Source organism: Plecotus auritus (assembly GCF_963455305.1).
Source record: "Plecotus auritus genome assembly, chromosome: 6".
In the NCBI taxonomy this organism is placed as follows: domain Eukaryota; kingdom Metazoa; phylum Chordata; class Mammalia; order Chiroptera; family Vespertilionidae; genus Plecotus; species Plecotus auritus.
Window position 1 is genome coordinate 83,150,148 of NC_137773.1, and position 128,002 is coordinate 83,278,149.

The 128,002-nt window shown below is 50.7% G+C and overlaps 5 protein-coding genes and 1 pseudogene across 9 annotated transcripts; 3 read left to right on the top strand and 3 right to left on the bottom strand.

Moving 5' to 3' along the window:
- Positions 1–5,449: 5,449 nt before the first annotated feature.
- Positions 5,450–14,527, bottom strand: ABHD17A (abhydrolase domain containing 17A, depalmitoylase). The gene is made up of 5 exons (XM_080676078.1): positions 14,248–14,527; positions 10,007–10,548; positions 8,665–8,859; positions 6,020–6,199; positions 5,450–5,932 (listed from the first exon to the last, which is right to left on the bottom strand). The coding sequence occupies exons 2-5, from the start codon at positions 10,480–10,482 to the stop codon at positions 5,707–5,709; spliced, it is 1,077 nt and encodes a 358-aa protein (XP_080532204.1). The 5' UTR covers positions 10,483–10,548; positions 14,248–14,527; the 3' UTR covers positions 5,450–5,706.
- Positions 14,528–35,664: 21,137 nt separating this feature from the next.
- SCAMP4 (secretory carrier membrane protein 4) lies at positions 35,665–54,686 on the top strand. The gene is made up of 7 exons (XM_080672093.1): positions 35,665–35,744; positions 41,493–41,540; positions 43,946–44,074; positions 44,390–44,546; positions 45,321–45,422; positions 51,490–51,607; positions 52,748–54,686. The coding sequence occupies exons 2-7, from the start codon at positions 41,534–41,536 to the stop codon at positions 52,925–52,927; spliced, it is 693 nt and encodes a 230-aa protein (XP_080528219.1). The 5' UTR covers positions 35,665–35,744; positions 41,493–41,533; the 3' UTR covers positions 52,928–54,686.
- On the top strand, positions 35,667–40,418 carry ADAT3 (adenosine deaminase tRNA specific 3). The gene is made up of 2 exons (XM_080672092.1): positions 35,667–35,744; positions 38,976–40,418. The coding sequence occupies exon 2, from the start codon at positions 38,993–38,995 to the stop codon at positions 40,055–40,057; it is 1,065 nt and encodes a 354-aa protein (XP_080528218.1). The 5' UTR covers positions 35,667–35,744; positions 38,976–38,992; the 3' UTR covers positions 40,058–40,418.
- Positions 54,687–61,167: 6,481 nt separating the features above from the next.
- Positions 61,168–88,825, top strand: CSNK1G2 (casein kinase 1 gamma 2). 4 transcript variants are annotated; one of them, XR_013960804.1, is made up of 13 exons: positions 61,168–61,466; positions 77,077–77,511; positions 82,985–83,025; positions 83,140–83,209; positions 83,302–83,450; positions 83,583–83,817; positions 83,903–83,988; positions 84,061–84,145; positions 84,278–84,426; positions 84,737–84,820; positions 84,909–85,015; positions 85,140–85,443; positions 88,022–88,825. XR_013960804.1 is itself a non-coding variant. In XM_080672095.1 (13 exons), the coding sequence occupies exons 3-13, from the start codon at positions 77,328–77,330 to the stop codon at positions 85,192–85,194; spliced, it is 1,245 nt and encodes a 414-aa protein (XP_080528221.1). In that variant the 5' UTR covers positions 61,219–61,466; positions 63,300–63,451; positions 77,077–77,327; the 3' UTR covers positions 85,195–86,018. The 4 variants fall into 4 exon arrangements, 3 of the variants coding, with proteins under 3 accessions (XP_080528220.1, XP_080528222.1, XP_080528221.1); XM_080672095.1 differs by lacking the exon at positions 88,022–88,825 and adding an exon at positions 63,300–63,451 and having other exon boundaries at positions 61,219–61,466; positions 85,140–86,018; XM_080672094.1 differs by lacking the exon at positions 88,022–88,825 and having other exon boundaries at positions 85,140–86,018.
- Positions 88,826–91,100: 2,275 nt separating this feature from the next.
- On the bottom strand, positions 91,101–92,019 carry LOC308251700 (uracil phosphoribosyltransferase homolog; annotated as a pseudogene). Its single transcript has 2 exons — positions 91,626–92,019; positions 91,101–91,387 (listed from the first exon to the last, which is right to left on the bottom strand). The product of its transcript is annotated as a uracil phosphoribosyltransferase homolog (transcript).
- A 1,566-nt stretch (positions 92,020–93,585) lies between these two features.
- Positions 93,586–111,189, bottom strand: BTBD2 (BTB domain containing 2). Its single transcript, XM_080673436.1, has 9 exons — positions 110,806–111,189; positions 101,501–101,620; positions 100,198–100,354; positions 99,120–99,225; positions 98,637–98,834; positions 96,427–96,619; positions 96,069–96,156; positions 95,490–95,636; positions 93,586–94,649 (listed from the first exon to the last, which is right to left on the bottom strand). The coding sequence occupies exons 1-9, from the start codon at positions 111,180–111,182 to the stop codon at positions 94,488–94,490; spliced, it is 1,548 nt and encodes a 515-aa protein (XP_080529562.1). The 5' UTR covers positions 111,183–111,189; the 3' UTR covers positions 93,586–94,487.
- Positions 111,190–128,002: the final 16,813 nt, after the last annotated feature.

The following is a 128,002-nucleotide window of genomic DNA, read 5'->3' on the forward strand; positions in this document are numbered from 1 at the left end:
CCTTCCTTTCTGAAATCAATAAAAATAGCCGAAACCAGTTTGGCTCAGTGGATAGAGCGTCGGCCTGCGGACTGAAGGGTCCCGGGTTTGATTCCGGTCAAGGGCATGTACCTTGGTTGTGGGCACATCCCCAGTGGGAGGTGTGCAGGAGGCAGCTGATCGATGTTTCTCTCATCGATGTTTCTAGCTCTCTATCCCTCTCCCTTCCTTTCTGTAAAATATCAATAAAATATATTTTTTTAAAAAAATCAATAAAAATATATTTGAAAAAAAAAATAAAAATATATCAAAAAGCCCTGGTCAGTGTTGTTAAGTGGTTAGAGTGTCGGCCCACATGAAGGGTCATAGGTTCGATTTCCAGTCCAGGGCACACACCAGGGTTGCAGGCTAGATCCCTGACCCAGTCAGGGTGCATGCAGAGACAAACAATCGATGTATTTCTCTCTTTCCCCCTTTTTCCCTTTCACTCTCTCTAAAAAAAATCAATGGAAAAAATATCCTCAGGTAAGGATTAACAAAACAAAACAAAAATTGGTTTCTTTAGATGTTACCCAGCTGGTCTTCTCCTTAATCCAATTCTGATTTCAAAGAGTCACCAGAGTTAATATATATCTGCAACCCCCCTAGTCAAGACAATGTTCTAGCAGTATGTCAGCCTTTTGTGATAGAGCATTTTAGAGATTAATGCACACTTCCCACTCTCTTAAGACATCTATGTTTATTTCCAACATGTGTGAGACTACTTACCATAGTCCAGAGATCCCTCACAGCCAAGAGCTCAGGGTAGGACAATGGACGTAGCCAGAATGAAGCAAGCCCCAGCCAGGCCTAGCCAGATAGTGGGCATATGACTGACCTACTACTGGCATGCCACACAGAATGCACTAGCCCCCTGCTCAGAGCCACTGGGGACAGACCCAGGGGCCCCATTCCTTCTCCAGGAAGTGGGAGGGACAGAATCTGGCTCTAACCTGGTGCTCACTTACTTCCTTTCACACGGGGATTCCCTCCCCAGAGCTCTTGCTCATCCTCACTCCTTGGCTGGCCCAAGACCCCTGAAAGTAGAGGCTCAGAGAGGCACAACACAGGTTTCATTTGTCAGACACCCAGGGGCTTGGCCTCCGGGCCACCTCTCACAGGCCCATTCTCCTTTAGTCCCCACTTATCTGCTGAAGGAGAAAAGCCATCTTCAGGATGCCCTCCTCCTCCAACATGGGTCAGGGGGAGCTCTGCTAGGCATGCTGGGCTTCAAAAAAATGGCCTCGGCCAGACCCAGCCCCTCCGAGTGTCACCTGCACGTGCTACAGACACACACGACTGTGGTCTGTGCCCTGCCAGTGCCAGGCACTGGGGTCTGATGGCTCAGAGCTCACTGTCCAGCAGAGGCATGAAGTGGCCCAAGACTATAAGCATCACAGGAACCCGAGGCTAGAACCACCCAGGCAGGTTCCCAGGGCTTGGCCCTGGGGGCAGCTTTCCCTGAGCTGTCTCCCCGGTAAGTAGAAACAATAGGGATGGTGAACCCAGCAGCTCAGGATTTTCAGAAAGATCAACTTGGCACATGGCAGCAGTTGTGAAATGTAAGGAAGAGGGACTCTGATGCTGGGCCAGCATTCTGGTCTGATGAATCCCACTGCCAATAGTTGGTCCTGCACCCTAACCATGAACCCTAAGCACTGCCCCAGCGGGGAGGGAGATGCCCATGCCTTTAGACTAGGGTGCTTGGGGCTCCCACTAGAGGCCTCATCTCAGATCTGGGCCCCACAGTCATGCACTGCCTTCCTGGAGAGGGGTTTGTGCTCAGGGCCCCACTGAGCAACAGGAGAACACCACTGCCAGGTGTGAACACATGTCCGGAAAACTTAGAAAATGGAGAACAGAAAAGTTGGCCCTTCTTCCATGCAGCCAGACCCATGGGCCCTATCAAATGAAAGGGAAAGGAAGCGCATTCTGGAATGTACCACAGGCTTCCCCCATCACTGCCACTACATGGTAACCCTGAGTCTGGAGAAAGGCCCCGGGTGAGCCCCTCACAGGCACCTGGTGTGGAGAGAGCAGAGTCTCAGCAGACTGCCTCGTCAAGGTCAACATCATGTGCTGTGGTGGGTAGGAGGAAGGATGCTCATACTTAAATTTTCAGAATCCTTTCTATCATGGAGTGTGTCTTGTGAACTAGCATTGCATGATTTATGTGCAAGGGATCAACTATTTATTATAAGATGACAATTTTCTCTCGAGTACATCTATAAATCTAAGCAATCCCACTTTCTGCAAAAATAAAAAATCAGGGTGAGGGAAGTGGATAAGCCCATCTGAGGTTGACAAGAAAAAAGAACCTGCAGAAGTGAGGAAAGGAGACGGGTTTCCAGACCTCCATGATCAAGATAGGGGGCTCAGGCTAACTGGGATGACAGCCTAGATTCACAGTGGTCGGCAAACTGCGGCTAGCCGCTCTGTTGACTAATGAGTTTGCCGACCACTGGCCTAGAACAACCCACACGCAGGCCAGGGCTCAGTATACCATAAAGATGGCACTTCAGTGGGGAAAGACGGCTTTTTCAGGACAGGTAGTTGGGGCAAATGATTTAGAAAAAAGCAGTTTGGGTTCCTACCTCATCTTTCTGAAGAGTAGTTTCTAGAATTAGACCAAAATTTAAATTATTTTAAAAAGAAACCATTACATTTCCAGAAGAAAATATCAAATGTTATATTATCTTGAACTAGAGAAGATATTTCTGAGTGTGATACAAAATGCAAGACGCTACATATGAAAAATACTAATAATAACTAATAACTTTAAGTGCCTGGCAAAAATAAATAAATAAAGCAGACAAACAAAAAGACACAATCCAAGTCAAAGACAAATGACAGAATGGGAAAAACACTTTAACAGACAATGGGCTAACTGCTTTAATATTGAAAGTGTGCCTAGAAAAGAATAACACCAACAACCCAATAGAAAAATGGGCAAAGACTATGAAATACAAACAGCTTTTAAATATAAGCACGTTTATAATACAGATCTTTCCAGTTTCAAAATGGTAGAAATTATCAACATAAAAAAATAAATCTGACAAAAGCACTGAGATCCATTGTACTTCCTAGGAAACAAGTAAAGCTACAGTGAAACTATTTTATGCCTACCAGTTCTTCCAGATCAAGCAATGGGGGTCACTAGCCCCTTCCTTTGTTGGGAGGAGGACAATTGGTATGACTGGTTAAGAAATTATTTCCCAGTTAGAGATCTGCACAAAGCCATTTGACCTAGCACTTCTGCACCAAGGAATACAGCTGACAGAAATATTCCTCCTTGGCTATAAGTATAGTCAACCTAGCATTGCTTGTTATAAGACTGGAAATAACCTAAATTTCAACCAACAGGAAATAGGATAAATACACAGTACTAATAAAATATGATACAGCCATTAAAACGAATGAGTTCATAAAAAGCACTCTCCAAGTGGGATCACATGGTGAGTGATGTTTTGTACAAACGAATTAGATGTATGTGCATAGACTTTCTCTGTTGATACATAAGAAACTGGTTTATCTCTGCCCCAGGGGACCGGGAATCAGGCCTTGGAGGTCAGGGATAGGTATGACATGGAGTTTTCCCCTGGAACTCTTACATGCTCTGCATTTTTCACTCTGTGTATCTGAAAACATTTTTGTTCAGTTGTAAGCAGTTGCTTTGAACTTATTGCATTATGGGGCCCTGTCTCTCAGTAAACTTACATTCAGATAGGGTGAAAAGACAACATACTCTGTGACAAATGAGGCACCAGGGGTCAGTGGGAGGGAGTGCAGGGCTGAGGAGTCAGGAGTAGGGTTGCTTTGGGGAAGAAACTGAAGCAAGAGACTGAGAAAGATTTGTTAAGAAAAGTTAACTATGCTGGGGGCATTGACAGAAGACCAGGGCTTAGTGAGGGTATGTTAGACTCAAAGACCAATCTGTGCAAATGTCCTGGGTATGTTCTCTGCTCTAACGAATACATATCTCATGTTTAGTTTGGCTTCTAAACGTCCCGTATTATCAAAAATGACCCCAGACTCCCAGCTAGAGAGAGTCTGGGGTCTGTCTCCCGCGTGACACCGGTGAGTCACCTTCCGTCGGACAGTGACACTCTTTATGCCCCCGGCGGCCCATTCTAAGATCTCTGAGCACCCAAGTCTCTCCTTCCCCATTACAAGCAACCAGAAGTTCTTCGGAGCAAAGTACTACGAGGCCAAACCCGGCCGGACTGACGGGAAGCGATCTACCGCCACCTGACCCCACTAAGTGTCAACACTGAGACCAGCGGAGGCGCCTGGGCACGGTGGGACTGCGTGCGGTCCGACCCCGCGGTACCCTGTTCTGCACGTGGAGAGGCTGAGACGCATGGGAACGGAGGGGAACCGTCGGGAATGGCGGAAAAGTCAGGGACCGGCCGGGCGGGGTACGAGCCCCCGCCACTTACCGGTGAGGCCTCGGCCTCCTCGACCATCAGCCGCCGGTTCCGGGCGAGCATTACGCCACTTCCGCTCCCGCCCGGACCCTGCAGGTGACGCAGCTCCCAACGGCCGCGCCCCCTCAGCGTAGTCCCCCCCCCCCAACCCAAGTTGAAGCACCGCCCCCTCTTAAAGGGCCGTGCAACGCCATAGGCTTCGGACCAGGGCCAGGTGGAAACAAGCAGACCTGGGCGGTGGCCGCCACCCTGGATTCTGCAGCACAAGCTAAGCCGCCGCCAGACCCTGGGTGGACGATAGGTCACTAAATCCGAGGCTTTCCCAGCTCCAGGGCTTTGTCCTTAGAGGTCGCAGGAGGCACTCTGGGCCTGGTGGTGAGCCTGGCCTCCAGCTGGGGTACAGAGAGACCCGGGATCTCAAGGGCACCCCAGGCAAACACAGCTCAAAGCCCCCAAGGAGTGTAGCGGAAACCCAGCCCCGGAGTGGCCCCTTTCCTTGGGAAGACCCCACAAGGCCCTCAAACCTGCCAGTCTCTGTCCCTGGGCTTCAGCCTCATTTGCAAAGGAAGTGACCTGGCCTGGCCCCTCAGAACCTTGGTGAGCTGTCTTGGCACTCTGTGCAGCCCGCCCCCAGGACAGGAAGAGGAGCCTTGTGATTGCAGTATCCTTATCTACCAAGGGAGTGATTGTGCAGTGTCCTTATCCATTATGGGAGCGGAAGGGTGCCTCACTGGGGCCCCAGAGCAGGCCGAGCACATACCCGCTGCGGCTACTCACCCTACTCCTCAAGGGTTTTGAAAAGACAGGGCGCCCACCACCCTCCCAGATAACACCACCCAGACAACAGCAAGCTCAAGGGATGCTCGGTTGGGACCTAAACCCAACCCCTTCTTCCGTGGGAGAGATGGTGGCATCTGCATTTGTGAACTTTCCTGGGGGTTTGGGGACAAGCCCAGCACATTTTGAGAACTCGCTGAGCCCTGGGGAGAGCACACACGAACCATGAAAGGGAAGAAACGTTAAAATTTTTAATCTTTAATTTTTCACCTTTTTCCTTTGTTTTGCTTCCAAAAGAAAAGCGTGGCTCTGCCCCTTGCATATCGTCTACAGCCCCTAGGCAGGGGACAGTTTCAACCTCATTGCCGGCCAGCTGCCTGGGGGGACTGGGGCTCACGAGGGGTACACATGCAGCCCCTGGGGCCGGGGCACCGCCTTATTGCTGAGGTCTGTTCCTGGCTTGGCTTGGGGCGCAGCAGCTCCACTACGCGCGCTGGCTGGGCAGCTCTTGGGAGATGAAGCGGCGCAGGCGTTCCAGGTACTGGCTGTAGAGCTCAATGTCGTTGTGCCCGGCGCCCTCCACCCACAGCGGCTCCACAGCCTTGGGGCAGCGTTCATAGAGCGCCAGCCCGTGCGAGAAGTCGATCACCTCGTCCTCCGTGCCATGGATGATAAGCACCGGCGATGTGATCTTGGACACCTTCTCGATGCTGCAGGGTGGGGCGCGTCAGGCCTCCAAGCCCCGCCCCACCAAGGCCCCACCCCCGCCCAGGTTCCCAGGGCAGCCCAGCGCTCACTTGGGGAAAGCATCAAAGCAGTAGGTCTTCCTGGTGTCTGGGAAGGCAACACGCATGCCCGAGGTGAGCGGGGAGTGCAGCACCACCGCAGCGCACTCGTAGCGGGAGGCCAGGTCCACGGTGGGCACTGTGCCGATGCTCTGCCCATACAGGACGATGCTATCTGGACTGATGCCGTACCTGGCAGTGGGACAGGGTCAGCTGCAACTGCAACACTCCCCTCCCACAGCCCTCCCTCTTTGAGCAGTCTGTCCCCCATTCTCCTAGGACAGTTCTAGGCAACTAGGCTGGTCCCAGGGACCCTCCCCTGGCCCCCAACAGAGGCGGTGCACTTAGTAGGGAGGCAGGGCCCCTGCAGGTGTGAAGACAGCTGTCCCCAACCCACCCCAACCAGGCCGCAGACCCAGTCACCTGTATCTACCCTGTTTCTCCAACAGGATCTACTTCTTCATGTGTAAGGAGCGCACCTGGTGAGGGCCCCACAAAGGCTGCTGGGAGCAGGGTAGCTCTGGGGTCTCTCCTACTTCTCCAGGTCACCCTGTCAACCCCCAACCCTATACACACTTGACCAAGGCCACATCCAGATTCTGCTTGGAGTTTTCCTGTCCCTGCTATTCTGAATTAGATAGCTCTTTGGGGGAGGGGGCTGTCTTCCTGCCTGCACCCTTTCCCCACCCCCTTTGCTGTGGGGAATTGAGGCAGCTGTCCCGACGTGTCACCCCTTGGTGTTCTCCATGTCCAATTAGGTGCTCAGTACAACACTGGTGAGTAGAATATCCACTGCTGTTGGGGAGGTGGGTGTGTGCTAACTCCTTCTGGCACCTTCCCTATATAGTGGCCAAGTTCTGGGTCACCCTCCTCAGCACCAACTCCCACCTTCAAATCCCAACCACAGCCCCTTCCCCAGCCCTGTCATGCCTCCCACATGCCTCCCCTAGAATCCCACAGCACAGCTGATCCAGCTCCAAGCCATTTCCACAGCCCCTATATGCCTATTCCCAACCACATGGGGACCCACTTGCCACCCTCCGCATGCAGGTGGCCTCCAAGGCTCTCCAACACATCAGACCCCAAACCCAAAGGGACATCCCTCTTCGTGGTAGATAGGGGCCAGGACAGTTCTGCATCTCACTTGAGGAACACACCTGAAAAGCCAGATTCCACCTCCCTGTCTACAGGGTTATCCCCACCTGTCCCTGGGGTTAACACTACATGTTAACCCCAGCCTATCCCCAGGCCTCAAGGATGCTACCTGGTCACTCCTCCCCAGTCTGCTCCCAGGTTGCCATGGCCACCACTGTGCTGAGCACCAGCATAGCCCTATCACCCAGCACCAAGCAGGGACCTCAGCAGCCCCTGGCCATCTCCACCTGAATAGACTCAACAGGTGACAAATGGAGTGACTCTTCCCCCCCCAGGCCTCCCCAGCCCCAGGCACTGCTTGGGCACAAGCCTCCTACTGCCTCTAAGCTGTTGGAGCTTAGGGACCAAGTCTCTGGAAGTCAATGCTGGTGACAGGATAGATGGACAATGGACAAAGCTCCTAGCCCTCACCCCACAGCGGTGTCTGATTCTGCTAGCAACCCCCAGTGCAAGCAAGGACAGAAGGGTTGAGGCAGTTGAGGGCAGGCATGTATCTGTATCACACCACCCAAGACAGGTCCCTGGTGTCAGGGGACCCTGCTCCCAGGGCCTGCCAAAGGGACCACCTGGTCCATCACTATGAGCCCCATCTCCCCAGGGCAGACTGACTTTGGGCCTCAAAGGAGAGGGTCTGGCAGGGCTGAAGTAGGGTATCTCCCAGCAGACGGTGGATAGGGCTCTACCTCCAGGAAGGCCAGGGTTAACCTCCTTATAGAGCAGTGCTGGGCACAGGGCAGCACGCTGCAAACGCTGGCTCAGAGACAGAGTAAATGTGCTTCAGTGAGTGAGTATTAGGGTGGGAGGGGTCTGCCCAGGATCTGGTTGACCAGGATGGTGGAGGTCCAGAGAGGGAATGGCCCTGAGTCAAGTATGTGGATGTCCTCTGCTCACTGACCTCCCATCAGCCATCAGAGCTGTGCCAGGCACCAAGCTGCCCAACAGAACTCTCTAAGCCTAGAGGAGCCCCACCCCTACCCACTGACCCAGGATGAGGCCAAGTTCCACAGCTGTTAAGTACCTCATAGGCCTGCCCCCAGAATCCCAATGCAGCCCAGCCCAGCCCTGAACCCCATGTGCTCCCTTTGCCTTGGGGCTCCCACAATTCATTCACACAGCCCTCACATGCTACCACTGGGCCCAAGGTCCTCCACTTAACATTTCTTTCTGAGGGAACCTCCACTCCCTTGGAGACAGCCCCAGCCCATCCCTGCCCCTGCCCAGGGAGTTTTGAAGACTGCCAACATGCCTGCCTGCACACCAAGCATATCTGTTACCATGCTGAAGGGATACGGGTCAGGCCTCATCATCTGGACCACTGTGGCCACTGACAGTTCCCCTCTCCAGCAAGGCCACCCACAATGACTTGGCCCAGGCTTCCTTCCTCCCCAGGGAGGTAGGCCTAAGTCCCTAGTGGGGCACCTTCCAACCCACCCTGTTTCACAGTTTCTGGTTCCCTCCAAGGGGACACTTTAGGTTGACCAAGTCCCCGGCACACAGCTCACCGGGTGCGCAAGGCCTGCCAGGCAGCATCGATGTCGGCATAGAGGTTCTTCTCAGAGGGCCTGCCCGAGCTAACGCCATAGCCCGAGTAGTCATAGGAGAAGATATTACAGTTGATGCGTGTGCCCAGGCCAATGTAGAAGCTGCTCATCTGGCCCAGGTCCACTGCATTGCCATGTGAGAAAAGGACTGTGTACCTAGCGGGGTGGGAGAAGACAGGGTCAGAGGGCAAGAGAAAGAGGGGTCTACTCACACCTCAACCAGGAAGGGAAAGGAATGTTGTGGGGAAGGGGGAGGAGGATAGGCGGCCTATGCAGCAAAATAGCCTAGCTCCTCCTGCCTGTGTGATCTCTGTCACATTCTGAGCACAGGATGGGCCCAGCCGCCTCTCCTTGAGTCCATTCCTTTTGGAGGGACTCCAACAGCCCCTGAGGACAGCAGGCATGTGGGCCTGCTGCTCTGAGACTTCATCAACAGAGCTGTCCCCTCACTTCCTGACAGTTGGCCCGTCCCCTGCCCCACAAGTGAATAAAGCCAAACCCTGATCACAGTGGTTTGGGTCTCCTTCTCCTGCAGAAAATGACCATGGCATTCACTTCAGCTCTTGTGTCCCATGACAGGCCTGCCAAGCTGCCGCTAACAGGGCCTGCCGAGGTCCTGCCAAGAGCAGGCAATGAGGTGACTCCTCGCCAACAGACTCTCAAGGTCCTCTTCCTCCAGCACTACTGGGTCCCAGCTCCCACTCCCGCCAGCCCTGCCTGGCCCAGAGGAAATGTAAGAACTCTCCCTCTGAACTTAGACCTGAAGTCAAAACCTGCCTGGTGTGAGGCAGAAGCACCTGGAAAACCTGCCTCTGCCCCACCCCTCAGGCTCAGGAAAGAGCTCTGCTTGCAGGTCCTGAGGTGCCCTCTTAATGGGAAGGTAGATTGAGCCTGAGCCACCAGCAGCCTCAAGTACCAAGACTTCAATGGACACCGAGCGCCTGAGAGACCCTGCTCCTATTAGAGTGGTGATGTGACACAGCCACCTGAAGCCACTTCCCTCAGCCTCAGGGTCCTCATCTGCAAGATGGGATAATGAGAGGAGCTACAAATGGAAGGGCACCTGGCAGTAAGAGCTTAAGGGAGCTGAGCAGCGGCCCTGAGCAGAGTGAGGCACACCCTTGGTAGCTCTGGTCTGCCAGACCTTGGCAAGAAGCACCCCCAGGCACCCACAACCCCCAGTGGGCTTTCATCCCATTTTGGCATTCCAGGAACCATGAAGATGAGCATGGGGCTCTGCCCAGGTCCCGCCCCTCCATCCTTCTTGGCTCTGGGTCTGTCTGGTCCAGTCCTAAAGGCTCACCTGGCTCCGGGCACACAGCGCACATACATGCAGGCAACGCGGTTGCCCCGGCTGCTCTTGGTCAGGAAGACCTCAATAGTGTCCAGCTCACGCTGGCTGTACTGGAAATCAGAGCGCTCCATCAGGTGGAGCTTCCAACGTCTGGGGGTGCCCGTGGAGGCCCGCAGGGTCCCCAAGGCGGTGGCCCCAGCCCCACCAGGCCTGGGCTCAGGCTCAGGCACCAGCGAGTAGGTGGGCTCCGGCGGCAGGAAGGCGAGCTTGGCGGCAATGCGGCCAGGGCAGGGCGGGCAACAGAAGAGGCAGCAGAGCTCAGTCACCGACAGGCCGTTCATGGCGGGCACTGGGCCCCAGGACAGGCCTCGCTCAGCAGCAGAGGGGTAGGGTTGCTCTGAGATGCGGGTGGGAGAGGGGGGAGGGCAACCCCCAGCCACTGCCCCAGACAAAAGCCCTGTTAGGAGGCAGCAGCCCAGCCCCATCTCGGTCCAAGCCGAGCCCTCGGGAGCCTTGCAGCCTCACGTCTCCATGTCCTGCACAGGAAAGTCCTGCAAAGAACAGCAACATATGAGTTTCCCCAGGAACAACCAGAGTCGGGGACCCAATCTCACATGGCCTGAGCCTCTTGGCCTTCCCCAAAGCCCAGTCCACTCTCTCCTGATCAAGACTGCTCCACCCTCTGCCCCACAGACCTGCAAGCCCAGCTTACCACTCTCAGGGGACCATGTACCTCCCAAGTGGCTTCTGTGGGACCCAAAACTGACTTGTCCCCACCCTTCCTCAGCTTGCAGTCACCAAATCTTGCCATGTAAGCCCATTCGTCAGCCCAGCCACAACCTGATGACTGTGCTGGGCAAGCAAACTCCCTGGCCCACTCCAGCTCTTTTCCTCCAGTTCTGGGCCCAGGGAAACCCTGTCACCACCACGCCCTCCCCCCCATGCTTCTGTCCACAGGGCTGGCCCAGACACCCAGCCCCCACCCCCAACACACACACACACAGAGAGAGAGAGCAGCTGAAGCAAGAACAGACTTCAGACAGGGACCTAAAAGCTCCCTGATAGGGGCGCTGATATGGGTTGGGCCCGCCTGAGGACATGAGACAGAGGAGCCCAGGCAGAGGAAACACAATAAAGGCTCTGGGAACAAAAGCAGGATACATCTCAGGCTAAGAGCTGAACAATGGCTCTCCCCTGTGCTGGGGGCCAAGCCCAGGGGCCAGGCTGTAGAGGGTGTGATGGGTCATGGGAGCTGAGGCTCCTCCTCCAGCTCTTCCAACTTCAGGGTCTGGGACCTGGAGCAAGTCACTTATCCTCCCAGAGCCTCAGTTTCCTTATCCATCAATAAGACACCACTCACATCACAGGAATAGTAAATGACATGAGGGGTTTAGTAGTGGGCAGGGGACATGGCTCAGAGTAGAAGCTCAAATGTTCTTCCTTTTGACAGAGCATCGTGAAACTAAATAGACTACAGGTAAACTGCTAAAAGAACTACAATCATATACAGAGAGCTGTGAAAGGAGAGACTAGGAAAAAAACAGGTTTGAGAAAACCTGACCACTTATTACGCTTTCCCTACAGACCGAAGGAGGGAGACACACACTACTCAGCTTTAGCATCAGAGGACCTTGACACGTTCAGTTTTGAGGCCACTGCATTTGAAAACCATTGGGGCCAGGGACACTCAAATTCAGAGTACGTCAGAGAAGTCTGAGGTCCAGAACACACCTACTCCTTCCAGACCTGTGACCTGCGACTAAGGGCTGGAGAGAGCCACATCCTGCTGTCACCCAGATTTGGGGCACAGAGGGGAGTAGGAGAACTGCAAAAGCCAAGGTGAGGGCATGGACAGCTTCCAGGCAGGATGCACACCTTATGTGCAAGTATTTTTCAGAAGAGAGGGTCTATCATACTGGTTTCAGATGGGAACACTTGCCAATGTCTGGAGACATTTTTGGTTATGAGGACTGGGGAAGGGAGCTCCTGGCATTAAGAGGGTGGAGGCCAGGGATGCTGCTTAACACCCCACAGTGTACCCCCCAAGAAAGAATTATGTGTCCCCAAATTTCAACCAACATATTCTCAAAGAGGTCCAGGCCCCAACAGGTGATGGTCCACTGCTGCAAGCAGGGAGTAAAAGGTTTGAAGTTTAGGTGGCTCTGTGAAAGCTAGGTTTTTTTAAAAAGACAAACATACATGTTTTTATTGATTTCCAAGAGAGGGAGAGACAGAAACATCGATTGGAGAGAAACATTGATCAGCTTCCTTCTGCACACCCTCTACTGGGGATCAAACTACAATCCAGGCCTATGCCCTAAACGGAAATTGCACCAGTGACCTCCTCACCCATGGGTCGACACTCAACCACTGAGCCATACCGGCTGGGCATGAAATCTGGTTTTGAGAGGAAGACCTAGTTGAGAGCCAGGGGGGCAGGTAGGAGGTCTCCCACAACCCTGAGGATAAAGGAGTACACCAAGGTGGCCAAGCCACACTGACCAAACCAGGAACCTGGATGCGGTCCTTGACTCCTCCCTGTTGGCTCTTTCTCTCTTTAACTGCCACTGGTCCCCTCCTCTGTCATCACCTGGACTTCAGCAGTCTCCTTCCTTGCTGGTGCCCCCTTGGCTACCATCACAGCACTCTAGGCCATTCTCCCCACCCCCCAGCAGCTGAAAGGTCTTTTCACAACACAAATCTGATCATACCACCTCTCTATTTTCAGAGTTGAGATAAAATCCCTCATCACAGCCTGCCAGGTTGGCAGTTGGCTGGAGGGACCTCTCCAGCCTCACTCATCTGGTGTCCCTCACTCTCCTCAGACGAGCCACATTGCCCACTATGCCTCAGAGCCAGAGCCCATGCAGCTTCCCTCCTGGGGACCCCCTCCCCAATCTCATTTGATGGTCCTTGCTCTTGTCCTTTCCACCATTCAGATCTCACTTCAGTGCCTTCAAAGAGGCCTAAACCTGGTCAGGTACCCCCACCCCACGTCCACCATGCTCTCATGGTTCCCAGTTACAACCAGAGAAAAACTCCATGAGGGTAGGACCACTATCTGTTTTTGCTCAATAAACAATGGCTGAACGAATGGGCAAATGACAAGGGGAAAAGAGGAAATGGGAAAGCTACAGAGTTTGCCAGATTTGACAGGGATCAGGGACAGTCTCTCTTAGGACATACACAGCTGGGACCTCCTGCACATCATTTATGAGTATCACTGAGTAGTGCCCCAAGAGCCAGGCCTCAGACTGGGCAGTGCACATTCGGGTGCCTCAATCACTGGGCACACACCCCTGGGATCCAAAGCTCCAGGGATTTCACTCACAAGCAGATGCTGCCAGGTTCCATGCAGGCTGGAGGTGTTAAGAGGACCACGGAAGAAACAAGGCAATTGCAATACTAGGACGACCTAAATACTAACGGCGGTGACGGCACCTCACCCAGCCAGTCAGGGTAGGAAAGCTGCCTGGAAGGTGCAGTCTGATCGGTGGAGACAGTGACCAAATGACAGGGGACAGGGCAGAGGAAAGAGCATGGGCAAACCCCAGTGGTGGCGGCGCCTTCCAGGAACCGCGGGTCCTGGCTAGAGGAGACACTGGGAGAAAGAGGCGACCAGAGGGGCCCCGGAGAAGGCCAGGGTCAGGCCGCGCCCGTGCGCTCTGCTGCAGATATTGGACTTCATTCTGTGGGAAACAGGGAGCCCCGGAGGAATCCTGAACCGGGGTTAGAGACTGTGGATGTTCCTTGAAATGGAGCGGAGGCCGGGAAGCCTGCGAAGGGACACAGGCGTCTGGGAGACGTTTAGGAAGCAGGGCTTGGCTACGGGCCCGCAGCCCCGGGTGTTGGGCTGGAGAGCCGGTTCCGGGGCAGGGGCAGAGTCCGCGGCTCGGGCAGCGCACTCCCAGAAGGCGGAGGCCGCATCCCAGGGGGGGTGGGCGTTCACCTCCACGCCGGAGGGCAGAATGGAGGGGGGGAAGGAAGCGGGGACCGCGTCATAGGAGGGTGGGTGTCCGCCCCACGTCGGAAGGCTTAGTGGAGGGGGGACAGGGCTCTGCCAAAGTGGGAACGCTGGCCCGCGGTCCTCGCCCCTGGCGTGGGGTCCCTGCGAGAACACTGCGGCTACCCCGGGAGTGCGGGGTTTCGGGGGAGTCCGACCAGGCTGCCCCAGCCTCGCGGCCGGGCCCGGCTCCCCAAACGGCCAGGGCGGCACCACGCCGCCATGCCTGCCCCTGTTACGCACTCACCGCCGCGGCCCGCGCACCCCAGTCCCGGGGCCACACTCCATGGCTCCTGGCCACCCGCCTGTCCGCCCGTCGGTCCCTCGGCGCCGCGGCTCGGCCTCCTACTCCTGCACCGCCGCCGCCGCCGCCGCCGCTCCCCCGCGGGCGGAAGTCAGCCTCGCTCCCGCTGCCTTCCCGGAAGTGACGCGCAGGCAAGCGGCAAGCCCGGAGGCCCGAGGGGCCGGAGCCTGGGGCTGGAGCCTGGACCTGGGCACCGGGCGCCGGCGCAACCGGACTTGGGGGCGGAGCTAAGCGTAGGGTGGGCGGAACCGAGTTGAGGTTGACGGGTAGGTCTTGATTGGGGGCGGGGCTGTGGTGGGCGGAACCGATATGGGGTGGGCTAGGCCCGGGTTCCAGGTTTCAGCATTAGTTTTCAGGAGCCGAATCTCCTCATAATTCATACGTTCTTTTACTCATTCCAGGGTAAGGACTAAGGTGAGAAGAGTGAGGCAAGGTGCAAGTGCAGGGTCGGATCCTGCCTTTATTTAAAAATCATGATATTTTCACCCTGGACCAATGATTAGAGCGTCGACCCGGTTCTATTCCCGATCAAGGGCACGTACCTGGGTTGCAAGTTCAATTTTGGCCCCAGTCGGGCGTGTGCGGGAGGCAACCAATCAATGTGTCTATCTCCTTCCCTTTCTTCCACTCTCTCTAAAAAATCCTCCAGTGAAGCTTAACAAATAAATTTTTTTTTTAATAAAATCATGATATTTTGTTTCTCCGGGGTTCTTTGCACGTGTTTCACCTTTTAAAATATTGCATGAAAATACTATGAATTTTGGTAGCTGAGTTTTTTGGCATTCCTTAAATTTTGTGCCTGGGACAAGTGCCTCTATCACCTTACCCTAGTGCCTCCCGGCTCTGCTCATGCTGCTTGGGAGAGGATAAGGGTTGTGAACAAAATGGGGGATATGGCTAAAGGTGACTAGGGTGACCAAGGCAGGCCTTTCTAAGGTGGTGACTGTGACAGAGGCAGAAAGGCTGCTGAGGCCAACAAGGCCCAGCATGAGGCAGGACTGTGAATTAGTTGGACAGTCTTGTCCTTCCAGGCCTCCAGTCTTTGCAGATGCCTTTCCCCCAGCCTGCATGCTTTTTCCAGCTCAAAATGCCCACCCCCAGCAAGCAGTCCCCACCCCACCCTACCCCACCTCAGCTTCTCCCCAAAGACTCTAATCTTTAGCTTCATTTACAGAGATAAGCCTGAGTCTCTGAGCTCCCCAGCCAGCCCTCCCCGAGGGCTCCATTCCTCCAGTCACCTGCCAGGCGCAGGAGTGGACACTGCCCAGGGCTGGTTTCCAGCTGGTTTCCTCTGGCCTCCAGCTCTGCCCCCTGACCTGAGCTCAGCCACCACTTACCCCACTGTGTGCTAGGGGGCTATCCAGGGGTGCCCGGAGTCTCCCTGCCTCTGCTGCCCGCTCACGGTTCCCAGCATCAGCTGAGGTCACCTGGGGCCCAAAGGTTACAACCTGGCAGGTTCTTTCTGATTTCCTTGTGACTTCTTCTACAGCCTCCTTCCCCAGCCCCATCTTCCCATCCAGCCCTTCTTCCCCTGGGCTGGAAAGGCCCAGAGCTGCAGCTGCACCAGAAATCCCAGCTCCACCTGCACCAAAGGGAACACGGGCTGACACTGTGAAGGGGGTGGGCCCAGGAGGTGGGGAGGGGGCTCAATTCCCATCCAAATGTGGCCTGCCCCTGCCCTCACCAAGTTCCCCCACCGACCAAAGGGGACTGCAAAGACAAAGGCGCCGCTGTAAACTTCCCAGCATCTCAGAAGTCACCCTTTCTCCTCCCCTTCCAAAGGCCCTGCAAGGTCCAGCCACTAGCCCATTATTGTTTTTTAATATATATATATTTCGGAGAGGAAGGAAGAGGGAGAGAGAGATAGAAACATCAATGATGAGAGAGAATCATTGATAGACTGCCTCCTGCTCGCCCCTACTGGGGATCGAACCTGCAACCCAGGCATGTGCCCTTGACTGGAATCGAACCCAGGACCCTTCAGTCCACAGGCCAATGCTCTACCCACTGAGCCAAACCAGCTAGGGTGCCACTGGCCCATTTTTACCCCCTCACTTCCCACCACTTATCCCCTTGCTTTCTCTGTCCCAGCCACACTGGCCATGCCAGATTCATTCCTACCTCAAGGCTTTTGCATGAGCTATGCCTCCTGCCTGAAATGCCCTGTCTCCAAATAGCCATATGGCTGGCTCCTCATCTTTAGGCATCCTCTCAAATGTCACGCCTTCAGAGAATCCTCCCTGACCACCCGCCAGCCAAAGTCCCTACTATATGCACTCCCATCCCTATACCCTATTTATTTCCATCAGAACTTGCCACCTTATATCATTTTATTGAACTGTTTCCTTGTTAATCATCTGTCTTCCCCATATTTTACCCAATTCCCAGGGCAGGGACCCAGACTCTCATCCACCATGTCCCCAGCTGTCTCCCATGCTGTCTGATGAATTGATGGATGCATAACAAATGGGATAAAGATAATTTCTGACCCAGGAGATGGCTTCTGTGAGGGTGGAGGGAGGTTCACTGAGCCTTTGAGTCCCACCCAGCACAGACTTCTGGCCTTCCCGCACTCCCTCCTGACTTGAGAAGCTCAACCAGTCTGGAAAATAAGTTGACCACAGGAATTAATGTGTCTTAAAAATGCTCCCACTAAGCCCTGGCTGGCTTGGCTCAGTGGATAGAGCATCGTCCTACGGACTGAAGGGTCACGAGTTTGATTCCGGTCGGGGGCATATGCCTGGGTTGCTGGCTCGATCCCCAGGAGGGGTTGTGCAGGAGGCAGCTGACCAATGATTCTCTGTCATCATTGATGTTTCTATTTCTCTCTCCCTCTCCCTTCCTCTCTGAAATCAATAAAAGTATATTTTTTTAAAAATGCTCCCACTAGGGAGCCATGAATTCCAGCCCCTAGCTGTGCAATATGGAACCATTACCCCCAAATGGCTACTTATTAAGTTTAAATGAGTTGATTAAAAGTCAATAAAATTTGTCCTGGGGCGCCCAGTTGGTGTTGCTCAGTGGTTGAGTGTCAACCCATGAACCAAGAGGTTATGGGTTTGATTCCCAGACAGGGCACATGCCCAGGTTGTGGGCTCAATCCCCGGTAGGGGGCGTGCAGGAGGCAGCCAATCGATGTTTCTCTCTCATCAATGTTTCTAACTCTCTCTCCCTCTCCCTTCCTCTCTGTAAAAAATCAATAAAATATACTTAAAAAAAAAAAAAAAAGATCATGGTCTCCCTTCCTCTCTGTAAAAAATCAATAAAATATATTAAAAAAAAAAAAAGATCATGGTCAAGCCATAGCCGGTGTGGCTCAGTTTGGTGCTGTCGTCCCGTGGACTAAAAGATTGTTGGTTCAGCCGAAACCGGTTTGGCTCAGTGGATAGAGCGTCGGCCTGCGGACTGAAGGGTCCCAGGTTCGATTCCGGTCAAGGGCATGTACCTTGGTTGCGGGCACATCCCCAGTGGGAGGTGTGCAGGAGGCAGCTGATCGATGTTTCTAACTCTCTATCCCTCTCTCTTCCTCTCTGTAAAATATCAATAAATAAAATATATTTAAAAAAAAAAAAGATTGTTGGTTCAATTCCTGGTCAGGGCACATGTCTGGGTTTTGGGCTTGATCCCTGGTAGAGAGATCCATGTCACACGGATTTATGTCACACTCTCACATCCATGTTTTTTTTCTCTCTCCCTCTCCCTTTCTCTCTCTCTAAAAATCAAACTATTTAAAATAAAAGATTATGGTCAACCTGATGCACAAGCTTGCTTTTCCCATTTTCCTCTTCTCCCCCTCAGGCACATTACCTTTGCCTTTCTCTCGCCTCTATACTTTCTAAATACAGTGGAACCTCATTTGTTCAAAAACCAAATCATTTTTTCCCATTAGAAATAATACAGATTGAATTAATCCATTCTAGATCCCCCAAATGATTCCCTGTTTTAACCTTTCTTATATACTAGAGGTCTGGTGCACGAATTCATGCATGGGTGTGGTCCCTCAGTCTGGTCAGCGATTTGACTGATTTGGGCCAGCCTGGGGGAGGCTGGAGGTGGGAGGTTGGCTATGGGAGCATACTGACCACCAGGGGGCAGCTCCTGCATTGAGTGTCTGCCCCCTGGTGGTCAGTGCGTGTCATAGCTACCAGCTGGTCATCCGGTCGTCCAGTCATCCTGTCATCCGGTCATCCGGTTGTCCAGTTGTAATGGTCCCTTAGGCTTTTATATAGAGAGATAGCTCATGTCTAATGTACTGTTTAATTTTTTTAATATATTTTATTGATTTTTTTACAGAGAGGAAGGGAGAGGGATAGAGAGTTAGAAACATCAATGAGAGAGAAACATCGATCAGCTGCCTCGTGCACACTCCCCACTGGGTATGTGCCCGCAACCAAGGTACATGCCCTTGACCGGAATCAAACCTGGGACCCTTCAGTCCGCAGGCCGACGCTCTATCCACTGAGCCAAACCAGCTAGGGCTGTACTGTTTAATTTATAAAAAGTCCTTTTCTTAAATTTATCAAACAACCTCCTACTAGCCTTAAACAAATTTTTTATATATCACTGCCTCAGAAATGTTCTGCTTTTCATTTATCCAATCAACATTTTTTCTACATATTCAATTTCCTATGATTGTTTTGTGAGCACTTTCACACTCTTAACAACTTTATCACGGTTGATGGCCTCTTTATGTTTTAAAATTGTGCTAATCATCAATTTTTCCAGCAATCAAAGCATTCTCTTCTTTGTTTGTTGCCTGAGAGACACTTTTTGTCATGCTGAAGTTTCAGCAAGAAAGTGTTTTGTCATGTCAAAAACTGAAGTTTTAGTCGACAACCGAGACATTTTTTTTCTGTAAACCACTTGGTGGAGAACCGAATTGTTCAAGATGAGAGATTTGACTGTAAACTTTCTCTCTCTCTCTTTTTTTTTTCACCAGCCTTGTCGAAACAAGGCCACCAAAAATTTGGTTGCCTCCCAAAAGAGGAGTCGGGAGATCTTCTCTCTCTCTCTCTCTTTTTTTTTTTTTTTTTAAATATATTTTATTGATATTTTACAGAGAGGAAGGGAGAGGGACAGAGAGCCAGAAACATCGATGAGAGAGAAACATCGATCAGCTGCCTCCTGCACACCCCCCACTGGGGATGTGCCCGCAACCAAGGTACATGCCCTTGACCGGAATCGAACCTGGGACCCTTCAGTCCGCAGGCTGACGCTCTATCCACTGAGCCAAACCGGTTTCGGCTCTCTCTCTCTTTTTTAAAAAAATATATTTTTATTGATTTCAGAGAGGAAGGGAGAGGGAGAGAGAGGTAGAAACATCAATAATGAGAGAGAATCATTGCTTGACTGCCTCCTGCATGCCCCTTACTTGGGGCCAAGCCCACAACCCAGGCATGTGCCCTTGACCAGAATCAAATTCAGGACCCTTCAGTCCACAGGCCGACGCTCTATTCCAGCCGTGGGCAAACTACGGCCCGTGGGCCGGATCCGGCCCTTTCTATCCGGCCCGTGGAGCCGAAAGAGCGGAGGGTTCTCTTGCTCTCCCCTCCGCTCCTTTACTTTGAATTTATATTAGTTCATACAAACACTCCATCCATGCTTTTGTTCCGGCCCTTCGGTCCAGTTTAAGAACCCACTGTGGCCCTCGAGTCAAAAAGTTTGCCCACCCCTGCTCTATTCACTGAGCCAAACGGGCCAGGGCTAAACTTTCTCTTTTTAAAATCTAAATTTCTTTCTAGAAGTGTTTACTTTAAATATATATATATATATATATATATATATATATATATGTATATATATATATATATATACACATACATACATACATATATATACACATACATATATATATGTGTGTGTATATATATACATATATATATATATTATTTCAGAGAGAAAAGGAGAGACAGAGAGAGAAATAGAAACATCAATGATGAGAGAGAATCATTGATCCGCTGCCTCCTGCCTGCCCCACACTGGGGATTGAGCCTGCAACACAGGCATGTGCCCTTGGCCAGAATTGAACCTGGGACCCTTCAGTCTGCAGCCCAATGCTCTATCCACTCAGCCAAACCAGCTAGGACTAGAAATGTTTACTATTGATTTTAGAGTGAGGGAAGGAGAGAGAGAGAGAGATCATCTACCGATGTAAAAGAGAAAGATTGATTGACTGGTTGCCTCCCGTACGCTCCCTGACTGGGATTAAACCCACCATCTTCTGGTGCACTGGAGGATACTCCAGCCAAGTGAGCCCCACTAACTGGGGCTGAATCAACTTTCTCTTATAATGTGAAAAAAAAAAAAATGATGGTCAAACCCTGTTAGAAAACAGTGTAGCCCTGAGGTATAATACCAATACAAGGTTGTTGGTTCATTTTTTAAATTGTTTTACCTTTATTCATGCTTTTATAGAAAATATATTTACACGGTTCAAATTTCAAAGCATCTAAAAGGCGATTCCCCAGGAAGCAGACAACTCCATCACAAGGCTCCCAATATTCCCAGTAACTCCTGACTCAGTGCTGAGAAACCCAGCATCTGTGTGCAACTGCACCAATGTCTGACCAGAGGAAAAAAGCCCTTTTTTTTTTTTTTAATCCACATTATAGCTTTCAATAAACATCATGCCGATAGTCACTTCTATCTTGGCCTATTTGCAATGCTCTCATGAAATCCCCAGGGCTGACCCACCACTTGCATACTCAGTCCCCTCTTGTTGGACATGGAGGTGTATTTCCCACTGTGGCCAGAACAGAAATGGCAGGTGAGGTGTTTCATCCTTGAGGGCGGAGACCTTCATGGATGATTCCTGTAAGCAGAGGCAACTAATGAGAAGGTCTATTCAGCTACATCCAGGAAACAAAGCAGTCATAAATCCCCTCCCCACTCAGAAAAACATGCCACAATGGGAATGGGGGTGATGTGGGGAGATGAGAACACCGGTGCATTTTTCCTCTCCTTCACACCTTAGTATCTAAGTTTGTTCTGCTTGTATTTTATTTTATTTTATTTTTTATTGATTTTAGAGAGAGAGGAAGGAAGAGGGAGAGCAAGACTAACATTGATGAGAGAGAAACATCTATGGGCTACTTCCTGCATGCCTCCCACTGGGGATCAAGCCTGCAACCTGGGCATGTGCCCTGACCAGAATTGAATCCTGACTCCCCGGTTCATTGATGGACGCTCAACCACTGAGCCACACTGGCCAGGCCCTGGTTTGGGGAAAGGGCAGGGAAGCCCAAGGTTGGGGTCTGGGCCCCTGAGGCTGGTGGAAAAGGACCCCAACGTGCAAGTGGTTGCCCCACCCTGAGGGGAGAGAATGAGACCTAATCAGGAAGTGGGTTCCTGAAACAGCCAGGAAGGAAGTTGGGGGGGGGGGGGGTCCTAAAATAGCAGCAGTTGCTAGCTGATTGGGTAGGAGGTTGGAGAGGGGAGGTTGGACAGAAGTGAGCCAATCCCCCAGGAGGCATGGGAGCTTTCCTGAGGAATCCCCAACTCAGATCTTCTTCTTCCATCTACACAGATAAAAATAATGTGTTTTGTTTGTTTGTTTTTTGTTAATCCTCACCAAAGGATACTTTTTACCCATTGATTTTATTTATTTATTTTTAAATATATTTTATTGATTTTTTACAGAGAGGAAGGGAGAGGGAAAGAGAGTTAGAAACATCGATGAGAGACACACATCAATCAGCTGCCTCCTGCATACCCCCCACTGGGGATGTGCCCGCAACCAAGGTACATGCCCTTGACCGGAATCGAACCTGGGACCTTTCAGTCCGCAGGCCGATGCTCTATCCACTGAGCCAAACCGGTTAGGGCTACCCATTGATTTTAGAGAGAGTAAAAGAGAGGGAGGGAAGGGGAGAGAGAGAAAAAAAAATCAATGTGAGAGAGACACATCGATTGGTTGCCTCCTGCACTTGCACTGGGGATGAAGCCTGCAACTAAGGTATGTGCCTTAGACCACAATCGAACCTGCAACCCTTCAGTGCTCAGGCTGATGCTATAACCACCGAGCCAAACTGGCTAGGGCTAGAAATAATGTTTTAAAAATTAAGATATAGCCCTAGCCGGTTTGGCTCAGTGAGTAGAGCATCGGCCTGTGGACTGAAGGGTCCTGGGTTTGATTCCAGCCAAGGGCACATGCCTGGGTTGCAGGCTCAATCTCCAGTGTGAGGCATGCAGGAGGCAGCCAATCAATGATTCTCTCTCATGACTGATGTTTCTATCTCTCTCTCCCTCTCCCTTCCTCTCTGAAATCAATAAAAATACATTTTTTAAAAAAGAACAAAGCCATTCTCTTAAAAAAAACAAAATTAAGATATAACTTATAGCCTTGGCCTATGGGCACAGTGGTTAGAACGTTGGCCTGAGCACTGAAGGGTTTGCAAGTTTGATCCTGGACCTGTCAGGATGTGTACAGGAGGCAACCAATGTCTCTCTCTCATGTTAATCTCTCTCTCTCTCTCTCTCTCTCTCTCTCTCTCCCTAAAATCAATGGTGGGGGAGAGGACATGTATAATACTTTCAACAATAAACATTAAAAAAATAATAAAATCAATGGAAAAATATCCTTGGGTGAAGATTAACAAAGCAACAAAAAAGATATAACTTACAGACTGTAATGTGCACAAATCCCATTTGCACAGCGTAATTAAACTGCACACATATTGGTAAAACCATGGCTACAGTAAAAAGACCAGTGGATGCTGGGGTTTGAGGAAGGAGTGAATAAGCAGAGCACAGAGGATTTTTAGGGAAAATGCTCTGCATGCATTATAATGATGGATACATTTATTCAAACCCATAGAATGTACAACACCAAGAGTGAACCCCAGTGTAAACTAGGATGTTAGATGTTAGCTGATAATGACGTGTTAGTGTAGGTCAAACCCTGTTACAAAACGTCCCACTCTGGTGTGGAAATGTGTATAATGGGGGTTTGTGCATGTGTTGGGGAAAGGGGTATATGAGAAATCTCTGTACTTTCCTCTCAAATTTTTTTAAATTCTTACCTGAGGGTAATGTTTATGGATTTTAGAGAGAGGGAGAGAGAAACATAGATGTGAGAGGGAAACATCAATCAGTTGCCTCCTGTACTCATCCTGACCAGGGACTGAACTAAAAACCTAGGTATATGCCCCAACCGGGAATTGAACCCACAACCTTTTAGTGTACTTTCTGTAAATAAAGTCATATAGTATGTTCTCTTTTGTTTTGGCTGCTTTCACTTTACATTGGGTCTGTGAGATTCAGCCATGGGGTTGTGTGTAGCAGTCATTTACATTTTTGGTTACTGCACAGTATTCCACAAACATACACTTTTCTTTTATATATATGTTTTTAAGTTGATTTTAGAAAGAGAGGAAGTGAGAGAGGTAGAGAGATAGAAACATCGATCAGCTGCTTCCTGCACACGCCCTTCCTGGGAATCTAGCTGGCAAGCTGGGCATGTGCTCTGACCAGAAGTTGAACTGGTGACCTCTTTTTTCATAGGTCAATGCTCAACCACTGAGCCACACCAGCTGGGTCCAGCTTTTTGTGTCTTTTTTTTTAATCCTCACCAGAGGATATTTTCCTATTTATTTATTTTTAATATATTTTTATTTATTTCAGAGAGGAAGTGAGATAGAGATAGAAACATCAATGATGAGAGAGAATCATTTTTTTTTTCTTTTCTCTCTTTTTTTTTTAAAAAATATATTTTATTGATATTTTACAGAGGAAGGGAGAGGGATACAGAGCTAGAAACATCAATGAGAGAGAAACATCGATCAGCTGCCCCCCTGCACACCCGCCACCAGGGATGTGCCCGCAACCAAGGTACATGCCCTCGACCGGAATCGGACCCGGGACCCTTCAGTCCGCAGGCCGACGCTCTATCCACTGAGCCAAACCGGTCAGGGCGAGAGAGAATCATTGATCGGTTACCTCCTACTGGGAATTGAGCCAGCAACCTGGGTATGTGCCCTTGCCGGAATTGAACCCGGACCCTTCAGTCCTCAGGCTGTCTCTCTGTCTACTGAGCCAAACCCGCTAGGGCTCCATTGGTCTTTTAGAGAGAGTGGGAGAGAGAGGGAAAGACAGAGAGAAACATCGATGTGAGAGAAACACATCAATTGGTTGCCTCCTGCACGTGCCCTGACCAGGGCCTGAGCCAGGGAGGAGCCTGCAACCAAGGTACGTGCCCTTGACTGGAATCAAACCCAGGACCCTTTGGTTCGCAGGCTGACTCTCTATCAACTGAGCTAAACTGGCTAGAGCTGGGCCCACTTTTCTTGGATGCATTCTCTCTCCTGCAGATGAACAGTTTATTAATTTTTTTTAATATATTTTATTGATTTTTTACAGAGAGGAAGGAAGAGAGATAGAGAGTTAGAAACATCGATGAGAGAGAGACATCGATCAGCTGCCTTCTGCACACCCCCCACTGGGGATGTGCCCACAACCAAGGTACATGCCCCCGACCGGAATCGAACCCGGGACCCCCCAGTCCGCAGGCCGACGCTCTATCCACTGAGCCAAACCGGTTAGGGCCTGCAGATGAACAGTTGAGTTGTTTACTATGTGGGGCTATTATGAACAAAGTTGCTGTGAATATTCATAAGTCTTTTACTTGACAGAAACACTCATTTTATTGGGTGCTGTATTAGTTTGCTGGGGCTGCCATAATGCTGTAGGACAGATGGGACAGCTTAAACAACAGTCATTGGTTTTCTCCCAGTTCTGGAGGCTGGAAGTTCAAGATCAAGGTTTCAGCAGGGCTGGTTTCTCCTGAGTTCTTTCTCCTTGGCATGATGATGGCCATCTTCTTCCTGTGTCTTCCTGTGGTCTTCCTTCTGTACAAGTCTGTTTTCTAATGTCCTCTTCTTATAAGGACACCAATCATGTTGGATTAGGGCCCATAGCAATAACTTCATTTTATCTAAATCAGCACTTTAAGTACCATATCTCCCAATACAGTCACATCCTGAGGTCCTAACAGTTAGGGCTTCAATGTATTGTGGGGGACACAATCCAGTCCGTAACAGGTGCCTATCCTTTCAGGATCTGATTTGCTGGGTCATAGAATATACATAAGTTTAGCTTTTGTAGAAACTGCGAGAGGGTTTCCCAGGTGGCTGAGCTCTCTGGTTTCATCTCCTCCAGGAGCCACAGTGCTCCCCAAACTTTACCCTGTGGGATCTTCCTAGTTTAAATATGCCCAGCCAGGGCCTGCCTCAGGACTTTTGCATGGGCTGTTCCCTCTGCCTGGAACATTCTTCCCACAGAAAACCTCTGATCATTTGAGGCTCAGGGAAAGTGTCACCTCTACAGAGATGCCTTTCCTGACCACTCCATTTACCATAGCCACCCGGTCACCATGAAGGCAACACAGGCGTTCAGCTTTCCGCAGAGAACTCCACTAGAAATTATCTCATCTTTATTTTATTTAACTTGGTGCATAGTTGCCATGCAATACTGATCTTCTCCTCAATGTCCAAGTCATCGGGAAATGCTAACCAAAACCATGGTTCATAACACTTCACACCAGCTGGGAGCTGCACTAAAAAAGATAGATAATAACAAGCATTGAGGAGGCTATGAAGACATCAGAACCCACACATGAGGCAGGGGAAGTATAGGGGCAGCCACGGTGGGAAACAGTGTCACAGCTCCTTAAAAGGTTAAATATAGCCCTACCCAGTTTGGCTCAGTGGATAGAGCATTGGCCTGCGGACTGAAGGGTCCTGGGTTTAATTCCGGTCAAGGGCACATGCCTGGGTTGTGGGCTCAATCCCCAGTGGGGGGTGTGCGGGAGGCAACCGATCAATGATTATCTCTCATCATTGATGTTTCTATCTCTCTCTCCTTCTCCCTTCCTCTCTGAAATCAATAAAAATATTTTTTAAAAAAGTTAAATACAGAGTCACCCTCTGATCCAACAAGATTTTTATCCAAGGTCCCCCACTATGGTTAGCAAAGGGATTGCTCTCCTTTGGCACTGTTGACACTTGGGATAGATGATTCAGCTATCCAGCCAGGGCTAAAGGGTGGATGATTCTTGATTTGGGATCATCCTGGGAATTGTGGAGGGTTGAGCAGCATCCCAGGTCCCCACCGCCTCAATGCCAGGAGCACCCCAGTCATGATGACCACAGATGTCCCCAGACATTGCAAATGTGGGGGAGCAAACTTGAGTGTGCACAGGAATTCCATGGTGGCCAAGCCTAGCCCTGAGTTTGTGAGTCAGCAGCTCTGAGGCAAGACCCAAGAACCTGCATTTATAAAGGACTGCAGCCCAGCTGGTGTGGCTCAGTGGTTGAGTGTCCACCTATAAACCAGGAGGTCATGGTTGATTCTGGTCAGGGCATATGCCTGGGTTTTGATCCACAGTAGGGGGTGTGCAGGAGGCAGCTGATCAATGATTTCCTCTCGTCATTGATGTTTCTATCTCTCTCCCTCTCCCTTCCTCTCTGAAATCAATAAAAATATATTTTAAAAATTATAAAGGACACCAGGTACCGCTGGAGCCCATTTGGAGCCCCACTACTTGTGCACTGTCCCTGCAGGAACCTGGAGCCCCAGGCTAGTCTGACTCCAAGGGGCCAGTGGCAGTGGCTGTGGTTGTTTGGGGAAGGACTAAGATAACAGCTTCTTATCCTGCCTGAAGCCAGAGATTCAGCCATGCCTCCTTTGGTCAGTAGGTGGCAACAGTGACTGCTTGATATTTGGAGGGTCCAGGAAGAAGGGAGGCCAGGATGCAGGAGCAATCCATTTGTCTTGACAAAATAACAACAGCATTTTCTTTCATGCGCACCAAGAGTACTCACTCTGAGCCAGGAAGTGGGGATTCACAGTGAACAAAATTTCTAGCCCTCATGGAGCAGACATCCCAGATAAATAAGATGTCACCAGGCAGTAATAAGCATTAGGAAGACATTACAATAAAAGGTGGGCCAGGAGACAACAGGACTACCAAAACAGAAGAGAGGAGATCTTCCCATACCCCAATTCCACGTGCCAGGGCTTTAGGGAGAATCTGTTGTGAAACTGAGTGCCCAGCCCTGGCCAGTGTGGCTCAGTTGGCTGGGTGTCATCCCATGTACGGAAAGGTAGAGAGCATGCAGGAGGCAACTGATTGGTGTTTCTCTCTCACGTCGATGTTTCTCTCTCTCTCTCTTTAAAAATCAATAAAAATCAATAAATGTTTTAAAAAGAAAAGGAAGGAAATAATAAAGATCAGAGTGGAGATAAATGACATAGAGACCAAAGAAACAATACAAAAGATCAACAAAACCAAGAGCTGGCCCTGACCGGTTTGGCTCAGTGGATAGAGCGTCAGACTGTGGACTGAAAAGTCCCGGGTTCGAGTCCAGTCATGGGCATGTACCTTGGTTGCAGGTACATCCCCAGTAGGGGGTGTGCAGGAGGCAGCTGATCAATGTTTCTAACTCTCTATCCCTCTCCCTTCCTCTCTGTAAAAAAATCAATAAAATATATTAAAAACAAAACAAAACAAAAAAACACCAAGAGCTGGTTCTTTGAAAGGATAAACAAGATTGATGAACCTCTAGCCAGGCTCACCAAGAAGCAAAGAGAGAGGACCCAAATAAACAAAATCAGAAATGAAAGAGGTGAAATAACAACATCCCGCCGAAATACAAAGGATTGTTAAAAAAATACTACAAACAACTCTATTCCAACAAACTGAACAACCTGGAGGAAATGGACATATTCCTAGAAAAATATAACCTTCCAAAACTCAATCAGGAAGAATCTAAACAGCTCAATATGCCAGTAACTATGGAAGAAATTGAAGCAGTCATCAAAAAGCTTCCGGCAAACAAAAGCCCGGGACCAGACGGCTTCACAGGAGAGTTTTACCAAACATTCAAGGAAGAACTAAAACCTATCCTCCACAGACTATTCCAAAAAATTCAAGAGGAAGGAACACTTCCAAGCTCCTTCTATGAAGCCAGCATCACCCTAATACCAAAACCAGATAAAGACAACACAATGAAAGAGAATTACAGGCCAATATCCCTCATGAACGTAGATGCCAAAATCCTCAACAAAATTCTAGCAAATCGGATCCAGCAGTACATCAGAAATATCATACACCATGACCAAGTAGGATTTATCCCAGGAATGCAAGGATGGTACAATATCCGCAAGTCAATAAACGTGATACATCACATAAACAAACTGAGAGATAAAAATCACATAGTCATATCAATTGATGCAGAAAAAGCATTTGACAAAATCCAACACCCTTTCTTTTTTTTTTTTAAAGTTGATTTCTTTCTTTTTTTAAAAAAAATATATATTTTATTGATTTTTTACAGGGAGGAAGGGAGAGGGATAGAGAGCTAGAAACATCGCTGAGAGAGAAACATCGATCAGCTGCCTCCTGCACACTCCCCACCAGGGATGTGCCCGCAACCAAGGCACATGCCCTTGACCGGAATCGAACCTGGGACCCTTCAGTCCGCAGGCCGACGCTCTATCCACTGAGCCAAACCGGCTAGGGCCCAACACCCTTTCTTGATAAAAACTCTCAACAAGGTGGGAATAGAAGGATCATACCTCAACATAATAAAAGCTATATATGATAAACCCACAGCTAACATCATACTCAATGGGCAAAAACTAAAACCATTTCCCCTAAGAACAGGAACAAGACAGGGATGCCCACTCTCACCACTCCTGTTTGACATAGTACTGGAAGTATTAGCCATTGCAATTAGACAAGAAGAAGAAATAAAAGGCATCCAAATTGGAAAAGAAGAAATAAAGCTGTCCTTATTTGCAGATGACATGATATTGTACATAAAAACCCGAAAGACTCCATCAGAAAACTAACAGACTTAATAAATGAATTCGGCAGTGTAGCAGGATACAAAACACCAAGAAGTCTATGGCATTTCTATACACCAATAGTGAACTTACAGAAAGAGAGACTAAAAAAGCAATCCCATTTACCATCGCACCAAAAAAATTAAGATACCTAGGAATAAACTTAACTAAGGAGGTAAAAGACCTATACGCGGAAAACTACAGGACACTGAAAAAAAAGATAGAGGAAGACGTAAACAGATGGAAGAACATACCATGTTCATGGATTGGTAGAATCAACATCATTAAAATGTCCATACTACCCAAAGCAATCTATAGATTTAATGCACTCCCCATTAAAATACCAACGGCATATTTCACAGACCTAGAAAGAACTCTCCAAAAATTTATCTGGAATAAAAAAAGACCCCGAGCCTTAACCGGTTTGGCTTAGTGGATAGAGCGTCGGCCTGCGGACTGAAGGGTCCCAGGTTCGATTCCGGTCAAGGGCATGTACCTTGGTTGCGGGCACATCCCCGGTGGGGGGTGTGCAGGAGGCAGCTGAATCGATGTTTCTCTCATCGATGTTTCTAGCTCTCTGTCCCTCTCCTTTCCTCTCTGTAAAAAAAAAGACCCCGAATAGCCACAGCACTCCTGAGAAAGAAGAATAAAGTAGGAGGGATCTCAGTACCAGATTTCAAGCTGTATTACAAAGCCACTGTTCTCAAAACAGCCTGGTACTGGCACAAGAACAGACATATAGATCAATGGAATAGAATAGAGAATCCAGATATCGACCCAAACCACTATGTGTAATTAATATTTGACAAAGGAGGCATGAACATACAATGGAGTCAAGACAGTCTCTTCAATAAATGGTATTGGGAAAATTGGACAGATACATGCAAAAAAATGAAACTAGATCACCAACTTACACCATACACAAAAATAAACTCAAAATGATACAGGACTTAAATATAAGACGGGAAACCATAAAAATACTAGAGGAATCCACAGGCAGCAAAATCTCAGACATATGTCGAAAGAACTTCTTCACTGATACTGCCCCTAGGGCAATGGAAGCCAAAGAGAAAATAAACAAATGGGATTACATCAAAATAAAAAGCTTTTTCACAGCAAAAGAAACCATCAACAAAACAAGAAACCCAACTGTATGGGAGAACATATTTGCAAATGTTATCACTGATAAAGGTTTAATCTCCAACATCTACAGGCAGCTTATACAACTTAATAAAAGGAAGATAAATGATCCAATAAAAAAATGGGCAATGGACCTAAATAGAATCTTTTCAAAAGAAGACAGAAGGAAGGCCAAGAGATACATGAAAACATGCTCAAAGTCACTGATTATCCGAGAGATGCAAATCAAAACGACAATGCGATACCATCTCACACCTGTCAGAATGGCTATCATCAACAAATCAACAAACAACAAGTGTTGGCGAGGATGTGGAGAAAAAGGAACCCTCGTGCACTGGTGGGAATGCAGACTGGTGCAGCCACTGTGAAGAACAGTATGGAGTTTCCTCAAAAAACTGAAAATGGAACTCCCATTTGACCCAGTAATCCCACTCCTAGGAATATATCCTAAGAAACTAGAAACACCAATAAGAAAGGATATATGCACCCCTATGTTCATAGCAGCACAATTTGCAATAGCTAAGATTTGGAAATAGCCTAGGTGCCCGTCAGCAGATGACTGGATCAGAAAACTATGGTACATCTACACAATGGAATACTATGCTGCCATAAAAAAGAAGGAATTATTACCATTTGTAGGCACCTGGATGGAATTAGAGAACATTATGCTGAGTGAAATAAGCCAGTCAATGAAAGAAAAATACCACATGATCTCACTCATTTGGGGATAATGAAAAACATTATAAACTGATGAACAAAAAGATAGATACAGAGGCAGTAAAGCATCAAACAGACTGTCAAATTACAGTGGGAAGGTTAGGGAGAGGTGGAGGAAATAAGAGATCAAATGAAGGATTTGTATGCATGCATATAAGAGTAACCAACGGATGTAAAACATTGGGGGGTGAGGGCATGTATGGGAGTGGGGTGGGGGGGCAATGGTAAGATATGTACATATATAATACCTTAATAAAAAAAATAAAATCTTAAAAAAAAATAAAATAAAATAAAAAGAAAAGAAACTGTGCCCAGTGGGTTGCATTTCCTGCCCCCCTGAAGGCTATGGCACTTATACTATCCTATAGAGTTTTCATAACAATTAAATGAAATGATGTAAAGTACTTAGAACCAGAATGGTGTTTGGTTCCAAATAAGTACTCAGTAAATATTAACCTTTATTAATTAGTAATAATGGCTATTGAATTGTTACATTATCCTATACAATAAAAGCCTAATATGCAAATTGTCCCCTTGGGTGGTTGTTCAATCAGGAGACTGGGAGTTCAACCACTTGCTATGACGTGTGCTACCACCAGGGGGCAGCAACCAACCTCTTGTGGTGCCTGGGTGGTGTGCTGCGACCTCTCACCGGCTACCTGGGGGCAGGGGTGACAGAGACAGAGGTGCGGTGAGAATGCGGGGTGTCCACCAAGCTTGCTCTCCGCCTGCTACCCTCCCCCAGGATGCCAGGGCTTGTGTGCCGAGGAAGAGCCTCCCACACCCTCCATGCTCAGGTGAGCACATACCACATCCGTGTGGCCTATTCCGGGTGAGCCAGGACCGCTGGGGCTCCCCATGGGTTCGTGCAGGAGCCAGTCTGTGAGGCCAGACAGGAGAGAGGGCACTGTCCACCTGGCTTCCATGTGGCGCCGCTGGGTGGCCCAGAGGCACACGCTGTGCCCCAGCCTGTGGGGTCCAGCTGGCCTCACCACATCTTTGCTTGGGGACTCGGGCACCGTGACTCAGGCAGAGGGGGGTTCGTGGGGGCCTGGGGGCCCAGGTGCTGCCCAAGGCCCAGAGGTCAGCTGGGACCTGCCCTTCCACGCCAGACGCTTGCACTTCGATTGCTGGCCAGGCCTAGGGACTGCACCCGTGCACAAATTTCGTGCACCGGGCCTCTAGTATTATTATATCACTAGAGGCCCAGTGCATGAAATTCGTGCACTTGGGGGGGGGGGTCCCTCAGCCTGGCCTGCACCCTCTTGCAGTCCAGGATCCCTTGGGGCGTATCTGACTGCCGGGGAATATCTAAGCCGGCAGTTGGACATCCTTAGTAATGCTACAGAGGTGGGAGAGGCTCCTGCCACCAATGCTGCACTCGCCAGCTGTGATCCGGCTCAGGGCTTCTAGCTGAGCAGCACTCCCCCCTGTGGGAGCTCACTGACCACCAGGGGGCAGCTCCTGCGTTGAGCGTCTGCCCCCTGGTAGTCAGTATGCATCATAGGGACCGGTCATTCGCTGTTCGGTTGATTTGCATATTAGCCTTTTATTATATAGGATTATTATATAGGATTAGTGTCAGCCTCTGGGACCTGGGAAAGCAGAAAACCCAGCTTGGTTATTATTGTGTGCAAACTAAAGGTTAAAGGGCTGTGAGCAAAGAGGTTGGGTTTTAGAATTTGGTGGCACTTGAGTTTGCTTTTTGGAAACATGTTTTCAGGGAAGAGGAAGTGACAGTTGGTGGCTGATGAATTGTGTGCGTGTGCGTGTGCGTGTGTGTGTGTGTGTGTGTGTGTGAGATGGGGTTGTGGAGCCCTCTGGGCAGGAAGGCAGGAATTCATTTATCAAGAGACCTGTTGGGGGCAGCAAAGTGCCCTATAATCAGGAAACAAACAGGCCATGATGGCATTTTTCCCTCCTTGTCAGGGTCCAGCAGGCTTTGATTGGCCTTGCTGGGCAGTTAAAGGAAGTCCCCCCTCCCCCCGCCCCGCCCCACCTCCACTCCCTTTCCGGAAAGAGTCTGGCCTGAGGATCACCACAGAAGTGGGAAACACCTGGAGCCCACATGATTGTCCCTTGCAACCTCAGAAAATCAGCGGATGATAAGCTGGGTAAATACGGGCCACACAACTTGTTGGAAGAATGTGGAGGCTTGTAAGCAAGCCCCTCTCCTCCCATGCACTCGTTTCTTTTTTTAAAAAATATATTTCATTGATTTTTTACAGAGAGGAAGGGAGAGGGTTGGAGAGTTAGAAACATCGATGAGAGCCCAGCCAGCATGGCTCAGTGGTTGAGTGTCGACATATGAACCAGGAGGTCCCTGGTTCGATTCCTGGTCAGGGCACATGCCTGGGTTTCGGGCTTGATCCCCAGTGTGGGCGTGCAGGAGGCAGCCGATCAATGATTCTCTCTCATCATTGATGTTTCTATCTCTCTCCCTCTCCCTTCCTCTTTGAAATCAATAAAAAAATATATATATAAAAAAAAGAAACATCAATGAGAGAGACACATCGATCAGCCGCCTCCTGCACGCCCCCCACTGGGGATGTGCATGCAACCAAGGTACATGCCCTTGACTGGAATCGAACCCGGGACCCTTCAGTCCACAGGCCGACGCTCTATCCACTGAGCCAAACTGGCTAGGTCTGCACTCGTTTCTGAACTGCCTTACAGACATTGACAAGCTTATGGCCACCCAGGCAGTCAGCAGCTAACCCAAGCTTCTGGTGGACTCCAGGGCACTTTCGCTACCTTTAAACTTACAGTTGGGGAACAGATTCCATGTTTTCTCCAACCTTTTGGTGCTGGACACAAACCTGTTGCCATGAGTTTTGAGGGTCATGTTACTTGTGGACAATGAACATCAAAACAAAAGGGACTCTGCCCTGGCCGGGTAGTTTGGTTGGTTAGAGTGTCTACCCTATACGCAAAGGTTTTGGGTTCGATCTCTGGTCATGGCACGTACAAGAAGCAACCAATAAATGTATGAATAAGTGGAACAAATCAATGTTTCTCTCTCTCTCTCCCTCCCTCCTTCTCTCCCTTTCCAGGCATGGCTAGATCCAGATGCTTAAACAACATTGTCAAGGCATTGACCCTCCTTCTGGGATCTCCTCTCTTCTGTTTTGGTTTCATTTACAGATAAGCTCCACTGCTGTGTGGCAAAAATGATTCCTGGCAGCTCCAGGCTACACTCTATAGTACATTGAGAGCAACTCTGCTTATATTTCAAAGTCCCAGGGATGACTCTCATTGGTCTCACTTGAGTCACATGTCTATTCCCCCCACTCCCCCACTGTGGCCAGGGGGAAGAAAGTGCTCTGATTGACAGGGTGAGATGGCCCTGGGGTCCTAGCATATGAACTGAGAGCTGGGGAGGGACAATTTCTCACAAAAAACTGGGTGCCAGGTCCAGAAGGGGAGCTGGGTGCTGAATGGGCAGGATGCAGATGACACCTGTAGGGGGGCTTCCACTTTAGGGGATGTTAATCCACTTCCATTCCCACCCCAATTCGAGTCCTGGAAACATAACCTCAGATGGGCTCCCTCACCTCTTCCTGATCAGGGACCAATGCGGAATAATATTCCACTGTGTGATGAACCAAATTGTGTGTATCAACTCATCTGTTGATGAATATATAAGGTGGCTATTGTGGCGAATGCTGCTGTGGACATGGGTATTGGGTGTACAAATCTCTGAGTACCTGCTTTCAATTGTCTTGGGTATATGCTTAGAGTAGAACTGCTGGGTCACAGGGTAATTATGTTTAACTTTTTGAAGAAACAGCAAACTGTTTTTGATAGACTGCTGCACCATTTTATATCCTTACCTGTATGTCTTTTTTAATTTTTGAGAAATGAAAAATGGGCAGAAAGTTACATTAAAGAGATTCTTTTATTTTTCCATTAGGGATTCACTTTATTATATGCAGAAAATTTAGGCAGTTTTTAATGACTTGCTAATCAAAGATCATCAAATTGTTGTTTTTTTTTTACTAATCAACAAACGGGTTTTTTAGACCTGGATTTTTTTCTTTACTTAGAAATGGGGTTAAACTGGGGTTTTCCAGCCTTTGCAGTGTGGACATTTGGGCCGGTTCTGTTTACAGGGAGCGTCCTGGTGCACTGTAGGGTGCTGAATGGCATCCCTGGCCTCCAGGTTTTGATGCCATTTGATGTCAGGTGCACCACCCAGTCAAGACAGCCACAAATGTCCCCAGACATTGCCCCTGGTTGAAAATCACTGGCTTAAACCTGTTTAACTAAAATGAATCACTAGATTTGCTCATAAAATGAGCATGTTTTGTCTAGGAAAGTTAAGAGGTCCTCTTCGCCTACTGTGCAGATGGGAAAACTGAGGCCAGGCGTTGGCCAGGGCCTCAGCCCAGAATTGGAAGGTAATTCCATCCAGGGGGGCAGCCTCTGACTCAGTTTCCTTACTCTGCTGATTTTCCAAAAGGCCGACTCCACCCCCCCACAATAGGGTCTCGAACCTACAACTAAAAGCTCGCTGGGCGCTCCTGCGGGTCACGAGACCAGGAACCCCACATAGGGGCGGAGCGAGGCGGCCGCGGTCGGCCCTGTGGGGATTGTAGTTCCAGCTCCACCGCCCTCTGGCGCCAACCCCTCCCCTGGAACTACGCTCCCGTCGTGCCCCGCGGCGCCTGGCGGAGGCGGAGCGGGCGGGCCAGTTGCTAACGCTTGGTGAAGCGCAGCGCTAGCGTCTGTCTCCTTAGGTAAGCGCGCGACCTCCGGGTCTCCGCTGTCGTGTCCCAGGCTCCCGCGGAGGTGGGGCGAGGGAGGCCTCGGGGGATTTGGCTTAGGGGGACGCCGGCCGCGCTGGGGCGAGGGGGCAACCGCGCAGGGCTCGCGCGCGTCTCGGGCGGACCGGAGAGCGTCGCGTTGCGCGTGCGCACAGGACAGCCCGGCTCCTGGTGCCCATCTCCCTTCTGCGCTTGCGTGCGCCCCTGAAGCGTGGTGATCCAGACCCCGTGTGTCCAGCTGTTTCCGGCGCGCCCTGCGCCCGGATCATCACTGCCTGCCCCTGCCACCAGGCTGCGGGTTGACCAGCCTCTTGCGCGCTTTAGGCGAAGGTCCCTAATCTTGACATACATCCTAAACATTGATGGTCCTTCCTGCTGCTTATAGGAAGTGTGAGTTTTCAAGGCCTTTTCTTACCCCGACCACTTGTAGGGTGCCAGGTCTAGCAAACACTCAGGACGCCCCCTTAAATTCTAATTTCACAATAACTTTTTTTAGTATGTCCCAAAGATTGCATGGGACACACTTACACTAAAGAAATCTCCACTCATCTAGAATTCGAATTTAACGGTATCCTATGTGTTATCTGGCGACTGCACCCCATTGGGGTGTTTGTTAGAAATGCAGATTTCGGCTCTCTCCTCTTTGTAGAGCCAGGACCTCGAAACTGCGTTAGAAAATGTGGGTGCCTCTGAGGCTCCAGCAGTGGCTGTTACTTCTGCTCAGGTCTCCCTACCCTTGTTGCCTGGCTTCCAGGCCCTGCTGTGGAAGAGCCCTGCTCTGACGAGCCCTCCTGCTGCCACAGACAGGGCACAGGGCCCTAGAGGGGCTCTGGGATTGTTTATCAATCTAGGACAGTTCTCTTGGCCTAGCTCACTTTCTGCCCCTACCCCGCTGCGTGGTGGTGATGGATTCCCATTTCACAGAGGGGAAAGCTGCAATGGGGGTTAGTCAGGCAATCTGGTCAGGACACAGCCAGGTGCCGGCTCTGGCTTTCCTAATCGGAGGCTAAAAGAAGGCCTCTTGTTTGAGATTTACATTGTCACCTGCAGAGCCTGACTCAGCTCACTGAATAAGCACCATTTACCAAGTCCCTCCCTAAAGCCAGAGTCCACTCATCCTGGGACCCCAGGGCCATGGCCCTCCTCTCCCCCGAGCAGGCTCCTGCCCAGGGTTCCCAGGAATTCCAGCACACACCTGTTTTCCAGTTTGGTGCCTTGGGACAGCAGGTAGTCTTAAACTGCTGAGTGGCCTTGCAGTTAGGGATCCATCTCCCTGGTCCACTAGACCCTCCAGGATCTTCCAGTGCAGTTGAGTGCTTCTGGCCCTGGACAGTTGGCACCCAGGGCAGAGGCACCACTACCATAAATGTGACCAGGTTGTCTGCCTCCCTCTGGAGACCAGAGCACAGACGTTATTAGGAGGCAGCTATAGCTGCGGGCAGAGGAAATGGACGCACCAGGGAAGGGACTGAGCTGGGCAGGACTTCGTGGGGGTGGGTTGTAGGCGTAGTCGGGGTGCCGTACTTAAGATCCCTGGATGTGTTTAAGCAAAAATGTGCAGTTTCTGTTTGTAGGTGGACTGGCATTCCCTGCGGAGCTTTTGGGATGGGGGCTCCGGTTCTCTCTGTGGAACCTGTTTATTTCTCATCTGTAGAATGGGCTCAGGACCTCTGTCTTACAGAGGGACTCGGAAAGCAGTCGGTGAGCTGGTGAGCAGCAGCTATGTGCCCTGGTCAAGAGCCTCCACTTAGGGCGCCTGGCCTTGTCCTGTAGTAAGGGGACAGTCCCACATCTCCCTACCAGGTTGTTGGGAGGAGTAGGGGAGCCCATTGGTGAAAGTGTGAGGACATGGACATGGTATTACATAAAGGCAACTGTCTTCTGACGTGCTGGGCCTTGTTTGGGGTCTGCTGACCTAGTGACTCGCCAGATATCCTTTCCTCTCCCCATTTTCTTTATCATCTGTTGGTGAACACCCATTGCATCCACCTTTTGGCTGTTGTGAATCCTGCTGCTGTGAACATGTGTGTACAGGTTTCTGTGTGGATGTGGGTTTTCAGTTTTTCTGGGCACATGCCTAAGAGTGGAGTGAAGTTGCTGGGTCAAATGGTGATCATCCTGTGATATCCGCCGTCTCTAGGGCCCAGCCAGATGTGTCCCAAAGGCAGCCTCCATTATTTGTCGTTTGTTTTGTTTTGATTAGACAGAGGTTGCACTTTTAGAAGGACAAGTCAGACTGTGTTTGCCGTACAGACAGAGAACTTTTGTGGTCCAGGGAAGGCTGTGTGGGGCGTGGGATCCTGGGCATGGTGTTTGCTCGGAGCAGATTTCAGAGTTGGCATTATGGACTCTCCTGTGGGCGCTGCCCAGCACAGGCATTGTGGGCACATGAGGGGCACCCTTCATGATTTCCACTTTTCATGGCTGCCACTGGCACCTTAGTTCAGTATGTTTGTCAAACTGGTATTGTGAGCCTAGGACCTTACGTGCCCTTTGAAGGGCCTGGTTGATAAATAAATGAGGGCACATGGAGCTTAGGAGTAAGCCACGGGGCATGTCATGAGCAGTAAAAGCCCACTGTTGTAAAATGATTTCAACACTTTCTTGTCCACAGGGAAGAGGAAGGAGGGGCTGGTCTACTCCAAGTACCCAGCTGGGCAGTGTGTTCTGGCCAGGCAGCTGCATCTTAGCTCCTCCTGAATCCAGTTGAGGTTATCTGTGATTTATCTCTAACATTCTCCAAGGCAGCCCTGACCAATAGGAATAAGAGGCACATACATAATGTTAAGTTTTTTAGAAACCACATTTTTAGAAAGTACAAAGTAATGGGTGCAGTTAATTTTAATAATGTTTAATTAACCTAAAACATGTAGTGTCATCACTTCAACACATAGTCAATATAAAAACAATTAATGATGTAGTTTATGTTCTTGTCTTCGTATTAAGTTTCCAAGATCCAGTGTGCATTTTTGCTCACAGCACATCTCAAAGAAAAAGGAAAAAAAAGGTCAATGGTGGTTTAAACTTTGCAAATCAAGAGTTGGTAGGACCTGAGTGAGAACATGACCAGTGATGCATTTTACTTGGGCTGGGGCTCTTGGATGAGCCCTCAGATTCAGCACACTCCTAGGATGGACTCCTCGGCTCACCCAGGCCTCCTGTGGCTGACAGATGATGCTCTGCTCCAATCTCTGTCTTCCACAGTCGGAGCCCTGCCAAGGATGGATCCCCTGGGCTGCATGGAGCAGTGTGAGGATAAGAAGGCCAAGAGCCCAAATCGAGAGCCTGCGCTGTGGCAAGCCCTTCCTGTTCTGTCCGAGCAGCAGTCCAGGGATGTGGAGCTGGTGCTGGCCTACGCCGCACCCATCCTCGACAAGCGCCAGACTTCACGTCTCCTCAAGGAGGTGTCGGCTGTCCACCCACTGCCTGCACAGCCTCACCTGAAAAGGGTTCGCCCAAGCCGTGATGCTAGCCGTCCACACGTGCTGGAGATGCTGCTGTGCCTGGCAGGGCCAGTTGCAGGCACTCGATCGCTGGCTGAGCTCCTCCCACATCCAGCAGTGGATCCCCGAGGCTTGGGACAGCCCTTCCTGGTGCCTGTGCCTGCCTGGCCACCCCTGACCAGGGGCCAGTTTGAGGAGGCGCGTGCCCATTGGCCCACATCCTTCCATGAGGACAAACACATGACCCGTGCCCTGGCTGGGCAACTTTTCTCAGCACAGGAGCAGGCTGAGATGCAGGGCCACATGGAGCGGGCTGTACGGGTGGCGCAACAAGCGGCTACCAGGGGCCTGAGGGCTGTGGGGGCTGTGGTAGTGGACCCGGCCTCAGGCCGGGTACTGGCCACGGGCCATGACTGTAGCAGCTCAGCCAGCCCCCTGCTGCATGCCACCATGGTGTGCATTGACTTGGTGGCCCAGGGCCAGGGTCAAGGCACCTATGACCTCAGGCCCCACCCTGCCTGTTCCTTCACCCCAGCCTCAGCCTCCCAGGGTATCCAGGCCATCTCTATGCACACACTGGACAAGGATATGGACACGGATGATAACGGCCTCCCCTATGTGTGTACCGGCTACGACCTCTACATTACCCGCGAGCCCTGTGCCATGTGCGCCATGGCCCTGGTGCACTCCCGTGTGCAGCGTGTCTTCTATGGGGCGCCCTCTCCTGATGGTGCCCTGGGCACCCGCTTCCGCATCCATGCGCGACCTGACCTCAACCACCGTTTCCAGGTGTTCCAGGGTGTGCTGGAGGCCCAGTGCCGCCAGCTGGACCCCGACACGTAGGTGCCAAGCTTGCTGGCTCCAGACTGTTCTTTGCTCTCTCAGCCTCAGCCTCCTCACAGATCCACTTGGGCCCTGGCTCCCTCATTGTCTAAGGGCTGCGATTCTGTCTGGATTTCGGGGACGTGCCTCCCAGCCCCAGAACCTGTGCCTACACTATTTCCATTGGTGTGTGGTGCTGCATTTCTGCTAGACCAAGCTTTTCCCTGGGCTGGAGCATAAGGAGGGCCCAGCCGGGCCTCATCACTGGGCACTCAGGCTTCCCTCCTTGAGCCGTTTTCACCCTGAGTCCACGGGTCTACTGGGATTGTATCCCCTTTATCTCAAGTCTGACCAATGAAAATAAACTCAACCCTTAAACCAGGTTGGTGTCTGTTGACAATTGTGGGGCTGCCTCCATCGAGGGCCTGGGCATACACAGCTGAAGGGGAGCTTCTGAATCAAATGTGACCAGAGCTCTGCCCAAGTTGAGTTGTGGGTCTGAAAGGGTGTTGCTGGCTAGGGTGTGTCTGGACTCAGCTGATCGAAAGGCTCCTTTGGGCTGTCCCATTTCTGCTCCATCTCAGGTGGCCAGAGGGTCCTCAGAGCAGTCAGCACTAGAACCAAGTTGTTTGTTTGGGACTTGGAGCAGGCTGTTTGTCTACCCAGCAACCATGCACTGTCTGACCACAAAGGTATTTCAGGGATTCCAGGACATTCCTGTCCCAAGCGATGCTCAGGCTCCTCGCTCCAATCTTGTGGGGGCAGGGCGGGCGGGGGCTCCCTCTGAGAGCCAGTGCAGTGGCCAGACATGGGTGGGGCATGAGCCTGCCTGCCTGCAGGGAGAGCCAGCCAGGGCATGACAGAGGGTCTCAGTGGGAACATTGCTAAGCTGAGAGATGGGCCCCATGGAACTCAGTATCACTGGAACCTTCTTGCCTGGACTGTAGGTGAGGAATATTCCTAGTGCCTAGCCTCAAGCATGGCTCCTGGCCCCCTTTGGTGCCAAGGGTCCCCTGGAGCTTCACTTGGGTTGCAGTGGGGTCCTCAGTTTTGCAAGGCTCATGGGGCAAAAACTACAGACCAGATTGTGTGAACCCAGTCTTGGCGATTTGGAAGTTGGGCACTGCAGCCATAATGAGGCATTCAGAGCTATCTGTGGATAAAAGGTGAGGAGGATGAGATGGCAGGAGGGCAGTAGGGGTGGTCACTGGGATCCCAGGAATGCCCTGGCTCCAGGCTGCAGGCTAACCCTTCCCCTCCCACCATCACAGATGCTGCCCAGAGGTGAAGTAATGACACATTTGGTCACACGTTTGGGGTGGCCTTCCAGGCAAGAGCCCAGACACTCCTGTGGATAGCCTGGAGGTTAGAACTCCAGCCACAGCAGTTGTACAGGCCTACAGCTGGTGTCAGGGTCACCTGGCAGCCAAGGTGATTGTTGCTGTTTCCCCTCCAGGTGGCTGTAGGCTTCAGCCTCATCAGGTCATCACATTGGAAATGCCAGGTGAGTCTTTCCTGGGCGCCCTGGGGGTTTGTGTCTCAGTTCCTCTGGGAAGTGCCCTTGGGTGGCCAGACCCTTTAGGCTTTAGGACCACTGTAGGCGCACACCTCACGTTCCTCCTCCCATGATGGCTGTTGGAGTCGCATCCTGGCACTGAGGGGATCACAGGGAGGCACAGTTTCTTTTCTTCCTTTTTAAAAATTGATTAGAGAGAGAGAAGAGAAACATCGATTGATTGCCTCCCATACATACCCCAACCGGGGATTGAATCCACAACTGAGGTGTGTGCTCTGACTGGGAATGGAACCTGAAACCTTTTGGTATATGCGATGACGCTCCAACCAATTGAGCCATCCGGCCAGGGCTGCTGCTGCTTTTTTTTTAAAAGCCTTATTTTTATGGCGTTCAGTTTCCACATGAGTTGTCAGCTGGTGTTCAGCCCGGTCAGGCCTTCTGCCTGGGGCTCGTTTTATTGTTGACACCACAGGTGGGCACTGAGATTTGTCACCTGGGTTCATGCATATACACACAAGATGATGCCCTAATTTCCTCATGAAGTCTGCAGTGAGCCCCCAGGGTGGCCTGCGTCGTCCTGCTTGAAAACAGGGCAGAGCGTACAACCCAAGTTTGGTGGCCCATGGTCACCCTGCTGGTGGCAGAACTGGGATTTGAACCCAGGCCCATGGGTTCCAAGTCAGTGCAAAATGTTTTGCCAAGAAAACAAGGTTTCAAGGAGCCTCAAGATTCAGCCAGTTTTCTGCCTCCTTCCTGTCACAGTGCGTGCTGGTGGGACTGACTGTTGGAAACACCCTGTTCTTGCTGTGGGGGTTGGATGTCAGTTAGGCAGGAAAAGGGGTGCCCTGCCTTGTCCTGGGAGCCAAGGGAGCAACAGGACTAGGGAATGGATAGCTGGGTGGGGACTGTTGTTGGGGCCTTGGGTGCATGGCCATAGGACTTGGTCAGGCACTGTAAGTGGGGTTTGTGACCAGAGCTGGGGAGATCCCTCTGGGTGGGCTCACTGGAAGGGCGGAAGGCTGGAAAACCTGCCTCTCATGGTCTCCTAGAGAGTCAGGCAAGGTCAGGACACTTCCGGCTTCTGTGTTACTTGGTAAATGCCTGAGTTTTTCAGTGGCCAACAAGGTGTGGCTACTCCAACCTTCTCCTTCCTCCAGCTTCTGATCTTACTGTTCCAAGACAGGTAGGACCTCACCTCAGGGCCTTTGCACTGGCAGCATCCTCCCCCAGAATGCACTGAACTCCCTTCTTCACTTTCTTGAGTCTTTGTTCAAATGCCACCCTTTAGTAAAGCCACCCTGATCCTGCTTTTAAGTCAAAGCTGACACCCCTAGCACTGTCCCTGCTAGCCCCCACCTGCTCTGGTGGTTCCTCTTTACAGCACTCAGCATGTCTCAGCACTCCACATTGATACCCATCTGTCACAGTGATTGTTGGTCCCCCCTGTTGGGATGGGCTCCGTGTGTTGTCCTTTGTTACCCTGGCAGGAAGGTACTCAGGAACACGCCCAGTGGCAGTGGGGATGAAGTGGAAGGACACTGAGAGGACACAGGCAACAGGCAGCACTGACTTTACCATGCTGTTGGTCAAATCATGTCCCAAAAAAGACATGTTCAAGTCCTGACCCCTGGTACCTGGGATTGGAATTTATCTCATTTGGAAAGAGGGTCTTTGCAAGTATATTAGTTAAAGTGGGTCACACTGGAGTAAGGTGGTCTTAATGCAAGGACAGGTGTCCTTATAAGAAAAGGGAAATTTGAACACTAACACAGGAGGAGCCCATGTGACCATGGAGGCAGACACTGAGGTGATGGGGCCACAAACTAAAGATCCCTAGAGCCCCCAGCAGCTGGTAGAGGCTGGAAGGACCCTTCCCTGGCAACAGGTGTTAACAGTATCTGGGTTCTGCCTATGAGTCTGTGTGAGTGTCCTGTGACAGTTCTAAGAAGTCACCACAAATGTAGTGACTTAAACAGGATTTATCAGGAGTCTAACAGACTAAACTCAAGTGGCTAAACCCAGGTGTGGGCAGGGCTAGTCCTTCCCAAGGCTTCAGGGAGAACCGTTTCCAGCCTTTTCCAGTGTCTTAGAGGCGCCACATCCCTGGCTTGTGGCCCCTTCCTCCATCTTCACAGCCAGCAGCTCAGCCTCTTCCATCTCTGACTCTGACTCTTTTGCCTCCCTCTTAAGAGGACCCTGTAAGGACACTGGGCCCCCCGGGAATCCAGGGTCGTGCCCATGCTAGGGGCTTTGATTTAATCCATCTGCAAAGTCCCTCTGCCATGTGAGGCAACATGTCTACAGGTCCCAAAAACAGGACAGGGACATCTTTGGGGCCTTTACTGTGCTGCCCCCAGCATGGCTTAGTCTCATGGTGTTCTTTGTCCCCATAGAAAAGGAGAACAACTTCCCGCCGCTGCCCAAGTTCATCCCTCTGAAGCCTTGTTTCTACCAGAACTTCTCCGACGAGATCCCCATTGAGCATCAGGTCCTAGTGAAGAGGATCTACCGGCTGTGGCTGTGTGAGCAGCGGTGTTGGCTGGGGGCTGAGGGTGGGGGGCTCCCCACACCACTGCAGAGACCCAGGCCAGGCCCAGGTCATGAAGCTGCCCCATCCTTGGGCTGGGAGAACTTGAGGTTTTTGTAGTAACTCTCCTTTCTGATAAAAATCTGTCCCAGAGGCGGCATGGTGTGATGAACGAAACAGGTGGGCCATTGGGCAGGAACCTTTGTCTCCCTGAGCCTTCTCTGGCCTTTGGTCCCTGTGTAGTGGGGTGGAGGTGCTTGTGCCCTAACTCCCAAACCCCAGCTGAAGCCTCTTTGCCTCCCCTATCCAGTCTACTGCGCCACACTAGCGGTCAATCTCGTCGCATGCCTGGCCTGGTGGATCGGAGGCGGCTCAGGAGCCAACTTTGGCCTGGCCCTGGTCTGGCTGCTGCTCTTCTCCCCCTGTAGCTATGTGTGCTGGTTCCAGCCTGCTTACAAGGCCTTCCGGTAAGTGGGCGCCTGGCCATGCCTTCATGGGGCTTTGGAATGTCTGTGCTGGCAGTGGGTTCAAAACTGAGTAGCCAGGATGCCCCCAACTGTGTGTGCACATCTCCATGCTGATTCCTGTACTTGGAACCTGTGCCTGCTCTGCACCTGTCACCCTAGCCCAGGTGCTAGTAACCCTCCCTTTCTCTTGTCCAATTTGGATGACAGCTTGTATCGGGGTCTGCGCACTACAACCCACAGATGCCCGTTGTATTGTCTTTTAATAACTCTATTGAGTTATACTTCACATTCCATACAACTCACTTACCTAGCATTTGAGTGTTTCTAGAGTCTTCACAAGGTTGTACAGTCATCACATCTAATTCCAGAACATTTTCACTACTTCAGAAGAAGCCCCATCCCCCTTAGCAGTCACCCCTATCCCCTCCCCAGCCCCTTTGGACATAACCTGCTTCTATGAACATTGGCCCCTAGCCAGTCCCCTGCTACTCAGGTGTATTGCTCCTAGATGGTCCCTAAATCCCATCCTTAGGAGGTAAGAGTTCTTATACTCCTTTCCAGTAAGGAACCCATCATGCAGCATCTTCTCAGAGGGGCAGTGTTTAGGCCCCTATGGTCAGAGACTTGTGTGAGCATGTGTGCAGTAATTCATGCATGTCGTACCTGAAGAAGGGAGAATATTTCTGTGTTGCTGTCTCTGCCTCACATTCTCCTCTGGGTGGTTGTCACTAAAAGGCTGGGGCAGCCATAATGGTAATTCCTCTCACTCTGCAGGGCCGACAGTTCCTTCAATTTCATGGCATTTTTCTTTATCTTCGGAGCCCAGTTTGTCCTGACCGTCATACAGGCTGTCGGCTTCTCGGGATGGGGTGCTTGGTAAGTCAGTGAACGTGGCTTCTATGATGGGTGTTAACTATAGACATGTGCGTGAATACATGTGTCAGTCAGTGCAGGCTGAGACTGTAACATAGTCCTCAACTTCTGACGGCTGATGGAGAACAGACATTTACTTCCTGCTTTTGTAAATGCTCCAAGGAGGTGCCAGGTTGAGGGGCAGGGTGTCTGCTCCACATTGGTACCCAGTGCCTGTGAATGCTTGATTACCAGCCATGCTGGCCACAAGGAAGAGACCGGTAGGCATGGGCAAGCAGTGTGTCCTAGGAGGAAAGTTTGGAGAACAGCAACCTGTGATCCCACCATCTAGAGAGAGATCCGGTCTTCTGTTTGCTTGATTTTAGGGCATTAGATGACATTTCCATGGCCCCTGTAACAAATTACTTCCAACTCAGTGACTTAAAATGAAACACACTTCTCATTTCCAGTTTGGGGAAGTCCAACATGGGTCTCATGCGCTAAACCCAGGTGTGGGTGGGGCTGGTCCTTTCGGAGGCTCCAGGGGAGAATTATTTCCTGCCTTTTCTAGCTTCTAGGGTGCTACATCTCTGGCTCATGGCCCTTCCTCCATCTTCACAGCCAGTAGCGCAGCCTCTCCCATCTTTCTGACTGTTCTTTCTGCCTCCCTCCTGTGAGGACCCTGTGATGACACTGAGCCCCCTGGGTAATCCAGGGTCATCCCCAGTTTATGGCCTTAACTTAATCCTACCTGCAAAGTCCCTTTACCACATGAGAAGACAGACGTGTCGAGACTTACTGGGACCAGGACATCGGGGCTGTTACCAACCACAGGTGGTGTCTGTGGTGTCCAGTGTTGGGTAAGAGGCATTTGGGGTGGCTCTCTTCACACGAGAACTACCTGGGAGTGCCCTGGAGTGGTTGGCCTTTTGGTTGATTGTTTTCCGAATGACAGGAGCTCATTCTGTCTGCAGTTACAGCTCCCGAACATTTTCTTGTGTCACATACTCAAGTCCTCTTGCTCCACTTTTTCTGGGTCTTTTTTAAAAAATATAATATACTTTTATTGATTTCAGAGAGGAAGGGAGAGGAAGAGAGCGATAGAAACATCAATGATGAGAGAGCATCATTGATTCACTGCCTCTTGCATGACCCCACTGGAAATCGAGTCCACAACCCGGGCAATGTGCCCTTGACTGGAATCGAACCAGGGACCCTTCAGTCTGCAGGCCAATGTTCTATCCACTGAGCCAAACCGGCTAGGCCTGGGTCTTGTTTTGGGATGACTATTGCCATCATTTCTGTGGTTTTCATCCCTGTCACTTCCCTGTGTACACTGGGAGAGCCACCGTGGCCCGTCCTCTGCAGTGAGAAGTCATACAATCTTGTTTGTTTCTTGAGGCTCATGTGAGTTTTCACGGCCTCATCAGCCCCCTCCTCTCAGCTCCTTCCTTACTGTCCATTTCCTGCTGTGTCTTCTGCCCTCCTCTGTAGAGTCTCAAAGTCATCTGCTTTTCTCCTGAGATCATTTCTAAAATGCATGTCCCTACATTTTCCTGTTGTTGCTCTTCCTGCTTGGTGACCACATGCGCTTTGTGTGGACCTTGGGTTTCTTCTTGGCCCTCCCATATCTGGGAGAGCCAGTAAGGTGCTATCTCAGATTCTTTCAGGTGCAGTGATTCTTGGAGAGGACCTCAGGACTCCGCAGATGGTCATCCTCTTGGCTATGGTTTATACAGAAACAAGACAGCAAAATGAGCTGAGGGAATAGATGTGTAGGACAAGTTGAGGGGGGATCAGATGCAAGCTTCCAGAGGCCTCTCCTGGTGGGGTCCCACAGAATACACTTAATTCCCCCAAAACGAAATGTGATAATGTGCAAAAGGCTCTCATTGGGGTTGGTCATGTGGACCCCTCTCTGCCCGGCAGGTACAAGATCCCAGACTCCAGGAGGAGAGCAGGTGTTCAGTGCAAATGATGTATTTGCACAGGTATGTTAGGGCCAGGGAGCTCCCCTGTCGGGGAGAGGATCCCCCAGAGTTCAATTCCCAAATGTCCCCCCACCATCCGGTTTGCACTACAGGCATGCACGGGCATCTTTTTGTTGTTGTTGTTTTGTTAATCCTCAGTTGAGGACATTTTTTTCCCAGTGATTTTTAGAGAGAGTGGAAGGGGGGGGGGGGTAGAGACAGAGAGAGAGAGAGAGAGAGAGAGAGAGAGAGAGAGAGAAACATCGGTAGGTTGCCTCCTGTACGCACCCTGCCCGGGACAGGGATATAACCTGCACACTCCCTACTGGGTATGTGCCCGCAACCAAGGTACATGCCCTTGACCGGAATCGAACCTGGGACCCTTGAGTCCACAGGCCGACGCTTTATCCACTGAGCCAAACTGGCCAGGGCTAGGTACATGCTCTTGATTAGGAAATGAACCCTTGATCTTTTCAGTGTGGACGAATGCTCTAACCATTGAGAACACCAGCCAGGGCACTTGGGCATCTTTATTTTTTTTAAATATATTTTATTGATTTCAGAGAGGAAGGGAGAGGGGGAGAGAGAGAGAATCATCAGTAATGGGAGAGAATCGTGGATCGCCTGCCTCCTGCATGCTCCACACTGGGGATCGAGCCCACAACCCAGGCATGTGCCCTTGACTGGAATCGAACCCGGGACCCTTCAGTCTGTAGTTTGATGCTCTATTCGCTGAGCCAAACCAGCTAGGGCTCAGGCATCGTTTTTCTCCAGGGTTGAGCAGGGCAGAGGGGCTTCCTGGTGGGGTGAGAGCAAGAACCAGAAGGGACAGTTTTCAGGGGAGACTTGTAGCTCATCCCCAAGAAGAAGGGATGCTCTCAAGAGGGCCCCTGTGACAGTCACCCACTCCAGCCAGTCCTGTGTCATGTGGACCTGTCACTCCCTACAACCTCTGTGGTCTGCTCTGCAAGCACATTCCTGTGTATCTGTAAAAGAGAAGGACACTTAGAATATATGAACATATCATATGTAAACATGACCATGATGGGAGGGAGAGGAAGAGAGAGGTAGAAACATGAACGATGAGAGAGAATCATCGATTGGCTGCCTCCTGCATGCCCCACACTGTGGATCGAGCCCGCAACCAGGGCATGTGCCCTGACTGGGAATTGAACCCTGACCTCCTGGTTCATAGGTCAATGTTCAACCACTGAGCCATGCCGGCTGAGTGGCTCCTGTTCCTTTTTAAATAGCCTTTTAACCTTGGCTACCCTGAGGTTTACAGAAGGTGCAGAGACAGGATAGAGCGTTGCCATCCACCCATCTTCCTGACACCTTTGCCCCCACCCAGACTGCAGGCTCCATTTGCATTTCTGCAGCAGTATCCATGAAAGCCCTTTTTAAAAAAATCCTCACCTGAGGACATCCTTAGAGGAAAAGAGAGAAAGAGGGAGAGAGAAACATTAATGTGAGAGAAAAACATTTATCATTTGCCTTCTGTATACTCCCTGACTGAGGATCAAACCCGCAACCAGGTATGTGCCTTGATTGGGAACTGAGCCAGGAACCCTTCGGTGCATGGGGATGATGCTCAACCAACTGAGTCACTCCAGCGGGGCTCTTGTGGCATTTATTTAATTGTTGCTTTAGCAGAGTGTTCACATCAGACCCAGATGACTGTGCCTGTTTCTATGAGTTGGTGTCTTTTTCTGCCTTTCCCTGATCTGTGGGCTTGACTGTCCTGTGCAATGTCCCACATTTGGGGTTCCTGGAGTAACAGCTTTATTGAGACACATTCCACATACACAGACCAAAAATTCACCCTTTATGTCAGGGATGGGGAACGTCTGGCCCACAGGCTGTATAAGGCCTGTGAAATCATTTGGTCTGGCCTTGCCAAGGCGTTAGGGGTGATTAATTAAATGTTTGACCAAATACAGCAGGCTAATTTCTAAGATAATAATTTTGTATGGCCTATGAGTGATGTTATAATATCCAAATGGCCCTTGGCAGAAAAAAGGTTTCCCAACCCTGCTTTAGGTGTACAAATCAGTGTTTTTAATACATTCACAGGGTTGTATGCAATCATCTAATTCCAGAACATTCCATCACCCCTCAAAGGAAACCCTGTTCCCATCAACAGTCACCCCCTTCTTCTCTCCAAGCCCCTAACAACTATTAATGTATTTTTTGTCCCTGTGGATTTGCCTGTCCCAAACATGTCACATGAATGGAATCCCATACTTGTGGCCTTTTGTGTCTGGCTTCTCTCTCTGAGCATGTGTTCAAGGTTCATCCACATTGTAGTGAGTGTCAGTGCTTCCCTCCTTTTCATGGCAGAATAATATTCTATTGTGTGGATGAACCACACTTTGTATATCCGTTCATCAGCTGATGGACACTTAGGTGGTTTTTTACTTTTTTTTGCTATTGTTACTAGTGCTGCTGTGAAATTCCTATGTGTTTTTGTGTAGGTGTGTGTTTTTCTTTTGAGTGTATACCCAGGAATGGCATTGCTAGGTGACAAGGTAACTATTTTAACCTTCTGAGGAACTTCCAGATTATTCCACAGATTTTACAGGCTGTGTCCCCTGCTGTCTTTGCTCCTGTTCTGTCCCTCTCTCCCTAGTTCTAGCCCCTTGTGCCCCTGGCTGAGTGGCTCTGGGGGAGCACCTGGCACCCCCTGGCTCCCTTGTTCTCCTCCCTGACCCTGCCCTCTGTGCCCAGGCCTCTCTCTATCTTCCTGTTCCCTGTGCTGCATGTCTTGGCCTCTCTGGATATGGTTGGGGTATAGACTTACTCTGTCATCTGTTTGTAGCTGATTGAGGCCAGTTTATCACCCGCTGTTGCAAGGGATGTCATTCTGGGTCATAGATGAGCTTGTTCTTTGGAAAGCTGGCAGTTGCCAGCTCACTCCTTGGTGAGTCTGGGAGGCGGTGCCTCGGAGCAGGCTCCCCATTCTACAGTCCCAACTGTAGGTGTGTTCACCCTCCTCAGAGACCATGATCCTCAGACTGGGCCCCCCCACACACACACACACCTACTCAGCCTCTTGTTCTAGGGCTCCAGATCTAGTGGGAGATCCCCATCAGAGGCAGTGCCTCCTCCCCTCCAAGAACCTGAGGATGATCCCCTTCCCTATAGGACAGGGTCCAGCTGCCCCACCTTAACTGCCTTTCCATTTCTCCCAGTGCCCATCTGAGCCCTCCATTGCCCAATTTTGCTCACACCCCTCTAAGTGCAAAGCAGTGTATGTAGAATGTTCCTCCTTCATTCACAGAGCGGGAGTGGGTACTGTGTTTACATGTGCCTGTAGTATACACATGCATGTTTTTGTAAAGATTGTGGAAGGATACGTAGCAAATAGATCACATTAGTTCCCTCTGAGATGGGGGGTGGGGTTGGCAGGAGAGAGACTGTTTATTGTATATTCTTTTAAATTTCCTAATCTTTGAACTCTGTGGTTTTACTACTTGTTAAGAAAAAATACTCTCAAAAATACTGTGTTTCTTGACTTCCCTTCCCAGAGGAAGCATGTATAAACAGATGGACATTCTTTTTCATGTGGGCCAATGATGTTCTTATTTCATAGGACCTTGCTGTGCCAACTGAGCTTCAACTTCCTTTTTCCCCTCTTATTTTTTACCATCTCCTTAGTAATCTGTCGTGTAGCTGTAGCATAATTTATGTTCTTGTTCCCAGCCAGTGGACAGGTAGGGTACTCCCAGTTTTTCATTATTTCAAACAATTGTTGTAGTGTAAATTCTTAGAATTAAAACTGTTGGGGTAACAGTCTTTTTACAGATAATGCCCCATTGCCCTCCAGAAAGGGTGTACACTACCACTAACAGAGTGGTATTCGTGTCTCCATTTCCTCGTACACATGACATTTGCCCATACAATGGTAGGAGAATGATACTTGTTCTAACTTGCGTGTCTTTATTGGTGGGTTTGAGCATCATTTTGTGAGTTTATTGACCCCTCGGTAGTCCTTGGGAGAATTTCCCACTGCTCTGCAGGTCGTCTACCTTTTCCTTTTTCAGAGCTCTTTACATATGAAGGGTAGTGGTCCCTTGTCCGGCAGATATGCTGGCGCCCACACTCTCTCTTACCCCTTGCAGTGGTTGGCTGGCAGCGATCGGGTTCTTCCAGACCAGTGTTGGAGCTGCCGTGGTCATGCTGCTTCCGGCCATCATGTTCACAATGTCAGCTGCCATGATGGCCATTGTGATCATGAAGGTAAGTCCTCTGGGTCCCAAGACATTCAGTTCTTCCCATGCATCCTGTCACCTGACTTTCCTGGCCCTGGGGACTCGTCTTATCCCTGTTTCAGGAGCAAGAGACAGTACAGTGTCCGGGAAGTAAAATGATTTCCTTCAGCAGGGAAGTCTCTCTGAGTCAGGACCCTCAATTGCTCAGGCCAAGACCCCACCTGTCTGCCCCCAGTGGCCTTCCAAGGACAAAGGACTTGGGGAAATGGCACAGTATCAGCTGCTACTGACTACACCTACCTTTGGGTGTGTCCCCAGCACACACAGGTCCACACGGCTCGATCTTTCTACACTGGCTATATAGTGTCACTTGTAGTTAAATTCAAATTAAGTAAAATGAAATAAAACAGCTTACCCCACATGCTCAGCCAGGGCAGGTCAGCTCAGCCTTTCTGGATGATGGGAAGTCGGTGGCCTGTCCCAGGGGTCTCTGCTGTGGAGATCACTACTAGCACCCAGGGTGGTTATGTGCACTGTCTAGGGCAGCCGTGGGCAAACTACGGCCCGCGGGCCGGATCCGGCTGTTCTGTCCGGTTCTCTTGCTCTCCCCTCTGCTCCTTTACTTTGAATTTATATTAGTTCACACAAACACTCCATCCATGCTTTTGTTCCGGCCCTCCGGTCCAGTTTAAGAACCCATTGTGGCCCTCGAGTCAAAAAGTTCGCCCACCCCTGGTCTAGGGCCTGACACTGCTATGTCAGGAGGCCATCAAATGATTGTCATACAAGTTTCTTGTGGATTTCTCCATTCCAAGCACTGCCCAAGAGTACCCAGAGCCGCCCTCCAGGCCCTGGGTGTCGGGTAGGGGCAGTCACAGGAAGAGATAAGCCCCAAATCCATGACAGGACGAGCCTCTCTCCATGACAGATGTGCTGTGGGCCTCACATGGCAACAGAGGTCAGCACCAAGAGGCACCAGGGGCTGTGGCTCACAGCTGGGTCTCCTGAGTTCACAGTCTTGGATTCTACATGTTTTCTAAAGTTTCCACAAAGACCTTTCTGTGGCTTTTGTACTTCCTTCAAGAAAAATACCTTAAATGTGAGCGGCCTCCACATCACTCACAGAAGTACTGATCTTTGTCCTCTGCTACCACCCTCTGCCCTGCAGGTACACAGGATCTACAGGGGAACCGGTGGAAGCTTCCAGAAGGCACAGACAGAGTGGAACAATGGCACTTGGCGGGACCCACTGTCTCGGGAGGCCCAGTTCAACAACTTCTCAGGGAATAGCCTGCCTGAATACCCCACTGTACCCACCTATCCAGCCAGTGGTAGCCAGTGGCCTTAGAGAGAATTGACTGGTCTTATCGCTTGCCTGCCACCACCAGCCCTCCTCCTTCTCCCTATCCGCTCTTGTAGCCACGCTGGGTCCAGTGAAGCCCTAAGCATCTGTCCCCTGTCCCTCCCAGGTGGCAGGTAGGCTCCTCCCCCAGCCAGGATGGCAGCAGGGGTTGGTGGCCACCGGGACCTTTTCCAGGTGGGATGGCAGACCCCAGCAGCTCTCAGGGACCCGTGCCCATAGCTCATCTCACATCCAAGAGCAGAGGTCCTTGCAAGCACTGCCCAGAAGCCAGCTGGCCCTGCCAGCCAGCAGAAGGATACCTCTCTTGCTCCTGAAAACTTTTAGTCACATAATGTCCACTGCAGCAGCCACACCCTCTCCCCTTGGGGTCTCAGAGGACTGATTTTGGGCCTCCCTAGGAAGTTGGAAGGAGGCTGGCTGCCCTCCATGCCAGTGCTGGGGACGCTAAGAAGGGCTCCTCAAATTCACCCCACTCCTGTCAGGGCCATCACCCTCGTCCAGTGCTCAGGAAGAGGGAGGTTCTTCCCTGCTGGTGATGTAGACACTTGATGTACAGCTGGGTGCTCAACATTTTGTCCTGAGTTTATCCATCTGTGGCTGGGGGCTCACGGGGATGGCCAGAGGCTAGTTCACTGCCTTAGTGCCATGATCTCAGCTTTTCCCTGTCCATCTGTCCCAGTTTCTCTGCACTGGTCCTTTCTATCCACAGTCGCTCTTCCCCCAGAGACGCTCTCTTCTCCCATGTGTTAGAACTCCCACGCCTGGGCTGGTTGTACCTATGCAGGGAACCTCAGCAGGATGTTCATCGAGATCCAAAACCTGGGACTGAACCCATTGGTGGGGACATGGGCTTCTCTCCCCACTGTGCAAACAGGAAAACAGGTGCATCTCATCGGAGTGTGTATGGCCCGAGGTTACCATCGTCTAGAGGTGTGAGTGCTGGGCCAGCCACTCAGGCTGTGATCCACACTGCTCTTTGCTGGATGTGTGGAAGCAGATCCCATTTCTCAGGAGAACAGCCTTTTAGGAGGAAACAAGATGTGACAAATCTCTGTGCCTTACTGAGGAATCTAAATACCGTCACTTCTTTTCTCAATTCTTCTAGTTCCTTCTGAGAGGAGGAACTGGATGTTGTGTGGGTATTGCCACAGCACCTTTGTGAATGGACGGGCTGAGGGAGGTATCCTGATGGCCTCTCAGCCCATGTTATCCAGGCTTCCAGTAATGCTGCCCCTTGGCTCCTGACTGCTTGTCCCTTGTCACACCATGCTCTGCTGGGATGCCATCCTCTCCTGAAGCTCCAGCATGGCCAGAATGTGTCCATGTTTGCTTGCTTTGCTTTCTTGTGCCGAATGCCACATGGTGTCTAAAGGTGGCCAAGGTCCCCGAGGAAGCACCTGGGCCTGGGTCCCTGAAGGGCAAGTCTTCCTGGAAAGAAAACAGAAACCTCAGGTTTCCCAGGTTCTCAGTAACATCCCCAAGCCAGCTTCCTATGACTGACCAATGGCTCACACTGGGCAAATTGTGGACCGAATCTCATTGTGACTGGGATGCCATTAGTAATGGAGCTGGTTAACCAGGTGCAGAATGAACACACATGAGCACCCCACTCCCCACCCCACTGTACATGGCACCTTGGTTACATTGTAATAGGTGTTTTTGTTTTTTTGATTATGTTACTTTATTTTGTAGTTTTTGTTAATGGAAAATATTCTGGAAATAAATACATCCTTTCTGCAGCAGACCAAGTCTCCCAGGGGCTGTTTGTGGTGTGTGTATGTGTGTCAAGTACCCCAGTGTGTATGGCCTCAGACAGAATACCACCAGGACGACCTGTGCACCTGGACCCAGTTTCCATTGATAGGCAGACCCTGCCTTATAAGCATGGAACCTCCCTGTGCACCAAGGATGGAGCCCAGTTCAGCCCAGCACTGTGCACCCAGGCATCTGCCCTCACATAATGTCCACACATCACTGCAGTGTGGCTTCCTTCAGGTTTTTAAGTCAACTTGTTTTCTCCACATTCAATAGTTTTCATTTGAAAAAGGAAATTCACAGAAAATGAAAGTTTGCTTACCATAAAGGAAAAATAATGGTAGGTGTAGCTGGACTAGAAGTGACTTTTGTTTTACAGAGGGCTAGCCTCAGGGCCTGCTGGTAACCAAGAGTGGACACCCCCACACAGACACAGGAGAGAGAGTGGTAATCTTATTCCACAGGACACTACCACCGTGGGAAGGAAACTAGGCCTAGGGAGGAACCTAGACACTGTTCCCCGCCCCCCCCCCCCCAAATTCACATGTGGAAGTCCTGACCCTCTGGGACCTTAGAATGGAACCTTATTTGGACAAGAGTCTCTACAGGTGTACTTAAGGTAAGGTCATACGGGGGCAGGGTAGCCCTAATCCAAGTCAACTGGTGTCATATAAAGGAGACATTGGACACAGACACCGGGAGGCACTTCCGGCGATGGAGGCAGAGATTGGGGCAATGTGTCTATGAGCCAAGGACACCAAGGATGCCAGTGCCACCAGAAGCTGGGAGAGATGGGAGTAACAGGAAATTTCAGGAAGTTAAGAGACAGATTGGGGAGCACTGTGCCTTAGGGACATGTCCAGTGGTATATGGAACATGGATTGGGTGGACATGCCTTGAGAACAGAGAGCGGGTGTCCCCCAGCTGGGTGGGAGATGGGCTTGGTGATGGTGCAAAGCAGGAAAGGAACTGGGAAAGTGAGAAATAGGTGGGGGGGGGGGTGGTGAGGAGGCAGAGGGCACCATCCTGGAGACATGGAAGGACACAGGACGTGGTGGAGTTGAGAGGACCAAGGACAGTTGAGAAGGGACCCTTAGCAAGGGTGGCAGTGACAGGACCACAGATAGGTGGCTTAAACTGCAGAGATTTATTCTCTCACATTCTGGGGCCAGAAATCTAAAACCAAACTGTCCCAGGGCCGAGCTGCCTCTGGAGGGTCCAGGGGTAGGTCCTACCTGCCTTTTCCAGCTTCTGGGGGCTCCAGCATCCCTAGTATTGGGGCTGCATTACCACAGTATCTGCCACCATCTTCACCAGGCATCTCTATTTGTGTCTCTTTCTCTTACAAGGACACCATCGTTGGATTTGGGACCTCCCTAATCCAGGATGATCTCATCTCACTATTCTTAATTACATCCGCAAAGATGCTATTTCCAAGTAAGATCCCATTCACAGCTTCCAGGGTGACACGCCTCTGAGGCTACCACTGGGTACCTGCAGGGGAACCACTGGCTTTGAAGCAAGAGGAAAGTTGAAGGCATCCCAGGGCTGGAGAATCTGCTGCCAGGCCCTGCTGAGGCTGCATTTAGGGGGTTGGTAGTGGGGGACAGTGTCCCTGGGACAGGACAAGAGCTGTATTCATGGTACAGTGGGCACAAAGCCCAAGGGTGCCTCAGGTGTGGGCAGGAGGAGGGGGCTTGAGGATGCCTGGGGGAGGGGTGGGCTGAGAGGACCCCTTAGCAAGATCCAGAGGGGGGCGCTAACCCTGGCCAGGTGTGGGGATAGGCCACCCTTAGTGGCAGGAGGCCGGTGGAACAGGAGGTCCTGCTACTAGTAGTTTCTCGTTACCAGCTTGTGAGACTTTTTAGTTTGTTTTTATTAGTCCTCCCCTGAGGATATTTTTTCCATTGATTTTTAGGGAGAGTGGAAGGGAGGGAAAGGGAGAGTGCGAGGGAGAGAGAAACATCAATGTGAGAGACACATTGATTAGTTGCCTCGCACACATGCCCCAACCAGGGCTGGGGATCAAACCTGCAACTCCAGTATGTGCCCTTGACCGGGAATTGAACCTGCAACCCTTCAGTGTGAGGGCCGACGCTCCAACTGATGAGCAACATTGGCCAGGGTGGGAGCTGGTTCTTTCCATCACCTGCTCTACTTTCCAAACCTCAAACAGGACTATTTGATGCTGTCTTAGTCTCCTAGGGGTGCTATAACAAATGACCACAAATGGGGTGGCTTAAAACAGGTGTTGGCAGGGTTGGGTTCTTCTGAGGCCATGAAGGAGGGTGCTTCAGACCTCTCTCCCAGCTCCTGGTGGCTCCAGCAATCCTTGCCATTCTTGACTTGTAGATGCATCATTCCAATTTTTGTGTCACCACATGGTTGTCTCCCTGATCATCTGTGTCCAGATTTCCTTCTTCATATGACACCAGTCATTACATTAGGGCCACTCCTACTCCACTGTGACCCCATTTTAACTTAATTACATCTGTAAAGTCCCTATTTCCAAATGTCCCATTCATAAGTACCAAGGGGGTCAGGATTTCAACATGTCTTTTTGGGGCATACAATGCAACCCATAACAGCGGCCAAATCCAGGTCCACACCTGTATGAGCCACCACCATAACTGGGTGGCTCAAAACAACAACTTATCCTCTCACATTCTGGAACCTGAATGTGAGGTCAAGGTGTTGCAGGGCCCTACTCTCTTCAGAGGCTCCAGGGGAGGGTCTTCTTTGCCTCTTCCAACTTCTGGGGGCTCCAGTGTCCCTGGTCTTATGGCTGCTTCACTGTTTCTGCCTCTGTCTTTACATGGCCGTCTTCTATGTGTCTCTCTTCTTTTTATAAGGACAGCAATCACTGGATTCAAGGGCTCACCCTAATCCAGTATGACATCATCTTAACTAATCACATCTGCAAAGACCCCATTTCCAAATACAGTACATTCTGAGGTTCATGGTGGACATAAATTTTGGGTGGACACTAATCAACCCTCTACCTTGCCCAGGCCTTGGCCCCCTGGGAGTGGGATGGAGAAGCTCTTCCTTGTGGCCCTTGGTTATAGGTAGGACACTACATGCCCCACATTCAGGTGACTCAGCCATCCTGGTTTGCCAAGACTTTTGGGTTTTAGTACTGACAATCCCAGGAGACCCAGACACACTGGGGTGCTTGGTCACCCTACACTGTATGACAATAGGGTAAGCAAATGCCCAAGAAGCCACCTGTGGCCAAAGGCCATATCTGGTCCCACTTCACAAGTCAGTTTCCTCCTCTTGCTCAGGAGTACCAGAGGAGGTTCGGATTGGTTTACTCTGGGTCAAAGATGGCTGGGCTGTCATGTGGTACACACCAGGTTGCTAGGGGCTGTTTTCAAGAGGATGGGGAGACCCTGGAGGTGGATAGTTCATCCCAGGAGCTTCTGTACCATCCAGACCTCAGTTTCTTTTTTTAATCCTCACCCGAGGATATTTTTTCCATTGGTTTTTAGAGAGTAGGAGAGGGAAAGACAGGAGAAATACCGATGTGAGAAACATTGATTGGTTGCCTCCTGCATGCATCCCGACCAGGGTCCAGGCCGGGGAGGATCCTGCAACCGAGGTACGTGCCCTTGACCAGAATCGAACCCGGGATCCTTCAGTCCACAGGTCAACACTCTATCCACTGAGCCAAACAGGCTAGTGCCAGATCTGTTTCTTTAAGGCTGCTCCTCACTGCCTCTCCCATGTCTTCTGGCCCAGTTTCCCCTCCATCACTCACAACTTCCAGAGAGAGAACTTTGACTTCTCTAAATCAGTCGTGTGCATATGGCACCATGCCCTGCTTTTGGTTTAACACTCTTTCTGGCTGCAGGCATTGGGACTGGGGTGGGGGGTCCCAGGTGCCCCCTCAAAACAGTGGGAGCTGGCACTACCCAATGTGGAAGGCAGCAGCATTGGTGTTTTAAAGCTGGGGGTCAGTGGACAAGTTTCTTCCTCTCTCTAAACCTGTTTTCACATCTTGAAAAAGGGAATGTGCACATCCAAGTGTGTCTCTGCACTATGTAGGGAGAGCCCTGCCTGCAGGGGACACTAATTCAATTCAACAAAAGTGAACCAGAGCACCTGCTGTGCCTGAGCTGGTGCTGGACACCAGGACACAGCCCTGAGCCTGTCCTGGGGTCTCTCCAAGAAGTGGGACACAGATGAACCTGCCTCTTGTAAGGGTAAAAGATAGAATGGGGCGCTTCCTGCTGGCTTCTCTGTGAAAACCACAGCAGTTTAGGAATTACTGGCTAAGATATTGTTTGATTTTCTGAGGGGTGGTGGGGAGACCAGCTCATCCTCCGTACAATATTTTATCAAGAACCCCAAAGGGGCTGTTTCACACCCCAGCTTTCCCAGTGTCCCCATGATCAAAGCCAAAAGGACACAGGAACATGTGGATCATATTTGAAGTGGGTCAAAAATAAGCTGAAAAGGCGGTTTGCTTTTTCAAAAAGATCCCAAGTGATTAGAGAGACATTTGTTCAAATAAGTGATTAGAGAGAAATATGTTCATTAAGGCCTTATGCTGGCTGTTCTTTATTCATTAATTCATGGATTCCTATACCCAAGGAATCGTTAGTCCTAACATGCAGATGAAGATGAAGAGGACCGGAAAGGGTCACTGACCTACCCAAAGTCACACAGACTCTGACTGGCAAAATCCCTAAATTGGCCTCACTTTCTGCATTCTTTCAGCTGCCCAAACCACCCTGCCTTTTACAGGGGCAAGGCTGGAGCTCTGGTTTAAGGCTGAAATACCTTTAGAGAGGAATACCATGGTGCCACCTGTCCCCCATGGGAGTTGAGCACCTAAAAGCAGATTTTCCTGAATGTCAAGAGTAGGAGAGAAGTGATGGAACAGGAAGTCTGAGGAAATAAAACCCCAAGTTCTCCAGAATCTGGGAGGACTATGGAGTTTCCTTTGTTCCCCATATAAAGAGTGCCTAGTGTATGTTCAGGCACAGCAGTGAACAAAGCAGTCCCAGTCTTTGGCCTTGGAAGAGGGTAATTTTATTTACCTATTTATTTATTTATTTATTTATCTACTCACCAAAGGATACACTTTTCATTGATTCTAGAGAGAAATTAAGAGGGAGAGAAACACTAATAGGTCACTTCATGTACATGCCCCAACTGGATATCAAACCCACAACCCGGGGCACATGCCCTGACTGGAAATCGTACCTGGACCACTCAATGCACAGGATGATGCTCCAACCACCAACCCACACACAAACCAGGGCGAGGAGATTGACTTTAAACAAACACACTCCTTTATGATAAGGCTCAGATTGGAGAGGGTCAGGATGCAGTGAGAAAGAACAGTTGGGGGAGGTGGCTTGGGCTTCCTGGAGATGGTAACATTAAATGTGGAACTATAGGAAGAGGATTGGGGCAGAACAAGCCTTAAAGCCTGCCTCTGCAAGGACCTGACTTGGCCCCAAACCACTGCCATTCTACCATCCCATCCCAGTTTAATTCTCCTCCCCCACTTTTTCTTTGCACACAGCTAGTCATTGCCCAACGCCACCTTATAACACATCCTCTAAAAAACTATCGTGTCCATTTATGTACTGTCCTGTCCCCACTTCTCCCCAGGACTGAGGTCTCCCCAGCAAGCAACGCCGAGAGTCCAGCTCACCATTCTATTCCCAGAGCCGATGGAAGGCACTTAATAAATACTGGAATTGATGTGTCTCCTCAAACTTTAAAATGGCCCCAGGAGGCACGCGGGGCATACAGGTGGGCAGGCATCGGTTCTCCAGGCCTGTCCTGGGTGGAGCAGGGCCTTACCGCAGATACTTGGCCAGTCACCCCCTCCCCAGGCCTCCTCTCGGTCGGGCGGTGGGCATTACAGAGTGCCAGCTGTGTGCAAGGCCTGTGCTCTGGCAGGGCGGCCCAGTAGCACCTCAGGCCGGCTGCCTCGGGTGACCCACGGCGGACACGGTCCGTACTGAGCTCTCCTTTTCTCCTCGCTGACGTCACCACTTATTAGGACACTGGGAAGCCCGACCGCACCGCTCGCCCAAAGTCCTAGAGTCCTTTAGCCTTCCTGGCCCTACCCAGTCAGTCTCCCGCTGCCTACCCCAGAAGTCAGCCAGAACCAGCGCTGACCACACCCCCGGCGCCGCCTGGCCGTGACATCAGGTGGCGAGACCGTGACGTTACGGAAGCGCGGCGGGGCGGCCAGCCACGCCTTGCCATGGCAACTGAGGGGTGAGCCGGGGCTGGTGGCGAGAGAACCGTCCCCCAAAGGTGAACGCGGCACGGCTCCCTCCCAGCTCGCGCGGGCCACTGCAGCCGTGCGCCTTGTTGACCCGCGGGCAGCGGCCTACCAACCGCGGAGCGGCCGCAAAGCGCGGCGGCCGTAGTTCGGCCCTACCTGCTGCCGCAAAACGGCGGGCGCGTTGCTCGTCCCCACCCCGCGCTGTGACGTCGACGCGCGCCCAGCAGTGGCGGCGGCTGCGCAGTGGGCGCCGCGCCCTGCCCGCGACGCTGGTGGCGTAAGTGAGGTCCGCGGCGACGCTGCGAGCCGGGCGAGCCGGGCGCCCGCGCGGCGGGGACGGCCCGCGCCCAACATGCGGAGGCCAGCAGTGTGGGAGCGGTGGCTCGAGCGGGCGCCGGAGCCGGAACGAGAGCGGGGCCCGTAGCGGGGGCCCGCGTCGCGTTGCTGAGGGAGTCCGGGCCACCCAGCTCGGCCGGTCGGCCACTGGGCCACGGCCACGGCGGAGGCCGAGAGGTAACGACGCGCGCGCCCTCGCCGGCTGCCGCGGCCACGCGCCCGGCCTTGCGGCCCCACCCCCGCGGTCCTGGACCCGTCGCCCCTACACTCAGCGGACCCCTGCACCCCGTCCACCCCCGCACCTCAGAGCTCGCTATCCCTACAATCCACCCTCTGGACCCCCGCACCCCAGATTCTTGTGCCCGTACAATCCGCGAACCCCACATTCTGAACCCTGTAACCCATACCGCCACAGATCCCACAACCCGGACCCCGTTGCTCCAACATTTCCCTGACACTGACTCCACTGCACCTACAGCCCTCTGACTCTCATGACTCTTACTTCTTACCCCTTTTTCTCTGCATTCCAGACCGTGTCCCCCCCAGTGACCCCCAAACTTAGGCCCTGTCACCTTTACACTCACTGATCCCCAGATTCCAGGCCCAGCTGCTCACAGTGATCCCTTACTCCAGACCCCCACTGTCCACCTAGCGTCCCCCATACCACCCCCCACCCCCGTGCTCAAGCTCACTGCCCACCCCCCTTGACACTCACTCCTCTAGCTCTCTCTCCTGGAGTCCCGCCTCTCTCATCATCCCTCCCTACAGTGGTATACATATTTCCATTCCCCTTTGTGGTCCTGAAGGTCTTAGGGGACAGCCGGGAGGGGGGGCTTTGAATAGGGAATGGGTGTGCAGCAAGGAGGGGCCTCATCTGGGGTGACCTGTTGCGGGGTGCTGCTCAGAAACTCCTGGTTTTCAGCCTGGCTTCATCCTCTGCCTTCTGCCCTCACCACTGGCTTTGTTTCCTGGAAACACTTCAGATCACAGAGGGGTGGTGGGAGGTCTGTGTGCCTAGCCTTCTGCACAGGCCACACTGATCCCACCCCTAATCCCTTCCCTGCCTGGGACAGCCCTTCCCCTGCCCGCTCTGCCCCAACTTACTTTCAGGGGTTAGGGGCCTAAGAGAAAGCCTTGCGGTGGTGTCCTGGACAGGGATTGTTTGCAGAAAATGGCCCTGGAGAGTTTCCTGCGAGTAGGTGGAATCCGGCATTTTTTCCCCAGTCCCTTCCACAGGGGCACCGGGGTTGGCTTCACATTCATCCAGTGGTACTCCATCTGGTGGGGCTCCAACTCTCTGTCTCTGCCAGGGGGTGGAGGGGGGTGGAGGGAACTTCGCGGACAGGCTCCGTTGGCATTTGCAGGCCCCAGACTCACGGGTGTGAGATGAGTGGGGAAGCACAAAGGCTCCCATCCAGGGGAAAACCACCTGCCAGGAGCTGCTCTGATCAGGGAAGGGGTGGCCGCTGCAGGGGATGGATCACCTCTGTGAAGAACAGATTGTGAGCCAAACCCACAGGTCTGAAAAGGGGAAGTTTGTTGTGGTTGCCAGTAGTTAGTTTCTGTTTTTCACTGTGTCTCCACCAAATTGTACTCTGAGATGGGAACTGCTCTGGACTCTTTAGGCTGATGGGCAGGGGCTGGGTGCAGTGTCCCCAGGTACTCACACAGGCCTCCCTGGAGTCTCCAGGACCCCATTGTTTGTTCCCCACCCCCCACGCCTCTACCCTGTGGATTTTGTGGCCTTGTCTCTCAGGAATGGAATGGGAGGGCTGCTTGGGTCACAGGGGATGGGCCCAATCCCAAGTTAGAGAGCCAGTTGTGTCTGCTGCATGTGGAGGTGTAAGTGTGTGCAGGAGTGGGGAGGCTAGAAGGAGCTGACTGGATTCTCCACCACAGTAGTAGACAACAGCAGGCACAGGTCTGGTTTTTCCGTGCACCATTGGCAGTCAGCCCTTCACTTGTAAAGTGGCTTCTTGTCTGGTTCCAATCCCTCTAATTTCTCTGAAGCAGATGGTGACGGGCATCTCATTACCTGACTCTGGGCGTCCCTGCGCTGTGACAACAACCCTGTGCAGACTGACTTCTTTGAACTGCTGGTCTGGTTCCATCTGACTCTCCTGATTATACAGTAATTACCACTGGGTGGCAAGAGGAAGCAGGTGAGGTTTTTAAAAACTGAAAAACCTTCCTCTGTGCTCATCCCAGCTTGGGGAGCTAGCATGCCAGCCAGTAATTTGGGAAGCAAGGCATCTGAGAGGAGTCCCAGACAACTGTGGAGTCAGTTGTATCGTGGGGATTTACTAGTGGGTTTGAGCAAGGTCCCTGCGAGGCTGAACTTAGGGACCGTGGCATTTCCCTGGGATACCACTTGTCCCATGGTTAATTTTGCCATCATTTCTGGGTCCCCACAAGCTGCCCTATGCCACCTTAGGAGCAGCAGGGTTTCTCATTGTCTTGGTTGTGGTGGGGTTGGGTCCCTGTCTTGGCATATATTTTCTGGGCCCTGAAAATCCAGAGGTGAGTAGGCAGGACAAGGAGCTGGGCTAGGTAGGGGCAGGAGAGATGGGGCTGCCACCCTTTATGCCTCGGTGACATTCGTTCGGTTGGCCACCTTTGTTTTAACTCTGAAGGGGAAGGCAGGTCCTTGTGAAGGAGCCCAGCATGTGGTTGGGATCTGGTTTTGGTGATGAAGCAGTAACGGGGGCTTCATCCTCTGTCAGTGGCCACTGTCATGCCCAATGGAGGCCTTGCAGTCATGAGCTTTGATTGCCTGGTGGGGACTGTCCCTGTGGTGTGTCTCCATGCTGGCACAGCTCTGGATTCTTGAGCTGAGACCTGATTGGTCTAGAAGACCCCTACTTTGGGCAGCTCCGCATCTGTCCCCTCCCATTTTGAGAGCTTTGTGGAGCCTTGCTGGGCCACTTCCTGAGTCCCCACTGCACAGATGAGGAAGTCGAGGCCTGAGTAGCCTGCTGGAGTCAGGAGGATCTGGCTTTGATGAGGCTCCTTGGTAAATAGGGTGCTATACAGTTCTGGGACCCAGCCCAAGTTGGGCCTTCACCCTGGCTCTCCTCTCACCCAGCCTCTCTCTAGATCTTGTCTTGGGTCCCCTCCCTTAGAAGGCCTTAGGGCAGTGTGAGGTCCCTCGTTGCCTTCCCCCATTCAAGACAGCCTACTTGGGATGGGTCCTTTCTTATCCAGGAGTTTAGTGGCATCCACAATTGGAGGCCATGTCATGGTAAAAAGCAGTCTTATTTGCGGTCAGTTCTTGTCAGCCTATGTCCAAAGACAAATGGAAGTAGCGCACCAGACACGGGATGCAGTCTGCTTCTAGGTTATATCTCAAACTCCACAGAAGCATGTTGACATGGAGGAGGGAGGACTGAGGCTGGCAGATCACGTGCAGGCTTGAGAAGGCTCCCATTAAGGGCGGGCAAGCACTGCTCACTTGGGGTACAGCCACCCCAGTTGACAAGGACCAGAGGATGCAGGGCTCACTGTGCTTTGCCATGCAGGGCAGGGAAGGACTTCTGTCCTTTTGTCAGTTCCACCTCTGGAAGCAAGAGTCTGGCATAATGTTTTCAGAAGATTGGAAAAGCTGCCCAAGGACTTGCTTTGCAGGGCAGCATCGCTGTAGGGCCCCAGCCTCCACAGGGACCTTGTCTTGGAGGTAATTCTGAGATGGCGAGTGTGACTTGCCAAGGGCAAGCTGGCAGGCACATGATGAGGCTCTGCTGGGCTAGACAGTGGGCATCCAGTGGCTGCCCTGAGAGAGTAGGCCTTACCTCCAGGCAGAGAGAGAGGCCTGTGGGTGTGGTCCTAGACCTCAATCCTCAGGTCAGCCAGTATCTCTCAAGTTTTCCCAAGTTCACCTGGGCACCTTGGGGACCAGGAATCCCACACAGAAGATTATGGGCTGGGGGCTCACAGAGAAACTAGCAAAGACCCTTGGGGTTGATGGCTTCTAGAAAGGTTCCTGGACAGGTTTTTACAGAGCCTTTCCCCTGTGGTGTGCGAGGCCACCCTGGGTCTCAAGGACCTCCTAGGGACAGGGCTTTCCTCAAAGCAGCCCCAGTTGTGACAACCATAGATGTCCCAAGGTCTCAGGCCCTGGGCCCAGAAAAGACATCCCACTGTTGGGCCCAGGAATTGGAAGTCTAAGGAGGGAGGTGGAGAGGGGACTGAGGGAGTCTCTGCCTCCTGGGAACGAGGCCCCTGGGCTCCTCTGCACCCTCCTGGTCTTGTCCCACCTCCAGGCTGTCCGGGGTGAAGTTATACCTGCCCTGCTTTCTTTGGCTTCTTATACAGGTTGGGCACTGCATCCCACGTCCCATAGGACATCTGCTAGATGGGAGACAGCTGAGGAGCTGATTAGAGGACTGCCCTCCCTATTCTAGGAGAGCAAAGAGCACAATGGACAGGGCAGCTGCTCTGCTGTCCATCTCCAAAGCTGGGAGTCCAGCCCCACTGGTCCTAATGTACTTGGTGGCTTGTGCCCCTTGCTTGGCAGGCTGCCGGGGGACTCCAGGTGTCTCCCAGCCTTGGGCCTCAGCTTCCCCATCTGATATGGTCACGATGGTACCTGGCTCGTGGGCAGTGACAGTTGCTTGGGAGGGACAGGTTACTCAAGACCTTCAGCAATGCTGGTAGCTTGGGGTGTGAACTGTGTGTATAGTTGTATGCCACTAGCCTCGTTAAAAAACAAAAACCAACGGGTGAAACTTATTTTAATTAACCCAATCAATTTATTTATTTTTGATAATCATCTGAGGATATATATTTTTAAATATGTTTTTATTGATTTCAGATAGGAAGGGAGAGGGAGAGAGAGATAGAAACATCAATGGTGAGAGAGAATCACTGATTGGCTGCCTCCTGCACACCCCCTACTGGGGATCGAGCCCGCAACCAGGCATGTGCCCTTGACTGAATTGAACCCGGGACTCTTCAATCCCCAGGCTAACGCTCTATCCACTGAGCCAAACTAGCTAGTGCCTGAGGATATTTTTCCCACTGATTTTTAGAGAGGGGCAGGAGGAGAGAGTGAGAAACATCAAAGTGAGAGAGACACATCGATTGGTTGCTTTCTGCACAAACCCTGACCAGGGCCAGGGATCGAATCTGCAACCCAGGTATGTGCCTTTGACCGGAGTCAAACTCACCACCTTTTGGTGTTCCAGGAGTTGCTCTAACCACTTAGCAACGCAGGCCAGGGCTTAACTCAATATATTTAAACATGTAATGGGTGAGAGGCAGCTTATTCTTTCTTCTTTGATTGTGTATTTTACACTGAGGTTTATCACTATTTTGACAGTAAATATTCATTGGAATGCTTGTTGTTGTTTTTTTTATTATATTTTATTGATTTTTACAGAGAGGAAGGGAGAGGGATAGAGAGTTAGAAACATCGATGAGAGAGAGACATCGATCAGCTGCCTCCTGCACACCCCCCACTGCGGATGTGCCCACAACCAAGGTACATGCCCTTGACCGGAATCGAACCCGGGATCCTTCAGTCCACAGGCCGACGCTCTATCCACTGAGCCAAACCGGTTAGGAAGGAATGCTTGGTTTTAAGAAATACACAGATTTGGCCCTGGCCATTGTTAACATAAAAAGCATTCAGACCTATAAAGAATTTTGTGCATTTATTTGAGCCAAACTGTCGACATATGCCAGGAAGCAGAACCTCAATGAATTGAGCTAATGCTCCAGAGAATGGGGAGTTCATACCTTGTTTTTATAAATTTACCATCAAAAGGAAAATACGTAAGTGGGTTACATGAAATTCATTTGTGATAGATTAGGGAGGTGGGAGAAAGCAAAGTGAAATGATGGACATATGCTTTTTTTACATAGATGGATACAGGATAGTTTAACATAATTAACAGTTGATGATTAACTTGATAACAATAACAATGAGGGAATGTCCTGGTGCCATTTGTTGTGCCCTGAGGCGTCCAGAAAAAAAAGGGAAGTTACAAGTTACCCAGACATTTTTTTTTTTTTAATATATTTTATTGATATTTTACAGAGAGGAAGGGAGAGGGATAGAGAGCTAGAAACATCGATGAGAGAGAAGCATCGATCAGCTGCCTCCTGCACACCTCCCACTGGGGATGTGCCCACAACCAAGGTACATGACCTTGACCAGAATCGAACCCTGGACCCTTCAGTTTGTAGGCCGACACTCTATCCACTGAGCCAAACCAGTTTCGGCCCCAGACATTTCACAGATATGTTATCTTAGAAGCAAAAAGACAAATGGGCTCAGTAAAGATATAAGCTGATCTTTGTCAGGGAAAATATTGGCCTAGGACATGACTACCCACTATAACCTGTTTGTAGTTAAATATTTAATTTTCAGACCATCTTTTGTGGTTATTTTAGGTCTTTGAGTTTGCACAACAGCCATGCAGGCCTTCCCTGAACTAGTCAGGTTAGCATATGGCCCCTTTCATCCACACCATGGTGGCTCAGTTGGTTGGAGCATTGTCCCATACATGAAAAGGTGGCAGGTTTGATTTCTGGTCAGGGCACATACCCAGGTTGCAGGTTCCATCCCCAGTTGGGGTGCATGTGGGAGACATCTGATCAGTGTTTCTCTCTCCCTCTCTCTCTTCCTTTCTCTAAAAAATCGACAATTAAAAACAAAACAAAACAAAACAGATTTGAGTAGAAAATGGCACCTGCCGAGAAGTCTGTCAGCCCTGCCGTGGGTTCTACACTCCCCGAATAAGCTTTAGCCCGAGGATGCTGGGAGCAAAACAGCTTTGTAGAGGTGTGGCCAGATGCAGCAGTGTAGGTGCCCAGCCAAATTTAGTTTCAGACAACCCAAAATTGCTTGGTATAAGTATATTTCAAATACTGCATGGGATACACTTACATTAAAAGCTATTCGTTGCTTATTAGGCTTTAGTGATAACAGGGAGCCTGCATGTTTATGCCTGGGTGGCTGTGCTGGTGTGCTGGGCCCGGGTTTTGATTTGGTGTGGGCAGGTGGGAGGTAAAACCCTTACGACTCAATGGTGGCTCCTAGCCCAACTGCTGGGTGTTCGCTGGGTATAGGTCCTCAGGCCCCATCTGGCTACTGGCACTAGCATCTTGAGGGGGGGACTAGAAATCTGGGTTTTTAAGTAGCACCTCAGGTGACTCTGATGCAGCCTTCTTGGTATTGGTGGCTGTTCCACCCCCGGGCTGATCTTGGGGAACCATAGTCAAGGTGCTGCCTGTTCAATAGTGTGAGAAAGCTGCATCGTTGCATCTGTGGCCAGAGACAGGACTAGGCAGCTCTGGGGTCTCCAGGTTTTTATCTGGTCACTAGTGTGCCTGGGCCATCAATGTGAGGAGGGTGTGCCCTAGGGGGTTGGCTTTCTGAGCCTCCAGGTGAGCAGGAGCCTTGTGTGTTTACAGATGTGTGTAAGCCCCAGGTGAGTGGGAGCTGTGTAGTCATCTTGACCAGGTTTAAAGCACTTGGGTATACTGTGTGAGCTCATGCCCCCTGGACCTGGGGGCCAAACCTGTCCTGGGTGGTTGTGGGAGCTCTCTGCGTACCCTCAGGCCTCACGCAGGGCCTCTGGGAAGGGCTGAGGCTGGCAGGTTGGTGTCAAGTACTCACACAATCACAACTCAGCCCTCCCTCTCTCCCCACTGTCTTGCCAGTTTCTATGCTTGTTACTTTCTATGGGTACACACCTCTGATTCCTTTGTGACAGAAACTTGTTCAACATGGACCTAAGGGCAGGAGGTGTGGCTCTGGCAATCACCCTGCGTGCCCGCTGAACTTTGATCTATATAGGGACAGGCCCTATTTTTCAGGCTGCGAGCCAGAGTCACACTCACTATGACTTATTATTATTCTTTAATTGATTTCAGAGAGAGAGAGAGAGAGAGAGAGAGAGAGAGAGAAATAAATGTGAAACATCGATTGGTTGCCTCCCACACTCCCCGGAACCTGGGATCAAACCCACAATCTGGGTATGTGCCCTAACTGGGAATCGAACCCACTACCTTTTGGTGCACAGGACAACGCTCCATCTAACTGAGTCACACCGGCCAGGGCTCACTATGACTTTTAAACAGCTTTATTGAGATACCATTTACTCCCATTTTTTATTTGATATATAATTCACAGACCATGATTCACTGACATGGACACCTCAGTGGTTTTTAGTACATTTACAATGTTGTACAATCAGTACCTCTGTCTAATTCCAGAATTCCATCACCCCAAAAGGCACCCTGTCCCCCATTAGTACTCACCATCCCATCCCCCAGCCCCTTCGCAACCATAAATCCACTTTCTGTCTCTGGATTTGCTTTTCCTGGACAGTTCACATAAATGCAATCACATGCTGTGTGGCCTTTTAAAAAAATATATTTTCGTTGATTTCAGAGAGAAAGGGAGAGGGAGAGAATGATAGAAACATCAATGAGAGAGAATCATTGATCGCTGCCTCCAGCACGCCCCCTACTGGGGATCGAGCCCACAACCCAGACATGTGCCCTTGACTGGAATTGAACGTGGGACTTTTCAGTCCATAGGCCAACACTCTATTAACTGAGCCAAACTGGCTAGGGCCGTGTGGCCTTTTGTATCTTGTGTCTCTCACTGAGTATCATGTGTTCAAGGTCCATTCAAATTATAGCAAGTGTCAGTGCTTCACTTCCTTTCATGGCTGAGTATATTCCAATGGATGAAGCACACTGTTTATCTGTTCATCAGGTGATGGACGTTCGAGCTGTATCTGCCTTTTGGCCTTTGTGAATCATGCTGTGTGGACATTATGCACAGGTTTGTGTAGATGTGTCTTCAGTTCTCTTGGGTGTGCACTGAATAGCTGGGTTTCTGGGTCATAGTTGTCTCCATGTTGAACTGTTTGAGGAACTGCAGACTATTTCCCACAGTGGCTGCACCATTTTATGCCCCGCCCACCATGGATGAGGGTCCACTTCTCCATATCCCTCAAACACCTCCCCTCCCCACCTCACATTTCAGTGGCTTCTCTTCAGCCATTTCTGTCCTGGACTCTGACCCTTTAGCATGGCATCTCTGCCTTCTCAAAGTGACCAGTTTCCAGAACCCTGCCTGTCCTCTGCCCTGCACTTTCCAGAAAACCAGAAGTTATGAGCGGGTGCCAGTGCCCCAGTCACTGTAGTGGCGCTGGCTAGGTCCTGCACTTTGAGACTTTCACAGACAGATAAACAGACAGCATGCCAACCTTTGGCCTTTGGTCGTAGTGAGTTTTGCAGTTGGGCACCCTTGACCGCTCTCCCAAGGAGGTGTGTCTTTAAGTGACCAAAAGGAGCAGGACCTGGTCCTGTAAGTAAGCAAGCAGAACCAGCATGTAAGACCACAGAACCAACGTCCTGTTCTTGGTATATTTTTTTAATATATTTTTATTGATTTCAGAGAGGAAGGAAGAGGGAGAGAGAGATAGAAACATCCATGATGAGAGAAAATCATGGTGGATCGGCTGCCTCCTGCAAGTCCCCCACTGGGGATCGAGCCCACAACCCGGGCATGTGCCCTTGACTGGAATTGAACCGGGACCTTTCAGTTCACAGGCCAACGTTCTATCCACTGAGCCAAACCGGCTAAGGCTGTTCTTGGTATTTTTTAAGTAGCAAAAACTAAGTGTGTACATTGAAGAAAATGAAACTTCTAGCAAAGCATAAACACTCCTTTTGAAAAACCACTCAACAGCCAAGAGGTGGGTGCCATTCACACTTAAGATCCCTGAAAATACAAGTGTGTTTATAAATGGGACTTGGCATATTGTAGACCTTCATCCCCTGGGGCCGTTAGGGCCTTTGTCCCAGGCTGTGCCCACTCTTGCCTATCAGCTTCCGGCTGGGTCGCAGTCCAATCCTGAAGTGGCTCTTCTGAGGGGCTCTGGGTGAGTTCTGCGAGGGAGGCCCCTAAGGAGACTTGCTGGTGTGAGATCCCCAGCGGGTGTGCTTGGCCTGGGCTGGGCTGCCTTTCTGGGAAGACAGCTACTCAGCATCTTCTGTGTTGACTCAGTCGCCACCCTCCTGGCCTGGTCCTCAGTCCAGTGACTTGCCCAGTTCTGGGGGACATGTCTGATTTGAAGGGTGTCTTACCCCAAGAGAGCTGGCTGGCCCTGTCTCCCTCCTGCATGGTCAGGTCCCTTGAGCGGGACTGGCCCCTAGAGGTGATGCTGGGCCCACTCCAATAAAATCAGGGAGCTCTGGGCAGTGTCACTTTCCATGTGTTCTGACCAGTTTGCAGGTGTCTTGGGGGCACCTTTATTTCCTCCAGCATAGGTCCCACCAGAACTTCTGGCAATGAGGATCTCCAACCCTGCATGTTCCTAAGCTTTGCACCTGCTAGGTGGGAGGCGAGAGCATCTTCCCCATCCACTTTTTCCTACCAAGGCTGATTTTAGGAAATGCAAAAGCATTGTTTTCATTGTGCTCAGTGGGAGGGAGGAAAGTAGAACTTGGGGAAGGCAGTGAGGTGGGTCCTGCCCTGGAGCCCCAGCCCCAGGAACCATTTCCTGGGTCCTTGCCCACCTGTAGGGACAGCTTTGTGAGGGTGCACTGTTTGCCACTTTCTTTCTGTGCAGGGATTGTTTCCTACCCTACAGAGGGTGACGACAGGGGTACACCTACATGGCTATCACTAGTACTGCTTTGGCCATTCCTCTGGGTTATGTGGTCTGGATAGAGAACCTCATTTACCTAAATGTCAGTGTTTTCTTTTAAATCAAAGTCCCCATTTCCCATGGTGTCACCACTACTGAATGTTCCTTTTCTAACCACAACAGGCTGAGAAGTGAGAGCCTTTCTGTTAATCTGCATGTTGTACTGGAAAGGCAGAGCGATGTGAGGCCATCCATACCTCCTCTGCAACTTTGTCTACTTTCTCTTGGATCTTTTGGTCTATTTCATATCATTTGTTCATCAGTCTCTGAGTTCCTGCATGCTGCCCACACAAAAGGCTGCTGTGTCCTTGAGGAGCTTATGGTTTGGGGGCAGGTACACAGTGACTGCGTAAGTGCTGCCCCATGGCAGAGGGGTTCAGGGATGGGGTGGCTTCAGTGGTGACATTTGCATAGGAACAATGAGTGGGCCCCACACTTGAGCTTGAGGGAGGGGCAGGAAGAAGCTGCTGGAGAAGATGGAAGTTTGAAATTTTGTTGTTAATCCTCACCCTAGCATATGTTTTTATTGATTTTTAGAGAGAAAAAAACATAAATGTGAGAAATATCAATTGGTTGCCTCCCCTATGCACCCTAAGGATCAAACCCGAAACCTAGGCATGTGCCCTGACTGGGAATGGAACCTGTTACCTTTTGGTGTATGGGACGATGCTCCAATAAATGGAGCCCCCGGGCCAGGGCCAAGGTTGGGTTTTTAAAAATAAACTTAATTTTAGAACAATTTTAGATTTACAGAATTACTGTGAAACTGATGCCAATTGCTGAGTCCCCCCATCTTCTGTCAGTGTGGTACCTTTGTCACAGGTGATGAGCCAGGACTGAGATGTCATTAATAACTAAAGTCCATATTTACTCAGATTTCCTCAGTTTCCCCGATGGCCTCTCTGCCCCAGGACCCCATCAGGATCCCACAGGACAATCAGTCCTGCTTGTCCAGGTGTGTGTCACATCCCTTAGGCCCCTCTAATTGAGATGGTTTCCCCTCTTCCAGTGTGGATGCCCTGCACCGTCGTGTCCTGCAGGACATCCCCAGTCTGGGTTTTCTGGTGTATTTTTTTTTTTATTTTATTGCACTGAAGGGTGTGCCCTGCTTATCTGTCACCTCAGGGTCTCTGCTGTCCCCATGGCTCCCCACTGCTGATGCTGACTCTTATCTCCCTGCCAGGGTGCTGGTCAGGTGTCTTCACTGAGAAGTTCTTTGAGGCCAGAAGTCCGAAATCAAGGTGTCGCAGGGCTGCGCTCCCTCCTAAGGCTGTGGGGGAGGGGTGTCCTTCTGCCTCTCCCAGCTTCCAGTGGCTGCCAGAGTTTCTTGGCTTGTGGCGCATCTCTGCCTCCATTGTCACGTGGCCTTCCTTTCCTGTGTGTCTCTGTCTCCTTTTCAGAAGGACACCAGTCACGGGTTAGGACCCACCCTAATTTGTAAATAAAGTCACATGCCCAGATACCCGGGGTTAGGACCTATTTTGTTGGGGACACATCTCAGCTCACAGCAAGGACTGATACAGTGCTGGAACCATAGTTACACTGGATAGCAGAAGTGCCCAGGATGGGCCTGGCCTGACCAGGACGAGGGGCCCAAGGTACCGTCAAATGAGATGGGACACCCCTGTCCCCTTGACGGACAGTTAGCTTAGAACGAGGTGTGAATGAGAGCTTAATCACGTGTCTGTGGGGAGAGGCCAGTGCTGTCAGGAGCACACTCTGAGATGATGGAATGTGCCACACATGCTCTGTCCAGGCCCATGTGTACCAGCCCCAGACAGCAACACCAGTGTCTGTCTTCAAGCCTCATATCCCTTGGTTCCTCCAAGGCTACACTCACAACAGAGCCCACTGTGCACTGTGGAGCCATGTGGCCGGGGGGGGGGGGCCACCCCCCAGGTTCCTTCCTCTCCCTCAGCCCTCATTTTCCTTTCAGCTTTTTAGGCGGAAATTTTCAGATGTACCCAAATGTGGAGAGGGTACAGTACTACCTCTGCACCCCCCCTAAGACCCCTGACCCAGTCCAAGTTACCAACATTTGCCCAACAAACTCAGTCCCCTTCCATGTTCTCTGCAGCACCGTAGCAGGTTCTCTGGAGCCAGTACCTGCAGTCAATACTAGTTCCAGAGCTGCCACACACCAAGGCCACTGTCTGGAAGGCGTGTTTTTATGACCCAGACTATTGCTTGACTTTGGTTGCTGTGGTCTGAGTTTGCAGAGTTTGTAGCAGCAACCTTGCCTTTTTGTAATCTTAATTTTGAAAACGTTTCAAGTCTGTTGAAAGCATGCAAGAAAAGTACCTGATACCCTCTGCTCCTCGTGGACTCACTGCCACCTGTGGATGTACTTGTTTTTCTTGAACTGTGTGAGAGCATCCTGCCACCTCGTGACCATCCCCTGTGATCTCTGGCCCTCTTCCAAGAGCATCGATGTGTCTAGTCCACCTTTCCATGATGGGTGCAGTGATAGCTGTCCCTTCTCACAGGGGTACAGCTCCTTTCTCCATCAGGTCCTGGTCAGGACTTCAGGCAGGAACTCTGCACACCCCCTGGGGCAGCACTGACTGGTACTCACACCCCAGATCACTGATCAAGCCACCTGCTTGGCACACTCAGTCCTGTGTCCATCTGCTTGCTGATGGCACTTCTCCCAGGTTCAGCTGTCTCTTCTCCCTTCGTCTGTAACTTGGTGCTTTAAGACACATGTCTGTTTAATCTTTTTTGACACTGGCCTTATCTCCAGGAGCTGAGTGGCTGGTTCCTGTGCAAACATTGTGGGGCATTTCCTTCCTCTCTGCCATGACACGATGTTGCAGGTGCCCTGGGACTTCTCAGCTACAGCCCAGGGTGGGCAGGTCTCCCGGGTCCCTCTGGAGTTTTGATGCTTAGATGCCAGGACGTGACACACTGGGTGCTCATGGCTTCTGAGGTGCTGTGTTCCTGGGCCCAGGTGAATCCTGGGGAGGAGGCCCTGCCTCTACATGTCACTGAGTCCCCAGGTAGAGGTAGATTCCTGATGTGGGGAACACGGGGACATACGTGTCCAGAGTTGCCGAGAAGGGGTTGTAGCCAGGATCATCTGAGTCTTGGTGCTTCCAAGGCTACACTCACAGCAGGGTCCACTGTGCACTGTGGGAGGGAGGCTGCCTGTACCTTCCTTAGACTTGCTCTGGCTCTGGTCTGGGGCTGTGCTAATGATGTCAGCCAGGGACTGTGACATCACTGACTGGAGATGGTCAGAGAAGAGGCCCCTGCAGGGGACCCAGCCCCTGGCCCTGACAAGATGGAGGACCCCAAAAAGAACAGGGCAGGTAACTCACGTGAGGTGCGCATTGGTGGAGAAGCAGGGCCCTGACGTGCAGCATGAATCTATGAGACACACTCAGTGTGAACACAGGCGGGACAGCAGCTTCCAGGGGCTGCCTGGGGATTATGTCAGTGTGGAATTGAATTTGGCCATGTGGGTCCACATGGAGCCCACACCCCTGGAGGGCCTGCCCTCTGTTGGGGAAGCTGAGGGGTGAAATCGGGGCCCATTCTAGTGTGGTTGAAGATGAAGGAGGAATGAGAGGTCCCTTCCTCCAGGATAATTGCTTTTAACTCCTGGGTCTGGACTGAGGTCAGACACTCCATTCTCCTGAGGCTTTAGGTCACCTGCTTTGTCCAGGTGTGTGCTGGACTGGGCATTCAGCTCTGGTCCTAGCCCTGACTCAGACTTTTTTCCCTCAGGCAGGTGTTTGACTCACTTTGCTATCCCCCTGCAGGTCCCATCTGGCTCAGAGCATCTGCGAGAGGACCCAGAATGCCCCCATGTGGCTGGTGGGTGGTGGGGCGGCAGCTCTTGTTTGTGGGGTGAGCAGGGGCTGGTGTCCTTGGGGAAGGGTCAGGCTCCTCACCTGCCTTCTTATGCCCATCGTCCCCTGCAGGTAGTGTCTGCATATCTGCCCTGTGTAAGAGGGCTGCGTGGGGCCCAGACACACTGCAGTAGGGGTCATGGGGGTAATGTTGGGGGCTCAGGGAGGGCAGCATGTACACTGGACTCTGTAGTCCTGACTGGCTGCTGTTTCCCCATAGCTGGCTGGGGCCAGGTGGGTTTGGTACATACACAGAGCCTCCATGCTTGTGGGGCTGTGACCCTTTTCCATGTTGGTGGTGCCCAGGTCCAAGGGTCACATGCAGGTTAGGCACCTCCTTGTGCCTGGTTATGCGTGTGGTTCCTCTTGAGAGGACTGCTAAGCATGGGAGGGCGTGGACACGTGTGAGGTATGCACATGTGTGAACATGGGGAAGGGTGTGCATGCATGTGGGTGTGTAAGCACAGGAGGGAATGTGCACACATGTGTGAGAGCACGGGAAGGTGTGTGTGTTCACAGCGCCTCTTGAGTCCCTGCTGTCCTGTAGTCCCACCTCTCCATGAACACGTGGCTGGGATTACCCTCTATGAGGTGCCTACTCCTTCTGGCTCTGAGGCTTGGGCCAGCTGTTCCCAGAACCAAAACCAAGGGCCGACAGAGGGCTCTGTCCTTGGCCTGGTTCTCAGAGGCCCTCACTCTTGTTCCCTTTCATCATCCCCAGGGCCCTGTTCCGGCCTCAGGGTGAGGGAACCCGGGGTCATGGATTGAGATCCCCCTGGGGTCCTTGCTCCCAAGGCCTCATGGTATCACCATGTCCAAGACACTATTACTCGCATCAGTAGCTGGCCAGATCCTCAGTCAGTGGCGAGGAGGGGGCTCTGCGGTCTCTCCTCTTCCTTCAGAGGAACGACCCCTTGGCTTGGGAAGGGCTGTGGGCAGAGTGGCCCTTGCTCCTTTCTGCATCCAAGTTGGGGCTCCCTGCCTGGTTCTGGGGCCTCTGTCACTTGATTAGACTTCACCCTTCCCAGTGCAATTGTCTTTGAGCTGTGTTGTGGGCCAACACTCAACAATGCGCATCTTATACTACCTTGATACATGGAATTCACAGTGGCCTCTGCCCCTCAGAAAGTGACAGGTCCCGCTTGTGCCTTTAGAGGTCTTTCCAGAATGCCATCCTGCTGTGCTCTGGACCCTGGGCTGTATTGTGGGCAGGTGGGTAGGTGTGTCTCAATCTTTTAACCTGTGTCTCTGTTTTTCCCCCAGCTGGGAGCCACGAGATTTGAGGTGGCGGGACCTGTCAGCAGAATGTGTCCTCCCCCTGCGTGCAACTTTGAGGCCACCGAGATGAGTTCCACGGCCTGGCCCTCGCGAGTACCCACATCTCATTAGCCAGGAGTCCGCCAGGTGCCATGGTGTGCTAGCCCCAAAGAGCCGCCCGTGACCTCAGGTCTCCATAGACCCGGGATTTGTACAGCAGCAGAGTCACCGTGGAGAGGCCAGGGTACCACAAACTTATGGATTTTGACAAGAAAGGAGGGAAAGGGGAGTCAGAGGAGGGCCGGAGAATGTCCAAGGCCGGTGGCCGGACCAGCCACAGCGTCCGGAACACGGGGACCAGTTCGGGGGTCCTGATGGTGGGCCCCAACTTCCGGGTCGGGAAGAAGATAGGCTGTGGCAACTTCGGGGAGCTCCGGCTAGGTGAGCCCCGCTCATTTGCATTCAGGGGATAGGGTGGTGGGAAGGCTGCCCAATGAGGTCGCAGTCACTTGCCGATGGTCTTCCTGATTATTGTGATCAGGACACAGGTAAGTGTGTATGTGTGTTCTGTTCCCCGAGGAGGAGGTTGGGAAGAGGGGTAGACTCCCGACCTCTCCCCTTTGTGTCTGAGGAACAGCTCTATTGGGGGATCCAAGTCCACATATGGGAGAGTCGACATAGAAGCCTCCAGTGTCTAAGCTGGTGCACTGTTTAGCATTTGGTTGTCAGGAGCTGTGGGCAGCCCCAGGTTTGGGGTTTCTGAGTCCATGTACTATTAGGGGCTGGTGCCCACCTCTGTCTGCTGGTGGGAGGGGCATGCAGGACAGGCACTGGGCTGTCACATCAGTAATTAAGACTGTGGTGGGTGAGGGAGAGACAAACACCTTCCCAGAACGTGGGGCCCCACATGCTCAGCCCAACCTACACAGAGGGACCTGAGCAGCATGGTGGCCAACTCTTCAGCTTCCCCTGACGGAGCTGCCCTGCTGCCCTATTAGGGTGTACATGGGTGTGTGCACATACATGTCCCTGGGCTCAATCTTGATCTGAAGCCTGTGGGGCTGGGGAGGGCTATACAGCTTTGTGGACTCAGACACCATCATGGGTCCTGTTCTTTGGTGTTTGGAGCAGCAGCCTAAACAGTCCAGGTGTGCACAGAAAGATGAGTGGGCATATTTAGGGGCCCGAGGGGTGTAGCAGCTTTTGGCTTCAAACTTTTTTTTAAATTGAGTATATGTTCTTTTCTGCCTGGCTTCTTTTGCTCAGTGCGTTTTTGAGAATATTCATGTTGTCATGTGTGTCTGTAGCTAGTCTCTCTTTGTTATTCTGTCCATTTGTGTGATTGTTCCCCATTTTGTTCATCCATTCTCCTGCTCAGGGATATTTGGCTGTGCCCAGATTTTGGCTATTAAGAATAAAACTGTCCTGAGCATCCTTCTCCAAATCTTGTGTATGAGTGTTTTTGTTAAAGCACTGGGTCACAGGGGTTGTATGTCTTAAGAGAAACTGCCAGACCGATTTCCAGAGTGGCTGTATACTTTAATCTCCTTCAGGTAGCATATGGGAGTCTGGTTATCCCACATCCACACCAGCACTTGGGGTTGTCAGGCTTTTTTCCTTGTTAGTGGGTGTGAAGTTCTGTCTCTGGGATTTATTTGCATTTTCTTGATAACTAACGTTGAGCATTGTTCTCAGATATAATGTGTCTTTTTTTCTGTTTTGAAGATATTCTTTGGTTTCAAATTTTGATTATGCATCGTTTAGGTGTGGTTTTCTTTGTGTTTATCCTGCTTGGGATTCATTGGGCTTTTTGGATCTGTATATTGACACTTTTAAATTACATTCGGAAAAATTTAGGCCATTATTTCTTCGTGTTTTTGCTGCCTCAGTTTACTGTCTTCTTCTCAGACTCCAATGTCATGTTTAGAGTGTTTGATGCTGTCCCATAGTTCCTTAAGTTCTTTTCTATGTTCTTCCCATCATTTTCTCTCTTTGCTTCAGTCTAGATAGTTTTTATTGCCCTCCTGTAAGTTTACCCTTCTTTTTCTCTGCAGTGTCCAATCTATTGTTGGGGCCATCTAGTGAATATTTTATTTCATACATAGTATTTTTCACTTCCATTTGACTCCCCTCCTATTCTCTTGAGATTTCCCATCTGCTTGTTTATTTTGCCCATTTTTTCTTTAAATCCTTGAACATACTTGTAACTTACAAATGCCTACGTATGTGGTGCATTTCACTTTGTTTTTCCTTTTTACAGTCCTGTTTTTCTCATGTCTGGTAATGTTTTATTGTATGTTGGATATTGTGGGTGCCACATGTCACAGACTTTTAAGTCTGGGTTGAGGTTCGTTTTAAGACTTATCTTGACTCCATCAGGGACTGATTTTGGTTTTGTTAGGATGGGCTGAGAGAGCAGACATTACTCAAGGGCTGGAGTTGCCCCTGTCCCCACATGTGGGCTTTCTTAGCCTAAGGTCGGGGAAGTTCAGGGAGGCATCTCTAGCATCTTCCCATCTTGTGTGGCCTCTGGAATCTTGTTCCTGTTCATAGCCCCGTTGGAGTTGTTCTCTGCTAGGCCTTGCAGACTCTCTCGCCTTCTGCATGCATAGGTAAAACTGATAACATGAGCATTGGTGAGGCTCTCAGAGCCCAGAGCACCTGAACTCCCCCAGAAGTCTATAAATCCACAGACTTCAGATGCCAATGTGTGTGCACAAACACATGTGCGTGCTCACTTTAAGCTCAGGCTGGACTCCAAGGACTTTGGCTTTCCTAGAACTCATATGCAGTCAAAACATGAAGTTTCAACAGGACAGAATAAAATGACCTTTTACCATAAAGGATCGGTTAGACTTCATGAATGTTTAAAATGTCTTTCACAAAATGTTATGAGCTGGAACAGACAAACCACAGACTGGGAAGAAATATTTTCAGAGCACCATTTGACAAAGCGCTGATGTTCAGGATATGTGAAAGGACGACAACTTGATAATAAAAGGACAGACATTCCAATTAAAATTGGGCAAGAGATTTGAACAGACACTTTGCATAAGCAGACAAATGGCCAGGAAGCACAGAAGGCACCCACAAGCCAGCAAACGTACTAGAGAACTGACTAGCCTGCCCACAGAAAGGCCCATAGGCAACGTTCACTACAGCTCTGCTTATAACAGAAAACTGGAAACAACCCAGGTGTCCCCCATGCTGACTGGGTGGGTCCCCTTGGGATAAGGCTTCATTCAGCTGTCACCAGGAACCATGGATATGCCTCAACACAGGAATTGAGCACATCATGCCATGTGAAAGGAACCAGCGGGAGAGAACACACCAGATGATTCTGTCTTGGTACAGGTGGGGGTGGACCAAGAAGGGGTGTGAGTGGTGGGGGCATTCTGTGCTTTGATAAGGGTAGGGGTTGCAGAGGGGCACGCATTGATCAAAGCTCATCAGATGGCACCCTTCAGATGTGTGCATTTTTTGGTAAATGTCACCTCCCACAGGGTAAACAACTATATGTACACACTAGATGCCCAATGCATGAAATTCGTGCAAGGGGCTCGGCCCCCGCCGTGGCAGCAGCTGCCTCTGCCTCAGCCCCAGCCCCGCCTCAGCCCCACTGCTTCAGGTCTGGAAGGTCGTCCGGTCTAACTAGCATATTATGCTTTTATTATTATAGATAGAACTTGACCTGCAGGCTGGAGTATCTACAAATCAGAGAGATTCATGACTGATAGATATGCAACAGAACAGATAGCAAATTGTTCATTGTGTAATATAGGCAGTCAGGATGTAGCTGTTCACTGAACAGTTCCTTCTGTTTTTCTGTGTTTAAAACTTCCATAAAAAAATGGTGGGGTCGCCCTTGCCAATTTGGCTCAGTGGATAGAGTGTCGGCCTGCGAACTGAAGGGTCCTGGGTTCACTTCCAGTCAGGGGCACATGCCTGGGTTGCAGGCTCAGTCCAACGTGCAGGAGGCAGCCAATCGATGGTTCCCTCTCATCACTGATATTTCTCTCTCTTCCTCTCCCTAACTCTCTGAAATCAATAAAAATATATTTTAAAAAATGGTGGGGTGAAAACACAGGAGGGACAGTTATTTTTTATCAAAACCCAGGAACCAGGACTAAAAGGAGTCTCCCTTTTCCTTCTAATGGGTGTCTGTGAAAAAAAAAACAATGCCAATCATATGAATGTCAAAATTCTTCAAGTGTTCCTGGAATAAATCTAACAAAGATTGGACAAGCTCTCTCAGAGCGACAAAGCATCGCTGGGAGTTCATTCCCAGAAGTGGATGGGACAGTTCAGTATGAGATGTTACCTCCTTCGGTTCGACTGCAGACTCCAGGACACCCTTCAGGGCTTTGAGAAAGTCAGTAAGCTGACTCTGAATCACCGTGGAAACCAAGGACCTAGAATAGCCACAACAGAGCAGAAGACACATACCCACGGCTGGGTGTCACAGTGGTGTGAACACCTCGGCACACAGAAGGCAGTGACTGTGACCAGTGGAGCAGACTAACACTGTGGGGAACCCTGGCATCAACCTCTGAGGTGGAACACATTGGTGTCTGCCGCCACGTGAGTGGGGCAGGAATAGCTAGAGTGAAGATGTTACCCTGACTGTCCAGCTACAGCAGGCAGAGTAAGGTGAGGCCTTGAGGTACGGACACATAGTGTGTGGCCATGTTTGTGGTGTTCAGGACCCAGTGATGGTAGTCTCAGGACGACACTGGCAGGGGCCATTAGACCAGAGATGGCGGTACAGGTATACACAGCACCGTGCACAGTAACTCTCAAATGCACACGAGGGGCTGGATTGGGGTGGCCCCTTGTCTATATGGCAGGTCACCCAGTAGTAGTGGCTGGACCGTCTGGGTCTCTGCTGGCGTTAGAGACTGTAACAGGTGAAAAAGCAGTTCTGTGAGGTTGGGTGTTAGCTCTTCCTCTGTGGGCACCTGCAGGTCCTGGTGGGTGGGCTCAGTAAGGCCTGCCTCAGGTGATCTTTCTAACCTGAGAGGGGTGCAGGTCTCCTGCTCTGGCCTGCTGGGCTCTGTTGCCTGGGGAGGCCAGCCTGGAAGTGGAGGTGGGGGGTTGCTGGAGGAGGACACAGGGCACCTGGGGTAAGTCCTCTGCATGTCATGACAAACCTCTTTGGGCAAGGTGGGATTCTGGCCAGTGGTCCTTTACTCCACTGTCATGGGGGGAGGGGTGGGGGAGGAAGGTGCTGGAATGAACCATGGTTGGGGGGCAGGGAGGGGAGGCAGAGTGTGGTCCACTGGTGGGAGGGACCTGATGGATGGGCATTGGAGGGACACATGGGCTGGTCCAGACTATTTGCCACCTCCTGTCTGTAGGACCCATGTAGAGGCATTGAGGAGGCTGCACCCCTGGGGGTCCTGGGGATGGAGTGATGGGAGGTTGGAGATGCTTAGGGGATATGGATGTCTGGTTCCCATCGCTGCAGTGGGTGTTGAGAAGGGCCATGTTCCATTTTTTGATGGGAAAATTGGGGCACATTGGTGTGCTTGTAGGGATAGCTGCTTGAATGGTGGAGGCGGGGTTAGGGGGACTGCTTGGGTGAGCTAGATGGGGCTGGTGGGGGGCTGGGATCTGGAGTACATAGATGGTGGTGGGCAGAGGCTATAGAGGAGAGAACAGCAGTAAGATAGGGTAGGAGCCCAAGATGTGAGGGTTCAGGGTAGATGGGGATACCTAAAGGGGTACAGATATCTTGCAGGTATCCTTTTCACTCCCAGGACCTGGGAGGACAGGGCCAAACTCAAGGGGGGCTACTGGGGAACAGAAAGTGCCCCTTGGAGGGGGTAGGTCATCCAGGGTCTCCTTCCTGCTTGGGTCGGGGAGGAATGGGGGCTGAGTGGCCTTGCTGTGCTGACTTCTCTCTCCTCCACAGGAAAGAATCTCTATACAAATGAATACGTAGCTATCAAATTGGTGAGTCCAGGTTCTTCACACAACAGCAGAAACTATCCCCATGTGGGGTCTGGGGCAGGAGGAGGGGCAGTGCTACACCCCAGGTAACCCTCCACCTCCTCCCCATCCCTCCAGGAGCCCATCAAGTCGCGGGCACCGCAGCTGCACCTGGAATACCGCTTCTACAAGCAGCTCAGCTCCACAGGTACCGCCGCGCAGGGGCAGTGCAGGGCGGGCGCGGGGACAGTGGGGGCCTGCTGCAGGCCCCCTAGGCATCTGTGCATGCTCCACCCGCAGAGGGTGTCCCTCAGGTCTACTACTTTGGCCCGTGCGGGAAGTACAACGCCATGGTGCTGGAGCTGCTCGGGCCCAGCCTGGAGGACCTATTCGATCTGTGTGACCGCACATTCACGCTCAAGACTGTGCTCATGATCGCCATCCAGCTGGTGCGGGCTATGGGACCCCTGGCTGCAGGGTGGGATGTGGCAGGGAGAGGAGTGGGGCGGAGCCTGGGGAAGGGAGCTGTGGGAGGGACCGTGCAGGACCTAGGCAGATGGAGACACTTGCCCACTGCCCAGATCACGCGCATGGAGTATGTGCACACCAAAAGCCTCATCTACCGCGACGTGAAGCCCGAGAACTTTCTGGTGGGACGGCCGGGCAGCAAGCGGCAGCATGCCATCCACATCATCGACTTTGGCCTGGCCAAGGAGTACATTGACCCCGAGACCAAGAAGCACATCCCCTACCGCGAGCACAAAAGCCTGACGGGCACAGCACGCTACATGAGCATCAATACACACCTGGGCAAGGGTAAGTGGCACAGGGGCAGGGGTTGGAGAGGTGGGGGGAATGCACTGACCTGCTGTTCCCCTGCTGAACTGCTGTTTCCCCTCAGAGCAGAGCCGCCGTGACGATCTGGAGGCACTAGGCCACATGTTCATGTACTTCCTGCGTGGCAGTCTGCCCTGGCAGGGGCTCAAGGTGAGCCAGGGCATGTGGGGGTGAGGGGTTGGCCATGGCTCCCAGTGATGTTGCTGACCACTCTGCCTGCAGGCGGACACGCTCAAGGAGCGCTACCAGAAGATCGGGGACACCAAGCGGGCCACGCCCATTGAGGTGCTCTGCGAGAGCCACCCAGGTAAGGGCTTTCCCCAGCCAGTGCTGTGTTCCCTGCCCTCGCTGTCCCTGTTGCCCCGGCCGTCCTCCCCCACCCCCCACGTATCCCCGCCCCTTGCCCACATCCACCCCCAGCCCTGCTGGCTCTTCTCAGAGGAGATGGCCACATACCTGCGTTATGTGCGGCGCCTGGACTTCTTCGAGAAGCCTGACTACGACTACCTGCGCAAGCTCTTCACAGACCTCTTCGACCGCAGCGGCTTTGTGTTTGACTACGAGTACGACTGGGCGGGGAAGCCCCTGGTATGTGGGAGCAGGGCCTGGGTGTGGGATGGGGCCCCTGACATGGGGGGCTTTACCCTCAATGTGAAAGATTTTGGACTTGGAGGGCTTTACCTTGGATGTGGGGATCCCTGGGCATTGGGGATGTCGGGCCCCACATGTTGGGGGTGAGACCCTGAATGTGGAGGGTGGGACCCTAGACCTGGGAGTTGTGCCTTGAATTGGAGGAGGACCCAAGTACCTGGAGCCTTGGTGCAGATTCAGGTAGGACCCTGGTTCATAGGGGTGGAGTGGTGCCCAGCCTCAGCACCCTATCCTGCCCCCCTTGCAGCCTACGCCCATTGGCACAGTTCACACCGACCTGCCTGGGCAAACTCAGCCTAGGGATAAAGCCCAGCTATACAGCAAAAACCAGGTGAGGTGCCAGGCCAAGGACCCCAACAATCCTGGGGGGGCGGTGGAGATCACAGCCCACGTGACTCCTCTGCTACCCACTCACCCAGGCACTGAATTCCACCAATGGGGAGCTGAATGCTGACGATCCCACTGCCGGTCACTCCAACGCCCCCATCACAGCGCCTGCAGAGGTAGAGGTGGCGGATGACACCAAGTAAGACCTTGGGCAGTGTTGTGGGGTGGAGATGCCTTGGGCCCAGCTGATACCTCCTTTGTAATCTGCACCCAACTTGCCCCGCCCCACCTCTGTCCACTTCCCGCTCTCTCCCTCCTCCCAGGTGCTGCTGTTTCTTCAAGAGGAGAAAGAGGAAATCACTGCAGAGGCACAAGTGACCCTGGCGGTGGTTCCCCACACCCTCCGCTGCAGCTCCTGGAGGAGCTCGTCTGGATGGCCCACAGCCAAGACATAGACTGTGGCCCGGAGCTGCTCACCCCACGTGGGTTACTTCCTTCACATAAGACTTTGGCCGAAATTTCTACACCTGTGTCTAGTCCTCCCTTCCAAGAGCATTAACTATTTAAAACAAGGAAAAGAAAACACAACGGCCATCTGCCCTGCGCCCCTTCGCCATGTCTGCTGAAGTGAGTAGTGTGACCTGGAGGCCCTGACCACCGCGCCGTCCAGCTTGCCTGCCCCATTAGTGTCATAAAGTCTAGCTCGTCTCCCTCTATCCAAAGGCCATTTTCTCGAGGGGGCGCTGTGGGGCATTGCTGCCAGGGGTGAGCCCACCCTGGGCCTCCCCAAACCAAAGGGGAAGGCGCGGTAGGAGTGGCACCCCAACCAAAATGATGCACCAAAGCTTGGACGGTGTGGCCCACAGGTGTTCCTGCTGCACCTGCTCCTGGAGCCTGGGGCAGCCAGCTGTGTGGCCACTTAGGCCAGGGCTGTGCCCGGTGTGAGGGCTTCTTGTGTCTGTGCTCAGTGCTACTGAGCCGCAGGAAACAAGCGCCTTAAAGCCCCGTCTCAGCCCACAGGTGCGGCAGAGGCCAGGCAGTCACAGTCGGGCGGGCGGAGCCCCTGGGGCATTGGCGGAGGTGTGTGCATCTAGGTGTTGCTTTACAAAGTGTACAGAAATGGCACTTTTGTTTCTCTGATGCTTCCTGGAAGCCATAGAACTTAGGGGCTTTTTTAAAAAAAATAAAGGAAAATGAAACCAGTTCTGAGTATAGTGTTGGTCTTTCTGAGAGGCTTTGCTGGGACGAGCAGCAGTTCAAACACCCGCATCCCTAGGACGGTAGTCGGCAAACTGCGGCTTGCAAGCCACATGCGGCTCTTTGGCCCCTTGAGTGTGGCTCTTCCACAAAATACCATGTGCGGGCGTGCACGTACAGTGCTATTGAAACTTCGTGGCCCATGCGCAGAAGTCAGTTTTCGGCTCTCAAAAGAAATTTCAATTGTACTGTTGATATTTGGCTCTGTTGACTAATGAGTTTGCCGACCACTGGCCTAGGAGGTGGTGTCAAAAGAGGATTTGGGTAGCCAGGGAAGAATGGATGGTCAGAAACAAACAAAACTAAAGTGAGTGTAGTAGCTGGATTTGGTTGTGTTCTTGGTGGGTAGGCAAAAAATCTCTCTGCTACTGAATGACAAGAAAGGGAGAGATCACAAAGTGCAGAACAGCAGGTGACCTCGCCAATTATGCACACACAGAATAAAGCATTGAATGGCTTGCTTTCTAGAAGAAACAAGGTACTTGTTATATCAGGATGGTAAGTTTGTTTTTTTAATATATTTTTATTGATTTCAGAGAGGAAGGGAGAGAGAGATAGAAACATCAGTGATGAAAATCATTGATTGGCTGCCTCCTACACACCCTCCAATGGGGATGAGCCCACAACCCCTGCATGTGCCCTGATGGGGAATCAAACTGTGACCTCCTCGTTCCTAGGTCGAAGCCCAACCACTGAGCCACGCCGGTCAGGCAGAATGATAGGTCTTGAGTGCACCTAAGCACTGAGTGAGCAGAAAGAGGCTGAGTGCAGATAGGACAACTGGATGGCTGTGGACTGAATGTGTCTTCCCACATTCATAGGTTGGCACCCAGTGCTCCAGGGGGATAGCGTTATGAGGTGGGGCCTTTGGGAGGTGATCAGGGTCAGATGAGGTCCAAGGGTGGAACCTCCACAGCAGGATTGGTATCCTTGTCAGGAGAGGAAGAGGCAAGGGCTCGCTCTCTCCACCATGTGAGGAGGCAGCGGGAAGGCAGCCAGGAGGAGGACCCTCACCAGGAACAGCCCTGCTGGCACCTTGATCTCAGGCTTGTAGCCTCTTCCACTGTGAGAAACGTCTGTGGATTGAGCTGCTCAGGGCCACCCTAGCAGACTCAGATATTAGCCAACAAAGCAATGATAAAAGTCAACATTCTTGAAAAAGTTTAATGGGATTTCCAGGTCTTAAAGACAATGGCAGACTCTTAACTGACCGGCCCAGCATTTTCTCCTCAAATGACATAGAACCACCAGAAGATAGACCAAGTGTGCTCAACACCCTGCTCCCACTTCCCCTGTGGGATCTTGGCCTCCTGCCCACTCCTGCCCCTATACAGGTCTCGGGAATACAGGCAGGAGGGCTGGTCAGAGGCAAAGGGGGGATTTAGGGAATCCAGAATGTGGTCCTCCCACCTGCAGATGGGAAACCCGCCTCCCAAGGTGGGAACCGCAAAGCCCAGGAGAACAGCCAGACTTGCCCCCAATAGCCCTTGACCATGTGAAAAACATCTTGGATTAGAAATTCATAAACTAATGGCAGAAATGGGCAAGAAAAAACTGAAAACAGTGGCTTGAACTCAGAAAGGAAATCTGAGAAATTATTTTAGAAACAAAGAATAAAATGCAAGGTGCCAAGACTCTGAGAAAGGTCTGAGGAAGGGCTTTGGAAGCAGAACAAGATCATGAAGGGAGGACCACGAAGGGTGAGGCATCAGGAAGGTGGCGGTGATGGCAAACAGAGAAGGCAGGGTATGTCATTCTAGTCTTCGAAGAAAATCACAACTAGCGTTTAAAACTTGTTCAAGGAAACATTCCATATACCAGTAGGCAGAGAAAAGGCCTGAATCTCCAAGGTGAAGGTACACCTGGGGACTTTAGGAAACCATCATGTACATGACATAGCCTAGTAAGATGATTCTGTTTTAAAGATGATAATCCTCGGGACCTACAGGTAAGAAGACAAAACAATTTACCAAGTCAAGAAAATTTGTCATCAGACTTTTCAAAACACATGAAGCAAGGTGACTGGATGTTAAAGACATTCCTGATGAGAGCTGGGTTGTCAGCATTGTTCCCTTCAAAGTAAGGTATCCTTTGGTCTGGCTGCTTTTAAGAATTTGTTCTTTATATTTGTTATTTGATGATGGTGTGTGGTTTTCTTTGTATATATCCTGCTGTACATTGCTCAGCTTATTAGATTGTCAGTTAATATCTTTCATCGATTTTGGAAATTTTGCTGCTTTCTATGTCTTCCAGGTTTTTTTGTTTGTTTTTTGGGTTTGTTTTTTTGGCCCATTTTCTCTTTCCCTCCAATACTTCAGATACCTATATGTAGGACTATTTTACATGATCCCACAGGTTTCTGATATTCTGTTCTGTTTTTTTATTTTTTGGATTATTTTACTATCTTTGGATATACAGGGAGTCACTAAGTTAACAATGGGTTGATTTATGATTTTTCAACTTCATGATGGTGCAAAAGTGATACTCATTCAGTAGTTGGAACTTTTATCTTTTTCTGGGCTAGCGATATGCGGCATGATCCTCTCCAAGTGCCGGTTATACGTGTTCTGAGCATGTTATCGGTGAGCCAGGTTAAGCTGTGATGTTTGGAATGCATTTTGACTTAAAATATTTTCAACTTATGATGGGTTTATTGGGCTATAATCCCATCATAATAAGTCAAAGAGCATCTGTTATTTCTCTTTTGTGTGTTTTATCTGCTCTTCATCTATCCATTAAATTCTTTTTAGATATTTTTAGTATTAGTTTCCATTTCTCCCTTTGTAGTTTCTACTTCTTGGTTGAAATCCATCTTTTCACCTTTCTGCCCCATTTTCCTCTAACAGATTTATAGTAGTAACTTTATTGTCCTTGCCGTCTAATTTTAACAGTCAGGTCTTCTGTATGTCCATTTCTGTTGGCAATTTCCCCCTCTTGTTTATGGGTAATGTTTCCTTTGTGTGTGTGGTGAGACCACTTAGTGGCTGTCAAGACACAACACAGTATTACTAACTGGTCACCACACTGTGCATTAGATCCCCATGACTTCCTCTTGTAACTGGAAGTGTGCCCTTTGACCAACATCTCCCTGGTCCCTCACCCTCAGGGACCACCATTCTACTCTTTGGTTTTATGACTTCAACTTTGTGTTTTTTTTTAATTTATTTTTTAAATATTTATTTTTATTTTTGAGAGAGAGGAAGGTTGAGGGATGGAGAGATAGAAACATCAATCAGGCTGCCTTCTGCACGCCCCCTACCAGGGATTGAGCCCGCAACCCTGGCATGTGTCCTTTACTGGAATCGAACCAGCAACCTTCTGGTGCACAGGAGGACACCCAACCAACTGGACCACTCCAGCCAGGGCTCAATTTTGTATTTTTTGAGGACCTTACACAGTTTTCCATAGTGGTTGTCTATATATGATTTCTGTAGTGAATGTGTCCTTTTTCTAGTGTTTATTTTATTGTAATTACTATTTTTAATCCTCACCCGAAGATATGTAGGTATTGGTGTGTTTTTTTTTATTTTAGAGAGAGAGGAAGCGGGGGAGAGAAACATCAAACTCGCCTCCCCCTCTCCCTCTCCCTCCCCTCCCTTACTCCTCCCCCCTCCCCTACTCCTCCCCTCCCTCTCCCTTCTTCTTTCTAAATATATCCTTGGGTGAAGATTTTAAAAAATTCACTCTGGCCAGTTTGCACAGTGGTTAGAGCATCGGCCTGCAGACCCAATGAGAGTTTGATTCCTGGGCAAGAGCACATACCTTAGTTGCAGGTTTGATTCCCATTCCTAGTCAGGGCACATGTGGGAGGCAACCAGTCAATGTGTCTCACATCAATGTTTTTCTCTCTCTCTTCCTCCCCCATCCCTCCCTTTCACTCTCTAAAAATCAATGGGGGGGGGGGGGAAATCTTTTGGTGAGGATTAAAAAAAAAAAATTAAGCATTTTTATTTACTTATTGGTTATAAAACCCAGCAAAAAAAAACTGTCCTTTCCTCCCTCACCTCAGAAAAACCACCACCAATTTCTTTCTAGGGCACTGATGACCTTAACAGTACTTTAGCCCTCCCTTGTCAGCATCCAGATATGCCTGTTTGATCTATGTAAGTTAATGTTACAGTTCCAGTTGCAGGAAATGCCCCACCATTTTTTTCACTGCATTACACTTGGCAAAGCAACTACCAGCACTACACAGGGTAGGAAATGAGTCAGGAAGAACATAATGGCTTGACTGGAAAGCTAACTAACCATATATCCTGGGTCTGCCAATTGAGTGAGGATATTAAGGAAATGTAAAATTCAAGGAGGAATTCTTTTTTCATCTTCTTCAAGTTACCAGCATGTTTATACTGGGAATAAAAAATAGAGGAAGGTGAAAACAGCCACATAAATGAAAACTCCCTAGAACTAAAAGCAAGCTAAACAGCCCTAGCTGGTTTGGCTCAGTGGATAGAGCGTCGGCCTGCGGACTGAGGGGTCCCGGGTTCGATTCTGGTCAAGGGCATGTGCCTTGGTTGCGGGCACATACCCAGTGGGGGGTGTGCAGGAGGCAGCTGATCGATGTTTCTCTCTCATCGATGTTTCTAACTCTCTATCCCTCTCCCTTCCTCTCTGTAAAAAATCAATAAAATATATTAAAAAAAAAAAAAAAGGCAAGCTAAACAAAATGCAAGCTATAGTGGGCCAAATCACTTACTCCCATTTAGGTTTTTTTGTGGCTGTAAGCAATCTTAAAACTGAGAAGTTCATAAATTGGGGAACAGTTTCAATGTACTAAGGAGTAATTTGCATAAGAATAGTATTTTAAAAATATTTTCTAAGAGTTGTGTGTGCTTTGTTAGAATTTGGTGCCAACAATCAAGAAATAACCAAACAAGCCTAAAATATTTTCTTTTTACTATACCCACGTCCAAAAATTACAAAGTATCTTTAACACAGTTTTCTCTGCTATTTCTCATGTGAATCAGTAAAACAGGGTAAAATATAATTGTAATATTACACAAGATAATTAATTTTCCTTCAATAACTTAATCTATTCCCAAGTATTTCTGTCCAAAATGTGTAGGTGCAAGAGGATGAACTTTAGCAGTTAAAATTGTGATCTCTGGAAACTCCTGAATGATTGATTTGGTGCCATGAGGAGTGGAGAACAGACCAAGTAGGATGATAATACTGCATAGAACTCTGTGTTCAATAAGAACCTTTACAGCTTCAATTACAGTATTTCTAGTGCCTCTTCTGATTATGCTAGACCCCACAATTTCCTGTCTCAAATTTCACTCCTTCCTACTTGTACCCTGTTGGAGTGGTCACCCTATATTCTTTTTTTTTTTTTTTTTAATATATTTATTGATATTTTACAGAGAGGAAGGGAAAGGGATAGAGAGCTAGAAACATCGATGAGAGAGAAACATCGATCAGCTGCCTCCTGCACACCTCCCACTGGGGATGTGCCCACAACCAAGGTACATGCCCCTGACCGGAATCGAACCCGGGACCCTCGAGTCCGCAGGCCGACGCTCTATCCACTGAGCCAAACCGGTTTCGGCCACCCTATATTCTTATATGGCAGCTGATTCAGTCCCTCTTCCACAACAAGGCTGATCAAAAGATCCCCAGAAAACAAGAAGTCCCTTCTGTCGGCTGCTTGTCCTAGATCTGCAGCTCCCAAATCTGCTCATTCATGGGTAGCAGCTTAAGCTGAACGATAGGTTGGCTGTCCCTTAGGAGGGAGTTGCTGGCTGATGAGTCATAGTTGCCACTGCCACTGTTGCTCTCAGGGTTGAGGCTGGCGCAGCCCCAGGCCTGAGAACCCCCCTCCACTGGTAAGCTAGAATGGGTGTGACTGGTGAGGAGAGTCAGCTTGGCCTTGGAGGTGCTAGCTCCTCCCCCCGCCCCCCCCACCCCCACCCCTCTGCATGATCCAGGATCAGGTCGCCAGGTCATGTAGAGGTAGAATTTACTTGGTTGTGACAAGGCATGGAGTCCAGAACTGTAATTCCGTGACCATATACCGGACCCCAGGCTGTCCCTGTAACTTATCAATCGGGTTGAAGTCTTGATTGATTTTGGAACATTCTTTGCTGTCATATCTCGTACAGCCTGTGTGGTGTTCTCCCACCCCCATCTGGGACTCCACTGACAGGTGCTAGGCCCTTGTGTGCCACATCTATGCTTTGCTCTGTTTTTCATGCTTGCTTTTTGTTGTTTCACCTTGGTTATTTTTCTTTTTTATTAATCCTCACTTGAGGATATTTTTCCATTGATTTTTAGAGAGAGTGGAAGGGACGGGGAGAGACAGAGAGAGACACATTGATTGGTTGTCTTCTGCATGTGCCCCAAACACAGCCGGGGATTGAGCCTGCAACCAAGGTATGTGCCCTTGACCAAAATCAAACCTGGGACCCTTCAGTCCACGGGCTGACGCTCTATCCATGGTGCCACTCCAGTCAGGGCTAATCCTATCTTCTGTTGCTCCTAGCCACTGGGTTCTTCATCACAGACACTGCATTTTTCAGTTCTAAAATGTCAAACAGATATTCTAACTGTTGAAATACTCCATTATTGCATCTATTTTGTTCCATGTCCTCCACTGTCTTGAATGTATACATTCTCTGATAACTCCAATTTCTTAAATACATGAGTCTGTTTCTGTTTCCTATTTTTTCTCTTTGTAGTTCTCATCATTCTCTGTAATTTTTTTATTTTTATTTTTTAATATATTTTTTATTGATTTCAGAGAGGAAGGGAGAGGGAGAGAGAAATAGAAACATCAATGATGAGAGAGAATCATTGATCGGCTGCCTCCTGCACGCCCCTCACTGGGGATCGAGCCCAAAACCCAGGCATGTGCCCTTGACCGGAATCAAACCCGAGACCCTTCAATCTGCAGGCTGATGCTCTATCCACTGAGCCAAACCAGCTAGGGCCATGCTCTGTAATTTTAATTTGGATGCTGAACATTGTCATGACAGCTAGGAGACAGGCGGAGGCTGCTAGGTCAGGTTACCTGACCCTACACAGGTGCAGCCTGGGTACAAAACTGGGGACAAAGCTGAGTACTCCCGGTGCCTGCCACACGCCAGGTCCGGAGGGCAGAGCCTCTATGATCCCTGCACAGCTCATTGAGGCAGGGTCCCTGCTGACATTGGGAAAGTGCCAGGAGGCCCTAAGGTGCCCCAACTGGGCTCAGTTCCAGTGTGGCCTTCCCTGCTCATGGCCATGGCCATGTTGCTCACCCACCTCAGGGTCCCCCAATGCTGTACAGCAGCGGCAGTGCAAGGCCCCAGAGGTTTCATGAAGAGGTCAGAATTCACAGGGAGGCTCCCCAACCTACCGAGTACCCCATGTGCTATGGATGCCTCCAGATGGGGAAGGCAGCGATTTCAGATGCAGGTGGGGGTCCCAGGCTCCCCGCTTACAGTGGGGGAAACAGCCTCAGAGAGGACATGCCAGGGCTCAGAGCTACCGGGGTCCTGCCAGTTCTGAGAAGAAGAAACACAACAGGTCAAAGCAGGTGTTTCTTTTCCTTTATTTAAAAAAATCATTTGGGGGGGTGGTGTGAGGAGGGCACACCGTTCATGGCTTCGGGGAGAACACAGTTTCCAGAAGGAATCACAGGCAGAAATACATGGGGAGAACCTGGGAGCAAAGGGAGGGGCTGCGCCCTCCAGCACCTCTGGGCAGAGCGCTTACTTGGGGGCTGGATGGGGTGGGGAGACAGTATGTACAGGTGGGCAAATGGGCAGTGCCCCCTGGACCCCATGAGCCAATGGGGGACGTGACCACGTGGCTGGCCCACATCACTGCCCCTCCCAAGCAGACCTGCTGAGGCCTGTACCCTCAGCTGCAGGGCTGGGAGGAGCCTGGCAGGAAAGCTAACCTGGAGGACCTTGAGGGGGTACAAAACCCCCAGGGGTCCTATCCCCTGGGGCTCAGGCCTGCATCCTGAGGCCTGAGCTCAGGACGGCCTGTGCACTCCCAGTGAACAGACCAGAACAAAAGTTACAGAAGAGCCCAATCAAACGCACTAGAGGCACTCCCACACATTACTCCTACCAGGTAAATCAAGGGGACTCCAAGATGCATTGCCATGTGCAGTTACACAAACAAAATGACGGCCTACATGGTCCTACCGCCAGGCAGCCCAGAGCTGCAGGGGTGGTGAGTGGGACGCCACACCCAGGGGCTCCCCTCATCCCCAGTCCTGAGGGATATCTCACAGCCCTGCCTGCCTGGCCACCTCCTGGCCCCTCTGAACAGGCAGCCATGCTCACCACCACAGAGACGCCCAGAAACATGGCCAGAGATAGACACGGTGTGGGAAGTCTGCGGGGCTGGTGTGGGACGGGGTGGGCCACTTGTCTTGGGTGGCTTCGAGCTGCTGGCCTCACGACCACGCGGGGGTCTGGGCGCTAGGTGTAGAAGATCACCTCGGGGATCTGGCCGTCCTCCACAGATGTGCCATTGTTGTTCCCGGCCGCGTAGCAAAAGGTGAAGCATGTCTTGGCCCCCGTTGTTGGCGACTCGTGGGTCACCTTGCGCAGGCCTTTGGTGCCGTAGTGGGAGTCCGGGCCCTGTGGGGTTGGGGCCATATTGCGATCAGGACACCCCCTCCCCAGGACTGGGGCAGCAACTGAGCAGAGGGCAGGAGAGCCCCACAGAGGTGTCTGTGCTGTGGGACCTCAGGGTGGCAGGTCCTCCAACCTACAACAGATGGCCACCCCTCCGAGCCACACACCATTGGAGATGAATGGTGCATTATGGGTCAGGATTCAAAGTTAGGGTCCTGGAGAGGGGTCAGGGATCAGAGTTGGGGTCAGGGTCCTGGATAAGATTCAGGTTTCAAGGTTGAGGTTAGTGTAGAAGGTCCTAGTGGGATCCAGGGTAGGGTTTAGGGGTGAAAATTAAGGTCAATGTGGGGCAGAATTGTGGTCCTGGATAGAGTTTGGGGATCAGAGTAAGGGTAAGATGTTGGGGTCAGGGTCTTGGATAGGGTTCAGGGATCAGATTTGGGGGTCAATATCAGGGTCAGGGTCCTGGATAGGACGAAATGGGGCAGTGAGATTTCATTATGCTACTCAAAACGGCACACCACAATTTAAAATGAATGAATGATTTCTGGAATTTTCCACTTAATATTTTTGGACCATGGACAACTAAAACCACAGATAAGGTGGGACTATTGTACTACCAAACTAGAATTCTATGTCTTTCAAAAATTAAACACAAAAGACAGATGAAGTAAAAAGAAAATGAATAGTGTTCAGAGATCAGATGTTTGGTGGGGTCCTGGGTGGAGTGTAGGGATCAGAGTTGGGTTTCTATGTAGTATTCAGCAATTAGCGTTTACTTCAGGGTCAGGGTTGGGATCAGGGTCGGGGTTCTGTGTGGGGTAGGGTCAGGGTCAGGCACACCTTGAGCGTGGCACAGGCTGTGTAGTTGACGTTGGGCAGCACCTCCACCGGCTCCTTGAACATGACTCGGAAAGTGCTGGCGGAGCCATCGCAGCTGAAGCCCGTGTCATTCTGGCCCAGCACCGTGTTGCTGTCTGTGTGGATGATCTGCAAGGGCAGAAGCCAGATACTGCTCACCCTGAGCCTCCATCCCTCTGCCTCCACCCATGGAACCCCACAGAGGTGGAAGGAAGGGCTAGACACCACCCCAGGCCTGGCAGCACAAGGTCCATCAGCCTGTGACGCATAGGAGGCCCATGGAGTTGGGGGCAGAGTCCCCTCTGAGGGAATGACTCCAGGACATTCCCTCCATATGGGGTGTGACATGGCACAGACCCTAGCAGGGGAGAGATGGGGATCTGAAGGGGGGTCCTGAGAAGGGTGGGGCACAATGGGAAGGGTGGGGCTGGGGGTGGGACAAGGGGCAGGGGCAGGGGCAGGGCCTGGTCGGGGGTGGGATCAGGTGGGACCTGATCTAGGGTGGGGCCTGACCTGGGGATGGGGCCTAGATCTGGAGGTAGGGTTAGGGCGGGTGGGTACCTGGATGTTCACTTGATAATCTGTGGGCCCGTGGATGGAGCCATATAGTCCAAAGCCAACCACAAAGATGCGCTTGTTGACCGAGAACCTGAGGGACAGGAACAGGTGCTAAAGCAGGATGCCCCTGCAACCAGCAAGAGCACACAGGCACAGGAGCCCCACAGGGCTTCCACCTCGGGTGCTGGGGTCTGAAGACCTCCCATGGTGGGGCTGACTCCTAGGCAGGAAACCCCCCCAGGGCCCCCAGCAGCTACGCTCACTGCCTGCACCTCACTCCTGGCAGCCCAGCTCCCTCACCCCATCCCCAGCAACCCTACCCAACATCCAGTCCCCAGTGCCGACCCATCCCCACACCCACCTGATGCGGTCACTTGTGCCACTGTAGCCCCAGCGGCTTTCCACCTGCTGGAAGCGGTTGATGCTGCACTCCTTCCCACGGAGGCAGCAGCGTGGCCGGTCAATGAAGTCCACACGGGGCTTGGGGTTAACGGTGAAATGCAGGAAGAGGCTGACCACCTCGCGGTCCACTAGGATGCCTGACTGTGCAGGCCCTGCAGGCACAGGGGCAGGTGGGTCGGGCTGGGGTGGGTCTGGCTTGAGGTTGAGGAAGGACAAGGTACGGAAGGCTGGGGTGAACCCCAGCACACAGAGACCTGGAATGCATGGGCATCTCAAGTCCACAGCTCCTCTGAGAAGTGACATTGGATTTTCTGCAAAATGTTAGCGGTCCAGGCAGCCCTGAGATAGGACTGTTCTTCTGCTCTGGCACTTGGGGAGGGGTTGATGCAGACCTGGGGTTGATGCTTTGATTAGCTGGCTTATTGGGCAAAATGGCCCCAGGTCTCCCTGCCTGCACCAGGGCCACCCCTCAGATCCACCCCTAGTTGACAGAACAGGTGGCACCCTGCCTGTCCACACTCAGAGCCATCAGTAGCTAAAAGTGGTCTGGGGCAGTGGTCACCAACCTTACACATGCCCTGCTCATCACTATTCCACCTCCAGGTCAGAAGGCAGGACTCAGGCCTCAAACTCTACAAGAATGACTTATTTTCTAACTCGGAATCCATTTCTGCAGAAGGTTGGCCACAACATCACTCACAGCTCCCACAGCCCAACACATCAACAGAGACCACAACAGGGGCACAGCACACCTATGGGTCCATGAATAAGGACAATACAAGACTGAATGCAGAATGTTGACCACTGGTTTTTTAATCTCTGCATAGAAAATGCAGAAAGAAAAATACATCCGACCTCAGCCTCCATCCATGCAGCTAGGGCAGCTGTGGGCAAACTACGGCCCGCGGGCCGGATCCCGCCCGTTTGGCTGTTCTATCCGGCCCGCGGAGCCGAAAGAGTGGAGGGTTCTCTTGCTCTCCCCTCCGCTCCTTTACTTTGAATTTATATTAGTTCACACAAACACTCCATCCATGCTTTTGTTCCGGCCCTCCGGTCCAGTTTAAGAACCCATTGTGGCCCTCGAGTCAAAAAGTTTGCCCACCCCTGAGCTAGGGGGATTCAAACGTCTACTTTCTTGTATTTTCCAGTGGAACATAAGCCGGGAATTCTCTAAAACACAGAGTGACAGGGCCAGAGGCCCAAGTCAAACACAGGACAGTCATTCCCAGCGCTTTCAAGCTGGGGGGCGGGGGACGAGGGGATGACACTTCCAGACGGTGGGACCTGTCACAGGGCCTGAGACCCAGGGGCTCTGGCAGCCAGGTAGGCTGGGGGATCTTGAGGAGAGTGGCTTTAGGGGTGAAAGCCAGTCTGTAGAGGGAGGGCCCAGCAAGGGCCCCATAGGTGTCTTGGTACAGGACAGTCCAATGCTGCACCAGGGGTCTCTCAGGGGACACCAGGCGAGGTATGAAGACATCTGTGGTTGTTATGACTGGGGGTGCTCCTGGCTTCAAGTGGATGGGGGCCAATATGCACTGGCCACAGGCCTGCATCACAAAGCCCCATCCAGAACCTTCTAGGCCTGTTTGGCTCCAAGGCTAAGGCTGGCACCAGCTAGGAGACTGACATTACAGGGAGGCCCAGTCCTGGGGGATGGGGTTCCAAGTCAGCTGCTCAAATGGCCTCAAGATGTGGGCATCCACATGGGGTAGGAGGCACAGTCAGGGCCACCCCCACATCAGCCCAGACCCCAGGCCCTGCAGCAGGATCACCACAACCCTGGCCATTTCCCACCCCTTCACAGGCTTGTCAAGGACACTGAAGCTGGAGCCCCGCCCCCAGGATGTGAGCCCAAGACAGGGACCCTCAGTGGCTGGTACACTCATACACGTGTGTGGACACAGGAGACACAGAGGGAAGGAAACATTGAGATGTGGGATGGCTGGATGACATCTGTGGGTCGTGCTGTGTTTATACATTTGTGAACAGTCCAAGCTTCCCATCAACATGAAGAGTCATTAGCACAGAGGGGCACACTGTGTTCCTGGCGGGGTTCTCGGGCCAACATATGGCTGGCGCCAGACCCGGTGGGACATGCAACTGAGTCACATTCAGGGTCCTGGGAGGTCACACTCCTCTGGAGCGGCTCCCGCTTCCCCTGAGCGTTACCTGCGGCAAATTCCTCGATGGTCATCAGTGGGAAGCGGATGAGGGCCAGTGCCTTGCCCAGGACCTTCCGCTTATTCTCTGGTGTCACCTGCAGCTGCTGACGCTGACACTCAGCCTCAGACCAGCGGACAACAGCGCTGAACAGGCGCACCTCACGGATGCCCAGCGTGTCGCGCTCCAGGACGGCCACCAGTGTGTCTGCGGGGGACAGGGGGCCACATCAACGTGGATGCCATGGTCTCAGCCAGGGAGGGTTGTTGGCACACCGTGCAGCCTCTGCTTATGCTGGTGACTGAGCGTTCACCGGCTCGTGGCCACGCCCACCCACCATCCTGTCACTGACAGCAGCAGAGTGGGGTGGACCAGGCAGAAGCCCTCTGGCCCGCACCACCTGGGCCTCTGCAGGAGGAGTGCCCGCCCTGCCTCCAGAAGGTGGAGCCCAGGAGATAAGGTGACCTCTCCCAGGTGCCTCACAGGCCTCACCCAGGTCAATATCCGTGAAGCCCTCTGCGGTGATGGCGTCAGCCGTGTTCTTGTCGATGTTCTCCAGGCACAAGCTGGCAAGCTGTGGTTCGTCAAACAGCCGGGCCTATGAGGGACAGCACATCAACATCCAGCCCCGACACAGGATCCAAGGCAGATTTCCTGGTTCAAAACTTGTCACAAATTTCAAGTCTTAGGGCCTGGGTGCCCGCACATTGTCAACCCCAGAGGCCGCGAGATTTTTTCCAAGTTTACAGACTTATGTAACCACTGCCTGGGTGGAGGGTCAGTGAAAGAAGGACCCTGCTGAACCTGTAGTGGTTCAGGGATGGAGGCAGAGGCAGCAGGCAGGGCTGACCCCAAGGGAGTCAGACCTGGTTACCCTCCGTGTGGCCCCACCTAACCCTGGGGAGAGGACCACACAGAAGCGCTGTGCCCCTGCCCATCTGAGATTGTTCCACCAGGAATGGTACACAGGGCAGGGGGCCAGGCAGGTGAGAAGATTCTGACAACTTCTGCCCAGGAAGCTAACCCCTAACTAACCGGTTCTCTGCCGGGGCCTGGTGAAGACACTCCACATGGCCACACATCTCAGCAGGTGCCTGGGAGTGGCCCCCACACCACAGTTCTGACCCTGGCAGTTCAGAGCCACTCAGTGAGTAGCTGGTCAGGGCCCAGGCCCAGGTGCCACCTCAGCAAGGGATTTGCAAATCTAATTTGTGACTCACCACAGAGAGGGCACCCCCCCCCGCCCCCCGCTCTCCTGTGCCCAGGCCTCCTGGTCCCTTACAGCCCCATCAGCCCCACCAGAGCCAGCTGACCACACAGAGCCCAAAAGGGACCTTCTCAAAAAAACATGAACACCTTCCTCCCCTCTCCTGAGCCCCTGAAAAAAGGGCAAAGCCAGTGGGAAACCTGCAGCTGAATGAACGTGGGAGCCCTGCCTGCCAACAGGCTGCCAAGGCCACCTAGAAACTCAGGAGGCCCCCAAGGCAAAGGGATGGGGCCCTCTCCCAGGCCATCAGAAACTCAGAAATCCTACCCACCCACCCACTGTGCCCTAGCCAGGCTCCTGCACCTGCGTCAGCAGCATGAAGGCGTTGTCCGCCCGAAGGTTCTTCTTCAGGAACTCCACGCAGTGGGCCTCCAGGGCAGGCACTGCGTACTTCTTGGCGGTGTACAGTGTGGTCATGACCGTCTCGGGCCCAATCTGAACCTCATCCGAGTAGAGGAACCTGGGTGGGATGTGGGTGGCCATAAGGCAGGGCCCTAGGGACCCTGGTGCCGTCAGCTCCCCTGCATGAGCCTCCACCAGCCTCCAGCCCGCTGGGCTAGCCCCAAGGGACCTTCCAGAACCAGCATCTGTTGCCCTCCAACCTGGAGACATGACCCAGCAAAGGCCATTACCAGTGAAAAGGTAAACCATCCACACGCCAACACGGGAACACATCTGTACCGCATCCTGCTCCTTTCCCATACAGGGGCACCAGGGCTGAAGGCCAGCACGGGTTTGGCGGGGACACAGGGACATCTCCACGTCACCCAACCTGTACGGCTGGCCTGACAGCAAAGCTCAAGAAGGTCTGGGCAAATCACAGACTCTCATAGACACTAGGACCACCCACATTGGCCCAACTAAATGTAGGTCAGAAGTTAGGGTCGACAAAAATAAAATGGTGAGGCCATGGAGACATCAGAGTCCTATACATGGCAGGTGTCGGTGCAAAATGGAGTCCAAACACAGCCTAGCAGCTGGGGTCCAGAGGGTAGAGAGACCTGCACCCTAGGAGGCAGGGAGGCTCTCAGTACCCCATGGCACCCAGGATGGCCTCCCTCAGGGTGGCCCCACCCCAATGTCAGCAGTGTAGAGAGACAGACCCAAGGACAAGTGAGTCCCTCACACACCAACAGTGATAGTGTCGACCCTCTCAGGAGGCCACTGAGCAGTATTTATCCAAACAGAGAGACAGAGACAGGTGGAGAGTCGGGACAGTTAACCCTCAGGCAGGGTTTGGCAAACTGCAACCTGTCACCTGTTTTTGTTTTTTATTTTTTTTATGGATATCTCTCTTTATTTTTATAAATATATTTTTATTGATTTCAGAGAGGAAGGGAGGGAGGGAGGGGGGGGGGAGAGAGAGAGAGAGAGAGAGAGAGAGAGAGAGAGAGAGAGACATCAGGGATGAAAGAGAATCATTAATTGGCTGCCATCCTGCATACCTACTGGGGATCGAGCCCTAACCGGAAATCGAACCCGTGACCTCTTGTTTCCTGGGTCGATGCTCAACAGCTGAACCACACCAGCCAGGCTGTTTTCTGACATTTTAAACCATCAGGCTGTCCATTCTGCCCCTCAGTTGAGAAGCATCGGAAAGTCTTACTTGAGTAGCGCCAGGAAAGCAGCTGGCTCCACGTCGGGCAGTTCAATCTCGGTGGACGTAGTAGCCATGCCCCCATTGAACATGGCATCAAAGACAGCGCTGCCCACGGCCAGCACGAACCTAGAGTGAAGAGCAGACCTGGTTACCCTCCGTGTGGCCCCACCTAACCCTGTCACCCAAGCCTGGGGCTGTGGAAAGGAGGGGTGGGGATGTGTAAGGCAAGTGTCCCCTACCCATGAGGTGCTGTCTCCAGGTCTGCAAGGCTCCTGTATCAGACCCCTTCCCAGGATCCCCACTGTGGCAAATGCTGGGCTCTGAGCAGCCACCCCCGTCAGAAACGTCCAAAGTCAGCAGATATCACAGAGCCAGTCCCACATCGCACCTCCCGGCCTCCGCTCGGTGCCTGGGTCGCCCTTCCCATAGCACCCGGCCAAACCCTGCCTTAGACTAAACTGGGGTGGGATGCTAGATCAGAGGCTGTTCTCTCCCTCTCCCTCTCTGTCTCAAGCTTACATCACTTGAGATGGGACAGACGGCAGGAGCCTCCTGATATGATACACTGAGGACACGCATCGCTGCTTAACATCCAAAGACACAAAGGGGATGAGACAGAAAGATGGAAAAGACATGTCCTCTAAACCGAAACCGTGAGAGCTGGTGGGGCTGCCTTAACATCAGATAAAAAGGACATGAAGACGAGGAACATTTCATGTGAACGGGGCAGCCCACCAGAACAGGTAACAATGATAAATGTACACACCAAGTAACAGAGTCCCAAAATACACAAAGCAGAAACAGTGCTCAAGGGAGAGACACCTGGCCGGCGTGGCTCAGTGGTTGAGTGTCAATCCATGAACCAGGAGGTCACGGTTCGATTCCCAGCCAGGGCACATGCCCGGGTGCGGGCTTGATCCCCGGTGTGTGTGTGTGAGGGGGGGGGGGGCAGGAGGCAGCCAATCAATGAATCTCTCTCTCTCTCCCTTCTCTGAAATCAACAAAAATATTTTTAAAAATAGTTTTTAAAAGAAGGAATCAATAAAAAAAGTGGGAGCAGGAATTAAGGAAATTAAGAATGGGAAAATGCAGAAAACCAAAATTGTTGTTCTTTGAAGAGAAATCAATTACTAAAACTTGAGCTACGCTGGCCAAGAAAGAAAAATGTGACACAAGTTACCAAAATCAGAAAGGAAAGAGGGATCATCATTGCAGACCCAAAAGAAAAGAATTTTAAACCTCATGGCAACAAATTAAGACAACTGTTTCCTGGAAAGGCACAACTGTGGACTGACTCATGAAGAAAGATAAAATGTTCCATCAAAGAGCAGCCCATGCCCTAGCTGGTCTGGCTCCGTGGATAGAGCATCGGCCTGTGGACTGAAGGGTCCAGGTTCGATTCCAGTCAAGGGCACATGCCTGGGTTGCAGCTTGATCCCCAGAAGGGGGCATGCAGAAGGCAGCCAATCAATGATTCTCTCTCATCATTGATGTTTCTATCTCTCCCTCTCCCTTCCTCTCTGAAACAAATAAAAATATATTTAAAAACAAACAAACAAACAAACAAAAACACAACAAAGAGAAGCCCAGCTCAGATGGCCCCACAGGGGTTCTAGCAAGGATTTTGGAAATACCACCACCTCACGCACACGCTGCTCTGGAAACTCATCCACAGGCACCACAGAGCCCTCGGCACTGCGGGGGCTGGTGATGGTGTGGCTACTTGGAAAGGCTGTTTCTTACAAGGTCAAAGGTAAGAGTTAGCCTGTGATGCGTCCTGTCCACCCCCGGGCATTTGCCTAAGAGAAAAGGAACTGTATCTCCACACAGATCTGGGCATGCGTGTTCATGGCAGCGTTGTTCCTGACAGTGAAACCCATCACTGGTGAATGGACAAATGATGGTCCAACCACACAGTGGCATTCAGCAGGAGAAAGTAATTCTACTTTAGCAAGAAAAAGAAATGAATTACTGAGACACACAATGGCCTGGATGAATCTCAACAACATTACGCTAACATAGCAAAACGAGAGAAACAGAAAGCAGAGGGATCGCAGCTGCCTGGGGTTTGGGATGCGAGCAGGGACTTTTGGGGTGACAGGTGCTCTAAAGCTGGGCTGTGACAGTTGACAATCATATAAACTTCCTACACAGTCATCTGATCAAATAAGCCCAAATCCAGCAAAGCACTTAATAACACCCCACACCCACAATCCTGAACACTGAGTAAACGAAGAACAGAAAAAAGGTTCCGGACCTTGTTAATGAGAATTTGTGGGAAACCAATCTTGAGGTTCACATGCAACTAAAAATCACCGAGACTGCTTGCTGTCACCCCGGGATGGAGCAATACCCTGGGGGTCAGAAGTGCAGTAAGAACCGAAAAATATAAGAGGTAGAAATATGAAAGAGTGAGAAACGATTTGCCCATAAAAATGATTCTTTAATTTAAAACTCTAAGCCTGGACAGAGACAATATGGCGGCGGAATACGGACGTGTCCTGAGCCTTGTCCCGGAGCAGATAGAGGGAGCAGCTGAAACGAGTGGAATCCAGCCCGAATTGGCGAAGGAGGCGCAGCTGGTGAGACAGTTTGCAGCCGGGAAGGGCAGAGATCCCCCCGATAAAGCAAGACACCCATGAAAAACACACATGGTGTCTAAATAAGACAAAGGAAAATCGTTTGGGCAAAAATAAAAAGGATCCCAAATCAATTATATAGAAAAGATTCCTTTATTAACTTTTGGTCGAGAATATGTTTGTATATTTTCAGAAAACAACTCCAAGACCATGTGGATTCCTGCAACAGAGAGGAATTGACAGGTCTGCTCCAACCACGAAGACAAGAGTAGAAACAGTCCAGAGATGGAAGACGCTGACGACGCCTTGCCACGCTAGCAGTCAGCAGCTGTGCGTCGCGGCAGCTTGCCTAGGACCAAACCAGAGAGGGTCGGACCTACATTGCCACCATGTGCCCACCATCCAGATATCCTTGCTGACATGTACACATAAGGAACTGTTTGACATTGAAACGGGGACTCAAACATTTTTTGTTATTATATGTTTATTTCTAGTCTGCAGAGGCAAGGTTTTTTAAAGGAAAGAAATGGGGGAAAAATAGATACAGAGGCAAAGAAGCATTAAACAGACTGTCAAACCACAGCGGGAAGGCAGGGGAGGTTGGGGTGGTGGCTGTAAGATATCAACCGAAGGACTTGTGAGCATGCATATAAGCATAACCAATGGATACAAGACACTGGGGGGGGGGGCAGGGGACAGGTAAAGGCATGTACCGGGGGGTAGGAGAGGCCGGGGGGGAGGTCAATGGGGGAAAAAAAAGGAGACATATGTACTACTATTTGTAATACTTCAAACAATTTTAAAAAATTAATTAAAAAAATAATAAAAATAAAACTCTAAGCCTGCACTGCCATATGGTTTCTACTGGCCACATAAGGCTATTTAAGTCTAAATTAAAATTAAAGTAAATAAAAGGTTCCATTCATGGATTGCGACAGCCACATTTCAAGCGCTCAGGAGCCACCTGTGACTAGCCCTGGAGAGCACAGATCTAGAATATTCCCATTGGCACAGGAAAACCCACTGCACAGGGCCAGACCAAAGTTCGCTAAACAATTAGGAACACTAAGAGAGTTTGGAAAGAAGTCATTCAAATCACATAAAAATAAATATGCCCTAAAATCTATAGCGTCCCAGCAATAATCAGGTAGAAAAATATAACAGAGAAAAAAATTATTCATAACAGAGAAAAACAAAACACCTAAGCAAAAACTCAGCAATTTAAATGTGCAAGAGCTATATAATGATGAAAACGACAAAAAAAAAAATTTAAATATAGTACTTTTTTAAAAAGATACTTTTATTGATTTCAGAGAGGGAGAGAATCATTGACTGCCTCCTGCAGGCCCCCCACTGAGGATCGAGCCTGCAACCTGGGCATGTGCCCTTGACCGGAATCAAACCCAGGACCCTTCAGTCCACAGGCTGACGCTCTATCCACTGAGCCAAACCAGACAGGGGACGACAAAATTTTTGTAAGGACTCCTGAATAAATAGAGAAAGATATCATATCCCCAGATATACTCCATAGTTTAACTATTAGTTCTCCCCAACTCAGACCAATTCCCCAGTAAATTGCTTTAGCACTTGACGATTCTCAAGATCATTAAGGAACAACTAGACCAAAGGCCAGCAAACTCAGCCCTCCACTTGCTTTTGTAAATAGTTTTATTGGAACACAGCCATGTTCATTCATTTATGTGTTACTCTTTTTGTGTTGTGAAGGCAGAATTAAGCAATTGGGATGGAGACCATGCATCCCACCAAAAATATCTGCTATCTGGCTCTTTACACATGTTTGCTGCTGCTATGCTAGAATGTGCATTACACAGGGAAGAGACGTTTTTCTGTTAGCATCATGCTTCAATGGCTGTTGGCTGAAGGGATGAACAGATGCGTGATCGATTCTGGAAGAGTCCACATATAAGACTAGCTGGAAAAGTCTTGACACAAAATAAAATTGGGAAAAACTTCCTCAGCAATTCTCAAAACACACCATGGAGCCACTGTCATAAAAAAAAGGTGTCACTGGACTAAAAACACAGAAGCAGATCAATGCCACGAAAGAAACCCCGGACACATTCTAAACTCCTTGGCGTGGCCCTAGCCAGTTTGTCTCAGTGGACAGAGTGTCAGACTGCGGACTGAAGGGTCCCGGGTTTGATTCCGGTCAAGGGCACATGCCCAGGTTGCAGGCTCTGTCCCCAATGGGGGGCGTGCAGGAGGCAGCCAATCAATAATTTCCTCTTATCACTGACGTTTCCATCTCTCTCTTCCTCTCTGAAAGAAATAAAAATATATTATAAATAAATAAATAAACTCCTTGGCGTGGCTACATTTGCCATCGGTTAATTTTGTGGAACCGCCAGATTAGTATGTCCACAAATGGCTACCCTGAAGACATTCACTATTTCCTCAGAGCGAGTCCTGAGAGAGAATGACACATTTTATTCTGGCAGGTAGGGCCTACATGTATTTATTGAGCACCTACTGTATGCCAAGCATTCTCCTAGGCACTTGGGATGCAGAACAGAAGGAGACAGGCAAAGCCTTGCTCACAGAAAGCCAAGGACAACATAATACAGACTTCAAGCTTTGGGAAGTTAGAAGGAAAAAGAGCTATGAGAAAAAAAGGACAACATGGGGTGAGGGCTACAAAGCTAAGCAGAGCAGGAGATAGGACATGAGCTATCCAGGGCCAGGGCCAGCCCCTCTGCTATTACAAATGCCAACCACCGTGCCAGGGCCCCAGGCCTCACTGCACCCTGCACCGAGTTCAGGGGCCAATCTGAGCCCCAGCCACGACCACCCCAAGCTGGGACCTGGGAGCTGGTGGGCCAGACCACACCTTAAAATTAGTCCCTCCCTTACTGCTTAAAATTAGTCCCTCCCTTACTGCTTTTTATTTTTTTATTATTTGAAACATACTTTTATTGATTTCAGAGAGGTAGAGGGAGAGAAAAATATCAATGATGAGAGACTCATAGATCAATTGGCTGCCTCCTGCATATCTCACACTGGGTATCGAGCCCACAACCTGGGCATGTGCCCTGACTGGGAATCGAATCGTGACCTCCTGGTTCATAGGTCAACACTCAGTCACTGAGCCACACAGGCCCTTACTGCTTTTTCAAGTTCACTTCAGCTTTGTCCCTAAGTCACCAGTTCTAGCACCAATGTTCTCCTGCCCCAGAACCCCATCCAGGATCCCATGTGGCATGTGGTTGCCCCCTTGGGCTGCCCAGGCTGTGGCAGTTTCTCTACCCCTCCCTGGTATTCGTGCCCTGGGCAGCCTGGAGGAGCACTGCTGTGTCCTACAGATCTCCCCAGCTGGGCTTGTGGTGTGTTTTCTCCTAATTAGACTGAATAGACTGTTTCCCGGGGCTGCTACCCGAAGTGCTGCAAACTGGAGTTTATTCTCTCCCAGTGCTGGAGGCCAGACTTCCAGACTTAAGGTGTCACAGGGCCCTGTTCCCTCCAGAGGCCCAAGGAGGGTCCCCTCCTGCCTCTCCAGCTTCTGGGGGCTCCAGTGTCCCTGGGCCTATGGCCACTTCACCCGTCCCTGCCTCTGTCATCACATGGCCGACTGCTGCCTCTCCTCTGCGAGTCTCTCCTAAGGGCGTTGTCATTGAGGTTAGGGCCCACCGGGGTCATGAGCACATCTTGAGACCCTAACTTAATCACATGTGCCAAGTTCCTTTTTCTAAATAAGGTTCTAAATTACTGGTCCCCGGAATTAGGATGTGCACATATCTTTTGGAGGGTCCACCACTAAGCCCACCATATCAGGGTTATAGTTTTGGGGGGAAAGCACACCCAGGTGAGGTACCCTTCTCATCATATCCCATCGGGGTCCCTGACACACACACAACAAGCATCACCCCGAGACTGACTCGTGACCACCTGGCTGAGGAAGGGTCCACTTTCCACTCAATTCGGGTTTTTTTAAAGATTTTTTTCAGAAAGGGAGAGGAAAAAAGAGAGAGAGAAACATCCATCAGCTGCCTCCTGCATGCTCCCTACCAGGGATTGAGCCTGCAACCTGGGCATGTGCCTTGACTGGGAATTGAACCGGCAACGTTTTGGTGTATGGGATGATGCCAAACTGAGTCCCACTAGCCAGGGCTCCACTAAATTCTTTACATCAGGTTCCCAACTCCAGCCGCCTCAGGAGGGGTGGGAATGAAGTTCAGCTGGAGGATGTCCCCCATAGGACCAGGAACTCTCCAGACCACTCTTCTCCTGGCCAGAGGCATCTGAGTGGTCGGTCCCAGTTCACAGGTAGGGAAACTGAGGCACAGCGAACCCAGGGTCACTCACTGGGCAGTCATCTACCTGACACTGCAGGTAAAATTTTAACAAGTTGTATGAAATAATAAACCAAAGACTAAAAAGAAAAAGAACTAGAACCTTCTATTGGGGGATCCATAGAGCAGGGCATCAATGCCAGGGCAATAGGACAAGAAAAGTCCCATCCAGACTTCAAGTACACAGGATCAGGGAGCTTTCAGGTCTCAGGGGGACTGGCGACGTGCTGCAGGGAAGCCAGGCAGAGAGCCTGGGCAACATGGGACTCGGGAGGCTCCTGGCATAAGAAAGTGACAAATCCAGGGGGTAGGCCAGTCTGATGGTGAACGTCGGGATGCAGGCATGCACCCCCACACCAGAAGAGCCTGCACCCCACTTTCAGGATGACTCTGCTGTCATTCCTAAGCACCTCTCCTGCTCCGTCCACATGCTGACCCACCCACTCCCATCATTATGGACCCCTGCACATCACAGACCCCCAAGGCGCAGCCCCTGGCCATCTCTCCATGGTGTCGCAGTCCCTCCAACACAATGTGCCCCTCCATGCCTGTCCTCCCCTGGGACAGGATGCTCAAGCCAGGAGTCCAGGGAACCCCGCCATGGTCCCCCACTCTCCCTCAACTGCCAAGTCACCTCCTCAGCACATCACAGGACTGTGCCTCCCGCAAAGAGAAGATGAACCCTTTGCATCCCACTTCTGCTGTCCCCACCAAGCCTGTCCCCTGCGGTGTATGTGGCCCATTCTACCCTCCCAAGCAGACTTGGTCGCTGCAGCCCAGCCCCCTCGCTCCCTCTGCTTAGGCCTCGCGTGGCCTCCCTCTTGCCCAGCTCCTCTGGTCTCCAGGCCTCATGTCCCTGAGTCAGGAGCCCCGCACTGCCCTCCCTGCCCCCTGCCCTGCTCAGCACCACTTGCTCAGGGGGGTCTGCCCTGAAGCAGGTCAGCCCCATCATCACCTCCAAGGCCCCGTGCCTCCCTCCTGCTCTCAGAAATTCTCATGAAGTGTCACCCCTGTCCTTCAGTTATCTTCCATCTCCCACCAAAGCCCAGGCTCCGGGGCCACCAGCCCTCTCCTGCTTCTCTCCAGGGTTCCTCACGCCCAACTTTTTGTCCCCATTTTGCCACCAGCCAATGGACAGACCTTCAAGCACAACTAAGTGCCTGTCCCAAGGTCAGCCAGCACCCAGGGTAGGGGGACCCCCCCCACACCCCCTCAAGCAAAAACCCTGAGGCTCCCTCACAGGGTAGGGCTTCCGGCTGCAGTCAGGGGTCCGGTGGGCGGGAGCGCGTGGACTGGACTGAGGAGTATTTAGGAGCAAGAGGGGCATGAGGAGGGCCAGGGGTCTGGAAGGGGCTGCCCACATGGATGACAGGGAGAGGGCTACACTCCCACAAGGGAGGGCGGAGCCATAGGAGGTCCTGGGAACCCAACCACAGGCCTGGAACCTTCCAAGGACAGGAATCAGGCCCAATTATACATGAATAACCATGAAGAAAAACAGAAAGACTCTCAAAGGCACAGGTTAAATGTCACACGTCACAGAGGTGGAAGGACCCTCACAGCAGGTTGGGTGACACGGCCAGAGGAGAGGCAAGAAAGCCCCCACCCGCCTCCCCGGGGGGAGACCCCCCAACAGCCTTCCCCACTGAGGTCCCTGGGGTGCAATGGGGAGCAGTATCAGAGGGACCAGGAGTGGTCAGAACGGTGTCTAACATCAGCCCACCCCAGCCCAGGAGTCTGGGGGCTGCACCCCGGAAACTAGCAGAAGGATGGGGCCTGGACCAACAACTCCTCCTTTTCCAGAGAAGAGGCCTGGGGGGTGGCATGAAGGGGCTGGAGAAGTTCAGGGACTGGGGTCAGAGGGCTGGGAAGGGTCAGGGGCTAGGGGGGTTCCAGAGGCTGAGGGGTCACAGCCGCGGGCCCCTGGGAGGGGCTAAGTGGTTCAGGAGTCTGGTGGAGTTCTGGGGGTCACAGATGGAGAGGGCGCTGGGCGGGGGATCTTTGATGGACATGGAGGGACGCGGATGCTGGGGCCAAGGAATGGCTACTGCCTGGAGGCCGCGGGTGGACGGGGCCTGGCAAGATCGCAGGGCTCAGGATTGACGGGGCCTGGGGAAGGTTGGGGGCCGGGGTCCTGGGAGGGGGGACCCTTGGGGGGTGACGGAGTCCTGGCAGGGTCCTAGGTCCCGGTGGTGGGACTCGGGGGTCCTGGGGGGCCTCGGGGGTCCCGGGGACGGCGGATGGTGGGATGGCAGGGGCCGGACGGCGGTCTCGCGGCCCCGGAGATGGCGGTGGCGGGGTGGCGGATACGGGATGGTGGGGACCCGGGAGTGACGGGTCCGGGATGGCGGTCCTGGGAGGAGGGGTCCGGGGCCGGGTGCGGGGGTGGCGGGCCCGGGGCGGGCCCCGGAGCGGCGCGGCCCACCTGTGCGCCGGGATGCGCTGCGCGCCGAGCCCCTTGCCCACCAGGAAGTGCACGTCGCACAGCACCTCGTTGTTGAAGAGGAAGGCGAAGCGCTCCTGCACCGTGGGCTTGGTGGCCTGCCAGTTGTACACGGGCTCGCGCAGCAGCGCCGCCGCCGCCGCCGGCTCCTCGGCCGCCCGCTCCCCGCCCGCCGCGGCCTGCGCGCCCGGCCCCGAGCCCGGAGGGGGCGCCCCGGGGGCGGCGGGGGCCGAGGCGGCGGCGGCCGCGTTGCCGGGGGCGGGGGCGGCGTTGGCGCTGGGACCCGGGCTGCCCCCCGCGCCCGCACCGACACCCCCCGGCGGGCACGACGCGCGGCCGCCGCTCCCACCCGCCGCCATCTTGTCGGTGCGGCGCCGCGGGGCGGGCGGGGCGGGCCTGTCTGGCGGGGCGGGCGCGGGAGGGGAGGGAGGGAGGGGGCGGAGGAGGGGCAGAGGGAGGGGGTGGGGAGGGAGGGATAAGTGGGGGGCGGTCTACAACCGGTACTTCAGACCCTGGACCCAAGATCCCAGACCTCAGACCCGGGACCCCACATGCTAGATGTCCTACTTCAGACCCACACCCCGGGTTCTAGACCTTTCACCTCAGACTCCAGACCCAAATCCTGAATCCAGGACCCCAGGTCCCGGACCTCAGACCTCGGATCCTAGACTGAACCCTCGTCCTCGCGCCCCAGATCCTCTATTCCAGACCTCAGACCTCAGCCCACTTGCTCCAGCTCCCAAACTCTGGACCCCAGACTCCCTATCTCAAACATCAGACCCCAATCCAGACACTTAACCCAGTCCCTGGACCCCAGATCCGGGTCTCTGACCCAAGTCCCAAATCCCAAATCCAGACCCAACCCAGAGCTTGGACCCCAGAGTCCATACTCCAGACCTGGGATCCGGGACCCTACCCCTCAGCCCTCAGCCTTGAGTGGTCTGCCTGCCTAGTTGCGGGGAGCCCACTGTACAAAGGGGCTAATGGAGCCAAGGAGGGGGTGATGCTGCTGCATTGTGGGGATGCTCTGTGCTTCCTAGACACAACAGGGTACTCTGGGCCAGGTGCCTATGTCTCCTACAGCCCTCCTAGCTCAAGGCCCTGCAGCCTCCCCTCATGCAATACATGTATGAAAAACAAAGGTGGGAACTTGCAAATGCAAGAAAAAATGAATATCCTCTCTCATCCTTCTATGCATATTTGTCTTTTTTTCATGTTTGTTTTGTTTTTTAGAAAGAGTAGAATCTTTTTATATAGTTGGTATCACCCTGAATAGCTACCATTTGGTAAGGGGATATCAGCCTGTTTATGTGGGGATGCTGAAAAATGGTTCATCCAAATAAAAGCAGTGTGGCTAGTGATTTGATAAAGAATGAAAATCCGGATTCTTGCTTTTTGAGGATAATTACAGATTCATGGCATTCAGACTTTAGTCATTTTTTAAAAAATCCTCACTTGAGGGAAGAAATGTTTTTATTGATTTTTAGAGAGAGGAAGAGAGAGAAACATTGATGTAAGAGAGAAATATTGATACATTGCTTCCTGTACATGTCCCGACTGGAGATTTAACCACCAACCTATGTATGTGCCCTGACCAGAAATCGAACCTGCAGCCTTCGGGTATACCAGAAGACACTCCAACCAACTGAGCCACACTGGCCACGGCTACACACAAATTTTTGGTGGAAAACTGATTAAAGTCTACTTCAATGCTCAGGAAGAATTGATAAGTTTTTTAAAATATATATATATTTTATTGATTTTTTACAGAGAGGAAGGGAGAGGGATAGAGAGTCAGAAACATCGATGAGAGAGAAACATTGATCAGCTGCCTCCTGCATACCCCCACTGGGGATGTGCCCGCAACCAAGGTACATGCCCTTGATTGGAATCGAACCTGAGACCCTTGAGTCCACAGGCCGATGCTCTATCCACTGAGCCAAACTGGCTAGGGCTGATAAGTTTTTTTAAATATGTTTTTACTTAAATTTCAGAGAGGGAGATAAAACATGAATGATGAGAATCATCAAACAGCTTCCTCCTGCATGCCCCACATTGGGGATAGAACCCATAACTTGGGCATGTGCCCTGACTAGGAATCAAACTCTGACCTCCTGGTTCATGGGTCGATATTGGAGGCCCTGGGTGGGTGTCCATTAATGCTGGGGTTCTTGTCCCAGCATTAAGAAGGGATCAGCAATCTGGAGAAAGGAGCTGCGTATAGATTCAAGAAGGAGTCCAAGGATGAAAGATAGTTTTGAAAGGCATTGGGGGTCAGAGGAGCTTCAGCTAAAGGAGCTAAAGACTTCCCCTTGACTCAAGATCCTGTGCTATTTATTAACACAAATTGTCCTAAGGCAAGGTGGAGATAATACACTTCAAAGGGTAGGGTTTCAAAGGGTAGCGTTTACAGAAGCATTGTCAGATTGGGGAATAGCCTACAGCTGTTCAGGTGTTTGGCCAACAGGAGGCAATAACATGCAGATTAAGATGCCCTGAGCTGTCTGGCAGCAAACAATCCTATTCAGGTTTGGGGGAGATGCTTTTTGCTGTTCCAACAGGTAAACTACATTTGTGTGACTCAGCCATTGTTGAGTCCACCAAGTTTCATCAACCTTTTGATAAAACTCTTGTAATTATGACATGCTGAAACTGGTTCCCGGCAGGTCGACACTCAACTACTGAGACACACTGGCCCAGCTAGAATTAATAAATTTTAAAGGCTGTGAGTTCATATTGCTATTTACAGTTTAGCTCTAACAATACTCCTTAACAGGTGTCCTTAGTAACTACACCTAACCTGGTCCACCACTTGTTATTTTATTTTTTTAATTCTATTTTTATTGATTTCAGAGAGGAAGGGAGAGGGAGAGAGAGAGAAACATCAATGATGGGAGAGAATCATTGATCAGCTGCCTCCTGCACTCTCCCTACTGGAGATCAAACCCACAACCTGGGCATGTGCCCTGAGGAGAATCAGTGACCTCCTGGTTCATAGGTCGATGCTCAACCACTGAGCCCTACTAGCCAGGCACCGTTATTTTAAATGAAGTTTGATCGTCATACAGCCATGCCCATTCATTTGCTTGCTGTCTACCTGCTTTTTGGCATCCAGAAAAACAAAAACAAAAAACGTGAGTAGTTGCCTCAGAGGCCATATGGCATGCAAAGCAAAAAATATTTACTCTGCCGAAACCGGTTTGGCTCAGTGGATAGAGCGTCAGCCTGTGGACTGAAGGGTCCCGGGTTCGATTCCGGTCAAGGGCATGTACCTTGGTTGCGGGCACATCCCCAATGGGAGGTGTGCAGGAGGCAGCTGATCGATGTCTCTCTCTCATCGATGTTTCTAACTCTCTATCCCTCTCCCTTCCTCTCTGTAAAAAATCAATAAATATATATTAAAAAAAAAAAACAGGAAAAAAAAAATATTTACTCTGTGACCCTTTACAGAAAATATTTGCAGACCCCTGTTCTAGAAATGATTTTACTGTTTTCTTTCATCATTTAGTGAATCATAGAAGTTTTTAAGATCCTGAATATAAGTTGTATAATTTCTTTTGATTTATTGACTTTTAGAGAGAGAGAGAGAGCGATTTGTTGTTCTACTTATTTATGCATTCATTGCTTGATTCTTTTTTTTTTTTTTTAATCCTCACTGGAGGACATGTTTATGTTTTTATTGGTTTTAGCGAGGAAGGGAGGGAGAGAGAGAGAGAGAGAGAAACATTGATCAGTTGCCTCCCAACCAGGGATCGAACTCACAACCTGGGTATGTGACCTGAACAGGAATCAAACCTGTGACCATTCTCTTTGGACTAAATTCCAAACCCGTGACCAGTCTCTTTGGGCTAAATTCCAGGCATGGGCTGGCTGGTTCCTTCTGAAGGCTCCAGAGAGAATCATTTCCTGCTTTTTCTGGCCTCCTGCACGCCCCTCACTGGGGATCAAGCCCACAACCCAGGCATATGCCCTTGGCCGAAATCGAACCCAGGACCCTTCAGTCCGCAGGCCAACACTCTATGCCCTGAGCCAAACCGGCTAGGGCACCATTGGTTGATTCTTTTTTTTTTTTTTTTTTTTTTAATATATTTTATTGATTTTTTACAGAGAGGAAGGGAGAGGGATAGAGAGCTAGAAACATCAATGAGAGAGAGACATCGATCAGCTGCCTCCTGCACCTGCAACCAAGGTACATGTCCTTGACTGGAATCGAACCTGGGACCTTTCAGTCCGCAGGCCGATGCTCTATCCACTGAGCCAAATGGGTCAGGGCCATTGGTTGATTCTTTTTTTTTTTTTTTTTAATATATTTTATTGATTTTTTACAGAGAGGAAAGGGAGAGGATAGATAGCTAGAAACATCGATGAGAGAGATACATCGATCAGCTGCCTCCTGCACACCCCCCACTGGGGATGTGCCCGCAACCAAGGTACATGCCCTTGACCGGAATCGAACCCAGGACCCTTCAGTCCGCAGGCCGATGCTCTATCCACTGAGCCAAACCGGTTCCGGCCATTGGTTGATTCTTGCATGTGCCCTGACTGGGGGTCAAACCTGCAACCTTGGCATTTCGAGATGACGCTCTAATCAACTGAGCTACCCGGCCAGGGCCAACTTGTGTAATTTCTTATTCATTTTATCTGTCAACATAACATTTAAGTTCAGATCATAATAGTAATATCAATAGTATTAAAATAACTTCTGGTTGAAAATTAAGATCTAAGATCACAGCAGCTATCATGGCATGAATGACTGGCCAGCTGATCAGTCCAGGGACTGGGCATGTGACCAGTGCTGGCCAATGAGAGGAGAGGACAAGTCTGTATGGCGGGGGCTTCTAGGAAAAGTGTCTGCAGATGAACCCCCAGAATAGCAGAATAGGGAAATGGAAAGAATATGGGTCTGAAATGACACTGCTGAACTGTCCTGACCATCCCAAGCCTGGAGGCTGCCCTAGCTTGGGGCTGTTTGTTCTCTGAGCTAATAAATGTATTTATGAAGTTAGCAAGTAGAGTCAGTTTTTCTGTTCCTTGTGGCTAAAAGCATGTAACCGATTCAGCTGGCCCTGGTGGCCCCTTTGAACACCTCTTTTTTTAAAAAAATATTTTTTTATTGATTTCAGAGAGAAAGAGAAAGCAGAGAGAGAGAGAGAGAGAGAGAGAGAGAGAGAGAGAGAGAGAGAGAGAGAAACATCAATGATGGCAGAGAATCACTGATCGGCTGCCTCCTGCATGCCCCCCACTGGGGACCAAGCCCGCAACCCGGACATGTGCCCTTGACCAGAATCGAACCGGGGACTCTTCAGTCCACAGGCCGACGCTCTATCCATTGAGCAAAACCAGCTAGGGCTGAACACCTCTTTTTAATGACAGAGAGGGAGGTGACTTTGTCCTTGCCTGCCTTATAATAATCCTTGCTGCTATGTGATTATGTGTATAAGCAGCTGCCTGGTGAGTAGGTCCAGTTATCTGTGAGCACATACAAAGATTTAGAGGCGTCACTCCGTGAACAGGCAGGAATTGGCTGGAAAGGGACATGAAGGAAATTTCTGGGAATGTGTATTAGTTTCCTAGGGCAGCAGTAACACATTTTCACAAATGTAGTGGCTTAAAACAATACCTTTATTATTGTACCATTCTGGAGGTCAGGAATCTGAAATGAGTTTCTTTGGGCTAAATTCCAGGCATGGGCAGGCTGGTTCCTTCTGAAGGCTCCAGAGAGAATCATTTCCTGCTTTTTCTGGCTTCTAGAGGCGGCTGCATTCCTTGAGCCCTGGAAATAATCTCCTCTGATTCCGACCCTCCTGCCTCTCTCTTATAGGGACACTTTTTTAAAGATATAAATTTTTGTTGATTTCAGAAAGAAAGGAAGAGGGAGAGAAAGATAGAAACTGATGAGAGAGAATTATTGATCAGCTGCCTCCTGCATGCCCCATACTGGGGACCAAGCCCCCAACCCAGGCATGTGCCCTTGACCGGAATCGAACCCGGGACCCTTCAGTCCGCAGGCCGACACTCTATCCACTGAGCCAAACTGGCCAGGGCATTATAGGGACACTTGTGATGACACTGGGCCCCCTGAGCAATCGAGGATAATTTCCCCATCTCACGATCATTAACTTCATCCCATATGTAAAGTCCCTTTTGTCATGGAAGGTGAGATTTTTGTAGCTTCTGGGATTGGATGTGGACATCTTTGTGGGGAGGGGGGAATTATTCTGCGGACCACAGAGTGAATGGACTATCATCTTTATGATTCTATTGGATGGCTGGGCATGTCTGTGTTGACCTTACCTACGGTAACTAATGAGAACACAGACAGACACCTGGAGGATTGGGAGGGCTGGGCTGGAAGGTGCCAGATGGCTTCGTTGGCTAGCTCTCCACACAGCAGCCCAGCCTTCAAGAGGCTACACTGGTGCCTGGCAGGTGTGGCTCAGTGGTTGAGTATCAACCTATGAACCAGGAGGTTACAGTTCAATTCCTGGTCAGGGCACATGCCTGGTTGGGATCCATCCCCACTGGGAGGTGTGCAGGAGGCAGCTGAACAATAATTTTCATCATTTTAAAATATATATATATATTATTGATTTTTTACAGAGAGGAAGGGAGAGGGATAGAGAGTTAGAAACATCGATCAGCTGCCTCCTGCACACCCCCTACCGGGGATGTGCCTGCAACCAAGGTACATGCCCTTGACTGGAATCGAACCTGGGACCCTTCAGTCCGCAGGCTGACGCTCTATCCACCGAGCCGAACCGGTTAGGGCTATTCTCATCAATGATGTTTGTATCCCTCTCTCCCTCTCCCTTTCGCTCTCTGAAATTGATAAAAATATGTGGTTTGTCTTTTTTTTTTTTTTTAAAGAAGCTACACTGTCTTCCTTACATATGGTGGTCTAATTCCCACACCTCACTTCTGCCACCTTCTATAGCTAAAAGCAAATCACATGGCCATGCCTACCTAGATGCAGAGGGGTGGAGAGACAGACTGCCCCTCTGGATGGGAGAAGCCTCAACGTCCCATTGCAAAGGGGCATGCTATTGGAGTGGGAGGAATTTGTGGTCACTGCACAGTCCACCCTAGTCCTTTAGTCTAGTTCAGTGGTCGGCAAACTCATTAGTCAACAGAGCGGCAAACCGCGGCTCGCGTTTGCCGACCACTGGTCTAGTTGTTTAAGTTCCTGTTCTTTGTGGTGTTCTGACTCCTGAGACTTCTCACTTGGTAGCTTTCAGCCGTCAGTTCTTACCTGGTAATGGGTGTTGGAGAGGTCAGCTCTAAGCAGCTCTAGGCAGACAGAGGGAAAACGACGGAAGCCATTCAATGCCTGAGTGTCTGAGGGATTCACGATGAGTCCCCCAACGGCACCCCTGCAGTGGAATTTGTACGGCTGTTAAGTTGAAATTCAAATGCACTCCGACTGCTCAGGCCCCACCAGACGGCATCACACTCATTGTGAAGTTGGAGGGCTTCTGGGCTCACCAAGCTTGAAAGGCTGGTGAAGCAGATGATATCACCGAGTCTGTAACGCTTCATGAAATTATTGATGCGGGCAAATTTACCAGTGATATTCAGACCCTGAGCTGCATGGATGGGGGGCAACGGAACGATCGGACATGATGGATTCTCATCACACACAATACTGTCCGTATTGCTAGCAAGACTTCTCAAACAGCCATCAGCCATAGTCAATAAAAAGGGAGCCAAAGGACAGACAGATAGATAGACTAGGAGCCCAGGACAGACCATATCCACATCTGGAGGGTTGATTTACAATAGAGGAGGCAGTGCACAGCAGTGCAGAAAGGACGATTTCTCAATAAACGATGCTGGGACAACTGGATACCACTATTGAAAAAATACACATGTGACTCCTACCTCACACCATGCACAAGACAATATGGGGAGGGCTACAGACCTGAATATAAAAGATAAAACAATAAGGTTGTAAAATATGTACAGGTGCTCGCTTCAGCAGCACATATACTAAAATTGGAACGATACAGAGAAGATTAGTATGGCCTCTGTGCAAGGATGACATGCAAATTCGTGAAGGGTTCCATATGTTTTTTAAAAGAAAAAAAAAAGAATATGATGCAGGATAATACTTTTATAACCTTGTGGTAAGGACTTCTGAAATAGGTCACATAACAATAAAGGAAGAGAGTGATAGATACATTGGGTTACATTAAAACTAAGAACTGTTCAAAGACACCATTAAGAAAGTGAAAAGGCAAATCACAAAGGAGGTATTTGTAATCCATGCATTTCTAGATATAAAAAGCTTATATCTAGAATTTATAAACAATTCCAGAAGTCATTGAGAGAAAGTGAGGCAGACAAGTTGAAAACTGGGTTACACTTGGCTAGATGATTCAAAAAGAGGAAAATCTGCCCAGCCAATGTGGCTCAGTGGTTGAGCATCTACCCATGAGCCAGGAAGTCATAGTTGGATTCTGGTCAGGGCACATGCCTGGGTTGTGGGCTTGATCCCCAGTAGGGAGCATGCAGAGGCAGCCAATCAATGATTCTCTCTCATCATTGATGTTTCTATCTCTCTCTCCCTCTCCCTTCCTCTCTGAAATCAATAAAAATATATTTAAAAAAAGACAAATATAGCCCTGGCAAGTTTTGCTCAATAGTTACAGTGTCAGCCTGCTCACCGAAGGGTTCAGGTTCAATTCCCAGTCAAGGGCATGTACCTGGGTTGCAGGTTCGAACCCTGCCTCTGGTTGGGGTGTGTTCAGGAAGCAACCAATCAATGTGTCTTTCTCACATTGATGTTCCTCTCTCTCTCTCTCTCTCTCTCTCCCCCTCCTCCTTCCACTCTCTCTAAAAATCAATGGAAAAAATATCCTCAGGTGAGGATTTAAAAAACAAGAAAATACAAACATTAGCCGAAACTGGTTTGGCTCAGTGGATAGAGAGTCGGCCTGCGGACTGGAGGGTCCCAGGTTCGATTCCGGTCAAGGGCATGTACCTTGGTTGCGGGCACATCCCCAGTGGGGGGTGTGCAGGAGGCAGCTGATCGATGTTTCTCTCTCATCGATGTTTCTGGCTCTCTGTCCCTCTCCCTTCCTCTCTGTAAAAAACCAATAAAATATATTAAAAAAAAAAAAGAAAATACAAACATTAAAGGACAGATTGATTCTTTAATTATGTTAATACAACAATTTTAACTATTGCACAATTCCTTTCCAGTCATACATATTTTTAAATTAAATGTATTGAGGTGACATTGGTCAACATGAACATATAGGTTTCAGGTGTGGGTTTCTATGTTACAAGATGTGTGTATTGCACCGTGTGCCCACCACCCACAATACATGTTGTTTTATATCAGCTCATAAACCATTTTGTTTATTTTTTCCCATTTTGTTTATTTTTTCCCATTTAACATTGTAACCCAAATATGACCAATGTTTTTTCACAGTTACTGTAGCAGAAGCATAACATTCTCTCTTGTAACTGTAATATAATTTTATCAAGCCACTCTCCTGATACTATACATTAGGTTACTGGCTCTGCCTTTTCAAAAGAATTACGTGTTATTCTTGATTCCATCTCCTCTTAGCTATGAGAACTTATTCTAACAATTATCCCTCCCTTGCATTTGATTCTTTCATTGTCTTCAGACACCATCTCTTTTGTCTGCAGGGATTTTCAGTCTTATCTATCCTAAAATATATCTCAACCCTGACATATGCCAGTCTCTGTAAATATACTTGATTATATTTAAAACGGAAAGCTTTTTTTTTTTTTAAGAATCCCTAAATTTGAAGCCACTTTTAATTTGTAAGTGTTCATTTTTAAAAATCAGCTATGGCCCTGGCTGGTTTGGCTCAGTGGATAGAGCATCAGCCTGCGGACTCAAGGGTCCCGGGTTCGGTCAGTCAAGGGCATGTGCCTTGGTTGTGGGCACATTCCCAGTAGGGGGTGTGCAGGAGGCAGCTGATGGATGTTTCTCTCTCATCAATGTTTCTAACTCTCTCTCCCTCTCCCTTCCTCTCTGTAAAAAATCAATAAAATACATTTAAATAATAATAATAATAATAAAAATAAAAATCAGCATGATTAGAGGGGGGGCCTGACATGCCTCCCTCTTGAAAGTGTCAGAGCCTTGAAAAAGGTGGAGCTGATCATTTTGATCAGAAAGCACCTTCCTCATTAGCAAAATCAGCCTGAAACACAAAAGCTAATGAATTGACAAACATGCTATTTCAAATCGGCATTTTAAGGACCCATGGGTGGTCCTTAAGTTACTTTTATAGGTTACATGATCTGTATTTATTTTTTAAATATCTCACACTGCCCCGGCCGGCATGGCTCTGTGTTGAGTGTCGACCTATGAACCAGGAGATCACAGTTCGATTCCTGATCAGGACACATGCCTGGGTGGCAGGTTGAACCTCCAGTGTGGGGTGTGCAGGAGGCAGCCAATCAATGATTCTTTCTCATCATTGATATTTCTATCTCTCCCTCTCTGATATCAATAAAAATATATTAAATAAATCAATAAATATCTCACACTTCCTTGTCCAGCCAGGAAAGAAATCAATGCATCTATCAATACAGGTTTTTAAGTTTCAAGTTTTTAAAAATATTTAAGCCCAGCCAAAACCGGTTTGGCTCAGTGGATAGAGCGTCGGCCTGCGGACTGAGGGGTCCCGGGTTCGATTCCGGTCAAGGGCACGTACCTTGGTTGCGGGCACATCCCCAGTAGGGGGTGTGTAGGAGGCAGCTGATTGATGTTTCTCTCTCATCAATGTTTCTAACTCTCTATCCCTCTCCCTTCCTCTCTGTAAAAAATCAATAAAATATATTAAAAAAAAATATTTAAGCCCTGGCTGGTTTGGCTCAATGGTTAGAGTGTCGGCCTGCGGACTGAAGGGTCCCAGGTTTGATTCCAGCTAAGGGCACATGCCTGGGTTGCAGGCTCGATCCCCAGTAGGGGGCGTGCAGGAGGCAGCCAATCAATGATTCTCTCTCATCATTGATGTTTCTATCTCTCTCTCCCTCTCCCTTCCTCTCTAAAATCAATAAAATATATATATTTTTTAAATGTTTAAAATTTCTCTCAACATGAACTTTCTTACCTCATGGCATACATTTGTAAGGTCACAGCTCTTTAGCCAGGCATTGAGGACACCATGTGTAGTCCTAACCAGATGAATTTCCGGAACAGGCACAACTTCTGTGGGGGATGGAGGGAACTTTCTGGGAGGCAGGAATGTTCTAGATTTTTTTTTAATCCTCACCTGAGGATATATTTTTTTTATTCTTGATTTTAAAGAGAGAAGCGAGCGAGAGAGAAAAAAAATCTATGTGAGAGAGAAACAGGACGATCAGTTGCGTTACATATGTACCCTGAGAGATCTTGATGGGGTTGGGGTGATGTAGGGTCCTGCCTAAATTATTCATCACACTACACTTAGGATCTGTGTAGGCCACTATAAGTAAAGCATATCTCAGTTAAGTTCAATTGACATAATATTACATTTTTACCTTCAGGTCTGGCATCTTCTCCAAGACACAGAATTCACTGCGAGTGCAGAAAGTGAGCCCATTTTGGCCCCAGGGATGACAAGGGGAGGTCACTACGCCTTTTTTGCTTAACCTTAGTGACATTTCTTGCTGTTTGCTGATCAAACACCTGCCCCAGTTTGTTTCTCACCAGTCCTTGAACCACGGCAGCACCCGCCTAAGCCAGCAGTGGCCTCAAGACGGCGCTGTTTCCACAGCCAGGAATTAATTAAGTTATTTATTTTTCTGCTTGTTTTTTTATTTTGTTTTCTTATTCAATTGTTACTACATATGTATTTATTTCCATTTTATTGTTCATATTTTTAATCTTTTTCCCCTTCTTAATATGTTTTTTAATAAGAATTGTTTATTGATTTTTAGAGAGAGAGGAAGGGAAAGAAGTATGAATTTGAGATGCAACATCGATTGGCTGCCTTCTGCACACCCCCCACCAGGGATTGAACCTGCAACCCAAGCATGTGCCTTTACCAGGAATCAAGCCAGCAACCGGTTGGTGCATGGGACTACACCCAACCAACTGAGCCACACGGGTCAGGGCTTTCCTTCTTTTTAAACAGGAGCCTTTAATATTTCATATAATATTGGTTTGTTAATGATGAACTTCTTTAGTTTTTTCTTGTCTAGGAAGATCTTTATCTGTCCTTCGATTCTAAATGAGAGCTTTGCTGGGTAGAGTAATCTTAGTTGTATGTCCTTGCCAATCACCTTGAATATCTCTTGCCAATCACTTCTGGCCTGCAAAGTTTCTGTTGAGAACTGAGCTGACAACCATATGGGAGGTCCCTTGTAGGTAACTAACTGCTTTTCTCTTACTGCTTTAAGATTCTCTCTTTGCCTTTAACCTTTTGCATTTTAATTATGATGTGTTTGGGTGTGGGTTTCTTTGGGTTCATCTCGTTTGGAACTCTATGGGCTTCCTGGACTTGTATGTCTGTTCCCTTCACCAGGTTAGGGAACTTTTCTGTCATTATTTTTTCAAATAGGTTTTCAATTTCTTGCGCTCTCTCTCTCTCTCTTCTCTTTCTGGCACCCCCAGGATGCAAATGTTGGTATGCTTGAAATTGTCCCAGAGACTCCTTACACTATCCTAGTTTTTAAAAATTATTTTTTGCTGTTCTGATTGGGTGTTTTTTATTTTCTTATATTCCAAATCACTGATTTCATTCTTAGCCTCATCTATTCTACTGTTCGTTCCCTTAAATTATTAATTTCCGTTAGAGTATCCTTTGTTTCTGACTAGTTATTTTTTTTATGGTTTCCATGTCCTATTTTATGCTGTTGAACTCACTAAGTTCATCTACTCTTCCCCTAAGTTCACTGAGCATCCTTATACCCAGTGTTTTGAACTCTGCATCTAGTAATTGCTTGTCTTCATTTTGCTTAGTTCTTTTCCTGGAGGTTTTTGTTTTTCTGATCTTTCATTTGAGACATGTTTCTTTGTCTCTTCCTTTTGGCAGCCTCCCTGTGTTTGTTTCTATGTATTAGTTAGAGCTGCGACATCTCCTCAGCTTCGCAGAGTGGCCTAGTGTGATAGGTGTCCTGCAGGGTTCAGTGGCACAGCCTCCCCATTCACCCAAGCTGGGCACTCAAGCTGTGCCCCTGTGTGTGTCGTGTGCACCCTCCTGTTGTAGTTAAGCCTTGATTGCTGTTGGCACGTCAATGGGAGGGATTTACCCCCAGGACAATTGGCTACAAGTACTGGCTGCTAACACTGTGAGGATCAGCTGTGCCGTGGCCCATCCCATGAAGTATGATTTACTTCAGTACCTGCTGAGTCTTCCCCATGAGTGTGTTGCTTGTGGAGGTGGTTGGGTGAGGCTTCAACGTGATCTGAAGCTGTTCACTAGGTGCGCTGGCTCTGGGACCTCCCAGGAGGTGTAGGCCAACCTGTGTTCTACCTGGGGCCACCTGGCATGAACTACAAAGTGATCTGCAGATGGCTATTACTGTGCTGGGCTTGGAGGTGCCCAGGAGAGGCCAACCTGCAAACCAAGATCAGCTGCCATTAGTGCTGGGCCTGGAGCCACTTAGTGAGGGGTATGGAGCACACTGAGGCCAGATGTTGCTTGTTGGAGAGATTTTAGCAAAGTCTGAAGCATGAGCCAAGATAGGCCATTGGTATGGAAAAGCCACTGAAAACAACTTGGGTGAGCCTTCAAGTTGGGTGGGGCAGAGTCTCAGAGAATCCACAGGGCTGGGCGAACAATGAGAGCCCGGTTGATGGAGACTCAGATATGGTGCCCAATCCCAGGAATTTAAATTTATTTCTATAGCTTCTACAATTTCTATAAAACCCTCATTGGCCAACAGGTGGGACAATGTCATTCCCACCCCACCACCTGACTCTAGGACACTGGGGCTGTCACACAGAGATATCATTCACACCAAAAATGCATGATGTTGAAGAGAAAATATTGGACAGTTAGCAAAATACTGGGTGGGAGAGCAACTGCAGGGGACCAGGATATGTCACCCCAAAATATGCTACTTTGGCATAAGAATTGTTTTGAGCTGAAGGCATTTGAATTCCTAAAATCTCTTATCTGCCTAAAATCAGAGCCTCTTGGGGGGGGGGGGGGAAGGTCATAAATCCCTTCCTGTGATCAACTGTAATTTTCTCTTCTTGGAAAGGAGAAGTGGGAAGCACTCCCAGACAGACTTGGTCACAAATACTATCCCTCCTGCCTGTCTTCCGAGGGCCCACTTGCCTTCCCTAAAGTTCACTGCTCGGCCCCGCGAGTGGCCATGGCTTCCCTCCCTCCCCTTATCACTATGCATGAAGCTCTCGAACCTCACAGTTCCTTTGGGCATCCACCCCAGCATGGAAAATTAAAAATTGAATGAATAAAGATGTAAATTAGTAATGCCTCCTGTTACAATGTCTTTCATTTGTTTAAGTTGCAGGCCTCCAGATACCGAATGCAAGAGGGTGGAGGGGAAGGTTTCCTCCCCAAATGAGATCAGCTGTGGGTCTATGCTGCTTGATTCCCCTTGGCCTACGTTCGCTGGGGTCAAAGGTGGAAGTGCTTCTGACAAGCCAACCCCAGGCATCCTGACCCAGGAGGGGGACCTCCTTCAAGTGGGTCAGGGACCCCAAAGAAGGAGGGCCCAGACCAGGCAGCCGATGCCAGTGCAGTCTGCCTGGATTTATTTTTTTATTTAAAGAAATGTTTCTTAATTGATCTTAGAGAAAGGGAGAGAAACATCAATTTGTTGATCCACTCACTTATGCGTTCATTGGTTGAGTCTTGTATGTGCCCTGACCAGGGATCAAACCCACAACCTTGGTGTAGGACCGACTCTAACCAACGGAGCTACCTGGCCACTCTGCCTGGTTTTGATCTTCGGGCCATTTATGGTCTCACAGGCCGCGCGGCCCAACCCCGGGGCTTGCCTGTGCACAGAATGGAATGCTCGCCCCAGGGATGTGGAGCGTGCAGACTCCTTTAGATAGCGAGGTCCGAGGTCCGTCCTTAGTGGCGAGGCGTCGTGCTGAGGTGTGCCCCCCCCCCCCCCTCCCACCGCACCCCCGTTTAGCAGAGATTGAATCAGAGAGCGCAGCCCTGGGAAGAGTGAAGGACTTGGCATGTGTCACAAGGGACAGGCAGGAGCCAACTCCGCAGACTCTGGAGCTGCTGGTCGCTGTCGTCTGGGGGTGGCAGAGCCACAAGGACGCCGGCATCTGCGCAGTCCCCACAGTGTCCTCTGAACCGGCCTCTTGCGGCCTGGAAAGCGGGGCGTGGCTTCTGCCCGGCTGGCTGGAGACCTGAAGGAAGTGGCAGCAGGGGGTCCAGCCTGCCCCACCTATTTCTCTCCACGGCCCCTCCGTCCTTCAGATGCTGGCGCCGCCTGCCAGCCCCATCCCAGGTGCAGCTCCTGCCCCATCCCCAGCTGCAGAGCCAGTCCCAGGGCACAGGCACAGCCCCAGGGGGTGCCGGGCTGCTGTTCCTCACATGTTCCGGGTGCTCTTGGCAGGCAGCAGCGTAGGGCTGCGCTCCTAACGCCTTGGGGCTGGGTGGGCTCTTGTGAACGGCCTGGCCAATGAGTTTTGAGCGGAAGGGACGCGACTGGTCAGGAAAAGTCCCCCCAGAAGCCTGGCCCTTCTGTCCCCGGGGAAGGCTTGTGCCTGGGAGTGGGGAGATGTGGACAGATGGGCCCCAGCCATCTAGGAATGGAGCCAGAATAAGCCCATGTGGGGTTTGTTTGGTTTATTTTACTTTTTAAAAGTTGTAGTAAAAATATACTTAACATAAAAATATACTTTGCCATCTTAACCACTTAAAATTTTTTTTATAGGTTTATTTGCACCAAACTGATGTCAATGCCAGGAAGCAAGATCTCAAAATGCTCCCATCTTAACCACTTTTAAGTGCACGGCTCAGGGGCATTAAGTACAATCATCCTATTGGGCAATCATCCCCACCATTCAGCTCCAGAACTTTCTCATCTTCCCAAACTGAACGTCTGTCCCCATTAAACACGAACTCCCAAATTCTTGCTGTTCCTGTGGAGAAATCAGCCCTCCCTAGCTTCCACCTGCAACCCGGCCACGGGAGGGGAGGACCAGGTGCCGGGACCTGCCGACTGAGAAGGCAAAGCAAACCACAGACACAGCCCTCCGGTGACGGTAGCATCACCTGGCCCGGCAGGACACAGCCGGAGAACGCCTCTGTGGACGGAGACCTGCCAGGGGCCGCCCCACCCTGGGGGAGGAAAACCATCATCACTTCCTCCCCTCCGTGTGGACACCTTCTTCACTCATACAAATTTGTTAAAACCCACAGCACAAACATATTTTATATATTTTCATTCTGGGAAGTAAAATGATTCTGGGTTTATAGCAAATACATATTGCTTTTATGATCAGAAGGCAGGGATGGAGCAGAGAAGGAGAGGCGGACAGGCAGAGGAGATCTGAGTGAAATAAAAGGAAACTTCTAGAGAACCCCTCCAACTGTAGACACGTTAGCTGTGTTCCTGTGGGCAAGTGGCTTGACAGCTCCATCCTGTTTCCCCATCTGAAACGGCCTCCTCCTCCCTGCTTGGGACGCCTGGAGCGGCCCTCCCTGCCCCAGGCCCCAACCGCAGGGGTTCAGGGTGCCCCATTCCCACTGGGTCCTTGTCCCCTGCCTCCACACCTCGATTTCGGGTGGAGGTCCCGGTGATCCCACCCAGATGCCACCCACGGCCATTGCAGAGATGAAGCCTGAAGGAAGCTCACCAGCAAGGGGTGTGGAAGACAGGAGGATGCCCCACCCCGTTTTACAGATGGGCAAAATGAGGCCTGGGAGCGAGCCCTACCTCACACTAAGGGAACAGAGACCTCAGTCACTTGGCCTCTCCCTCCATGAGCACTTATTGAGCACCACATGTGTGCCCAGAAGGACAAACAGACAGAGGACATGAGAGCTGGGACCATCCAAGGACTCAGGACAAAAACACAAGACAATGCAGAGGTTGAGCAATTTCTCCTAAAAATGGAGGGATAGACCTGTGTTCCCCATTAGGGCCCCATCAGCCCTGCCAGGCTAAATAAATTTATATCAATAAAAATGTAGTAACGGAAGCATTCTGTTTCTCATTCTCATTGGCCACATGTCACGTGCTCAATAGCCACCTGTGGCTGCAGATGGAG

Excerpts from the sequence above, each read along its gene's own strand:
- ABHD17A (XM_080676078.1), bottom strand. The coding sequence starts at position 10,482 with ATGGGGCTGGGCTGCTGCCTCCTAACAGGGCTTTTGTCTGGGGCAGTG. Across the intron at positions 6,200-8,664 it reads TGGCAGGCCTTGCGCACCCG|GTACGGCATCAGTCCAGATA; the intron begins GTGAGCTGTGTG and ends TCCCACTGCCAG. Across the intron at positions 5,933-6,019 it reads TGCTTTGATGCTTTCCCCAA|CATCGAGAAGGTGTCCAAGA; the intron begins GTGAGCGCTGGG and ends CCCACCCTGCAG.
- ADAT3 (XM_080672092.1), top strand. The coding sequence starts at position 38,993 with ATGGATCCCCTGGGCTGCATGGAGCAGTGTGAGGATAAGAAGGCCAAG.
- SCAMP4 (XM_080672093.1), top strand. Across the intron at positions 44,075-44,389 it reads GATCTACCGGCTGTGGCTGT|TCTACTGCGCCACACTAGCG; the intron begins GTGAGCAGCGGT and ends TCCCCTATCCAG. Across the intron at positions 45,423-51,489 it reads TTCTCGGGATGGGGTGCTTG|TGGTTGGCTGGCAGCGATCG; the intron begins GTAAGTCAGTGA and ends TACCCCTTGCAG.
- CSNK1G2 (XM_080672094.1), top strand. The coding sequence starts at position 77,328 with ATGGATTTTGACAAGAAAGGAGGGAAAGGGGAGTCAGAGGAGGGCCGG. Across the intron at positions 83,818-83,902 it reads CAATACACACCTGGGCAAGG|AGCAGAGCCGCCGTGACGAT; the intron begins GTAAGTGGCACA and ends GTTTCCCCTCAG. Across the intron at positions 83,989-84,060 it reads TGCCCTGGCAGGGGCTCAAG|GCGGACACGCTCAAGGAGCG; the intron begins GTGAGCCAGGGC and ends CTCTGCCTGCAG.
- BTBD2 (XM_080673436.1), bottom strand. The coding sequence starts at position 111,182 with ATGGCGGCGGGTGGGAGCGGCGGCCGCGCGTCGTGCCCGCCGGGGGGT. Across the intron at positions 99,226-100,197 it reads CCTTCATGCTGCTGACGCAG|GCCCGGCTGTTTGACGAACC; the intron begins GTGCAGGAGCCT and ends TGTCCCTCATAG. Across the intron at positions 94,650-95,489 it reads CAGCCTGTGCCACGCTCAAG|GGCCCGGACTCCCACTACGG; the intron begins GTGTGCCTGACC and ends CCAACCCCACAG.